At 40.4% G+C, this 114,656-nt stretch overlaps 4 protein-coding genes across 4 annotated transcripts; 2 read left to right on the plus strand and 2 right to left on the minus strand.

Moving 5' to 3' along the window:
- Positions 1-3,070: 3,070 nt before the first annotated feature.
- On the minus strand, positions 3,071-15,426 carry mlycd (malonyl-CoA decarboxylase). Its single transcript, XM_072385389.1, has 5 exons — positions 14,825-15,426; positions 9,938-10,050; positions 8,068-8,224; positions 7,572-7,724; positions 3,071-4,207 (listed from the first exon to the last, which is right to left on the minus strand). The coding sequence occupies exons 1-5, from the start codon at positions 15,368-15,370 to the stop codon at positions 3,662-3,664; spliced, it is 1,515 nt and encodes a 504-aa protein (XP_072241490.1). The 5' UTR covers positions 15,371-15,426; the 3' UTR covers positions 3,071-3,661.
- Positions 15,427-19,830: 4,404 nt separating this feature from the next.
- LOC140306800 (DNA topoisomerase I, mitochondrial) lies at positions 19,831-45,540 on the plus strand. Its single transcript, XM_072385392.1, has 19 exons — positions 19,831-19,946; positions 21,424-21,478; positions 22,318-22,364; positions 24,688-24,807; positions 24,893-24,980; positions 25,077-25,204; positions 25,279-25,394; positions 26,566-26,687; positions 27,870-27,992; positions 28,072-28,259; positions 31,056-31,200; positions 34,090-34,233; positions 34,431-34,616; positions 38,204-38,272; positions 42,615-42,729; positions 43,289-43,416; positions 43,602-43,702; positions 44,323-44,472; positions 45,171-45,540. The coding sequence occupies exons 1-19, from the start codon at positions 19,831-19,833 to the stop codon at positions 45,271-45,273; spliced, it is 2,244 nt and encodes a 747-aa protein (XP_072241493.1). The 3' UTR covers positions 45,274-45,540.
- A 322-nt stretch (positions 45,541-45,862) lies between these two features.
- On the minus strand, positions 45,863-48,255 carry hsbp1b (heat shock factor binding protein 1b). The gene is made up of 4 exons (XM_072385391.1): positions 48,050-48,255; positions 46,950-47,016; positions 46,432-46,558; positions 45,863-46,335 (listed from the first exon to the last, which is right to left on the minus strand). The coding sequence occupies exons 1-3, from the start codon at positions 48,092-48,094 to the stop codon at positions 46,434-46,436; spliced, it is 237 nt and encodes a 78-aa protein (XP_072241492.1). The 5' UTR covers positions 48,095-48,255; the 3' UTR covers positions 45,863-46,335; positions 46,432-46,433.
- A 77-nt stretch (positions 48,256-48,332) lies between these two features.
- Positions 48,333-86,320, plus strand: LOC140306798 (solute carrier family 66 member 2). The gene is made up of 5 exons (XM_072385390.1): positions 48,333-48,635; positions 51,167-51,427; positions 51,546-51,679; positions 74,003-74,219; positions 85,752-86,320. The coding sequence occupies exons 2-5, from the start codon at positions 51,222-51,224 to the stop codon at positions 85,924-85,926; spliced, it is 732 nt and encodes a 243-aa protein (XP_072241491.1). The 5' UTR covers positions 48,333-48,635; positions 51,167-51,221; the 3' UTR covers positions 85,927-86,320.
- Positions 86,321-114,656: the final 28,336 nt, after the last annotated feature.

A 114,656-nucleotide genomic window follows, 5' to 3' on the forward strand; every position in this document is an offset into this window, starting at 1 on the left:
CTATTTACCTCTTTTTCATTCAATAATCTAATCTGATACTAGACGTCAGGTCAACTAATACTGACTAATTGCAGTGAATGACGGAGGGGAGAAAATGCCATCAGCAAGCCAAATGAGTTTTAATTACAGCTTATAACCTGATATAGTGAATCTGTCAATCTCAGACTTACTCTGCAACTGGAACCGAGGGGACCCATCAGATGGGACCTATAGGGAGAGGAAGGAGCATTAAAGGTGTTCAAGAGGAAGTTATGGAAGGAGAGAGAGGGTTTCTTAAACTTAAACTTTCTTAAAGTAGAAAAGTGAGTGAAAGAAGGCGTTAGACCAGTCGATCCCATTGAGAAGTTCAAGCTGGGAGCAGAATTTATGCTGAGTGAAACTCTGCTGCCCTCTAAAGGTTGCATTGTACAAAATATGATTCAGAAAGGAGCAGGTATACGTGGGAGTGAGTGTGGCTATGCACATGTGGCCAGCTTGTGTCCTGATTGCTCATAAAACCGTGAAGCCCTTTGAAGACAGTCCAAAGGATTGGATGGGTTGTAGATGCAGAGTTGGGTTACCAGAGGGTGGAGAAGGAGGAGAATGGTGATGATGTGAGGTGAGAAGCATGAAGGAGGGCCAGGGTCTGCAACCAGGAGGAATGGATTATCACACCTGGGTGAACCTTACCCTCACACAGGTAACGCCAGCTCAGTATCAACTGAAAATCCCGCTTTCCTCACATCGCCACTTACCTGCAAATGCTGCAGTGAATAAAGCACACAGTGACATTTAGAACGTGTGCGTAAAAGTCCTCATTGTAGAAAGCAGCTCAAGCTAAAAAAGCAGGAGGCATTGATTTCACTCAAATGCCATGAGTGTGTGCTGCCGTGAATATTCCACACCAATCAGATTCCTGAACTTAAAACCTGAGCTGTTCTTCTACAAAGAGACAGCAAAAATTCACATCTTTTTGAAGGCAAATGAATTACTTTCAGCAAGAGTAGGTCTCTGTGAGGTCATTGTAAGACAAGCACCATCGGCACAGAGATTTGGCCGCTCTCAATGCAAGCTGGGTTATGGCAAAATGGGTAATATCCAAAGCCAGATTGTCTGTTTCTCTTATCAGGGGAATTTAAATAACTTTCCTATGAAGTTTGGCTAAATAAACCTTTTTTTTCCTTTATGGCTTTGCCGTAACTGCACACAATTATGTTACTAGTGCGACATTTCTGCTCGTTTTCCAATGAGACACAGAAATTACTGCACAGGACTGAACTGGGATGCTTATACTGCAAATCATTTTATATTATAGAAGCATTTTGGAAGACTTTTGTTTGAAAAAAATAAGCTACAGAATTTTTTGATGATTTTTTTTTAGATAGCCAAACCAGACATTATTTGTTTAATGAAAGCCATCGTTTTAAGTCTCTCAGTGATATGATTCTACATGTCTCCTTCGTTGCTCCCTTGATTTTCATGTTGGAGATGAAGAAAAAGGTGTTTAAATCTCCTGTCTTATCAGAAACTGTTTTAAAGTGAAATTTTAAAGCTAATTTTACTATTTTAAAGCTGCTTTTCTGGTCACTTTCTGGTCAAATCGATCAGTTTTAGCAACTGTCACCACACACACATGCACGTAACATCCTGAAAAATTGAAAAGATCAGGTGAATTAGTGGATTATTTCAGATGAGGGATGAATTTCTGCAACAGACAGTTTGTAATCAATGGTAACAATGTCTTTTAGGGGCAGTATTGGCACTAAGACGTGTCAAACAACTGAGAAGAATGTATTATCAACATGTGCAGGGCTGGGAATACGTCAAAATGTGATTAGATCAAAAATAAGACTAGTCGTTGCACACTCTGCTCCAAAGTGGAAATTGTCATTGACTGAATCCTCAATATTACATTTGTCCACAAACAGCTTTTCCATGGAAAACTAATTTTGAAATCATTTGATCAGCAGCTTTAATGATGCAAATCGCTGCCTCTGCTGCACTGACGTAGTCTGCGTTTGAACTGGATTCATTTGCAAAGACATTTTCAAATTAACCTTATTCAAAGCTTATTGGCATTTTATCATTTGCTTGCCTTTAGAAAATGAAAGCCTTGCCCTCAGGTGTGCAGCACGGATCGACTCATCCTCGGACATTTCCTCTGGGGGCATCTGTATCGCTTCATTTAGAGGGACCCACTGTGCCCCGTGATTTAATTTCAGTGCTGTAACTGCTCACCGTATGAGCAATTTGTCTTCTTAGTCCAAGGGAAAACACCTGACTCACTACTTTAAAACAAAGTTATCACCTTCCTAATAGAATATAATAAAGGAACTTTGACCTTTGAACCCAAACTGATCTGCTCTCACCACCGCTGGTCATCCTCTGGCACAGGTGACTCAAAACAAGCCCCAGGAGTAAGCAGCATGTGTGGATCGTGTCAATGTTGTTTCCATGGCAACCCATACCACATTGTCCACTCGCCATCCATTGTGAAAAGGCGTAATAGCGCCAATCGTTTTTGTGTCCCCACACATATTGGTGCTCAGAGACGCATGAGTCTCTTACTGTCACCAACATCTCCAGAGACACTCGCACTCGTCTGTCAAGGACATTCTTTAAACAACTGTCCTTCTTATGCCTCTTTATGCTCCTCCACCCCCTCCTTCACAACTGAACACCATCAATCTAGACATTTACTTTAAATTTATTTCTCACTCCATTAGTTTCTAGGACAAAGAGCGGCACAATGAGCGGGAAAAAGGGTGAGAGAGAGAGAGATGGGGTATGAAAAAATGAAAAGAAAGTTTGGCTCCTTGGAGAGATACAATGTAATTTCACAGTCAACTTGCTGTGATATATTATTTCACAACAATGGCATGTGGGCTCATATGAGCCCTGCTTGGCACCTGTACAGAGCAGTTAGGACATCAGCAGCGACGGCTCTCTGGAGAGATTAGTTATGCGTGTCTGCGAGGGCAAAATCATCAAAAAAAAAAAAAATCAATGTACCAAAAAAGTCCAGTCTAATGGGTTAGAGCAAGCACTTTCAGCCTGTGATGCACATGCACACAAAACCGTGCTCAGGCATTTGATACCAAATAATATTTCCAGTCTTTTATTTCATGGCTCAAGCTTTACAGGGAATAAGCAGTGCAACAGCAGGTGTATATTAACCCAACCAACAGAAAAACAACACCGAATCCAATTCTCGGCCATTCTTCTACACGTTTGCAGTGCCACAGCTCGGCCAAATGAAGGAATCAAAACATCATTTATTCCAGTAGATGCACACCCTAGTTGCTCCTGCTTTACCATTGCACGCTATTATCCATGAACACACTTTGGCATTGATAGATGCCTCGTGCTTCATTAGCTGCGGTCTGTCCTGCGAATCACTTACACAATATGAAACAGCTTTGGCGAGAAATCTAATGAGGCAAATGGCAGATGGGCTACGTTACATCATACGAGAAATGCTCCAATTCATATTGGAAGAAAATATATATATATCAGGAAATCCATTAAAGGATGTATCTGTGGCTGCTGCTTTTAGGTATTTGGTAAAACACGACAAATATCAAAAAGAGAAATGACAAAATATCCATCAGTCAATGTTATTTACACAAAAGTGCAATCTAAGCTGCAAAACCAAACGATAGAGTGCAATTTTATCCTTTTCTCACAGTTTACTGTTCTTCTGAAACTGGGACACAAGCCCCAGCACCTGCTCTGACGCGGTGATAACTTTATTTTGCAGGTACACGGCGCTGTTCGTGGGCGTGTCGCTCAGGAAGTAGCGATAGTTCACCATTATGCCGCAGGAGTTCGCCACACCCCGAGGGCTGGTGTCAGCGCGCCAGTTGAGCCGCCACATGGTGGCGCCATTTTGCAGGTGGAAGTTGGCCACTGGATTGAGAGCGTAGCCTCGCCGCTTTTCTCCATAGAGGTACCAGGCACAAACACGCATCAGAACGGGCTCCAGGACGCTGCACAGCCTCTCGGAGCGCATCCACTCGCTGGTGCTGATAAGCTTGCGGAGAGAGTCGACGGCTGGGGTACCTGGAGTTGAGTCGGTGGCACGTTCTACCTCCCTCCACTCCTGCTCAGACAGGAGGTCCAAGCCCCGGCCTTCCTTACGGTACTGGCTCAGCAGACCCTGAAGCCAGGAGGAGAAGCCCGGGATGGGGGACAGACTGGAGAACTGGGCCATGTGAGGAAACTCACTCTGAGGAAAGAGGGGAAAGGATCATGAGCTTGGCTGGGAAACTGCAGTAACCAGGATTTGTGCTTCTCAGGATTCACTGAGCAGTTAGGGAGCTCGTGTTTCTCTTCTGAACAAATTATTCAACATGAATTGTTGAAAGGCAACAGTAAAAAGTATCAAAAATATATTCTTTGGACAGCTACAAATGGAAGTAATTTGAGAATCAATGAACCGAGTCTCTGCTGAAATGGAACGGTTTACAAAATCCCAAGGTGCCGAGTAGAAGAATGTTTGACAAAAAACAAAAATGTACTTATAAAGACCCAAGATCTCCTTCATTTTCCACGTCTGCTTTGAATAGAAAACACAGAATCATTTGTATTCATGAAGAGCCAGTTGCAGAATTCCTTTGATTTGCCTTAACCAGCTGGAAGTGAAGCATCATGAAAGCGATGGGAGGAGATAGGAGGATACAGACATACAGTTAACACTTTTGATCTCTCCCTGAATGTAAAGGGCACCAGTGGCACCATTTGCAACAGTGGAAATGAGCCAGATGAACGCTCAACCTTGCTGTCAAAACAGATACAACATTTGCTTGTATGTGCTCAGTCTGCAGCGATTTCATTACAAATCAGCTCCTCTGCTTCATGATCCTGCTCCGCTGATGGAGATGGATGACCCCCTCCCCTCGTTTCTCTCGTTTTCCCAGCCCATGCACCTGAGATTTCTGTCCTTTTTCTCTCAGCTGTCCACTCCTCTGTATCTCTGTCTCATCTCGGCTGCCCACACACAAACCCTGTCACCCACCTACCTTTGTCGTGAGCACTCTACCCCTCTCTCAGATATGCTCACCCTTCTCCCAGGCCCATCTCCGTGGTTCTGTGTCTGCATTGATAAGTGAAAGAACTTTGTGGCAGGCAGAGAAGTGAAAGGCTGCCAATGAAAGTGGAAGTGTCAGACAACCCCTGGTGGGAAACGCTGCTGTCTGTATCGCTCTTCCTCTGTGAATTCACCCTTCATTTCAAAATCAAACTGCCTCTTTTGCCGTGTCTTGCTGGCTCTGCCTTTACGTTTATTCTCACTCGACTATGACATGATTATACCGTCCATGCCTCAAAGTGCTAGTTGCTCCCATTTGAGTGCAAAGGGTTAACGGACAAAAGTGAAATGGAAATAAGGATGAAGGTGATGGGGAAGGTGGAAAAGGAAACGGGAAAGAAAGGATCAAAGAAGAAACCAGAACTGTGCTTCAGGGACTAATCTACAAAGACAAGTAAGATATCCTTTCTTCTCTTAAATCTCAACTGTGACCTTTTCTTTTTCACTTCAACATCTATCCACTTTCACAGCGATTGCTCTCAGGTCGCACTGCTCCTCTCCTCACCTTAATGTAAGGTAAAGCCTAGTCAGAAACGCTGGGACTCCTGTAGCTTCCAAGGCAGAGCGCTACACTTACAGTGTCAGGGTCAGCAGTTTGAGTCCCACCAGGTCCAGAAAAATACACACATTCATGCCTTAGATGAGAATAGGTTTGGTCCAAGCATCTATTGTCCTTTTAATAACCTAAATTATTAACTTTCTGTATGAAATCAGAGAAATTCCTTCTGAACACGATGAGATTCACTAAGTAAAATAAATGAATTTCTCATGGTTTTTCCCAAAGTTTCCCTTTGGAGCACCTGAGAAGAGCAAAGGGCACACAGGAAACACTTTTTTAAAGACAATAACCTTTTTTAAATTGCAAAGAACTGCCGTCTTTTGAACATATAGCATGAACTGGAGCGATTTCTTCTAATAAAGAGTGTCAGATTTGAGCTTAATACAGTAGAACCTGGCTGAGGAAAGACAGAATCTGTCTGGCCAAACCCCTGTGGGGCATTTATACTTAAGAAGTAAACAAGATTACTCAAAATATATGATAAACACGCTCCCTCTCCCGATAGATTAGGGTTTTAAAGTCTGAGGAGGCCTCTGAAGTGTCTCTTCTGTCTCTCACATTGTGCAAATTTCTCCAAACAACTTATGACTGCGGCGTCCAAGAGTCAAATATCACTGGATAAAATAAAGGTAGCATCACACATTTTACTGGAAATGTAAAGCCAAGATGGTCTCTTGCACAACGCAACGAGGACAGCGTCCCCAGAACTGAGGTCGTTCCTTACTTCTAAGACTCTCTGGGTAACTAAATGAATGTAATTGAATAAAAAATGCCAGTAGGTACACCACTTGCAGCCATCCAAACACTCCTTTTATACGAATAAATAAAGCTGAAGCAGCTTAAACCAGATTTTGATGAGGATATGCTGTAAAGTGCTTTTCCCCATCTGCTGGGTAGAGTGGCTTCTGATGTTCCATTCAGTGTTCCAATCATTTAACAAGTGCTCGCTGGAGTGGCCCAACATGAAGGGCCCTCCTGCTCTTATTGAGAGGGACGGATTAGATGTCATTATTGCCTGTCTGGCGGGAACTGCTCTGACGAGATGTATATGCAGTCATGTGTGAGAAAGTAGCATTGAAGTGCTGAAAGTACTAAAACAAACGGGTGATTTATGACACGGCACAGAGACTTACATAACAAGAAAATCTTCTTTCACGCCTGCACTTGTCAGCCTTTTTCTTTTGTGACCTGCTGGGAGAATGACGGGACTTTTTGATGCTTCGTCACAGGGGAACAGCAGAGGAGCTCTTCAGGAGTTAACAGTCATATCAGCACTCTGTTTTCTGGATGTAAAGGCTTGTAAACCTCACCGAAGCGCTTTGTTCTGTTCTGACCACACCGACTCTTTACAGGACCTTTAATGGAACTGAAGTTCATACAATGTCGGTTAAAATCAGCTTCTGAATGCAACTTGCAGCAGTTCTGAGTTTAGTTGTGATGAAGTAGTTTCTTGACAACCAAATCGGTTTTTTTTTCTTCCAAATCTGTCAACTTTTTTGTTGAAAAGTTTGCACACCACCACCTAACCGGGGGCTCACACCAAAAGCGTCGCCAGCTGCCATTCATTTTCAATGTAAGCTGGCGTTGTGAGCTTCGTGAGTTGATAAAGGCTCGACTTTATGCAAATGAGCAGTGACGCGACGATTAGAGCCGATCTGGATTCCGAAGGCAGAAAAAAGGCGAGAAAAAGGTGGAAAACGGCGGAAAACGGCGAAAACGGCAGAGCGCAAACACAAAGAAAGCTTCCCAGAGTATGATCCATGGTGAAAGAGGGAACCAATGTATGGATGGATTATTATATATATATATATATATATATATATATGCTAGTTGCTATATATATAAGCCCCGCCCCTTTGGCCGCTTCCGGCTTCTCTGGCCGCTTCCGGCGGCAGAAGAAGTACAAGCGGGTGTGAGCCCCCGGTAAAGCTCCACTTTACCCACCTGCAGTTCTCGCACCACCCTCTTGATGAGGTAGTTTCCCAGCTCCACTCCTTGCAGGCCAGCCTGGGTTGAGGAGATGGAGTAGAAGATGGCCGAATTGATCTTATTCACGTCCTCTTCGGAGTCAAGGGTTGCAAACTCACGGACAATACTCTGAGGGGGAAACGCAAACAGAAAAAACATTTCGATTTGAACTCGCTGTTCTTTGCTGCAGAGCTGAGCAATAATTTTCCGATGGCGCTCAAACTAACGTGTGGAAATCATTTCACACCTTGAAATATTCTCAGATATCAGCGTTGTCAGACACAACCTTTTTTCTTCACACGAAACGGAAAGGAAGTGAGTGCCGTCGAGGCTGCTCCCAGAGGGGGATGCGCAGTTTAAAGGTCTCACTGTTGTTTTTCACACAGAAATAATCCATTTGCCAACTAACCTGTGAGGTGTGGCAAAGTGGGAAGAAAAAATAATACAGCAGCCTGCGGCTGTAACGTCTGACCTGTATGTTGTCAGAGATGTCCTCAGTTAAGGCCACATGTAGCACAACCAAGGGCTCCCCTGGCATGGCAGCGTGGGTGAAGGCATAACAGCGCCGGTAAGGTCCCACCCTGCGCTTCAGGTCGGTCCAGTTCCTTATCGGGTGCACCGCCTCATACCTGCCAGAGGGCTCATAGTCAGTCTTTTAACTTCTTTTTATGTCATTTTGTTGTTTGCAGAGCCCTCGTCTTCTGAATTTCTGCTATAATTGATCCGAACTGCTCAATTAGCTTGGTTTCAGAAAGAGCCAAAGCATTAAAACAGCCACTGTCATTAGCAGACTTAATTGGCTACTTCTTATAAATCCGAATGGTGCTAGTTAGGATATAATTTGACATTATTCCATGCTTTATTCTTATATAACCTGTTAGACGTCATTAGACTGATTCCAAATGGTAGAATTTTATTTCTAACGTTAGAGTCGAAAGAGAGCAGCAGCAAGTTTAGTAAAAGGCAAATATTTGGGATCACAAGCTTTACAAGGAGTTGCTCAAGTGTAAATCTCCCCAAATCCAATACAGGACATCAACTGTGAAATTAGTGTACAATGGAAATGTGGTTTGGATAATCCCGGACAAGCTCCCAAGAAAAATACTATTCACTGGGCGGCTTAATCAAGCTCTTTAAGGTATAATGACTTATTGCTTTTATTTGTGATGTAAGAGCAGACTGTGTAAAATTAATAAGACTGTTTTGGGTGTTTTTACTGTCTCAGTTGGTCAAATTCAAGATTTTTTTGTCTTATTTGTCTAAATTATTATCGTTATCCCAAATGCTTTGCTGTCAACATCAAATTAGATTAATATTAATATCTTTCTTAATGTAATTATCAAGGTTTTGTTAATACACAAAATGTTTTAAACTAAAACTGATATTCTACCACAGAGCTGCTATTTAATTTCCACGGGTGATTTCCTCTCTCTAATGTGCTTTTTACCATTTGGAATAAGCCGTGAATGCATCTGGAATGAAACACTGTAATTATGATTAGAAAAGGAAACTCTAACATAAGACTGTCAACATATCTGGAATAGTGAATTCATTTTATTTTGGTTGCAGAAGTGTTTCACCTGCATTTCTGAGGTTTTTTTTTAAGTGCTTCATGCTCCAATCCAAACAGAGCGGCTGTGGCTCAGGTGGTCAAGTGGGTTGTCCAGTAATCACATGAAATTGGCTCACATAGCGTTGGAAGAATTACTGAATTACTAACTGAGCTTCATTTGCCTTGCTAAAGGTAAAAGTAAACGTAGGAAGAACCGTCAGCAGAGAACAGCCGAGGACAGCTTCAGGAAATGACTGACGAGGCACAAGAAAGCAGGAAACTCTACTCTTTTGGGATGTCCATGTTCCCTCAACACCATCATTTAATCAGAAGTATGTTAAAGAATTCGAACCCCTTAGAAAAAGCAGGTTCTAAACCCTTCTTCCCTTTTGTGTCAGCCCCATATTCGGGACATAACTCGAACTTGAATATATTTTGGTGGAGGCTCAGTAAACTTAACACATCTTTTGAGACCGTGTTTGCTCAGTAGCTCTGGTTTTAAAACCTTCTCACTCAGATTAGGAGGGAAGCAAACATTTCCACACTTTCTCGCATTAAACCGAGCTTAAAATTGAATCATTTTAACACATTTAGATAGCTACATAAGCCTAAGTTATGCCTGAGGTTCATGCTGGTCTACTTTTACACCCAAAGTTAGAGTTGAATCCGTTCATTAAACCGATTTAACCGAGTTTTGCCTGAAACTATTGAGAAGGCAGAAATAGAAATGGAGCGTATGGTGCAGGGTGAGTGAGGAGAAGCACCATGGAGGGTGCACAAAGGCGCTTACTGGCTGATCTTTTGCAGGATTTCGCAGGGGGACTGCCAGGTGATTCTTTCCAGGCGGAGAAGACCAACTGAGAACCACTCAGACAGCAAACTCTTCAGAGTACCATTTAGGTCCTGCGAGAGCAAAAAAGCAGAGACTTTAGTGTTAGACGTCCACATTCAGTTGATAACCCAAAAGTGCCTTCATTCTTTCGCTTTTATAAAACGGCTTGGCAGCCGCTCTTTCGGCTCGATTAAACCTCAAATGCACATGATGAATAAGAAAAGGAAGGTCACCATATGTAAGCCTTGGAAGGAATGTCATTTTACTGAAGCAATGGAAAAGTTCCTTTTATTTTTTTTAAAATGGCAAAAATTTCAGCAGCTTTTCTATTAAGAAGCAGATAAACACGAAATTTTACAAATTCATCATACCTCTATTTGAAAGAGCTGGAGAGCGCCATTATTGAGTGACAGTGAGGTTTCTGTTAAGATTGTCTCAAGGAATTTAACAATCCCGTATCCTTATCTTAAGCACCGTCCCTGCCTGTCCGTACGCCGTTTGAATGTTTTCACATTATAAATAGTGATTTACAGACGCCTGCAATGGGTGCAGAAGGGTCGCTCCAATAAGCACTTTGCCATTTAAAAGCAGGCCTGTCCTCCAGCAAAGGTCAGACTTCATTTAAAGCAAATCTCTTGCAAACACACAAACAAGCGCACATGATGCAGGCGCTCCAGCACATAAATGCAGCTCATATTGGGTCCGTAGGATGACTTCACTGCAGGCTTACTTTAATACTGGCTTGTCAATCATAATAATAGCTAATACAAACAAGCACAACAACAAAGCCATTGGCAGAAATTCCCAGTGAGCAGCGAGCAAATCCTAAAGTAACTAAATTTGAAATTCAAGCCCACATATCTGCATCAGGCCCTGTTGCATTATTCAGTTCTCTGGTGGACATGTTTTTCACTGGAAAATGCTGCGGAGCGAAGAGAAAATCGAAAGCAACCCTTCAAAAAGAAAAGAATAAAAGTTTCAGCAAAACTTTCTCCTCCACTTTTATGATGGACTGTGTGTGTGTTTGTGTTCCTGAGGCTGCCTGAGGTGAAATAATGTGTCATGGCTGATAACGCCGGCACGCCATTTCTGCAGGGAGAAGCTGCAGCACGGTGAGTGCAGAGCAGCCGCCGCCTTGAGTAACCAACTCTCCAACACACAAAAGGGAGGTCGAACAGAGATATGTGTTCCACTGACCTCGCAGAAGATGAAGTCTTTAGAAATGGAGGGGTCGAAGCCTTAGGTTAGGGGGGAGAGTGGGGAAAGGAGGGAAGAGCTAAAGAAGAAAATCCTGCACTCCATTAAAAAGAAAATGAAGCACCACTTTTTGACACTGTGGTTGTATCAGAGCTGTGAGGCACTGATGCTGTGAGTCGATATAGCCTCTGCTGCAAGGACCCTCTCTACCTTGAGCTGCAGTTATACTGTTATTATTTAGTAGTTGAAGACTGCAGCAGCTGGAAGGAACGGTCTCCCTGCACAAGGCCAAATGACCACTGACTGCCAGTGCTCCCAGGAAAGGCTAAGCATCCATGCCTTTACCCCAGTAGGCAGCATGCCACATGTCAGCTGGGCTGGCAGTCTGTGGGGGAAATAGTCACATGGACAGTGAGCAGCCAACTGAAATTTCATCTCTGACGGGTCTCAGCATTTTTCATCCACTCAACTTGTGGTGAAAAAGAATAAAAGGCCTGAAGGTAGAAGGAGGGAGAAGGAATATGAAAAATCAATTATCTGACCAAGAGAGACTAATCTACCACAGAATTAGAAATAACCTTCCTGTAAGAAGCACAACAATTGCATCCTTGTGAGCCTCAAACGTTGTGCTGTGCAAATCTCCCACTCTATCTGATGATATTTCACTTCTACTCTGATAACTGTGATGCTTTGATTGCCAGGCGTTTCCTCCCCTCCGTGTGCACATAACATCAATTCTGGCACTAAAAGCTTAATATTTACCATGACCTTTTCTCATTTTCAGCTAAATCAATTCTGGCAGTAACAACAACAAGCAAAGATTGCAGGGCACCACCAGGACCAAGGTGGTCAGCGCTGAGTAGAGGCACTCTGTAGGTAGCTCGGACCTTTTCAAGCAATACAAGCTCTCAGTGGGCCTTGGTTATTGAGATTAAATACATTTGAACCCCCTCGTAGAGGAGAAAAAATAGATTCCTAGCAGGAGAGGGGAAATGAAAAATCCTGTAGCTATAACCCAGTCAGGGTCTTTGAAACATTACATTAGACAGTAGCACTTAGCACCTGATTACGCATAAATGCAAGGTCAAAGGCTCTGATGCATTTTGCTTTTTCCCAAACTATTCATAAAGATGACAAAAACAAGTTTCACTCAATCATCAACCAGCTCCAAAAGCAGCTCATATTAGGAGAAAGCAAGCGCATGTTAACACTAATGGCCCCTAATGGTCACAAGCAGCACAGTTTTTAGCCTTTATAGTTACAACATTTAAAGAGTCCATTTGTAACTTCAGTTAATGCGTCTCAAAATAAGAAGCTCTGAGATCACCAGAGAGCATTTTATCCAGTGTGTTTGAGACCACTTTCTCTCTCTCACAGATGCAGGCTGTGCTTTAGATCCGGCCACCAAGTCAGTAAAAGTAGCTAAAGCACCGCTCTTAATGGGGAGTTTTTGTGAATCTTTCAGCTTATAGTTACAGTAAAAGAGCTGTTGGAGGACTTTGTGTCACACATTCCTCAGAACAAGGCTTTATTTAGAGCCAATATTTAAATTATAAAACCAGTTTCTTTCCACTTCAGTGTGAGAGCTAACATAATGGAATGCAAAGATACGTCTTATTTCTTAAAGTTTGATTGTTTCGTTGCTTAATAACACATCAGATATCATTGTCACATTAAACTTTAACCAAAAATACACTGAGGACTAAATATTGAAGTTTGAATTAGGTTAATATAGTCTTAGTGTTCCACAAAAAGGCGATTGGGATCTCTATGGTTAAAAAAAATGGAAAAATACAGTATTGGCCTTGGTGGATCAAGTGCTCTCTGATTGCTTAACCTTCTCCATTGTTAGCAGCATTCATGACGGATTTGTATGAATATGTTGCCAGAGTAAGGACAAGGTTGTACTTGGAAGTGATTGAGTCTGTTGATCCAGATCTAGATTGACTTTATGAGGACTGCAGTATTATCTCTGTCTTATATCTCCAGTATCTATAATATCCAGTTATTGTAGATATTGAGAATTGTGTGCTTTTCATTGTGGCGCACATTGTCTTTTTGACATTTTGCCGAGTGCCGGTTATCCAAATTAAACGCTTCTAGTCCAGTTGACGTTAAAATTTCCTGGTCAGTCCAGGACCTCCTGAATATGTGAAGACCTAAGAGTAATAATTGCAACTAGAGTCCAAAATGAACTTATCTGCCAACGGCAAGTCAGCTGCAACCACAAAAGACAAAAATAAAGTAATGCAGTTTCAGTGGCCATAACATGCCTTTAAAGAAATTATAATAAAGATAAAATTAAGTCAGAAGTTTTATTCTTAACTCTTTCAAAACAAAAAGCATGAAGATGAAGAAAATTATCTAAATATTACTTGAAAATCTGCAGGTACACATGAAAAAACAGCCAAATGTGACCCCAAATTTACCTTCATCTGCCCCTTAATTGAGGTTTTGATTCCCAAAACTCAGGAAAATACAAACATATCCAGAGCTTTGCTAATCTGAATACATTACAATGTTGATTTTTCAATTTAAAAAATAACTTTCTGACGTTGGACTTCTAAAACTATGACGAAATGTCTTCCTATATGCTAAACATTTAGAATTTTCTTTACATTTGTTTAAATGCATCTTACTAAGACTGTCAAACTGTGCGTGACTAAATCAGTATGCATTACAGTCAAAAAGCGTCTTCTAAAATGGTTTTGTGCTTTGGGAGAAAAATAGAGAAGAAGCAGCTGTGTTTATAATACATTTTGTATTCTCAAAGCTCGTTGGAGTAAATGCTTCGCTGAAAAATATCCCTCCATCTCTATGGTGTGCATGAATGCTGCTACACATTTGGAAAGAATTGAAAACTGTAATTATATTTGACTGAAAATGAATGACTGAACAATGAGGTACACGAAACTGGCTTTTCTGAAAAATAAGTTGCCAGAAATGTGCCATTATGGGTGCAAAGAGCATGGGAACCATGTCTGCAAAGTGATAGAATCTTTCTCTCTCTTTGCCACTGCCTTTTCTTGTAATTTTATTTTCACTTTGTCTTCAAAAGATTTATTCAAAATACTCATTACATGCCTGATTTATATTCAGCTCTTTCACTCTGTAGCTGCAGCAGAGGAGCTCTTGCCTCCTTGTGTGTTGAATCAAAGACTGTTGAAGAGCCTTTTTTAAACACAAGAGCTTTCCAGCAACAACTGAAGGCAGATCTGATCAGCAATGTGAGTTGATTTGGAAAATACTATAAAAAAATTAAAAAATAAAAAAATAAAATATTATATAATATATATATATATATAGGTATATATGCAGTACATACAAATATCTTGTGCAAAAACTGTTTGATGCATGTCAATCCGGAGGAGATTTATAGAACATAGAGTTTCATAACCAAATGTAAACTGGGGTAAAGGTGCCTGTCAGTCAAGCTGTGGTCAAATGAGAGCCATATGACAGAGGTGCAGTAATGTCACTGTGCAAAGGTTAACTATGCTGCCAGCTAAACTCAGGCAGTACTTACGGCAGCTCTTGAATTCCAGCTATCACATGCAATGCCTACTTCTCTGGTATCTTTGCATAGACGCAAACGGTCCAACTTGAGCCATGCGAGCACCCGTAGACAAAAGTAAACAAACGTATTACCCTGATATGTGGGCTCTCGCTAGCTTTGGATGCGATTATTTCAAGCACGTCTGCTCGGAGATCCACCAAGAACTTCACGCCGCCTTCGATCCTGCTTATATGACTGAGCAGCTGTTTATAACAGGGGGTCAAACTGTACCGGAGCCTGTCCTCCACTTGCAATATGGTCGCTAAGTCCCGGAGCTGAGTGTCCAACAGCTTCACCGCCAGCTCCGACAGGTTTTTATGATCCACTCCGTAGTCTTCGGACAGTTTTGTAAGGAAATCGACTTTATCGTCCTTGTCGAGACTTTTGTAGAAGTTGATGAATTCCACGCTGTTTGACTCGGGAGGAGGGGGGGCTTTGTCTCGCGTTTCATATGAAGGTAGAGGTACGACGACCCTCGCCAGTATGGCCTCCATACCGGGGACACTGCCACGATCTGGGGCAGAGTACCAGCGGCAGCCGCTGACGCCTGAGGCCTGAACAGCCGCTTTAAAGACAGCCCGGTGTCGCCAGCACCTCACACTGCTACGGACGGCCCAGATAACGGGATTGGATATCATTGCAGGGTCGCGTGCTCAGCTGTCAGTTTAGAACCCGCGACCAGCAAACACATAGAAGGGAATCATTTCCGGGTCTCTTAAAGAGACAGTGCAGTTGTCATGGTAGCGAGTGAAAAGAGTACCGGAGACACTTTAAAACAAACTTTTCTGACATTTGAAAAGCAATGACGTGCACTTTGATATATGCTATGTTCACCTTAAGCAAAAAGAGATTATTTATAATACATTATTTATGACATGTTTGAATAGGCAAATGTTAAACACACATAACATTTTTTGTAGTTATTTCCATAAATGTTATTTTGTGTACATTTCTAAATAAAATCAGCTTTTGTAAATTGAATTCAGTTATTTCATTTTAAACACCCAAGTCCTTGGAGAGGACTTGTACTTTATGTATATCTTCTTTTACTTTAATTTACTTGTGTTATAAACAAACTTCTGAACACCACCTTTAGTATGATTAAATCATATTTATTCTGTCCCTTGTTCCATTATGATGTCCCAATTGCAAGTATTATATGCTGATGCTCTCGATATATAACAACTTATCTTAACAAACCAAAACTTAATATGTGCCAAATAAGTAAAAAAGGAGACTGTTAAATCTGGTTAATTCTATCTTTGTGCACGAGTTAATTCTCTTTTATGCTGTAAATTGGATGCATCTAATCTTTAAACTCTAAAGAAACAACACATAACAACGTGGTCGCTATGATATGAACGTTTGTGTTAAATTTGGCTTCCAAACCAAAGGCTTTTTAATGAGATTAAATCAAGTTAATAATCTTTTGATTTAATAACTATATTTCAAACATTAGCTTGGAAAAAAGAGTATTTTTTAAATTTGCACTTATTGGACACATCTTGTTGCCTCATTCGATATTTAAGGTTGAGACGTGGTATTGGAGCATAGTAAGTGTAAACTTGACAGGATCAGGAACAATCTTGTGGCACAATTACTTTCCTCTTGTCTTCACTTGTCTTAGTAATGACTCATTTAACATATTTTTAAAGCACATTCTTATCTTCATCCCTGAAAGAACTGGATTGTGTTGGAAATAACTTTTCATCCTCTTAACATTCAACTGCTACGTTTAATTTTTAAATTTTAATTCCTTTTTTTCCCCTTTAAGTATATGTTCTCAGCCTTCTCGTTGCGTTTGATTTGTTTCTCTAAATGTTATCAGACAAAGAGTGATGGATAAAGATATTCTCAACAGCGGGGGCCTCTCCCTCTTTGGACAGGTATCACATTTGTTTGAGCAGCTGGGGAATAATTTTGTATGTGCTCACTGACGTTATTCTTTTTATTGTCTAATATCTGTGCAACGAGGAACAGACTTTAGATGGTACTTATTAATATGCATATGTGGAATATAATATAGCAGATAAATGAATAAAGTAAATAGCACTTTTACCTGTATCTGATTTAGAAGCTTCAGGTGGCAGATATGACCAAGGAGCAAAGTCAAAGACTCCTCATCCACCTGTGAATTTTTAAAAAATATATATTTTTATAATTATGAAATGTCATCATTTTCAATAAAAACAGAAAACATTGAATGATCTATTTTCTTAATAGTCTCATGCTTTTTTATAAGAATTCCTAACTATGATGACGAAACATTTTTTCATTGAAATTCAGTCAAGAAATGTCAAATTATTTCTGACAGTGGTAATAACCATATATATAGTATATTCTGTCCTGTTCTCTTTCTACATTTGGGTGGGTGAATGTGATGTTGGTGGTAATGAATCAAAGAATGGGCTGAAAGACAAAGAAGCCTACTTGAGGTGTGAAAGACTCCTCTCTACAAATGATACAGAGAGTAAGAAGGGAGGCACAAAGTGGCTGAAATGAAATAAGATGTTAAAAAACAGCCAAATCTCTGATACAAGTAAAGTCAGGTGGGCATTAAAGCCTATGTACTTATACTCTGCAATGCAAAAGCTTTGAGCCACCCCCAATTTAGTTAGATTTAGCTTCCAAGGACCCAAAGCTTCTGTTTTATCTTTTAAAGTTGTCTAGGTCAATAGTTCTCTATGCTTTCAGAAGGTTTGTAAAAGTTTTTCTTTGGACATTTGCTGCTTTTTCACTCATTTTCATTTCATACTGTTATCCTTGTATGTGACCAGTGATTAAGAAGTATGCCTTTTTGTTTTAATAAGCCTTTTAACACCTTTTAGGCACCTAATTCAGGGGATGAAGCAGTATTGTGTCCATATATAACAAAGCAAATAACATATTGTATAGCTAGACAATTTAGAGATAGTGCAATAGCATTTTTTTCCTCATTTAATTAGTTGAATCTATGGAGAAGTTTACAAATTTTGAAAGAAATAGAATGATTTTGCACCAGCAAGGTGATTCCCAAAGAACCAAAATCACATCTCAACACAGTGTGCAGTGTGTTCTTAAAAAATTGAGTAAACTGGACAAGTGGAGGGGAGCATGGTGGTGTGGTAGTTAGCACTATCACCTAACAGTAAAGGCTTTTAAATCTCAGCTCTCCCTGTGCATGCATGGGTTCTCTTCGGGTGCTTTGTCCAAAAAAAACTAAACATGCATGTTAACTGAGTTGGTGATGCTAAATTGACCCTCGAAATAAGTGTGAATGCACATGGCTGCTTGTCTTGTTTGTCTCTGTGTGGTCCTGTGATGGACTGGCTGGCTGTACCCTGACTCTCACCCAACAGCAGCAGGGACAGACTCCAGCCCCCCACAACTGAGTTGGATTAAGTGGGTATGGAAAATGGATGGATGGATAAGTGGAGAATAAAATAAGGAACATGATCTACATCAGATAAACAATATCTGAAAGTACTGTCCTCTAGAAATAGGGGAAAAAATACCCGTCGCAACCCCTGAGATATGTATCTGGCCTTTTATTTCATCCCCCGAAAGTCTCATCAGAAATCGTCTCCATGGAAGAGTGGCTGTCAAGGAGTGTACTGTTACCACTACATGTTAGAAACTCTGTGGATGAGGACAGAAAAAGAAGCTATTCTTGACGAAAGGGAAAGGAATGCCAAAGGAATTACATTAGATGTTGTCTGAAGTTAGTCACAACAGTTTGTAAAGTAAATAAATACTCCCCAGAAGTACATTTTTTAATCAGTGTAGAGTCATTTTTACAGAAAACGGAGCCAAAGTGTGTGGACCTTTGTCCGATGTAGGGCCTGTGACACTGGAAGTAAAATGTGAAAAACATAGTCTTCCAGCCAGTAACTAAAGCTCTGAAGTTTGTGTTAGTCTCTATCTTTAGTGCTCTAGCAGTAACCTCATGCTGATACTGCTATTGCAGCCCGCCGTGTATCTAGATGAGTTTCATGATAGTTGTCGAACGGCTCTAAATTATGTTTGCTGCCTCCGGAGAGAAATAAAAGAGTGTCGCAACATTATAACACATCCTCCCTTCACTCCTTCATTTCCTGCAAAGCAGAACCGAATGAGAGGAAGTTACCCGCTACGAGCCAAGCAACCAATAAAACAGCTTAACCAGAAGTCTCCATGCTACTGTTAGGGGACTTTGAAATGAAAAGGTATCACTACATAAAGAAAATGAAAGAAAGCTTTGCTAAGAGGGTCCAAGTTATGTTGAAAAACAAAGGTGATCATACTAAACTTTAACTTTCAAATGCAATTATACACTCTTTTTTGCCTCGTTACTATATTCCCGTTTAAGTTTGCACCTATTTCCCCACTTTCATTGGATTCTTTATATTGATTTAAACCTAAATTCAACCATCAGCTTGAACTCTTGAGATTTAAACTATTGTTTATGGAGTTTCCTGGCCAAGACAGGCAGAAACTGAGAACAGTAACAACAAAAATGGAAGACATTTTTTTTCTTTTCACCAGTTTCAAAATTAATCATATCATGTTTCATAAACCCTCAACTTTAGCCTTTTACAATTTGACAAACGTCATAGACTCTTCAAGGTGTTGCCAGCTCAATCTTAGTCTTATCCTTTTAGGTTTTGGAAACCACAACACCCGTAATTAAACGGGTCACGCAATACACTGAAACACCACCCAATCTGGCAACCAGTAGAAAGGTCTTTAACCAATCAGAATTCAGTTTGCGCTTACGTAAGCACAAGTCAACTGCAGCAAGAAATCGCGCGAGAAACGTTTCTCTCCTTCAAAGATAATTCGATGCTTTAAAAAGTTTTTTTCTACACGAAAAGCAGCCAATTTTGCCGACTTAACAAGCGGTGGGTAAATTTATTCTCTCGGTTTTATCTGGTTAACTTTGAAATTCTTTTATGACGTGTTTTTTTTTTTTTTTTACGTGAAGTTAGCATGACGCATTTACGTTAAGCTTACTTTGCTGCAAGGCTAACAAACGGCTCTTTTGGGGGCTGTTTGGACGTTTGACTTAACAAAGTCGATTTATTTACGTTGCTGCTGACCATTTAATCTGTACTGTGGTTTGTTCAGGAGTGTGTGAGCGATGGGAAGAGAGAAGGACGCTAAGGGAGACTCAAAGGCCAAGCACAAAGCAACGAAACTGAAAAGGCTGAGTGACTGTGAAAGCGCAGGTGCTGGAGGAGATCTTATCAAGAACAGGTGAATAGTGTGCATGTGGAAAAGGTGGTTTGCTGACGGTCACAATTTAGCTTGCACCTCTCCACAAGATATTGAGACTAGTTTATGGGATCAGTACCCTGAGCCCCTGTGACTTAATTGCAGCGTTGGAGCAGCTTTCTTATAATCTATGCATATGATCTTCCTGCTGCACATCTTAACATCTGCACAGTGTCGACACAGGGCCCACATCAAAGCTAGTTTTGCACGGAGCTATTGCCTTTCATGTTGGTGGAATGTGGAGACAAATTAACTTGAGAGGGGGAAAAAAATAATACTTCAAAGGTTGAAGTTATAAGATGAGTCATATGGCAGGATGTATGTATCACTAAATGAAAAGATACAAAAAAAGTGTATCTGAGAGAGTGCCTCACTGGCTGGGCTGTCAAGCAAGCTGCTGGCATTGATTGCATGCAGTCATTTCACAGAGTACAGTGGGTACTCCATCTTCATATGAATAAATTAATTTCCTTTGATATCTGTTGCGTTTATTACCATGCATATGTGAGCAGACAAATGAATGCGGAGTGATCTGTCATTGGCTTGTGTAATTGATGAGAGCAGAGAGATGAATAGACACCTGTAAGCGCCAGTGGCAGCAGAGCAGGCGGCTTTCTGTGACAGCCAGCCTCGTGTTATTTCATGGCACACTGGCTGAATTAGTGATTAAGGATCAACTTATCCTCCCCAGCCACAAGAGTTGTGGAGCTAATTCTCCTTAGCAAGCACCTCCTGCTTTAATTGTGTTATCGCCTCAGTCAGATGTTCAAATTGTAGATTTCTGAATTGGGGGAAAAAATTGTATTTAGCTGGGAAGTAATTGCAGCTCGTGCCTTGAAGAATGGAAAGGTCAAACTGAAAAGAAACATGTCTGATGCTGTGTGGGGATCTTCTGGGACACTGCTTGTCTGTGAGGTGACATTTTACGACATCGCCTGAATAAAATTACCCTAACAAGGCTAAAGATTCCTGTAAGCCTTCACTCTCGGTGTGATTTATACTGTTTGTTGCTGGGTTCAGAGTTTAAAAAGTTCTTCAGCAAGATCCCTGACTGTTAAAACATCCGTGGCATGCTTTTTTTTTTTTATTCTTATCTTTTTAATTCTTGTTTTTTTTATGGAAACCTGCTTCCAAGGTGAGACTTTGCCTCTGAGGTTTGACACAAACGGATGTCTGGCATTCTAAGATGCAACAAAAACAGCTTTTCCTCCCTTTTATTTGCCATGCCACACAGGTATTCTTCACAATAAGCAGTTATCACATTGCAGCTGAGTTGAGATTTGCCTCTTGCTTACCGTGGGGCATGCAGCTCGAGGGGGGGGTTATTGTGTTTGACTGAACCTTTGAGTCATTTCAACAGAAAAAGCGAAAATGATATTTTCCCTCTTTGCGTTACAGTTATTGTATAACTAACACAGCTTCTCTCTTTCTCTCCTCTTCCATCTGTTCTGTTTGACAGCATAAAGACGACTAAATCGACAGAGAAGACGGACAATGGAAAGTCTCATAAAAAGGTAGAATAACTTCTATTCTCTATGAGCTGCTGCTAAAATGCTGTGGCAGATGTGTTTGGACACGATGTGCTGTGCTTACCTGTTGTTTTGCTCAAATATAATGCCTCTTTAAAGTGTAATAGGTGCCATGAAAATGATTTGTTTCTCTTTTTAGATAACTCAAATAGCTTTGCATATAGACCCGGTTGATTGTGCACATCATCTCCTTCATGTTGCCCCAGTCGGGCAGCAACCTCTGGGGCTGAAGATTGCAGTTACTCCCGTCCTTACTGACACTTATGCTTAAAAACAAAATGTTTTTGTCTCTATCTTCTCTTCCACATGTACATTTTGCAATAAAACTTGACCATTTTAAGTTGTGGCTAATTAAAGAGGCCTTTTTGGGTGATTATTAGCCAGATTTCAGTCAGCTCTGTCCCTTGAAGGGCGCTTCTGGCTCTTAGTGCTAAACCAACAAAGTGTCAAGACCTCGAAACAGTGGTGCAAAAGCCAGCAGGAGATGTCAGGATTACATCCATCTTATTTAGCATGGGGACACCAGTCAGTAACCTCCATTTTATTTGAGCCCAAGTATATTTATCCTCACAAGTTGTGCATTTCTAGTTTGTATGAGTGAATGTGTTGATTGTTTTAAGAAAACGAATGACTCTGAATAAAAAAAGATGCTTTCAGGGCCTCGGATAAGTGACTTTCAGGTTCTAAATATAACATTATTCAATATAACATGTTGTAGTTGTAGTTGTATACTGTTTCCAGGGCTGCTTTTGTGCTACTGCAGTTGGTGACTGTCCTTGCAACGCTGGCATGCTGTACTGAGCTTGAATTTATTGCCCTCACAGGTCAAGGCACCTAAGATGGAGCCCCTTGATCAGGTCAGCAGTTCCAGGTAGGAATGAATTCCTAATACCAGGAAATGATATACTATTAAAGGCTGAGACGGTAAGCTGATAAGGTATTATGGCGCCTTCTTGCTCCCTCCTGAGGTGATGGAAATTGATTCTTGTGTTTTGATGTTCGGGGACAGAAGCGTTCTCATTTCATACAGTGTGTTAAGTTGTCTCTGAAAATTAATTTTTACTCTATCCTTAAGATAAATATGCGGCCTTGTCAGCAGAGTAATAAAGGAGAAGGCATGGTTACAGTAATCTGATGCACGGCAGGAGGCTGCCTCCATGGCATACTGTGGCCGAAGGCCTGCTGCGTCAAATCTGTCTCACAGCAGTATCTCTATATAGTTGTTAATGGATTATCTCCCAGATGCAGATTTCTCCCGACCCAATGACATTTCAAAAGGAGATGTTAGTTGGAAAAATGTTTTGGCTTTTAATTCTTCCCTTTTGGGGAGTTATTTTTTTCTCAGGGAGTAACTCTGCTGTTTGAGTGGGTGTCATGCAGGGAGGAGAGCCGAAGCCTTGCAGCAGAGTTGTTGAAGGAACATAAGGCTATTAGAACCACAGACCGTAAATGTCAATGGACGCAATGACCCACCTTTCTTTGTATAGCTTTTTATGGATTTTGGTCAGTGGTGCAGTATAGCAAAAAAAGAAAAGAAAAAGGGGAATAGTACCAGCCCTCAGCCCCTTTCTCTCCACATTTTGCCGTTGAACTAAACTGCTTGACTGCTACACCTGCTTGGATTTTCAAAGGTGATTTAAAAAGAGAACAGAGAGGAAGTTGGACAAAAGCTTCACGTGTGTCTCAAGTTTTTAGTGACGCTAAAACGAAGCTTGGTTTGCCTCCTGCAAAGGTTAAGAACAATCATGTGTGAGTACTTTCCCCTGGAATGGTTGGGATTGTGACACCTGCTGGCAGACATCGGCTCTCTTTGCATTTACTTTCCATTAAAGTCCCCCCCCGTCTTTATGAGAGCTGGTGAACAAAGGCTTAAGCATTTAGTCTATGTGGCTGTATCCGGCCTGTCTTATTTCACACATACTTTAAGAAAAGAAAATACAAGTCATGAGTACTTATGCAGGAGTATAAAAGCAGTAGATTTACTTTATGGCTCAGAACACACGGCACAGAAATAAGTGTGTTTGTGCTCATGAATTTATTAAACTTTCTGGATAAGTGTAACTAACCTTTAGCAGAAGTGTTCAAGCCTTCACAGTAGCCCCTTTTTTTTATTTAATGTTATGTATATTTGTTGCAGCAGAGGTTTGTGATGGGAAAAGAGTATATATCTGCTGTTTAATGCGTCTATTTGGCTTGATAATGGGATGGAAAGCCAGCCTGTACACTACCAGGAATACACATGTGCTCCTGATGTCTTTCTTCTATTTGACTGTATTTATTTATTTTCTTTTGTCGTAAAATGTAGGTCTTAAATTATCGCCGTTTTATGCCGAAGCACATTCTGCACGCACCAAAGCTCAGACGGAGTAAGGCTGGACGAACAGAGGGTGGAGTCATGACCTTCAGGGGGTCACACTGTTAAAGTGTGCAGGGGGAGAATTAGAATCCAGTAAATTCACAGTTCTGTTTCTGTGCTCTTCGTTCCCCGTTTCCTTGCAACGATATATGACCTCGATGACTGAGCATGACCTTAAAAAGTCGTATTCATGTTATTTTTACTTGTCCTCGTGTTAGAAAGAGCCCCGGCTGTTAATGCTTTAACTGAATCTTATGACAATGACAGAAAAACACATTTATTCCTAATGGTGGTGCTAATTTTTCCTCATTTTGGCCATTTCCCTGCCCATCAATTATTCAGTCTGCAGGGAAATGCAAGCTTACTTATGTGTGTTATTATTATTATAATTTTTCTTTCATTTCTAACTGCTACAATTATGTCATTATCATTACTGTTTCAATAATGTTTCTTAATTATGACAATTATGTGTGATTACTTGTGGTCAGCGAGTCATCATTGTGTAAATGTAAAGGTAATTTTTGTTAGGAAGCAGTGAAGAAGCTTTCCTTCAGCCTGGTTTTTAGCTTTTTACATAGGATCTCATTTCTAATAAAAAAAAAAAGAAGAATTTAGCTGGATAAAAATCAAGAAAACATGCAAAAATTTTAGCTGCTTTTTTTTACTTTAAATGAATTTAAAGTGATATTGAAACATAACTTGTGTCCTTTTAAGGATGTTGTTACCTTACTATCAGCTTAAGTCTGGAGCTGCAGTTTGAAAATAACTCTTAGATATCAGAGCTGCCACCTCAGTCCAATGAAGAGCGTGGAACTGTGATCTTCTTTTTCTGATTTAGTGATTTCGTGAAACAAGAGCCCCCGGATGATGACTTTATTACAAAGAAGAAAGGGTTGAAAAGAAAAAGGATAAAAGATGAGCCCATGGAGGGAACCTCTAACTCCACTGCTTCATCCACGTGAGTCTAATCGTTCTGGGCTGTGGCCTGTCAGTCATGTTAATATCTGTGTGTAAATGTTGGGTTTTTGTCTCAGTGTCTTCAGCTCAAAGAGAAGAAACAGTCAGCCGAGTGATGAGGAAGAGAGTGAAGGAGAAGCTCTGAAAAATAAGTCAAAAAAGAGAGCAAAAAAGGTGGAGGTTTGTTTTATCTACCGTTAATGTTTTTGGCTCTAAATGCGGTTCCTGTGACTGTTTTTGCACATTTTAAAGAGTTTTTCCTCTGCACAGACTGTAAAGAAAGAGGAAGGGGAGCATCCGGTCTCAAAGAAAGGGAAGAAGACCAAGGAGGAAATTGAGGAAGCAAGACAGCTGAAGATAAAAAAGAAGGAGGAGGAGGAGCAGAACCGCTGGAGATGGTTGTGAAATGCTGTCTTTTGACATCTTGCAATGACTTGCCTCTCCTGTTTTTCATCACTCTGCTCTTTGTTAGGTGGGAGGAAGAGAAATATGAAGATGGGGTGAAATGGAGGTTCTTGGAACATAATGGACCGTACTTCCCGCCTGAGTACCAGCCGCTCCCTGACGATGTTCACTTTTACTATAATGGTCAGTGTAGTGAAATTCAGGCCGATTCAAACGGCGTTCGCCCCCTTCATGAATATAATTCACAATTATGTTGGTACCGAGATGCTGTAGAGCGCATTATAAGTAAATCTAGACTTTATTCGAGTACATTCCCGAGCCGTCACAGCTTACTTACCGGGGTCACATCTTCTTATTTTGTTATTATGTTAAGATTGCTACACCCAAATTCTTAATGGCAAAAAAACCTGTTTCATATTTGAATAAAAGGCTCGTTTAAAACCGAGACTTTAGAGGAGACAAGAATGCAAACGTGTGCAGCTTTGGAAAGAGAAATGGGAAAAGTTCTGCTGCAGTCGGCTGAATTCTTCTTTATTGCTCTATAAAGGAAAAACAAAGCTTAACTAATCTTTCACTTGGTCTGAACTTTAAATCCAGGGTTGCCCATTATTCACAAAATCACCATTAAACACTACCAAAAAAAGCTAATTAGATATAGAACAAAGTCTAAGGGGAGTTCTGTGCAGCCTTATGATTGCTTTATGGACTAATCCAGCACTATTTACCTGCTTCTGGATGCTAAACTCCAGGCTGTACGCTGTATTTTGCAGATTCAAGTGAAAGTTGGTGTGAATGTGCACAATAATTGGGTTGAACGACAGATTAATTCCATTTTGACAAACCTTGAGAAAGGGTTTGGGTTAGAAGAACTGTTTTAACCCGGTCAGAAGCCTTTTTAAAGGAAGTGGTCTTAACTTTTGGTTGCAGTTAGCCTTTAGTGGATGAGAAACAAAATGCTTGTTTAAAGAAATTCTACGCTGGTGTACATGCACTCTGAGTGGCTCACACACACATGGATCTGTGGAGTGCCAGCCCTGTATTGGGTCAGTCTGTGATTGATGACTGTAACTGTTTTTGCTTTGTTTAGCAGTCGAACCACATTGCTTTCCTACGGGAGTTGGTTTGATCTGTTAATTCCTGTGCGTGCGCGCTCTTGTTTGTGTATCTGATTCCTACGAGTGGCCTTGAATGTAGATCTCTGTCCTTGTCTTTGTACCTGCCTCAATGAATTCATGGATTAGTCTGGCAGCTCTCCAGAGGAGCCCCTGTGTTGGAGTTTGAGAAAAATCTGAGTGCTTGTGTGTAACATAATGATGAGTAAAAGTGAAGCAACAAGTTTGTGTTTTGTTTAAAGGTGAGAAGGTAAAGCTGAGCCCAGCAGCTGAAGAGGTGGCGGTTTTCTTTGCCCAGATGTTGGACCACGAATACACCACAAAGAAGGTGTTTCGGGAGAACTTCTTTAAAGACTGGAGGAAGGTAAAACCCAAAAGCAACGTAGAGTCTGCTGCTTTATCTCTGTAACCGAGGGGTGACCTTCCCTGTGAGTGCACCAGCTCCAGCCCCCCCCACAAGCCTCAAAACTAAAGAGGAATGTTGCTTCTTGTCTGTATTCCAGGTCTGTGTGTTGCAAACAGAAGAATATACACATGTAAACACAGGATGAGTGTGTGATTGCGACTTGTACGCGCTCAGCGGCGTCTGTCAGGGTGTCCTCTGTGTGGAGAAAACATTGTGCCAAGCCCCAAGGCATATCATGCAGAATTAATTTTGCGCTGCTTAGTGCTCAATGCTCTTGAAAATACGATTTATGTGGAAGCATTGATATGCTAATCCAGACAACTAGCTCCCCTGCAAATGAACAAATCCAATTAAACAGTTTTATTATAGCTGGAAAAAACCCCTCCTCGCTTCACTGCCCTCAGAGCCCGCCCACTGCCGGGTGTCATTCATGCTTAGGCACGCAGACTGACTGCGTGTCCACACTGTCAGGAATCCTACAGATGTGTGCGTTTGTGTGCTTGTGTTGAGCTTTGTTCATGGATCTCCTCTTCAGTGAGCATAGATAACAAAACCTACATCAGTACGTAGCTCAAAGGCTTTATTAAGGAGAAGCTTTTCCTCTATTGTTCCTGTTTTTGTTAGGATGGTTTATCAAAAGGTGAACCTTTTTAAGTCCTTTTTCCATCAGGATCTTTACATGTGAGAACTTTTTGGGTCACATGTCCAACTTGTTTCTTTGCTCTGCTGCTCACTACAACTGAGAAACGGATGTTTTAGCTATAAATAGGCAGTTTGTCTAAAAGTTGACCTTAAGTTCCTCCAGCAGCACCTTTTTCCTCTGGATAGCAAAGGTCAAACTAAAACCAATAGATGTTTTAGACCTCGAAACTTCAGAGAAAAGCCGAGACCACCTTGATCTTGTGGCCTGTTGTGCTGGAACCTTAAAAGTGGACAATTATAGTTTAGATTTAGCTGCCCTGCTGCTATTGTCTGTGCATTTGTAAATATGAAAGGCTGATGTTGCAGCTGGGTCTGAAAAGTGAAGTTTTTTCAGACATATCATTAAGGATGAAACAACAGAAGGTGGAACTAACAAAAAAAAAAGAAAGATTTGAGCTCTGACCACAGGTCAGTGTAACACACTTTCTGCTTATCCAGGAGATGACCCCTAAAGAGAGGTCACTGATCGGAGATCTTGACAAATGTGACTTTGGAGAAATCAACTCCATGCATAAAGCCAAGGTGGAGGCCAGGAAAAACATGACTAAGGAGGAGAAACAGGTAAGTTTCCTCCATAATCTTTGAACACGGTCCATGTGTGTTTTTTAAACCCGATTTGTGCTTTTAATGTCTGCTGCAGGCTTTGAAAGAGGCCAATCAGAGGATTGTAGAGGAATATGGCTTCTGTCTGCTGGACCACCACAAAGAGCGCATCGGAAACTTTAAGATTGAGCCTCCAGGCCTGTTCCGAGGTAGAGGCGAGCATCCCAAACAGGGAATGCTGAAGAAAAGGATCCAACCTGAGGATGTTATCATCAACTGCAGCAAGTGAGGAGAATTGTTGTTAAACAGAATTTACCTGCTTAAGAAAATGAGGCAAGGCCCAAATTTACTGTTTAAAATGATGATAATCATCTAAATGTTGCACTTTGTGTTATTCCAGGTTATTTTCATGCCACTGGTGCTGTTAATTATGTTTTCAGAGACTAAAGGAGGCTCTGATGTACTGTGAGAGACAGAAATATGTCCTGCAGTGGGTTTCACACCCCCCCCCCCCCCGCTCACAATTTGTATCGACCGAGTCGAATTCTAGGATTTTTCAACCCAGGTCACGACTATTTGTTTCTGAATTTTTGAAGGGCACAGAAATCTTTGCTGTTGGATCCATACTTAGCTTTTAGCATTGGGTCAGCTACCATTTACCTCAGTGTAATAACAGCAATATTACACAGGGGAGATTGTTCTTGTATCACAACTTAATGAAAACATTAAGGAAATAATACCCACAGTGACAGAGATATTGCTGATATCAGTGGTTTTCAAACCTTTTGAGTCCACGACACACAAAAGACAAAGATAAAATCTCACTATTTTCAATCTACAAATGCCTTTTGACAGTTTAAAACAAATAGAAATAACAAAAGCTGTATTACTGATGCTATGAATGAATTTGAAACTTTTTGAAATCCTACATTCAGTCCACTGCAGATCATTTGAACCAGTCGGCTCTGAAAATTGAATGAAGTATTGGAACTGAAACCTGTCGCTTATGTTATTGAAGACAGGAACAGAAAGTCAACTCACACTAAGTGGATAAAGAGTTCCTCAACGGCCTGAAAACGCTGGATCCTTAAAGTGCACACATAACATTTAGCCCCACTTTCTGACACTCATGGAGAGCTTTTCTTTAGAGGATTCTTGATTTTAATTGGTTTCAAATCCAGCCGTCATCCTTGAATTTGGCTAGTTGTGAAAATTGACACTCAAATCTGTGTTTTAATGTCTGAAGTGGCTTGTTTTGGGGCAGCTGATGCAAGGTGCGACGTGTCCACAGAGCTCTCCTCGGCTGTGAGGATCTCCACTAATATGTAAGGGCTCTCATACAAGCAACTACCTTCAGAAACCACCGTGGCCTCCTTTTTCCTCTCCTCACATCACAAGCACCCTCCCAAACTTGCACTCGAACGCACCACGAAGACCACGCCCAGCAGCCAGCTTTCTACGCATCATTGATGCCTGAGCAAGATGACAAAGTTCAGAAATGACCAGAAGTCTTTTAAAAATACTCAACAAGGCAATACTGCATTGGTAAGAATGCTGGTTCTTATCACTCCGTTGTCCTTAAAGGATATGGCTGCTGAGAACTTTGCTGCCGGAGTCTGAGGCAGTGCTTGGCCCATAGAAAACATGAAAAATGAGGAGAAGTGGTAGAAATCGTCGATGAGAAGCCAGTCCGAACGATCTCTCTTCAGCATGTTTAATTGACAGAGACAACAAACACTGAGGAAGGTTTAAGGATGCAGATAATGTGTCTCACACCAAAAAGAAGATGGAAAGGGGGAACTGTTCCTGTTCCTACTGGTTTGGCATGTATGGGCCCTAACCTGGCCCCATACATGCCAGGTTAGGGCATGTTAGACCGAACAAATGGTCTCGCTGCCCATGGTTTAGATCTCCAGCTCTCTTGAAGCAATGTTTTCTCAACCTGGGAGTTTAGTTAGTTTTGAAAGACATTTTGCATGTTAGCACCATGTTAGCTTTAGCTAATTTCTGTCAACAGGTGACATGCTCACGCTAGCTGTGGGTTTATCTGGTCCAAATGAAGCCATACCACAGGAAACTGTCATTAATGTGCACCTTTGCTGTGTGAATGCACACAGGAGGAGTAACGGGGGGGGGGGGGGGTTGCACCTTATCATCATGGGGCTGATGATAAGGTGCAACCTATGTGTAAAAGAGGCTGTCAGCCAGCACTGTTCAGGTGTCACTCTGCCAGCATTGATGTAGTAAATCAAAACTTAGTCCTTTATGCAGTTATATTTTGCAGTTTTAAGGTGATGACGCGCTCCAGTGGGCCTCACTGGTTTGCCACTGCACAGGCTTTGGAAAAACTGCTGCAGAGTTCACTTTTTCCTGCTTCATATGTGCGATTCTTTTCAGTACAGATCTGATATATGTCGGCTGAACCGTACTTTGGATTTGGATACCCTAACGCAATTACCTCAGCTCCGTCTATTGTAGGTATTTCTACTCTTAGAACAGCATCTATCCGTCTATTGTAGGTATTTCTACTCTTAGAACAGCATCTATCAGGTGGAAAAAGGACTCCAGGGATTCTTTTGTTTTCCTGGCAGTGGTTCCCGGGCTGTAATACAAACTGTGAGCACGATTTCACAGTGAACTGGCAGGAGTTTTTTATAACTCAAACGTGCTCCATGTTATTAAATTGCAGCTGTTAAGTGATTGCCTGTAACCATTTTCTCACGCAGTAGGGATCCAGTTGGGTTTTTTTTTCTCCTCCTTTCACTAATTTACATGCAAATAGAGGTGAAAATAAGGCTTAAGCTGGAAAACTGAAATATTTCTTTAGTACTCATGAATTTAAGTGAAATGAAGGGAAGCACAATTGCTTCTTTAGTCTCATTTATTTTTTCTTAAAGAAATAATATCCATTAAACCCAGTTTCGCTCCTTTTTTGTATTATTTCTTTTGTCTGTTTATATTCCAGCTCATCATGGCCACACTGCAGTGGCTCTCGGGCCCCCTGGGGAGCCTGCTCTTAGTTTGAGAACCACTCTGACTGCTTGTATGCACACGTTCTGACACGCTCTCTCACTCTGCCAGAGAATCCCGTGTTCCTGTACCGCCTGCTGGTCACCGCTGGAAGGAAGTACGACATGACAATACTGTGACCTGGCTGGCCAACTGGACTGAAAACATCCAGGGCTCCTTTAAATACATCATGCTCAACGCAAACTCAAAACTCAAGGTAGTCCGTCTGTTGTGCACGTGGGAAATGATGCCTGGGCTCGTGTTGTCAGACATTACAACCACCTCTATTGTTTCACGTGGCAGTTGGTGATAGTTATCCGTATAATTGTAAGGGGGAAAATGAGAATATAGGAAATTACGGTACCTGCTTTTTTGTATTAATTGGACATTGAGTTTTCTTCTTTGTGTTGAAGTGGGCTGATTTTGCGAACCCGAAACAATTGTAATCTCTCCACTTCGTGTCATTCAACAAACCTGTGAAACAGTCATTGTTCTTGTGGGTCGTTCTTCCTCAAAGAAAGCTTCAGCTCCACATTTATTCCCGGACTCTCCGGTGTGCCTTGTTAATAATTCCATTGCATTCTTATATCTGGGCTTATCGGCCCATTCAATTAGGATCTATTATATCGTACATTTCCTTTGCCTTTTTGGGTCATTGTTCTGTTGGATCACCTCCCCTGTACTGCTCTTCAGCTGCTGAGTCACTCCCTAAACATTGAGTTTTATTTAAATTGCAGCAGCTCATAGCAATAAGTAATGGCACTTTGCATTAAGAGAAGAAAACAAATAATTTCTGAAGCTCTTAGACGGTGGGAGGTAAAAATGAAGAAACCCTCAAACCCTGGAACTATGTGGGGCAATCTTAGATTAACAATTTATTGCCCTCATTTAATGCTTTTCTTTTCTTTTTTAGAGGGTGGGGGTGTTAATGATTGGTGCTCCGTCTCATCCATTCATTTGAGCTGCTCCACCGCCACGGTTCTTAGTGCACGGCTGATTAAAACTGCAAGTTTGAATTTTAAAGGATTGCTGGGGTTCAACTTAAAGTTGAAAGATTTTATGAGTTATTATAGATCTAAAACATGAGAGACTATCAGATCAAAAGTTTTAGTGCTGCAAGCCCCGCCCTGAAGGTTCTGGTTAGTCTTCAAAGTATTATCAGGGCTTAAACTTCTCCAAAGGCTCTGTTTGGCCCCCTCCATGTGAGATGCAGATGGTTCAGGGTCACGTGAGCCCGTAATAACGAAGCACATTAACAAAAAGGATGGCTTAAAGGCAAACTGAAAGTAGTGATGGTGTCTGCCTCCTAAACCCAGACAGGAAGCTTGAATCTCGGCTCGTATCTGAGTGCCCTGCCTCCCAGTTTCCTTTGTTTTAGGAACCATAAGCCTGCAGTGAATACTTTATAAGGCTAAATTACTGCAATGAAGCCTGGTCATTAAGGATTTTGTATGTGAGGATTGGGAGTTTAAGTTCTGTACTGGATTTTAAAAGCAAGAGCTAGAGAGAAGCTAAAACTGGAGCCGATACACTCTTTGTTGCTTGTTCCTGATCTCTTTAGTTTGTTTCTTTCATAAGATGCCTTTAAATAACTCCCATAGCTGCATGTGTGCCTGGACCGTATCAAATCCTGGTGTTTTCTCCAGGGCTCTGCTTACATGTTAGAATACGATGGGCTTTTTACACGATTTCTGTTACTATGTTCCTTAAACATATAGCATATATATGTAGGAACATAAGTTTTATGTCATTTAAGCTTTGAGGTCTGGTCAGTGCTTCGCCTCTTTGGGTCATAGCATTCAAATGGATGCAAGAACCCAGAATTGAGGTGAATTAAGTGGTTCCCTTTACTGTTCAGCTGTAGTAAGTCAGTCGGCTTGTATCTGCTCCACAGTCTGGGTTTTGTTAGCTTGCAGTGCAACTTTGAAGCATAGACCTGAACTGGGACTCTGACTTTTTTACCTGTGAAGACTTGCTTACAGATCATTTGAGTTTATGTGACCTCGAGCTAAACATTAAAACATCTGGAGACAGTGGAGTTGGAGAGAAGTTCACTTGCTGGATGTCTCATCCCTGCCTGAAGCTAGTGGCTCATAGTTGGATTAAACCGCGTATCGAGAACAAATCTGTATGTTTACTGTCCTTTCAGGCAAATAGTCTGTTATACACGGATGCAGTTTTCTATCTGGGTATCTATTTATTATTTATCTTTTACATGCCTGACATTAGAGCCTTTTATAGTAGATGTATTTGTTGTATGCAGCCTGTGTTTACTCTCATCTTTCCTATGCTGCTGGATAAATTAAATCTAATCTTAGACAAAACTGTCTGTTACCAAGGATTGTGGTTTATATGGAGTTATCTGGTGTTGACAAGAGCTGGAAACGCTGGCCATAAAAAAGGCTTATCTCCAGTTCTGCTCAACCGTTTTTAATTCTGAAACTGATGGCGTCTGGGAGTGCGCTGCTAAATTTGTGGGAGCCTCTTAAGGGAATTCAAAGCATTTCATAAGCCGGTCTTTTTCAGAAGCAGTTCTTTGGGATCAGCTTCTCGTTGCTCAACAGTAACTAACATATAGAGCCGACTTGTCCGATTGTTGGTTTGAAACATTATAAAGCAAAAAATCTAAATGTCAACACGTGCTTAAAAGGTGAATGTTACTTTAGCGGAAATTAAAATGGATTATTTATAATGTATTGGCCTATAAAGTTGTTATTTCTTTTCTTCCTCTCAGTTCTCGGCTCCTTCCATCTTTCTCGTGGAAAGGTTAATTTATTCCACAGTTCGTCTCCATGACGATATGAGTGTGTGTTGACTGATGATGGCTTTAATTGTATCTTGGTTGCAGGATTTTGTCATTAAGTTGTGTGTCTTTGTGTTTCACCCTGCTTTCATGTTGTCATTATTAACATATTGAATGGTTTGATTTGGAGCTTTTCAAGAGCAGATTACTTTTTGTTATCATGCTGTCACTTGAGTTTAAGTCATGTTTACCTTTATCATTTCCCTCATTCATTATCCCTCACGTTCACCCCCTCTGTGCTAATCTAGCTTCCTCTTCTTGTCTTTTCTTCTTCTTCTTCTTCTCGTTTTCTTCCATAAACAGGGAGAGAAGGATTGGGAGAAATATGAAATTGCTCGGAAGCTGAAGTCCTGTGTGGACGACATCCGTAACGAGTACCTAAAGGATCTCAAGTCTAAAGAGATGGTCATACGCCAGAGAGCAGTGGCCCTGTACTTCATAGACAAGGTCTGCTTTTAGGTTATTTCACAAGTGTCAGTACTGAAATAACAGATGTGGCTCATTCCAAAGACCTCTACAGTTGTTTATGTGTCCATTCAAAGGTCTTTATGATGTATGTTTTTCTGTGAATTGCGGGGGAATGACAGGGTGTGCATTCATGTTTAATGTGTGCAACAATCTGTGCGTCTTCTGATTTGAAAAAGCTGGCATTGAGGGCTGGTAATGAGAAGGAGGAGGGAGAGACGGCGGACACAGTCGGCTGCTGCTCGCTGCGTGTCGAGCACATCACCCTTCACGACCATCTGGAGGATAACAAGTGTGTGGTGGAATTTGACTTCCTGGGTAAAGACTCCATTCGCTACTACAACAAGGTCCCTGTCATGAAACAGGTAAAAGAAGAACATCCGTACGGGCTGACACTAAAACATCTGTGTTTTCCCCTTTCCTGATACCAGAACAATGTGTCCATTCTCATTAGGACAGGAGAAGACGTTCACTGTGACACAAAACCAATACATTTCATTGTAATAATCTAGGTTTTGTCCTTTTGGATTGTGGCAGAGAGCCTGCAGAGAGGGTTTCCTCCTTGAATGTTAACATGCTCAGAGGGATCAGACAATCATCCATCATAATTGAGGATTGGAGCCCTGGGTTGCCATGGATTAGCAGTTCATTCTTCACAATAGTTGAATAACTGACCTCCTGCTCCAGTCTGCTTCTCTTTGATTTCTGCTCTGCAGACATTTCTATGCTGGAGAAATGTTTTCATCTGTGTTTTTAGGTCCTTCTATGAAATCCCAGGGTATAATCAAACTAACTAAGTTGACTTGTAGCCTTAACCTTGTGGAAGCAGGATAGATGGAAACGACTAACTGTGGGAAGAATGTTTCATTCCTCACTGTTTTTAGATTTTGGGGTTTTCACTCTCTCTCTCTGCTAATAATAGCTGAAGGCCGTCAAAACTACTCATTTTGAAAAGGCAACATGTTAAATTTGGAATAATAATTTACATTTTAGTTCCATCGAAGCCAGAAACGCTACAACTGTCACATCCAGTGATAAGTTGAATGGACTCTGAAGGTTATTTGAGGGTTGTTTTAATGGCATAAAGACTGGCAGCAGCGCTTTTTGAGGCCTACTCGGTGCTTTGCATTGCTCATAGTTCACTGTACAAGTTAATAGCTTGTTTTTGGGGTTCAATTCCACTTTGTTTTTGATGAAGAGAATATATTAAACTTTTGTGTGAGGCCTCCGGAGCAAAATCACCGAGTGTCACTGAATTGAAAATGGGAATAAAAGTAATGTGGAGCCATCCATGTTGTAATGGTTTTCAGATTACACTATTTAATATTCCTGTGCTCACGAAGCAGGCACACAGCAAGTCGGTTGTATGGTCTATCGTCATTCATCTCAGTCGCTTTGATTGGCTTTAGTTTACTGCTTTGCAATATTAGATTATGCAAAACCATTTTTCGAAAGGCTTCCTAATCATAAACTTCATTTAAAGGATGAATGAAGCTATCTTGAAGGGGGTTAATTGGTTATAGAGACCAAAACATGGCTGTGAAGTCTGGCTTTGGCTTCGCTTTTAAGCTCCACAGTTAGTTTTGTTTCCCCAGCCTGGACTAATGCATATACATGTGATGATGCAATAAATGAAGAGACAACAAAGATGGATTAACCCGTGCTGAAATGGAAAAAAAAGCTAAATATGTCTGGAAACTTTGTTAAGTTGTCCGCAGTCTGTCAGGCAGCTGCCACCTTTATTTGTGTCTGCATGTATGCATATGGAGATTTCCAACCCCTCCCCTGGTGTCAACCCATGCTATCTTTTATTCCAGTGATGGAGAAAGAAATGTTAACACCTGACAGCCAAAGTGTTTTGTTTCTTGGCAGAACATATAATTATTCAAATGAAGCGCATTCAAAAGCATCACATTAGCTAGAATTAATTAGTCTCTGCATATTTTAGCATCATCAATTTCCTGGCAAATCAGCGTGATTGCTGCTAAATGTCACTTGGAATAAAATAGAACAAGAATGGATGGAAGGAATTTCTATTTCTAACCTTTGGAGATATTTAGCACCATTGAAACCAAAACCAATCAGCCGCAACATTAATGCCTCTGAAGTGAATTACGCTAATCGTCTAATTACAGGAAAACCTTATCTGTTTTTATCCATTTTGATGTTATTTTCACATGTTCCACCCACTTAAACACTGCTGTAGACCTTAAACACCTTTGATGGAGACTGGACCATCGGGTAATTGACCAAAGTGCACCTCAAACAGAACCCTGCCTACGGGGCAGATTGTGTCCACACCCTGAGGATGAAATGTAAAAACCCAGCTTTACCACATGTTAAGTTTCTCAGGGATTTTTACTGGGAATAGATACAAAATGGCCGAATAGGGCGACGCATGCAGTGGATTCCCAGTGATGTTTGTCTCGTGTGAACTGTATTTGATCGAAAACGAGTAACAAATGAGTTGGTGAAGAGCAGGAACTACTTTTTTCTCTTTGACTGTGCCCATTACATACCTCAGGATCAGTTCCTGTGTTTAAACACATTTAGAAACCTAGAAACATTAGAAAAATTAAACATTTAGATCAGTTGACTGTCTTAGACCAGCAGCCCAGCAGCCGTTACTTTTTACATTTGTAGTTCAAAATAACACAATTAACATACAAATGAGTCGGTGAATCTGTGTTTTTATAAAAGAAACTCATCTGCTGCCGTTAATTGGGATATTTCAGTGGTTTATCTGGAGAACTGATGCATCTGTGGAACCCACAGAGTCGCTGCAAATGTCACTTGGAATAAAATAGAACAAGAATGGATGGAAGGAATTTCTATTTCTAACCTTTGGAGATATTTAGCACCATTGAAACCAAAACCAATCAGCCACAACATTAATGCCTCTGAAGTGAATTAGGCTAATCATCTAATTACAGGAAAACCTTATCTGTTTTTATCCATTTTGATGTTATTTTCACATGTTCCACCCACTTAAACACTGCTGTAGACCTTAAACACCTTTGATGGAGACTGGACCATCGGGTAATTGACCAAAGTGCACCTCAAACAGAACCCGGCCTACGGGGCAGATTGTGTCCACACCCTGAGGATGAAATGTAAAAACCCAGCTTTACCACATGTTAAGTTTCTCAGGGATTTTTACTGGGAATAGATACAAAATGGCCGAATAGGGCAACGCATGCAGTGGATTCCCAGTGATGTTTGTCTCGTGTGAACTGTATTTGATCGAAAACGAGTAACAAATGAGTTGGTGATGAGCAGGAACTGCTTTTTTCTCTTTGACTGTGCCCATTATATACCTCAGGATCAGTTCCTGTGTTTAAACACATTTAGAAACCTAGAAACATTAGGAAAAATTAAACATTTAGATCAGTTGACTGTCTTAGACCAGCAGCCGTTACTTTTTACAATTGTAGTTCAAAATAACACAATTAACATATAAATGAGTCGGTGAATCTGTGTTTTTATAAAAGAAACTCATCTGCTGCCGTTAATTGGGATATTTCAGTGGTTTATCTGGAGAACTGATGCATCTGTGGAACCCACAGAGTCGCTGCAAATGTCAAATGTAATTGTGGTAATTTCCCCTCCTCTGGCCCTGCTGTGTAATGGACAAATGGAGTCGGGCTGCAAACACACAGCCACGCATCGCAGTTTTATATCTTGGCTGCGCTGTAATGCATGTAATGTGCAGGTTATGTTTGTGTAATTTTATGGTTACTGTTGTGAATTACTGTTATTTCAGCTTTTAAAATCTTTTCTTCTTTTTCTTCTGCATGGATTTTGAATTGATTTCCTCTGAACAATCTGTGCAATAACCAGTTCTGAAAATGTTTAGCCTCCGGTTGGGTTGAGACCAGACCAGCAAATGTGCATTTTTATTACTTCCAACCATAAAAGTAATTTGATCGAACTTATTGTTCTTTCTTTTCAGGTTTTTAAGAATCTTAAACTTTTCCTGGAGAACAAAGAACCAGGAGATGAACTCTTTGACCGTCTTAATGTGAGTGTGTCACTGTTTCTGCTCGAATTTCTTTCTCTTGACGATGTTTTCTTAAAAATGGACATTGTGTGCATTTAATTGTGGTTGAAAGATGCCTGGCTGGAAATGAGTTGTGAATAATTGCTAACTGAGTTCAGATCAGCTGAGCCTCAGTACTCGGCTGTGTAAAAACTTCTCTGAAGTGTCATTTTTGAGTAAAGGAGTAGAAAAAAGATGGCAAAAGCAAAATAGGAAAAAAAAACACCTTTTTCATGGCCAGAAAACCACAGTGAAGGAAAAGCAGGGACTAAAGTGTAAGTTGTAAGATGAGACTGAATGAGGATGAGCCGTCGGTGTGCTGAGATGAAAGGGCTGAAACGAGGTAACCGGAGGTGAGGAGAAGTGAGGAGTATTAGAAACGGGGGAGACTGAAAGCAGGAAAGTACTTTCAAAAGAGCGAGGGGATGGACTCTCGCAGATAAAAATGAAAATGTGAGCCAACATGCTGGGTGGATGAATTTCCACACGTGAAATCTGGCATCTTCTCAGCCGCTTCTCCAGCTGCCGACAGCAAGGCCACACAGGAGAACGCTTCGTCTCTTAGGCTCTACTCCACTTTTAAAAAGGCACATTATATGCTTCGTTTCTTACCGGGGGCTCACACCAAAAGAGTTGTGAGCGACCACAGCCGCTCACGACGCTCACAACCCGCCGCTTGTACTTCTGCCACCGGAAGCGGCCAAAGGGGCGGGGCTTATATGTATAGCAACTAGCAGATATATATATATATATATATATATATATATGTATATATATATATATATGTATATATATATATATATATGTATATATATATATATATATATATATATATATATATATATAATAATCCCCTCTTTCACCATGGATCGTACTCTTGGCAGCCTTCTTTGTGTTTCTTTGTTTGCGTTTTCCACCTTTTTTCCACCTTTTTACTGCCTTTTTTTCCGCCTTCGGAATCCAGATCGGCCCTAATTGGCTGTCGTTGCGTCGCGTCGCTGCTCATTTGCATAAAGTTGAGCCTTTCTCAACTCTTGAAGCTCACAACGCCGGCCGCTCATCGACGCCAGCTTACATTGAAAATGAATGGCAGCTGCCCGCTCACGCCGCTTTTGGTGTAAGCCCCCGGTTAGGCTCTACTCCATTTTTAAAAAGGCACATTATGTCTATTTGTGACAATAACCCCAGTTAACAAGTTGTTCTTGTGAATTAGTAACTACGGCTTGTTGTTGTTCTCCTGCTGGAACTTACAGCCTGATGGCTTTGGGTTAATTTATTAATTGATTGATTGAAAAAGCAGGAGTCAAGGCTGTAGGGGGGGGGGCGTATGCAGCAGATGAGTGGCTGCTCTGGATAATGTGTCCGATGGCAGAAATAAAAATCAGGTGTAGCAGAGCCATGTGTTGGTGTGTGTCGACTGACAGATGGGAAAAGAGATGCAACACAGTTCAGAATGTGAGGTTAACATGGAACCGAGCAATTGAAGGGGGGGGTGCGGGGCCCTGTTTCTGCTTTCCAATGTGTCAGGAAATGTCAGCATGTTGGAGGTGGAATGGTAATGGCTGCTTATGGCAGACCTGATTGACACCCAGACAGGCCAGGACACAGAAAAAAGAAGGATGGAGTCTCTTTCCCCCCCAAGTTTCTGTCTTTTTATTTCCCCTCCATTGAATTGGACTTAGTCTATGAAGGTAGCCACTCATCTGATGAATGTAGAAACTGACCCTGACACCCGAGGTTAGCAGGAGAAGGCGGCCAGTGGCAAAAAAAGCTTAAAGGGCAAAGAGGGAGGGCACTGGGGAGGCTCACCACTCAGTCAGCTGCATTAAAGTTGCATGGTGTAACATTAGGACAATTTATGCCATGTAGCCCCACAGTAGCTTCAAGGGGAAAAGAAGCAACACCCGCTCTGGAACAGACCTTTTTCACAGCCACCATGAGGGGTTCGGTGGGGGTATTCAGGTGGTTGCAATGTGTGCTGCTCCATGCCGTCACATCCTACACATTAGACCTTTTAGGCCAAGAAGAAGAGGAAGATGTGTGAAAATGGAGAGCTGTGAGTGCCGGTTCAGTCAACCAGGCTCAAAACAGATGGTGGAAGGTATAAAAAAAATAAATAAAAAAGAGGATTTGACCTGATTGTTCAGACATTGGTCGGGAGATAAGTGTATTTTTGACGTAAAACCGAAATGAAAGGCTGGAAAAGTTGTTAATTGAAATATTTTTAAATCAAAGCTGTATTATCTGATGTGTCTGTAAACAAAATTATGACGTGGAGTTAGAAATACTTCAAAGTCTTGTTTCCTGTCCCAAACCACAAAGCCGTGAGAAAAGGAGTTTTAGACCTACTGATACTTTAACACTTTAAAGTTACAATAAGTTGGTATTAACCTGTTTTTATTGGCATTTTGAATTAAGTGCATTTAAAAAAGATGCATAAATAACTAACTAAAGCCAATAAATCATTACTTTCCATTTCTGTTCCACCTGGTAAGTAAAAGTAGCATAAAATGCATCTCAACCATAGAAATGACAAAAAAAACCTGAATTTGCATTTTCTTTATTTAGATTTTTTTAAATAGTTAAATTATGCACATTTAAGCCATTCAAAGTTTTATCTGTTGTCTGTACCCGCTTCATCCAGTTCAGGGTCTGTCCCAGCTGCTCAAACTCACTCATTAGATCAATTTTAGAGTCACCAATTAACCTAACATGCCTGTTTTTGGACAGTAGCCTGAGAGAACCCACGCATGCACGGGGAAAACATGCAAACTCCTCTTAGCTAACACACTTAAAACAAAGCGTGGCTTGTCAAAGGTGTCGAAGCACTCAGAGCTGCAGGGGATTATGGATGCCTCCCTCACTTGAGATATTGAGTTGCGTGTGGATTTATTGGATTTGATAGCATTTCCCTTTGGGATGCACAAAGTCTCCTAAATTCAGTTAGATGAGACGTCAAAAATGGATCTAATGCTGTTTTTAATTCTGAATGGTTAACAAATGACTTTATTTCCCTGTTTAAGTTCTGAATTCAGATCTGACAAGAAAGAAAAACTGATTCCTAAGTGTAATGAGCAATATTTCAGAGAAAGATGATGCCTGTCAGCAGAAGAGTAACAAGTTTAGCTCTGGCTACACATGCATCCATCATGCGTCTGTCAGGCTTGTCTGGAGTCATTCTCTCCAGAGTCCACATCATTACAGCATCAGTTTCAAAAGAACCTAACCTCTCTGCATGTCCTTTAACTACCTCCTATGGTAGTTGAATTAAATTACTAACTGAACTGTCATTTAGCTCATTCGGGCTGGTTTATCTATTGATTTTCACCATTTTCTCCCATCATTACGTATTCCCTTTGAGCTACCTGAAGGTTTATATATGGGGCTGATGCAAAGACTATTGAAGCTCATAATGGCAGCACTCTGTATTTCTCCCAGGGGTTGGTGACATCACCAAATACTCACTCACCAGCAGTGTGTTAATCATGAAGTCCAGTATGTTGCATCCTGTAATATAGATGTAGAAACTGGAGTTGCAGTAATCACACATTATGCTAATACCTTAGCATTTGACGTGGCTGGCATACACAAACATTCGCACAGATGTGTGAAGGGAGTCAAGGGTGTGAGGAGAACCACACTTGCCCCTCAGACTTGCAGACTCCCTCATTAGTATTGCAGGCACAGAGCTGGGAAGCTCATTAGAACGGCAGACGCAGCAGCAGATTTGTACCTGTGTGGTCTCCAGCAAATACAAACAATCGTACAGTAGGAACACACGAAAACATTCTTTTTCCAGTGGGCTTCTTCAGCGAGATGCGTATTGATACAGGTCTGTGGCCTCAAAGAGCTCGGTGCTAATTACATTTGCATTAAACCAGCCCCAAGTATTAGTTCGCTTCATTAAAATAATTTCCTTTTTCTTGCGTCCAATTTTCTGATTTAATCCATGTTTAAGATGCACGTTTTCACCTCTTATCAATAAGTGTGTTTGTTTAGGCTTCAAGCTGTTCTCGATGTGACCACCCTTTCATCTTTGTCTTCTTCTTCTTCAAACTGCTGTCATTTTAGGGCAGCTAATGGCTATTTAACCACTGGCTATGACAACCTTTACTTGCCTTAATACCCACAGAAATGGCAGAAGGGAAATAGCACCGTGAACTTTCTTTATCTGCCTGCTCTCATGGAAGATAAATAAGGCGTAGATGGTATTTTATGATTATTTGTTTTCTAATGCTTGCAGCACTCCAGGAGCATGGTGCCACAGTGCCACCTAGTGGCTGTGAGCGTTGTGATGAACTCTCTTACCCTTTTTTCTTTGCAGACAACCCTTCTGAACAAACATCTCAGCTCTTTAATGCCTGGTCTGACTGCAAAGGTCTTCAGGACGTACAACGCCTCCATCACCCTGCAGCAGCAGCTCAAAAAGCTCACAAACAGTAAGTCTCATACATTCACGCAGACTATATGTAGGCATCTGAAAGCATTGGCTCGTATTCCTTAGCTTAGTATGTGCCCAGCTCTCCTCCTCAGCCAAAACTTTCACTCTTGAGGCATTTATTTTTAGCTTCCTCGATTCAACATGCCCTGTCATCAGTCAGCTTGTCCATCTCTGGCAGGGGAACATTATCACTGTACCCAGTGCTGTGAACCTCTGCCTCGGTCTTATCAAAGTCCCATTGGCTGCCTCTGCCGTCATTTCTCATTCGGAGATAGAAGTGTCATACACTTCTGGTTTCTAGATTGCCACTGAGCCAATATGTGCTGGCTGACGTGAGGTTGCAGTGAGTGTTGTGAGCGCCCCAGGAGAAATGAAAAGCTAATAGGGCTCTGAATGGATGGAAATTGTGTGCAGGGTATTAAATTTATGCTGTATATGTAGAATAATGCAAGGTTTGCCAGCTGAATTTTATCTTTTAAACCTCTGTGCATCATTCTTGTTGGTTAATGTACTCGTTTGGATTTAAACCATTGTTTTTTTTCTGTCACCACCCAAAGTGTCTGACAACGAGGCAGAGAAACTGCTGTCCTACAATCGGGCCAACAGAGCCGTTGCTATTCTCTGTAACCACCAGCGGGCGCCGCCAAAGACCTTTGAACAGTCGATGGCTAACCTTCAGGCCAAGGTAAGGACAGTTGAACGGTTTACCGGTTAGTTATTCATCATATTAGGTCACAAAAAGACAATATCAGTGTTCTGGTGACCAGAGATCACTACAGAATTCAAACAAAGCGTCACAGCTCACTCCATGATCATTTAACAGTAGAAACATCTGAAGTACTGATGGATGTGGTTATGTGCTCCATCCAGATCGATGCTAGAAAGGAAAAGCTGGATTTAGCTAAAACGGAGCTGAAAGAGGCCAAGAAGGAGGCCAAGAGCAAAGGAAACACGGACCCGAAACTACAAACGTAAGTGTCAGTATGGTGCACAAAAACAGCAAACTGCAGACATTAAAACAACTAAACTACTGGTGAAAATCTTAAACCACAAGCACTTCTGTGGAGATGAAGACATCGAGCAGGTTTAAGTCGTTTTGGAAGACTTTTAACTGCTGTTAAATCTGTTAAAAAGCAGGATCTCAGAGCCGTGCTGTTAATTGGAGATAAGCTTTGCTACTTTCAGGCTTTCATGTCTTTGTTCACAGCTCTTATCAGCTGTATATTAGTAGAGTGACGCAGCTGCTAATAGACTTCTGCTTTTCAATGTGCACTGCATTTAATTTCTGACTGAAGTCGGCTCACTGCATTAGTTCCGGTGGGCAGGAGCTTGTCCTTTAAGATATGAACCATATTAAAAAGAAGCAAAAAAAGAAAACCGTCTCTCCAGGACTTTGTAAATCATTTATCTTTATCACCTCTACTTTCCATATATTCTTTTTTCATTTATTACTTTCTGTAGAGGCTTTTTTCCCTCCAGGTTGAACACATCCTGATACAAACATCTTTGCTGCTTGCTTACAATTTGATAAGATGCCTTCAGAAAGGTTTTTTGGGCTCTGTTGTACCTTTGTTTGTGCATTTTTCACCAGTTTGGTGGAGCGTAAGAAGTTAGCAGTTAAGCGCTGTGAGGAGCAGCTGCTGAAGATGGAGGTCCAGGCAACTGACAGAGAGGAGAACAAACAGATCGCTCTGGGTACCTCAAAGCTCAACTACCTGGATCCACGCATAAGTGTGGCTTGGTGAGTGAATACCAAACCAGAGCATGCTTGAGTCAATGAATAAAACTGCAGTGTCACGTGTTTCTGGATGCCTTGAAGCCTCAAGCTCCGTATTTTGGCCGCTGCTGCCTTTATCTGACAGTGGAAATGATGAATGTGCAGTTTGTCCGACTGAGAGCCATGAAAACTCCTTTTTGTTGCAGTTTGTAAATCATAAACGGGTGATAAAGAAGGAAATGGGCCCATTTTCCCAGATTTCTATAGACACAGACTTCTTTTTGCAGTCAGGATCCGGGTCTATAGCAAAGTGACTCGCTGCTTTGTTAAAAACGATCGTACTTTACGTGCATCCTGCCTAACGAAGGCCAGCAGCTCCTCTGCTGCTTTTAGCTGAACTTGTGTCTGTGCAGCGCTGAGATCACCGTGGTAACGTAACCTTAGTGACTCACCTGCTCTGGCGGTTTCAGCTCAAAAACCGGTGAAATAGTTGAACTCTTACATTTCTGCAAAGATTTAATAATCGACACAAGAAGTCATGCTGGAAAGCAATTTTGCATTTATATAATAAAGGAAAAAGCAACACGTTTACAAATGTGATGGTTTTTTTAAACCAGATAAATGAAGTGATCGTTACAGAAGTAGAGCTTCTTCTCCTGGTAGCTGTTATGTGCATGTGCTCCTTTACCGTAACGCAAGCTGAACATTGTCTGTTTGTTTAGGTGTAAGAACATGGAGGTGCCCGTAGAAAGGATCTACAGTAAAACCCATCGGGATAAGTTCGCCTGGGCCATCGACATGACGGAGGCAGACTTTGAGTTCTGAATATGAACTAAAGCTCCTAGGTGCTGAACTGATTCAAGATGCAACTCAGGAACCTTTCACTTTATATAAACTTACAGTACTTTAATATTGCATTTCCAGGATTTCCAGGTGACTAATGTGCTGCTGTATGACACGATTAAGCTTTAATGTTGTTGTGCATCTCTGTTCGATGATTTTTTTTTTTCCGTTTTGCACTTGATTTGGAAGAGTTCTGTTTGTACATTTTGTTTGCATTAAGTTGAATAAAGGTTCCCACCATGCAGCAAAGTGAAAAGGGTGTGAAAAATACTGCTTTGAATAGAAATAGCTGCAAATGGCTTATTCAGCATTGAACAGACTTTGACATTTAGAATAGAAATGCAGAATTTCTCTCAGCTGAGAATGAAATTAAATGTCAATTCAACACGTGTCATGCAGTAGAGTCCAAAAGACATGCAATACAGATGTTGCTGATGGTAAAATACTGTTGCATACCTCTGGAGCTTGGAAAAGGTTCAGTAAAACACTGTTAACCCCAGAGTTAGTCGTAGTTTTGTCTGGTAAAACAATCAGCACCTGGTGAAAGATTTGTCATAGATGACAAACAGCAGTTTATTAAATAGCTTTAATAGAAGAATATTAGAAGTGGAATGCATCCCGCACCTTATTACTAACAGTGAGTGCTTTTTGTCAAACACTGCAAGCAACAGATGTTTACCGTGTCGTGTTGGTGTGGAGGTTCTACTGGCCTGTTGGACTGGGACGAACCGCCCCCCTGCGCCATCACCTCAAGGGATTCACTGACTCCGATACATGTAAGTGAGGGGAGCTAAATAACCTCCATGTTGGCGCATCATCTCCATAAGCTTGATTCCTGTGCATCTGAAGGGGATTTCACACTACTCTAACTTACAAATAACGTCCATCTCTTCAAGTCATTACATAACTGTAACCGTTTCACAATATTCAATATATAAAAAAGCAGTTCACACAACAACACACCAAATCAATACAAGTCATTTTCAGTGGAAAAAGTCAGCTGCTCCTGAATTTTAGGACCGACTTCACACCTTATTTAGGAACCTGTGAGACAGATGAAACAGAAAACACAGCTGGAGCTAAATTCTTCAACACCAAACATGCATTTCACAACATCCACCAGGAATCTGACCCCCTTACCTTCATGATGACCCTTGACCCTCTTTGGGCTTTTCTGGTGCTGCCTCAATCTCTTCAACACCAGCTTGGGTCATCAGATCAGCAATGTTTTTCTCCAAGTCATCAATGCGTGTGCTCATCTCATCGAGTAGAGAGTTGGTTAAGGTACATAATTAAATGGGAGAACTCAAAAGAAACCAACCCATTAAGAGCTTTATAGCGGTTTAAGCTAATGCTATAGAGGGAATTTTCCACTGCATCACTTTTGCACCGATTATTTACTTTGTCACCATCAGCGTTGCAACCATCATTGCAAAGTGGCTGCTCAAAGTATTCTGGCGTTTTAAGGCAAACCTTAAAACGTACCTCCTATGAAAAAGCCCATATTTAACTGATTAACCTGTTTTTTTTCCACTGTTTTAACGTCCTGGGATTACCATGACGGAGGATTTGCACCAACACAATGACTACTGCTAAGAAAAGAAAAGATCATTTAATTAACCGATGTATTCTAACTCTGAAGGCAACTTTAAGGATATTCCTTCCAATTATCTGGTCCGACATGGTCTGGAACTTGTCCTGCATCTGTTGGAGCAGAGTTTGGACCTGTGAGAAGAAAAGAAGAAACATTAGTGACAATAGCACCAAAGAGTAATCAATTAACTGCTCTAAGTAGGTTCCCAAGGCTAATGCATTCCTATTGTACATCAAAATGTGCTTGTTTAGTTTCTGGAGATGCAACAGTGATAGCCAGCTGTGGTTTATGAGCGATTTCTAAAAAGCAGAAAACTGCTCATCAGCTTGTTTCCATGCCAACAACAGCAAGGATAGCCATGGAGATTAGTCCTCAACACATTTCTTATGATCATGTCTGGTTCATAACAACAGCATCAGCTTTAATCAAATACCAACACGTTTTAAAATGGAGATATCGTGAGCAACAGTTTACTTCTTAAACCAAAAAAACAATAATCTGGCTAACGTTTATTTTAATCCGAGAGGCATCAATCCATCCACTGTCCATTCCCGCTTTGAGAGGCACCGTGATAAAAAAATAAAAATTAAATAAATAGTCTGAGGATGAACACAAAAGTGAGTTTCAAAGTGTTTTAAAACGAGACTTTACTTTTACTTCAATGCGTTAGCTAATTTTAGTTTATTACTTGGAGAGGTTGCCTAGCACTGGCTCATCTCTATGACAACCCTCAAACACACCAAATGAACTATTTGGATGTAACGTAAAATATAGTATCGTGTCATTGTGCGCGTTCACACAGTGGAGAGTGATAACTGAAAAGCTTTTGTTAGTGCAACTGCCCACGTCCCAGTAATATTACCGGGCAGATGAAATGATAAGCGACGATATACGGTTTGATCCGTTGTGATTTGATGATGTCACTTACATGAGCGACTGACCATTACATAAAGTAAGGAGACTCAGCTAATGTTGTTTTGGTTAAATCAAATGAACACACGCATTCCGTTTGAATAAACATTGGCCACAAGAAATTAAATGTCACGGACACGCAACACTTTGGCTCAACTTTGCGACCTAGCTTGTCATCCTTTGGTATTTTTGTTAGCATTGCTAGCTAACGCGGTGGAGTTAGCGCTAGCTTTCATCGCGATCACGACTCACCACATTAGTAAGGTCCTGCACCGACTTGGGGTCCGTCTCAGCCATGTTGTGATGTTAGTGATTATCAGTGCCTTCACAGTACTGAAATTCAAAGAGCTATAAAGCGATTGTTTCTTTATAAGGTCTGTAACTTCTCGCAACAAACAGTACACCACCCTCCGCACAGTCAGCTGTTCGACAACCGAGAAAATCTCGCGCGATTTGTGTCAGAGCTCAAGGATGTCTGGGACATGGAGTTTTTAAAGAGGAGCCCGCATTGGAGTTTGTAGTTTTATTTATCCCATATGGCCTCAGGAAGACCCTGGCACTGACATTTTTCACTTATGAAGGCTGCAGCCCTTTAAGTGACCTCAAGTATCGCCAAGCATGTTTAATTTTGGAATTAAAGGCATTAATCACCGAACAACAGTTTTTGGCTGGGCGTGCGCGTCGTTGCGTGCTTCACTGCGCGCGTACGTTTCTCCTCTTGTGTTTGAGCGAGTTGGGATTTGAAAGTTGGAGCTGCCAGGGAAGCCAAGTTAGTGTTAACGCGTAAGAGTGCGCGTTGGGTTTTTGGAGGCAGAAGGAAAGTGAATGAAGGCGACTGGTGAGTAAAGCTGGATGCTGACAAAAACGTGTGAAAAATGTTACATCTTACAGTCCGCGGTTGTGGGAATAAGGTTCTTGTGAGGAGCCTCAGTATCAGATCCGTGGGGATTGTGCGAGTAGCAGTCTAAACATACTATTGAAACAAACGACTGCTTGTTTGGAGAAATGCAAACATTTTAGAGCGTTTTTCTTTCTTTCTTTTTTTATCTGAAAGAGTCAATTTTACCCAACAGAGGTGAAACAGTCTGTATCATCTTATAACAATGTAACCAGGCTGGATAATAGCTGTTCTTTGTGTGCTTTGACGCAACCCCAGAATCCCAGAATTGATGTTTGGAAGTGTTGGATTGTATAAATGTTCAGGCATGTTGGCCCTTCCCTATAAAGCTATGCTTTTCTTACATAACCAAGCTCTATATATGCAGAGGTGGCCGCACACATTTAGACTGCTGCTGTTCTGCTTTACTTTCTCTGTTGGACAAAGTCTTAGACTTTTAAATTCATGAATGATATTCAACTTTGGTTAACATGTGAAAACTATTTGTATGGATTTTGTAAACTGGTGGCTGGAGGTTGACTTGTGCACTATATTGTTTATGATCTTTTTACTTTTGTAAATGCTTTACATGACAAGCAGACATTTATGACATTTAAATGACTTCAGTCTGCTTTTGCTCCACAAGCTCCATCTGTCTTTTGCTGTGTTTTAAAGGACTGAAGTCCAGTTTGCATCCTCATAACCTAGTTAGACTAACTTGATAGTGTAATTAGTAATTCGATTGCATTCATCCTTTGGTTGACTTGGTCCACCGAGAACAGTTGCATCTCCTGTTGTGTTACAAATTCCTAAATCCTCTCGGCTCTGGATGTTTTTAAGAGTTACCAGCAGAAAACCTGTTGGTTCGGTTTGTATTTAGTCATCATGCCTCACTAACATCCTGTAATTATAACTGTTTGTTCAGAGTGTTGAGGGCATGGTTTTGTGTACTGTATTAACATACTGGTTCTTTCTTTAGTCAAGAGGATTTGCATGTAATTTCCATTCTGAAAGAGCTAAAAGTCACATTTTCTTGTATGTCATGAGCCAAAATTCCTGTAGAGTATGTTGGAGAAAGAGGGAATTAACATTAAAACTTAAAGCACAGATATTTTAAAGATTTGAACTCTAAAGGAAGTATAACCAGGCTTGGATAAGCAGGTGTTTAATGTGTTCAGCTGTGAACACTCAGAGTCTGGAGCGGTCGGGGTTTTAGGGAAGTCCGTTAGTAGGAGGAGACGCTGGCTCGCATTTAGACTTTTTATCTGTAAAAATTGCCGCCACCCACTCAGGTCTCGTCAGTAAAACCCACAATACCCGGAAGTCATGTCTGCCCTCAACTGTATCATTAGTATTTAATGTGGTACTTTAATCAGTGAAAAAATTATAAAGACGATTGTAAAAGCTGCAAGCCTGTAAATGGAAAACATTTAGCATTTTCTGCTGTAAGTGAACGCATTATTTTGATGCTTTACAGGTTACCTCTGAACAAATAGCCAGCATGTGTAATTCTTTTTTCTGATGTCCGACAGCTTTTGGCTCCGGAGAAAAGACAAATTTTCTGCAAAATGATCATATAAAAAACAAATAATTTGTTGTTGTATTGTGTAAACTTTACTTATCCAGTCTTTTATTATGTAAAGGTGCCAAAGAGAGCTGCAGTAATGGAAGGTTACTGAGATAGTTTTCAGTTCCTTGGCTTCTGAACTGCGTAAAATGATAGAAACCATGTCGACAGCTCTGCTAATGTTCAGGCAGGTTTTGATGGTGTTTTTATCTAAATAAATGCACAAAAGGTACTTGTTAGGTACTCCAGTTTCACTGCATCTACCCTGAGATCGTGGCTTAGTCTCCATGACAGCAGCAACAAAGTCCTGAAACATGTTAAAATGTTTTAAAATGTTAAAGTTTTACATTGTGCACGCTATAACCTTCACAATGCATTTCAATGTAAAGTGATCATATAAACAAATGGATCTCTTTCACATTACAGGCATTTTTGACGAGTAATTACAGGAAAGCAAAGTTTTTACCACAACGTGTTTGTTTTTGAAACAAGTTGTTGTGTTCAAGAGCCTCAGGAAGTCATGGCAGTTTGATAATGAGCTAAAACGGATAACACCCAGATCCTAAAACAAAAGCAACTAAATATAACTGATTATCTTTAAATTTGTCATGCTAATGTTTTGCTGCGATATAATTGAAAAAGGTATCTTTGCCAGATGTTTAGTATGAATTCCATATCCTCTGAGAATATGTTAAAGTTTGGCTATTCGAACCCGTTTTGTGCTAAAATCAGATTTTTTTTAACCTTTTTCAATGCGATCTCATCCAGACCTAAATGTAATCAGCTCAATTTGTTTTAATCCCATTTGGTACTTGGGGAATGTTAATTTCAGACCTTGGAGAGACCGCCAGTTGTCTCATGAAACTCATTAACAACAACACTGCTGAGCTGTCAGCACCCTAATGGCTAAGCTGTTGTCTGTTAGCCTCCTAAGTGCTATCACAAGACCACCTGGACTCTGCTGAGCTTCGCCTGGTGTGATGGATGCAGAGGGGCTTCTACAGGAGGACAACGGGGGCTCGTGGACGCTGCTGTCGTTGTCTGCGTCCTCCCTCATGGTGTTTGGGGGAGCCCTGCCGTATGTCCCACAGTTCCAGGAGATCCAGAGAAGCAGCAACACTGAGGGCTTCTCCACCAGAGTCTGCCTGGTGCTGCTCATCGCCAACATCCTGCGGATCTTCTTCTGGTGAGGATAAGGAAGCATTTATGTTATCAAGCGTCCTTTAAGAAAGAAACTGATTAAAATACTCATGTCACTGTTCTCCTTTTTAAACTCTCCAACATCACTGGTCCCGTTCTCGCAGGATAGGGAAGCAGTTTGAGCTCACCCTGCTGCTTCAGAGTGTGGTGATGATCCTCACCATGTTTGCCATGCTGCACCTCTGCTGCTCCATCCAAAACACCAACCGAGTGAGCACCAAGCAGCATCGGCTTACAGGTAAAGCACCTGGGCATAGAACTGAGGGCAATGTATTTGCTGTATGTATACATTATAAATCCCACTTCCATTCTGCCTGTGTGTGTGTCAGCAGTTTAGATGCCAGATGATTTCACTCCGGTTTCTTGCCAAAAGAGGGAGCCATTTGAAAAGCTTAAATAGCACGGCTGCTGCTGTCAGAATACCTCTCACAACCACTTATTTTCTTATTTTTCTTGTCTGTTATTTCCGTGTCTTTAGAATGCTACTTTGTAGGAGTAAAAGTAAAGCTGAGAGTATAAAGATAATAATAGTTTGGATTATTTAATGATGCCAATCATTGAATTAAATGGTGTTTAAAGATTCTTTATCTTTCAGCTGCACAGTTTGAGCAGTGAAATGTAAACATGATCCTCCTCCAAAAACTGCATTTATCAATAACAAAAGAACTAAATCAGGAGAGGGGACACAAATCTACTAAATTACAGAAAGAAATAGACTAAGGTGTGAGGTTAGGAAGCAGTTTTGGTCGTGGCTAATTCAGTAAAATGAAAGTAAGTCAAAGCATGTCCTCCAAAATGATGGATTATGAGTGTTTGTACAAGGAGGAAATAGATGAGGCATTGATGCTGAGAGAGGGTGGAGAAGTGAGCCATGATTAAGCTGACCAGCCTCAGCATCCTTAGTGAATTATGTGTGTGCACGTGTGTGTGCACGTGTGTGCGCTTCATGCTTCATGCAAGTCCCAAGAAAGGGAACTCATCCAAGACACTTTCCAGGGTCACTCTATATTGGACGCCGTCTTTTATGGGTAATTGTGTTTTTCTTTTTTACAGATGACAGAAATTCAATCTATGAAGTTTTTTTTATTCTTTCTTTATTAGATAACAGCCCCTTGAGTTATATTGAATGATGGAATCATCTAATACTGTGGATGCATTATTAAAAACATGAATTATAATACCTGTTTGACTGTATGTCGGGGGATATCTATTAAGGATAATGTTTCCCCATAAAGAGAACCAGAATGAGTCTGTTTTTAACTTTTTTTTACAGTCGGTGGAGAATCCTTTGATGGGAGTTTTGATTAAGACTATAAAAGCATTAATTTTCCTTCTTTAAAATGCTTTACAGCCCACTCTAAGCATTGTTCATATGTGGTGAAGGTGGTGGGCTGTGGGTTTGCTCTGAGGCTGAATTTCATAGGATTTTATCTGCCTGAGCTCAGTGTTTGTGCACTCGTGGCCGTGAACCATGAGTCTGCCCGTGAGCCACCTCAGTGCATGACTAAAACTGATCAAACCTTTGTAATACACAAGCGAGGTCTCTCAGGACATCAGTTACAGAATCATAACCTGGCCACCCTCTCACTGCCCCCCCCACACCCACCACCACGCTCTGAAGGGCAGGCCTGAGGTCTGGTTACACAGAAAGCCGGTGTGATGGGGGATGGTGGGGGTCACGACAGGAATAGACCAGAGCAGCCCTTCTTCCCACCTTCTCCTCCATCCGTCCCTCTTCTGTTGAGTCTTTCCAGCTGATCAGGGTCATCTATATGTAAAGTAGTTTCTTTCTTTCTTTTTTATCTCAAATTGCACGTTGTCATGGTTACCACATAGGTTGCTATTTTTTGCTGATCTTCTATATCTTGTCATTTCTCAGACCCTCGCCCAGAACTGCTCTTTATTTATCTCGTGTCATTTTTCACACCTTCCTCCACTTTTCCTCTACTGTCGTCTCTCTTCTTCTGCTCATCCTTCTGTTGCGGTTTCATCTGCTGCCATCCTTTCCTCCCTAAAACTACTTCTTTGCAAACTGAAAGTTAAAGTCCATACTGGGGCCATCTCTGATCCAGCTGCTTGGATGCCGACACCCTTCCTCTGCCGTCTAACAGCGTTTTCACATCCTAAGGCCGCACATAACTGTCAGAGAGTTACTTATCTGGGAAACTCCCGATGGCCTCTGATTCTGGTCAGATCTTGTTGTTGGTTATAGTGAAAAACTCCTTCAGCCACCACCTGTTTACATTTCACTTTTCCACACTTCAGAAGGAATCTCCTGCAGTCTGAATGACTTTCAGATTCTAGTGATACACAGTATATCTGTATGTAGCGAAAGGAGTTCAGTGTGGCGATAATAACTCGATAATAACTCGATAATAACTCTTTCACACAGACCTTATTCAGATAAATTCAGCTGGCTATGGATCGCAGTGTTCCTAAACTCTTTGACTTGGTATTCTTATGAGAACCACACCGTGACCTGTTTGAAAAATGGGCTTCAGTCCATGTTTGTATTTTACTTCCTGAACAAGTTGCTAACCATTGTTGCAGAGAAATAACACCGGCTCCCCTTTAGTTACGTCCTGTAACAGCCTTTTTTGCAGCGACATGGAGCAGAACATTGGGCTTTTTCATTTGATGCTTCACTGCTGCATTTGATCTCTTTTGCTTTTCAGTTGTTTATTTCCTGCCGACTGAACAAGCTTTGTTTTCTGACTCTGCACCCATTTTACAGCAACTGGAAGTCATTTCAGTTTCAGTGTCTTTGGCCTTCTTCACACTTGGCATTAACATGAGTCTGAGGGTGGTCTGATCACAAGTGGACGCCAGAATGCGTCACCACATGTCTCAAGTGACCACTTGCTGCTATCAGATCCCTCTTCTTTGCTCTACATGTAAATGAACTTGTATTTCATCTGTTTGCAGAGAGCAAATGCCAGAGCTCTGCAGTGGTCCAGCTCTGAAAACCTGTGTCCATGCATACATTGCTCAGTCACGGCATCAACCTGTTACCCACAAATAGTTCTACATCAAATCCCAATTTAAACACGGCAGCCACTGGTCCAGGAGCCAAATAAATGTGACCCAGACTTGGTCTGAATGTGGTCAGGACAGTTTGATCAGTGTCTTGGATCCATTCACATGTGCAGTTCAAGCTGTCTGCTTGTCACTGGATCATCCAAGACACCGAATATGAAGAAAATCCTCCTCTGAATCGGCTTAACTCTCAAAGTAAAAGCAGCTCATACACTCAAGTCTTTCATTACACACCATATACATTGCATTACATTGGCTCTTATGTTTAAATGCCCCATAACTCCACTCAAAGAGGATATTTGACATTTTTCTGGAAACGTATTTCTCACAAATGTACATTTTTGCTGTTTCATGCAGCTTCAGTTCCCTGAATAAGAACTTTAAATGATTTTAAATGGTTTTAGATAAATAATTTAATGAAAAAATGATTTAGAAAAGCATTATTATGGGTGTGGTAATAAAGGAAAGCTTGCCTGCGTGGGGGGGGGCTTTATTCCTCTTTGCCATGCCATTATGTAAATTCAAACTATGAGAAATTTTATATTTTATAAGCCTTTATCATCACGTGTGTGTGATAAATTAATATTAACGGTATTATTATTATTAGTTAAAGCAGATCTTTAACTGAGAATTTATCACACACTATTTGACATTATCCAGCAGGCTGCCACACATTTCTAGAATTAGGAAAGCTGTTATTTTTGTTGAATGTCAGGAAGAAGTCACTGAATTATATGTTGAAAACCAAGGTCCTTATTACTGAGGGTGATGCACCGCAGTCCTGCCTACAGATATTAGCACTTTTAAGCTTTCGCTACTAATTTTGTATATCTTAAGGAATAAATTCAATTGAATTGTTTTTTTTATAACTTTATTGGTTTTCTTATATCAGAACAATTACAATCTGGCAGTCAGTAACTGTTGCAACACACACTCATCCATCCATTCATCCATTTTCAGTACCTGTATAATCCAATGAGGCCATTTGGCAGCTTGTACAAGATTTAGCTACTTTCTCCAGTTGATTTGTTTAACTGGTATCGTGACATAAGGGCCCTAATTCACTAAACCAGCAGCAACAAGCATCTCCCTGCTTATTATTGTAATTTAGCCATTAATCCGATCCGATTGCCTGCATGTAACCGTGGTTTCAGCTGCTTCTCTCCACATGGCCATGTGGGGAAAAATGTTAGCTGCTTTGGAGAAATGAAGATGCCAAATGAAAAGAGATTATGTGACATGCTAAATTAGCTGTTTGCTTTATGTCCTCACTGCTGTTTCCCTCCTCGAGCACAACTAATCCAATCTGTTGAATTGGCTGAAAAGAACGTGACGCCTTCTGAAAATGCAGAAGGTGTCTTTCTCACTGAAAATAGAAGATGTTTGTCAGATGTTTTCTGACGCTCCAGACATGTCCGGTGGCCAACTGTCAGCTTGAAGTATAACAGCCAGAATACAATTAGTTTCTGAGTTGAAAACAATCCACTGAGCACCACAGGAGAACTAATGATCAGCGTCATAGGCGGTGTGCTGATGTCAAGCTGTGATTTTACATTTCTTTAATTGCTTTTTTTCAGCAGGCCAAGTAGGGACAAATACTGAAATATGCTACATTTTCTAAATTGCATCTCTCCTGAAACGTCACACGAATGCCAATAATTCTCTCTGGGACTTTATTCTCCTTCCACTAAAACAAATGGCTCAGTTGCTCTGTGTTTTTTAGATCTTAATGTTCACCTGCAGGGTTCTTTTATATAAACTTTGTTTGAGATCTGATGGGAGGTGATTGGTGACAGCAATGCTACTGCTTTGATATCTATTAAAACAAGTTGGTTATTGTTACATCATTCAGCTTTTCTGGATCATGTTCGTGCCCAGGACACATTTAGATTGTGTCTGCATGTTTCTGTTTCTGTATTTAGCGTTTTTTATCCAAAGCGACTTACAAATGAAGATATAACAGCTATATAAAGAGCTAACAATAAGCTACATAGAAGGAACCCAGGAGTCCGACTCTGTCAGAGGTGACAGAGCAGAGATAGGGTGCAGGCATAGAAGGAAGAGCAGAAAGATAAAGTGCAGAGATAGAGGGGGTAGGGAAGCATGTAGATGCAAAATGAGCTGAAATATACTGCAAACGGTAGCCCGATACAGTGGTGAAGTTATTAAATACTTCTTTGTATTATTTTCATGGCTGACTGTTAAAACATGAAAGCGAGACTGTGGAAACTCGACTGTGGGGTTGTTAAAAGAGACACAAGGGAAGGAAAAGGCTCTATCATCCGTTCCATCAGTGCGCCGCTCCAGCTACTCCACTTAAAGCAAATTGGTTCCTGCCCAACTGGGATTGGGGTTTAGTGTGGAAAAATCCAACCCGTGATGTTCAGGGTGTGACGGGCAGAACAAATCAGTGGAGGTCTGCAGCCTTTACGCCATCGCAGGAAGGTAATCACCGAGTGGCGACTCTGCCGTTCACACTTTTCTCCGACACTGCAGCGGGGAAAATCGGGTGCAACAAACACCGGCTCGCAGGCTCACACAGACTCTGTTTTCATATCCGGCAACACACACGAAGTGTTCTGCTTACTTTCATCCTGAAGGGTTTTTAATTAAGCCCCTGATAACGGCAAAGTTTAATTAGCAAGTCAAAGGAAGTCAGGCAGGTGAGAGGTTCTGTTGGCAGCATATTGGATTACTTCAGCAAGATATTTAAAAAAAAAGCTGATAGAAAATGACATGCCTCAGAGGGAGTATTTGTTGATGATTTTTTTGCTCATTAGTTTCCACAGAGACACGGAGATGAGTGGCAAACTTTGTCTAATATAAAGATAATATTTGTAATCACTTGAAGGGTTGTTTTTCTCAGCCTCGGTGGCAGATGCAGCCTTTTTTCTTTTGTTTGATAGTTAAGGAATATTCAGTTTTCTTAACCTGAAATGAGTTATTTTTATGTTTTAAACTGAAAAATAAAGTAAAACTAATTCAATGTGGCTGTTTCAGTGTTTAATGGCAATGCTACTCTTTTTACTCCTCTCCCCATGTCTTAGCCCCTCCTATTGGTCAAATAGGAGGTCAAAGGTCAAAACAATAGGCATTTGTCCAAAAAATTTACCCTTACTTATTGATTTTGAAGCTCCATAATTGCTCTTTTGAATACACCTTTGAAATCATGGTATTCAAAATTATTACATATATGGAAATGTTCCTGTTTTGAATTTATAGTCTTTAAATTGTTCGTGTAAAGCCAGAAGTCAGAACCTTCTTTTTAATTTCTCTAATATAACCAGAGAGACAACTCTTGAGATCTAAAAACTCTTAATGAGAGTGACCTGGCTAAGAAAGTGCAGCATCTCGATCAGCACTGATTACACAAGACTACACACTTGCAGCATATGAAAAATTAAGTTTTACCAGTTTGCTGGTCTGGAGCATTCACATGTGTGTTTATAACATGCCAAGGAGGAAAGACATCAGCATTTATCTCATCCCATCAAAGTGGGAAGGATTGTTAGACTATTTTTACTAGTGAAAAACATTTAAAGGGGAACTCCGGCATTTTTAAACCTTATTTCTGGCATGAAATACGTTCATCTACTCGCTGAGAACAGTTTGGTGAAAGTCGGCGTCCTTCGGAAGATATTTAGATAACTGGAGATCCATATAACGGAGTGAACGGGGCTTAGAGGATGCAGCCTCTAAATAAGGCATTATCTGTCTTTATTTCACCAATACTTTAAGAAGAATGAATGAATGAACGTGTGCTATAGCTCTGTTAGCTCATAGCTCTGTTAGCTCATAGCTGCTGTTAGCTCATAGCTCTGTTAGCTCATAGCTGCTGTTATGTGGCTACTTGCAGCTATAGGAGAGCTAACGGAGGGATTTCTACACAGGCACTCTACTGGGACCACTTCATCCACAGCTCATTCTTTGTACCTGCAGAAGTTTTCACTTTTCCATCCCTGTATTGATTGACAGCTCCAATCCTCTCCTGTTAACTTAGCTGCAGCTGATAGGATGGGACAACTTAAGCTCCGCCTCTCTTCAGCCTCAGTAAGCGAGCAAAAACTCTCTTTTTAAAAACACATTGACTTTTCATGAAACTTGACATCGATTCTAAACATGTTCTTTATTTAAACACCTGCTCCAGAAGAGCATAATCTCAACATGCTCTTGGCTGTGTGATAGAGAATCCTCTCTCAGGGTCTGCCCTGATACCTTAGCAGTCTCTTAGTAGTTATTTATGGATGTAGGTTAGTAATTCATGAGCCGGTCTTTGACCCTGCTGACCTGGTTGTGTCAGTCAGGATGTTGCGTCGCCTCATTAGATCAGTGCTGGAGAGAGGACCTGACAAACAGACCATATATCATCTGTCTCTTCACTATAACCTGACAGGTGTGTGTCTGCGTGAGGAAAGAGAAGGTGTCATATGGACCCTCTTTTATGGTGTGCGCTGTATTTGATTGTGTTTCAGAAGGATTTTCAGATCGTGTTGCAGGTTTTTGTGTGTTTGGGCACCAGATCGTGTGTAAATGCCTTTGTGCATGCATACGTGTGTGTGTGTGTTTGTGTGTGTGTCCATTATGTCGATTAAGACTTGCACAAATCAGGCTGCCTGCTAACTGAAGATGAAGTCAATACCTTCTGAGTGCTTTGTTAGTCGATTTAAACAGCCTCAGGCTTTCCTACAAGGCAGAGCCGTCTGTTTAATACACATAGAAATCATGTCTGTGTCACAATGAAATGAATTTAGTTCCTGATATCACTGAGCATATCACCACCTGTATGAATAAAAAGAAAGCATGATGCTTTCTGATCTGAATCTGATATTAAATAAAGAATATTTAACAGTGCAAAGATGACTGAAATGAACCGTTTATCAGCTCCTGAGAATCAACAGAAGTCGACTCTAGACTGTAAACTATAAAAGTGTTATTAAACAAATGAAATGAGAAAGTTACTCCTATTACATTACATCAAAACACTGTGGTGGGATATTCAGGATCTACCAATGAAATCAGTCATTTTAAGATGATATTTTAAAAGTATCCTTCAATCCTTTTAACATTTTCCCTCATCTGGCATCAGCTACAAATAAGAGTAATTATAATTTTGCACTTTGCTTCATGCTGTTAAACAAACAACCCGTGTTTACTGTATTTGATCATATTAAACTTTTTTGACCTGAGTTTTCATGTTTTTTTGTTTTTTTTTGCATTAGATGAATCAAATATAAATTCTTTCTACAGTTTGTGGGCATATGGCTTCCTTATTAGTTCCTCTTTGCCCTTTCTGGTTTACCTACAGATTTAAATGTATTTTAATAACATCCTCGATGTGTATTGTCCTGATGGTGGAAATTATCTCCTCATCAATATCTGTGTGTTTGGGATTTATAGTATTCTTTTTTTGGCCCTTTCCTCTATTTTTCTCTCATTTTTTATCATTCTTATCTACCATTTCTGAGAGAAAAATAATGATTGGAGTCCATTTGAGAAAACATTTTTATGCTAAATTACTGATTATGGGCAGCTTGGTAACAGTGGAATTCCAGTGAATGTATAACGTCTTCACAGTGCTTCAGTGGTGTGAATAGTCCAGTGACACGTTTCATTCTTGGTGATTTAATTCACGAGTCCTTGACTTCACAGTGTCAAGGATGCAGTATGATAAAGACCAATTGCTGAAAGGTTTAAGCTCATTATTCCTTTTTTGTGTTGAACTGAAATGAGCTGTTCCTCCTTCAACCTCACGGCTTTGCTGCTCTGTGGGTTGTGCGCAGATCAGCCCTAATCAGAGGGAATGTGATAGATTCATGCTTTGGAAACCTTCAGGCTTGCTCATTAGGAGAAAAACTTTCTCTCACACACAAGCACACATGCTTTGAAGGAAATATCCGTACTAAAAGAATATATTTAGTGTTAATATAGTGTTAATGGGCATGTTTGTCCTCCTATTAATGGATAACTAAGTGAAATGCACAATATTTACATTGGTAGGGATTTTTTTCCTTCCTGTATCAGCAATTTTTGAACCACTTGAGGGTTTGAGATGCACGGAGTTACAACTCAAAGTTGTCATGAAGTAAAAACTCCTAACGTTTTCAGACTCAGGGAAGATCCATTTTGTAGCAGAGCAGAAACTTCCAGCTGTGCCTTTAGTTGGTGATGTAGCAGGGAGCCTGCTCTCCCGCTGTCCTAATTGGAGAAGGGATGCTCTGCCCTGAGCGCTCTGCCATCCGTAAGACACTTGCTCAGACTTCGCTCGCTCGTCTCCAACATGTCACACTGTGTTCCCAGAGAACCGCGGTGCCTGCAGCACTGCCCTGAGACCCAAACACTAAATGCTATATAGTCAGACCAGGACTGGCTGGACAAATTGCAAAGTCACTGAGTAACTCAGACATCAGTAAAACAGTCCACCTTGCTTGACTTGAGGGCTGCTTTTGGTGAGTTGTGTAACTCACACTCCTGCATTTTTTGGCTGATGAAACCTGGTACAGCAGAGCCATCGGCAAGCAGTTAAGGTAATTAAATGAAGAGCAAGAAATAGAGTTGGTATCTGTTCTGAAACACAATCAAATACGTCCACAATTTAGGTAACAAAAAACGAGTTTACAGAGTTTACAGACCCCATTTACGCATGTTCTAACAAACTCGTTCAAGCATAAAGGGGCTATGATGATAAACTTTTAATTAAGGTTTCAGCCACATCCTAATTGAATAGAAATCCTGAGTACTGAGCTCATGTTGGAACCAAAAGAAGTTTGCTATTATTCTGTTTCATGTTGTAAAATCAATCAACTTCAGATGAGAAGTTCTCTGTGGACACATGAAGTGGTTTTAAGATGGGACTGATGCATTTAGCCTTTAGATAAAGTGCAAGCCGCCAGTTTCGTCATGTGAACAGAAGCAGCTCTTTAGTCTGTCCGTCTTCTCGAGCCTCTTTTCTTTCAAACTTTCTTCATCTGTTCTCTGCGCTGCCTTTCAGTGTAACATCCCTCTTCTGTGTCCAAACCATTCATCTTTCTCCATTCCTCCCCTCTTTAAACTGTTGAAGAAAGCATTTGGACACTGATGCAACTTCAGAGCAACGGCATGCCTGGTGGTACGTTTTCTCTTCTTTTCATCGTTTGTAACGACGACTGCTTCTGAAACAGCTACTGGGAGCTCTTTATTTTCAGATTTAGCAGAAAGACCGTCCCACAGATAACGAAGAGCGTTGCAAAGGTGTTTATGTAGAAGTCTCCTCATGTCTGACGGCAGTTTTTACTGTAGATCTGTTTGTTTCAGAGGCTGCAAAATCCATTTTAGAACTAAATGCATTTCAAATGATTTTTTTTGAGAAACTGTATTGTTTACGTTCTCTTATACTTTATGTGGTCTTCTTATCATTTGGAACATGAAACATGTTTTAACTGAGCTTTGTATTCAATGAACAAAAGACATTCGTTGTTCCTATGATTTACCAACTTTGTCCAATCCTTTCATTTGTGTCCTCCTCCCATTAGGAGAACTTTACACCGTTACTAACAGTTTACTCCATAAAGCACCAAATCTGCTAATCAGCATATTCCTCTTGCAGTCATCATGTTTTCCCAGGTGTCTTTCCATGTTTTAACCATAGAAAAGCCTAAATTAAAAGAAAAATATTTTCTGATCTCGACAACAGCAGAGCTGAAAATATGCTTTCAAGAACGTACTGGAATATTTAATGTAGTTGATTTTATGCATCCATCCATCTTCTATACTGGCTTAATCCGTCGGTTGAGTCGTGGGGGGGTGGAGCCTTTCCCAGCGGTCATAGGGCGAGAGGCGGGGTCCCTGGACAGGTCACCAGTCCATCACAGGGTCACACATACGCTCACATTCACTGCTAAGGACGCCACTGTGCAGCCCTGATGTTATTCATTCATAGAGAATATCAATATCACTTTCTTACATAGACATTTAGTATCAGAACTGCATAAAAAGCCCATTAAATTGTAATTGACTTTGGGCAGAAACTACACACATCCAGGGAGAAGAGAACAAAAAAAGAAGGTCAACAGATATTTTATCTAAATAATGACTTTTAATGAGTTTCTGCATTGCTAATTACTGTGGACATAGACCGGGTGATGATGTGGTAATTGCACCCTGGGGAAGATGAGGAAATGTTTGTGGCTGAGAATGTGTGTGTGTGTGGGGGGGGGTATCTTTGCACCACAGTGAGGCGAGATGTGAGTAGTGCAGAAAAATGATTACTTCTGATTCTCAGGAGCACATCATATGATTTTCTTTTATGCATTGCTCGAGCAGAAAATGAAGCTGTTCTTACTCTGAGTTCTTCAGCCAGCGTCAGCCATGTGTAACTCACAGAAGGCTGGAAATTTGGGGCTGCACAGTATTTGATGTTGTTTTGCTTTTAACACATTGTCAGAAACTGACTGGGGCCATGTCTTCATGTCAGTGAACCTGCTGAGAAAGAAGCTGTTCTCTATGTCATAGAAGAATAATATGCTTTATATGCGATCCTTTGGTCTCATCTGTCAAAGGACATTGTTCCAGAAGTATTGTGATTTGTTCAGGTGAGAATTGCAGACCTTTTTGCAGACCTTTGCAGATCTTTGCAGATCTTTTTGCAGATCTTTTTGCAGATCTGTAGAGTCTGAGATGCACTTTCTCTGAATGCATAGTGTGACGCTTGGGGGAACTTGCTGGGAAGTCCACTTTTGGAAAGATTGCCAACTGTCTTTGATGGTTTTCCAGTTGTGAATAATCCTTCTCACTGTTAAATGATGGACTCCAAATTGTGTGTAAATGGCCTTATAATCCTTCCCATTTTGATGGGAAGCAATAATTCCTTCCTTAAGATATGATTTTTATTATGTCCTGAATTAAAAAGTGGTAAAGACCCCCCCCTGACACCTTTAAAAACACAGTGCAGAGAAAAGAAGGTCATGTTGTTTGATCAGAAGATCTTTGGACACACACACACACACACTGCCATTCTGCAGCTAATAATAGCTCATTGGTCCCTCTGGCTTTGTTTCCTTTTGGAACATTATCTTTGATTTACACCTGTTTATCTCTGGAGGAAAAAAACCCTCCATTGATGATGTGTCTGCCCTCCTAAAGCCTAATAAATAGTATGGATCCTGTTGTCCATTATGTTACTACATCCTTATCTGGACCAACCCACTCTTCCATCTGGTCAAAAGCTGATTATTATCACACTGGATCACCTTCACAGATAGAAAGATATTCTTGGGTTAATATGTAAAGTTGCATTGTTTTTTTATCAGTACAAAGTGAACCTAAAAGTGATTAATTAGCTCTTCTACTCCTCTGTTTCTGTCATGCTTCACCTCCTATCCTCTCATCATCTCTATCATCCATTACACAGAACTCAGCACCAATGCTTTTTGACAATTCAGTCTGACTGAAACCTTTTATATCTGCTGTGATCAGCGAAGTCTCAGACTCTACTCCAGGACCAGAGCTGTCACTTGATAAATGGGAGCCTAATGGAGTAACCACTTGTTCAGATTGGTTCTTCAGTTTGTACTTTGAGTGATGGGAGGAATTTAGTATTTATTTATTTATTAAAACGGTGAGTTTTATTTATTCAAACATTTATTGCATGATTAGATTTTTAGTTTCTTCATTTGTAAATAATTGGGCCCTTCTCTTTGACGCTGCTATATTAGTTACATCTATATATTTTCTGATTTTCAACAGCAGGACTTAGTGTGGCTTTGTAAAATTCTTCTTTTTATTTATTCTGTGAAGAAACTTGCCCACAAATGATATTTCTTGTCCCTCTTCACACATCTTTGTGAACAAATTATAGTTAATGGAAGGAATTAGTGACATGTTTTGTTGATAAAAATCCCACAAATGGTGCACCTGAGTCAGAGTTGGAGCTACAACGGGAAGGTTAGGCCATTATCAATCATTTTAGGCTGCCAGGTATTGTAGCATGGCTTGTATCACTTTCTGTACATCAATACCATGACTCATAGAAAGAGAAATGCTGCAAGGCAGTACACTCATTGGAAGAAAAAGCATGGGTCAAATGCAATGAACTCTGAATATAAAAGCACATGAAAACATTGCTTGTACCACAACTAAATAGATTTGACAATGAAAAAAAGAAAAAAAGACGAGTTTCACCAAATGTGAAATTGAAACAGTCGGTGAAGCAGAAAAAAGGCTTTCTGTTTTGTTTGGTGGTCTCAGCTCTGAAATCAGGAAACGGAACAAAAACAGCTCGATGGGGGAAAAAAGAAACAGAAGGAATCAACTTAGAGCAAAAAAAAAACAGGAATGGTCAGAAAAAGAGACAAAAAAAAGCATCATCTCTCAGAAAGATAACAGATGTTCACACAGCTGAGGAAAAACGGCACAAGGAAGCATAAAGTGGTGCATCTGTAGATGAAGTCACACTGCCACGGTCTTCCAGAAAAGGCAGGGCAGCCATCTTTATTCCTGATAGTAACACAGCTGCAGGACACTACATGAAGTAACAGTACAATGTTTCTAATTATATTTTGTAAGACAAAGAAAAGAAAAAAACAGCAGCAGGTTCTGTGAAATAGTTTTGTTTTATGGGTTGTTTTATCTGTCGCCTTTATTTTCAGTGGACTGGATAGTTTAGTAGTATGATTGCCACCTTTCATGTGGGAGATCTGGGTTCAAATCCCCTGCATGAAAGGTACTGTCTCCAGTAGGGGTCCTAAGGCAAGACCCCCTTACCCTACATGCCTACCTGTAAGTCGCTTTGGATAAAAGCGTCTGCTAAATGCATAAACATAACATTTTCATCTTTACATCCCCATATCAGGTTTGAGTGTCTCTAAATGTGCACCGATGGGCTGCAGGATGGCAAGCCCAGAAGTTTTCTGTAGCTCATCGTCCTTCAGCCCCAGTTGTGGCTTAAATTAAACAAACACATCTGATAGCTTCCATGTTAGAACTGTCAAGTTCGTAGGTGGAGGAGAAGGAAGGACCCAGATGCAGGAATCAAAAGGGTTTATTCCAATAGGCAAAAGGAAAAAACAGAAAACCAAATCCAAAAACTAAACTGTGGCAAAAATCACAAGACAAACGAGACTTAACTGTGGCTATGAGGCAGAACCTGACTCATCATTCGTGGCGTGAACATGGAGGGAAGTGTGAGGATTTCACGATGACTGTGACTGAACCTGGAAGCTAAACACTGTGGGGAGGCGATGCATGATGAGGCGTAGCTGTGGAGCAGAAAACAGGTGGCTTGAGTGAAGCTAAGTGACCTGGAAACAAGACAAAAACCTGAAAACATGATAAAGAAACTGAAGACAAGAATAATCAAAGAAAAACTGTCTTGCTGTGTTGTGCTAGAAATGTTTTCTGCTTCCTCCTGCTGCTTAATTAGCTTTTAAATCATTCTATTTCTCTCCACAAGTCTTGGATATAATTCTATTCTTTTTCTTTTAAGTGAACCAAGACTTTTTAAATAATTTTTAATAATTTTTCATTCTTTTTACAACTTATCTGACGAGCCAGCAACTGGCCTACACACAGCTGAAGCCTGATTTACAGCCTGAGTGCACCTAGCACTCAGCTAAAGCTAAGTAGCCTGGAAAGGTGCTAACCGTTAGGCTAACTAGCCCAAACTTCCACTGTAATCAGATACTTATTGTTTCATTTCTGAGCCAACCGGAGTTGAGGCAGAACTGTAGAAAAGCATTGTAAGCTGGTACATTTATTAACATTTCCTGGACTTTTTTTTTGCTCTTTGGCAGCTCTGGGCTCAGATGTTCTGCATCAAACAAGCATCTGTAACCCGAGTACATTATAGTCTGACAGTATGACTGCCAACACCGGCTGAAAGAACCAGTGTGCAAAAAGAGAAATAAGGCCACATGTGTTTGGTTGATCTGAAATGCTTGATGTTGCTTTAGCTGTCATTTTTCTCTTGAAGAATATTATATAATATAATATCAGGTTGGTCTGTTGTCATCTTTTCAGTGACTGGGAGCAGAATCATGAATAAAATGCTAAAAATGAATGATTTTGGGAAGCTGTGTCGTATAATCAAGGCTGATTGCAGATAGAAATCAGAATAGTCAAATTTGCAGTTCATCAACTCACACCATTAGTAAAAGAAACATCTGCTCTGTTGTTCATGCTGTACAGCTTCATTTTGCTGCATACAGCACATTGTGAGCAGGCAGTGAACTTAAAAGAAAGCACGCTGAAGTTTCTGGAGGGCAAACCACCTGCAGACAAACCCGCACCCATGTGAAAAGATGTGAGACATGTACGGATTTAACTGGCATGCAATGCAAGATAAAGAGGCTTATCCAACTGCTATCAGGACAAATGAAGGACAATGCCAATGAGGGGCTTTTTATCTCTGATTTCCACTGCTTAATGGGACTTAATAGGACCAGAGAGATACCGAAGATGCAGGATGACAAGCCCCAAACTGTGTCTACATTTTATTGAGTGTTTTTGGGTTCAGTCGTGCCTCATTTTGTTGCCACATCTCTTGTTGAGGTCTTTTCCTCAACATGTGTGATAGCTGAGCAGCTCCAAGCCGACTCTGTACCATCTGATGAGGTGCATGAGACGAATCACAGTGATCAAATCTTCTTTTAAGCTTCAGATGAAGAAAAATTACATATACTGTAACTGTTTCTGCAGCTCATGTTCAGGTTTCCACTTAAGCGGACTGTTTTTGATCAGAAATGCCAGTCTAATTAAAGACCAAAGCCTTTAATTACAAGTAAGTGAAAATGATAATGAAATGTAAGTCCAGTCATTTGAATTATACCTCAGTCTTGTTTGAGCCATTGTGAGGACTCCTCCTCAAATTCTAGAAGAAAAACACTCATACAGGATATATACTGGCAGACATTACAGCCGTGGCAGGAAGCTGGTTGATATACCTGCCTTTTATGAGTCTTTTTTTCTTCTTATAGCTGGAGCTTGAGCTACTCACTCGCTTTTATCTCGGAGCTGCAGGCGCCAGCCACTGACTGTAAGGGACGAAAGTGGATGGAGGCACTCGAGCAGGAATGAATGTTAAAATGTAGAACGTTAGAGGTGGGGGGTGTCGGTGTTTGACAGTCAGAAGAGGCTGAAACAAATGTTTTTAGCTGCAGATACACATGGACGGACTGATAAAGGGTCATCAGTCATCCTGTTGTGATGCTGAACATCTTCACCAGCACCTGTTTCCTAAAATCTCTCCTGTTAGCAGGAGTTTAACACAGAAGTGGCTCCTTTCTTATGCAGAGTGTGAAGGTGTGCAGTCCTGTCAGGGATGGAGTGTGTGCTCTGACTTTGATAAGGAGCTCTTAAGTATCCCTTAATTATTCTTTTATGAAATTGGCACAATTGTGGAACCCATTAATACTGGAACAGAGGTCAGTTGGTCACAAAGTTGTTATTGTTAGTTGTTGATGCCCGGAAAGCTCTTTAGTTGAGCTTCTTCTCTTTCAAGAGGCTTGAATGAGTAACACACACACACAGTTGGGCTGCAGTTGCTGGTGGAGTAACACACACATGGTTCACCAGCAAGGTCAAAGCTGCCCGCTTTCAGAAGTGCTGCTGCAGCAGAAACTCAGAGGAGAAAGAGACCTTCTTGAGAAAAGATTCCAGGTTCCAGACCATGAATAAAACACATCCTGTCTGTACCTTTACACCTCCTTCGCCTCACTCCTACATCAGACTTTCATGAATTCATCCTCACTTCAGGTTTACCCTGTTCTGGAGTTATGAAAGCATCAGGCTAATAAGTGCAGTGGAGGAAGTTCTGATCTCATCATACTTCACCAGCCTTTAAGTGCAGCGTTTTGACCCGGCTTGCTTCTGGAGGTCAGGTCTCTGCAATGTTACGCACCCAAAAAATAAGGTCAGCCGACTGCCTGAATTTGCTGAGTAACCAGGTTTTAAGAAATATTTCTTTTCTGCCCTGCATTAATACAGACTTTCCCAGTATTTATCAGACTTATAAGAGTAGTTCAGAGACTTTAATTGGACAGATGAACCATTCAGAAACTAATGTGTTTGAGTATTTACACTAAATATTTTATATTGTATGTATATGTATATATATATTCAATTATTAGATCAAATTTTGAGACTGTCACGTTTGACAGATAACTGAAAGAGGTAGATTTATCTCTTTTTGCATAAATATATTCGCTGGCCTAAGTGTTGGATTCATCTGCAGTGTCATATCTTTTAAATTTGTAGCATGCAGCTTTTTCTGGCTGCAGCAGCCCGTCAGACACCTCTCCATTAAGGACTGATGCAAGCTGCTATAAACTCTTAGCTTCTGAGTGATTCACTGGCATATTTCTGCATGAATGGCTTCTGTTATGTACATAATAGTATGCAAATGAACGTGCCGGTTGTCCCTGTGAATAGACATGCATAAGAAGATATAAGCAGGCTTTCTGTTTTGGCAGATGTGACTGAAACGATACGTGAGACAACTGCAGGGCTCTCTGGAATTATAGAACAAATGGCACAAATTTAATTTGTAAACATACAGCAGAGGAAAAATATTAAAATGGAGGAATCATGCAATGCAAAAACTGGATTAGGCTGAAAATGAATTGCAAGAAAAATGAATTAATGCTTAAACAAACTGCTTTGTATTACAATATATAACATACACCTCAGGCAAATTCACACAGATGCTCTTACATTTAAATTACAGTTAAATTAACTCTACCAAGAATGGGCTGTTTAGTGTCTGTATTTTATACATTTTTAAAAAATTCTTTGCAAAATACAACTCCAAATGAAGTAAAGTGTCCTTTTAATCGTGATGTTAACTCTTCTTTCAAATAGGCCATCAGTTGCTTTCTAAATACCTCTGTGTTCCCTGTGCCGCAGCTACTTTAAAGAAAAACATGCAGCCTGTTTGGCAGCTGCAGCGGCCAATTAAAACCCATCCTTGGTCAGATTTTTCCTTTACACTCACAGGAGCTGTTGTCTGAACTCAGATTGAGCAGAATTGGACCAGTAGGTTTGATTAAATATACATTTTGTAATCAGTGAAGATATTGCAGAGATGAATTGATCAAAAGCTCAGTTAACATTTCACATGTTTGTCCTAATGAATAGATTAAACGTTTAAAAAGAGCTTGTATTTTTATAGTTAAGCTATTTGTTAGCAGTTTGAACACATTTCAGAAAGTAAATCCAGTGGGAAATTGCTTTAGTGTCTTTGCTTGTGTCTAACTGAACATTTCTTAAGCTTTTGCATTATTCCCCCCCCCCTGTCTGTTAACCCAGGCATGTCTCTTTTATTTCTATAAGCTGCTCTACTCTGATTTGTGTGTTTTTGACTGTGTTGTGGAGACAGTTCAGTTCAGGACAGGTCCAGCAGTCTTCTGCCTCTCCAAATTATTGCCTGTGGTGTTAAAGCTTGTCAAGGAGGAATTAGCAATTATCGCTCTGCAGAGTTGAGTTTATAACCTGAAAAAACAAAGTCAGCACGCAGCGTTACTTCTCATTTTCTTCTCAAGCCTTTACCCTTTGCAGTTGAGTCACAAACCTATTCTGCAGGTCCCACTTCAGATCGCATCTATCCCAAACCTCGGCTGGTGAGCTGAGCACCGGAGAGACAGCCGACATCAGATGACAAACCGCTACTTTCACACATCTCAAAATACAAAGAGCAGAATCCATAGAGCTGAGTTGTTCCTTTTGGAAACTGACAGTGCTGAGCCAGCATATCTCAAGGCTCTTTAGCTGTCAGTGTCAATCCTCATCTCTACCTCAGAATCCCCACTTACTGCCCCCTCGCTCTGCTTTATGTGATGGGAGATGCCTCCATTTATCCATCCTTCCTTCATTACCCCCCTCTGCTTGCATGAGTCAAGGTCTAGACAATACTGCACCTTAACTGCATCTACCGGGGCCCTCACAACTCCAGGCTTGCACCTAAATGGACTCACACAAATTCATGGACTCATCCTGCCTGAGCAACTTCCAAGAGTAACTTCTTAGACGAGTATTGACATTCTCTGGAAAGCTTCCTCGGTCGTTTTTAGTAATTAAATTGTGTGATCTTAAATGAGTTTTGTCTGAACAAAGAGCCTTTGTGAAGAAAGACTTCCTCCTTGTGGCTCTCAGGAGTCTCTGGCATCTTTGAAGTATGGCCTGTGCCTCAATGCACTCCAGGCAGGATAATGCTGTGTGGAAAAAGCCAAGCCACCCTCTTTTCCTTTAGGGGGGCAGGACAGAAGCCAAAAAATGGGAGAAGATAAGAAGTTTTTGTTAAGTGGATTGTGGGGTTGATGCGTTATTTGAACAGTGGACAAATAAAAGAGATGAACCTATGAATGATGCATAGCTTTCTTTTTGTTTTACTCTTCCGCGCAATTAAATTATGCAGGTAAACATACGAGGCTGCATAAGAGAGAGAAGGAAAGGTAGGAAAATAGATTGATAGCAGAGAAGAAAATGTAGGAGGACAAGAGAAGATTGTTTTGTGTCTCAGTTTGTATCAAGTCAATCAGCCACAACATTATGACCCCTGACAGGTAAAGTGAGCAACACTTTCTGCTGGGAAAACCTGCCTCATGGGACTCTCATGGATTTCCCTTTGACACCTATTCAAACATTTCTGAAGACCAGTCACCCCCCCCACAGCCATACAGTGTAGCAACTCCACTCCCTAACGAGCAGAGGGACGGCACTGAACCTTGTAAAAACAGCTTAGGAAGGGTTAAAAAGCACGTAGCAAGAGTTTTAGGTGCACGAAATCCCTCCCCACAACCCACAGGGCCCAAAGACACTCTCAGGACACTTTCAGGTGTTGTTTGACGACGTCTTGAATGATCAGAGCTCTTTTGGCAGGATGAGAAGAGCACACTCTGAATTAGGCATGTGGTCATAATGTTATGGCTGATTGGTGTGTGCTGCCAAAAATAAAGGGAGGGTAAACTGGCTTATTCCTCACCACCTTGCCCTCAGTCCAGATTAATGAACAGACTTTTATATTCCTGCATAAGAGCAGTTTCTCCTGGGTCTCCGGTCCCCCTACGCTCGCTACCATTGGCTGAAATGTCTGGAGTCCGATGATGATTTGAAGGGAAGTAGTGAAGGAGGGTCTGTAAATAGCTTGTTAACAGCCTCACTGTGCCAGGCCAGCTCTTTGGCTTCTGTCCACATCAACAGATGTGTTGTGTTGGGTCTCTCTCCTCTTTCACATCTAGTGTTTCTTGTTAGCTGCGGGCGGTGTGTCTTTTGTGGCTATGGGTAATAAAGCCATTAATCACATTCACTGTTTGCCACAAACATGCCACATTACACTGACTGCAAGATGTCTCACTCTGTCTGTCTCCAGATGCAACCACAGAGGCTGCTCACTGGAGTAGAAAGGGAAATGCCCAAGCCTGCAAATGTTGTGGGAAAACATGCAGCACACACATCAAATGAGATTATATCAACGGATACATTCCTGTTAAGGCATGGAACCACTTTTCTTTCGTTAGAGTAAGTGCGACTGCTCGTTTTCCCATATTTTGTTAATAGAAAACTTCATTTTAATATGCACCACTATGAAAAAACATCAAAGCGATGCAGTCATAGATGCAGTTTTACACAGTAAATCAGTAGCTGCACAAATGGAAAGTATCCAGTCATGAAAGCCCCTCACGGAAATACCTGAGAAAGCAAATAAAGCCCCGTTTACACTGGTCAAAAACCCAACAACATCCCGTAACACCAGACTTTAAAGTTCAGTGTTAAAAGTTGAATTGATTTTATTCAGTTCCGCATCAAATGACTGCTGCCATAAGTATTGATCAGCTCTGGTTCCCAAAGGAATGTGTGAGAAGTAGAAGAGAACAGGTGAATAATAGTTGAAAAAATAAAGGGAGAATGAAGGAATAATAATAATTTGCTCACTTGAGGTGGTATTTGTCTCTTTCATTGAAGACTTCATGCATATTAAAGGGTATTTTTAAACCTAGACCTTATTTCTGTGCTGCTGCGGCGGGCGTCGATGACATCATCCCTGTAGACGAGTGTGTAGAAAGCCCTCTATAAGCCCCCCCGATAGCCGCCAATAACAACAACACAGCAGCTATGAGCTAACAGAGCTATAGCACACGTTCATTCATTCATTCTTCTTAAAGTATTGGTGAAATAAAGACAGATAATGCCTTATTTAGAGGCTGCATCCTCTAAGCCCCGTTCACTCCGTTATATGGATCTCCAGTTATCTAAATATCTCCCGAAGGACGCCGACTTTCACCAAACTGTTCTCTGTGAGTAGATGAACGTATTTCATGCCAGAAATAAGGTTTAAAAATACCGGAGTTCCCCTTTAAGAAAAATGGAAACAATGGAAACAACCAGAAAATAGAAATCTAAACATATTACTTGTGTTCTTTTGTTTAAGTCATTTTACTTTGTTATCGTGTACTTTTACCCACTGAGGGCACTTCTTTACTAATTTGAGGGTTAGATTGTGACTTAATTTTCAGCAGAGTAATCAATGCAGGGATTAAGTGTTTTAGCACTGCACAGGAACCAAATTAATGACCATTTCAGCCAGATCCTGACCCTGATCTCGGGGTGGCTCCACAGTCAGCTGCCCTTTATTTGTGAGAGGGTAAGCGATGAATCAGGGGGGAAAAAAGAGCTATCATATAAATCTCAACCTCCCCACTGCTGACATTTTACAGCCGTTGACTGTGTTGACATCCAGGGCCAGGTTCATGTAGGGTGTATGTTCCTGCATGTTTACCCACTCCTCTAAAGGTCTGTCAGCTCAACGGTGGAAAGTGGCAGCAGAATGGCAGCACAGTCCGGTGCTGATCGTCACGCTTGAGTCGCCACGCTAACTAATGTGCTCTTATTTAACCATCAATCCCCTTTAGCTGATGTCAGCTGGTTTTTCCACAGCTCGATGGTCATACATAGGCAATGAGAGACTGTCAGTCATATTATGGTCCATTAATGAGATGGCTGATGGGAATTTAACTGTAGAAGACCTGGTGTATCTGGTCCTGAGCCTTCCTTTATGCTGTGTCCTCCGTGGCTATTGACACGTTAGTTCAATAGTTGCATTCTCACCATTTGGCAAACAAACAAATGTCTCGGTGTTTTGTGCCAGACTGAGTGACTGTGGCAATAAAAACGCTTTAAACCAAAGGTTATTAACCTAAATGTATTGGTTGATCCACGGTAATAGAAATGTAGAAGCTTTTTGGGTGTCTAATTTATCTTTGTTCTGTAGACTTATTCATGTCCACAGTATTGATTTAAGAGTGCTTGCCTTGCAGAAATGATTTTATGAAGCATCCTCCTCATGTATTACATCACCTTGCAGCGTTCCTCTTTGTCATCACTGCTCTTTAGTTTAATTTTGTAAGGAGAATATTCATTATTCTCTCTTTGTATGAATTCTACTCATTAAATTCTCTCAATTTTGCTTTCCTTGTCATGTCCTTCGTCTCCCCCCCGGTCTGTATTCACATATGTTTTTGTATTGATTCCAGGTTTCATGTTTTTTCTCCCCACTCTCCAGACTTGAGCTTTGAATACTTCTGGAAGTGGAGTGCATTTGAAGACTACCTCCTCTTCTGCTTCGGCTTCACTGTGCTGTGTGCTGTGGTCACCCTGCTGCTGCTGGACTCTGTTGTGTTTGTGGAGACCCTGGGCTCATTGGCTGTGATGTTTGAGGCTATGCTTGGCGTCCCTCAGCTACTCCAAAACTTCCACAACAGCTCGACTAAAGGAATGAGGTACAGCACGCTCTGCACCTACAGAGTGCTCACTAACATCACTGTGTTTATAGGAAAAATCAATGATTTAATTAACCCAAAAGGTGTAAAAAAGGTGATTTAAATGGTATGTATTGGTTTTGTGGACCTCAGTAAATGTATAAACAGCTGAGCACCATTAAAACTATAAAAAACAATACATATCTCCCTGTGATCGCCACAAAAAGGTTTTAATTGAAATAATTCAGAGTTCATGATAACCTTGAAATAAGAAGGGAGTAATGGGTGAAGGGGGGAGGCACACAAAACCCTTAGTTTGCATTAGGAGTGTTTCTGTTGTTGCAGTGTTTAAAGGTCAATGTGTAAACTGAACATCTTTGCATGGAGATGACTGCAAGATCAATAACATCCCTAATGGAACAGAACCTCCTGCTAATTATTATCATTATTTCCCTCATTACGTCGTCCATCTATTATCAGCAAAAACTATGGATGCTCTGTTTAAATGGATCGTCTCATTCTCTGCTGAGGTTAAAGAAGTACTGTAGTCTCACATAAATGCACTTATAAACTGTATCTGTGTTGCAGCGAAACATTTAATTATTGATTAATCTGCACATTATTTTCTCAGTAAATCAACTAATCATTAGGAGTCTCGCGTATAAAAGACGGTGCAGCTTTCACGTTGAGGCCATAGTCACATAATTTGCAAAGTATATACACGAAGGAGTTTTTCTCATGCATATAACCGTGTTCAGGCCTGATCTAGTGTCTCTTTCCCTTATACATCTAAGTGGATGTGAAATTGAGCACATTTGCAAGTGAAAGCTTGGTAACTCCCCCCAAAAAAACTATTCAAAAGAGCAAAAACAGCATTTTTCTTTAGAAATAAAGTCACAAGGTGAGTTTTGGCCTCATATTAAACACAATCCTGATAAAGTATCAAACAAATTGTGCATCTGCGTACAAAACAATGATTGATAACGTTATTTTGGAGTCTTCTGTGCTTTGTAATGCTGCACTGGCAGCTGACAGAATCCTGCCAAGAGTTTGTGGGACAGTTTAATTATTTTCACAACAGCTGCAGACTTTGAGGCTCCGCCCACTCATTCTCAGGTTAATTTTTCCACTGCCATGGAAACTGGTGCAGTTAACCTTTCAGCACATGCACAGGGCTTACATACGGAGTCCACTGTGTTTTGAATGTCAGAGATGATGAAAAAAGACTCAAAAGAAGTTCAAGCTGACCTCGTGAAACAATCACTTTGATTTTTAGTTTTCTATCACACAAAATAAAGTTTGCGTGTTCCTTTCATAAAGCCATGAATGCTTTGTATTATACTAATCTAATATATGTCATCTTGAATTAATGAATTTTGAATGAATTTATTTCAGACAATTACCACAAAATTGATTGGTAAACAGTATTTACAAAAAGAACAATCCCAAAAACTGACATTTGACCTGTTATGGTGCTACATTTCTATACATATTTTTTAATATAATGGTCGTGGTGAGCAATAAATGGCTTGTTAATTTTTATGAAAAGTCACCAGTATGTGCTCAGTTTCAAGGAGCTGTGATGTTGTGACAGGCATTCCAGATATGGTGCTAAAACAGAGGTGCCTGTATGTCTCTCTGACAACTTTTTCCAGTTTACAGTCTTATAGATAGCTTTTTAAGTCTGTGTTCTGTCTCAGTCTGCTCCACTATGTTTGTTTTTCTGTTCACTTCTCACAGGATGACGGACACTTGGGAATAAAACAAAGAGGCGAAAGGAGCCTTGTTCTCTGTACATGTTCTCCTGTGAGAGATGGCCCATTTTGCAGCATTGTGTGACAGGGTGACAAAGGTGCCATGTGCTGTGAACATATTCCACACATGCTGCAGTATATTCCTAAGTCATCACATTTAATAGAAGATATTAGCTGAATATAACTCAATTTTGTTGTATTTTTAGTAGCATCCATCTTATGTGAGTCACTTGTAATTTGGGCTGGAAAGAAAAAGGTTGAATAAATCTTTATCTTGAATAAAGACATTTATTTACACCTGTGAGAACTAGAATATTTGGAAAAACTGCATGCGAATGCTCTCGAGTTGCAGCTAAGAAACTTCACCTTACTTGTCAAATCAAAATGAAGCAAAACTGTATTTATTGCTTTACCAAAGGCAAATAAAATATGCTGCACTGCAACAGTGAGGTCATTGCTATGGAAACACACATGTAGGCACGCTGCAGCAGTTCAGCAAAGCAGAAGCTCTCTCACACATGTTCCTGGTGTAAAACTGATATAAGAACAATTTGAAAATGAGTTAAAACAAGGTCAATTGAGTGTCATCCTGTGCCTTGAAAAAGAAAATGAGTTTTCATAAAGCATTACCTTTAATTGGCATAGACTTGATAGCTTTGAGTTATTTTTACAACATCGGTTTCCTAAATTTACATGTATGAGACCCTCCTAAAAACAAACCATACATAAATATTTCTGTTCCAATCCATTTTATAAATCTATCCCCTTCAGGAAGTAGAATCATTTCTAACCTCCCCATCGATCTCTGTGCCTAATTGTGCAGATGACCCTGCTGCAAGAAAACAGCTTTGTCAGCGTTTTTAGTTGTTTGACTCGCATCCTGTGTACTGAAGTACTTCCTCTCATCATCCCACATGAAACAGGAACTCGCTGCTGTCCAGTGAGATTCCCCAAAGCTTCATTACTGACTGTATGGATCTGTTTTTTCCATTTCATCCATTCTGTATGCATATTGTGGAAAACTGGAGCAAAGACACAGATACGTTCAGTGTAATTAAGCTGCAACTCGAGGGAAATCAAGAAAGGTGATGGAAAAATACAATAAAAGAAATGTAATTGGTGTATTTACATATGTGATTGTCTCCTTTAATGTAGTCGGGGTCTTATTGATCATGACCTCTAAGCCTAATGGCATCAGCAGAAACTAATTAAAGGTAGAAGTTTCAAAGCGTGGCGTTCAATAAGTGAAAGAAGGCTGAAGGGGGGGGCCGTCCTTTTTAGTTAAATGGTCAGAAGTGAGCGTGTGACGCATATTTGTGAATCTTTGATTTGCATAAAGCTGGAAAGCATTACAAAGTGATCTCTGTGATATGAGATCATAACTAAATTATTGATGACTCCAAAAACACTCAGAGAAAAATAGGTAAAAGTAAAAAAAACAGATCCCCAGAGAGATAGCTAAAGGTTAAGAAGAATTGTTTGAGGTAGATAACAGCTCTTTTTATGAGTCTACAATATGCAATTCTACAGAGGAGGATGCTTTTATGTGGAAACAGCATCACTGCTCACCTTAAGTGTGCTGAGGAGCACACTGACACCCCTTAGCACCACCAGGAGATACTTTTAGTGATTTTACTCTTAATTAAAAGAGCGTTTGTGCATGTTTATATTACCCTTAATCCTTATTCGAGCTCTAAAACTAAATGCGAGTTGATAAAAGTGCCCAATGAGTGAGTTACCAATCAGACCATGGGGTGTTTACACCTCTTGGTTTGGTTTTAATGAATCAGTGTGGACACAAAACACACCTTTGCTTCTTTGCAGTGGATAATGTGGGCCACTGCGGGTGTAAAAGCAGCATCCATTATACTCAATTAACCATATTTTACAGTGTTATTTGCAAAATTGAGGGTTCACTGCTCACCTGACACCCCTTAGCACCACCAGGAGAGTGTTTAGTGAACTTGAAATATTCCCTGTTAGGATGCACACTGGTGTCAGTTCATCTTTGCTTCTGGCTAATAAATGCTTCTGAAATTAGATATTAAAAAGTTAGTCGAACTCGTTGTTGTCAGAGAAAAAGCATCAAAAGTCTCTAAAAAAGACTAATTTAGCTAATTCCACTGCAAGAGAGCATTGATGTTCTTTGGGTGAAATAATATATGCATGTGTTTGTATCAGCCGGGGCCAATTGGCCAGAATGAGTTGGAAAAATACTGAATATCTGCATAAATCCTTACCGTGACACTCTTTGCACTCTTTATCTGTACTCTGGTGTTGATCCTATGTGTGATATTACAGAAAAACAGACTTTTCGTGATTTTACTTTTAATTAAAAGAGCGTTTGTGCATGTTTATATTACCCTTAATCCTTATACGAGCTCTAAAACTAAATGCGAGTTGATAAAAGTGCCCAATGAGTGAGTTACCAATCAGACCATGGGGTGTTTACACCTCTTGGTTTGGTTTTAATGAATCAGTGTGGACACAAAACACACCTTTGCTTCTTTGCAGTGGATAATGTGGGCCACTGCAGGTGTAAAAGCAGCATCCATTATACTCAATTAACCATATTTTACAGTGTTATTTGCTAAATTGAGGGTTCAAGCAAACAAGTAGCTCTCAGCATTCATGAAGCTGTGTGTCTGACAGCGTTTTGACCCTCTTCATTTGAAAGCACTCATTACTCAGGAGGAAGCAATATTTGGATGGTTAAGTTGTGATTTGCTTACATAAAAATGTGTTTGTGTGTGTGAGAGATTGCTCAGTGCTCTGTTCATCATCCCAGGGGGGGGGGGCCTTCCTGTTTTTCTTTTCCTTCTCATTATAGTTTATCTGTTTTGCTTCCAATCCAGTTCTGGTCTCCCAGCTCTGCACGAATGCTGCAATCCTCCACATCGTCCCTGAGTGACAGTACAGAGGACACAGAAATGTGTGTGTCTCACAGTAATATATGCAGACAAATGCGTCCTTTCTCTGCCACTTTCTCTGGTCTCTCTAAATTCACTTTGCTGTTCCTTGTCACAAATGTCCCAGCAGCAGTCAGTGGAGTCCACATGTATATTAGAAAGAGTATATGTCCATTTCTGCTCCATATTCAGCTCTTGGTCAGAGTTTTTCTGGCACCTTCACAGCTAGAAGCTTGGTTCTTGTTTCCAGGTCAGCTTGGCACCTTTCAAGCTTTAATGGTGGTCCTATTATCGTGTCCCTCAGATGGCAGCCTAATGGTGGTTCCACGTTTCTCTTGAGGAAACCATCACCTTGAGGACATTTCAGCTGCAGCTTTACCTTTACAGTCTGACCCATGAGAATATGATGCAGACACTGTGATGACCTCCAAGCAATTTGTGACCCGTATACTCGAGCTGTATCCCAGAGGAATTTAAATGTTAGTCTGGTGATGATGGCAGGTATCATAGAGAAAGAGAAATGTGGAAGTTTTAGATACTTATAATTCACTATAACTGAAAAATAAACTTTTAAATAGTGCATGAATATTTAGAAGTGCACCTAAACAGGCTACAGCCATAAAACCATAGAAGCACAACTAAAACCGAGTCCTCAAGCATGCAGAAATGTGTTTCTGCATCCATATCACCGGGTTTTGTGAGATTGTATGTCCACGATTCTGACTCCCACTTCTAAGCCTTTTAATGAATGAATGCACTCCCTTAATTAATGTGCATATAAAAACACATCAGCATAAAAATACTCTCCTCAGAGGAGAGGAAGAGAAAATCTGAAGGTGTCAAGATGTCGACTGTATCAATCTGCATGCCTGCAGATCTTTATGGGATCAACATTAACTAGTTGAATTAATCAACCAGTGAAGTCTGGGGAATTATTTACAAACTCTGTAGGGTCTAAAATGTTTAATTAGGACTGCTGGCTCTGTAAAATGGGCTGTTTTGTTTTAAAAAAAAAAGCCAATTCTGTCATGTATTATTCTTTATTTCTACAAATCATATGTAGGGAAGGTTTAAAATATGCTTTCAGTACGCATTCTTCCTTCATAAATGCCGGGTTGTGTGTACATATGGTCCCAGATCTGCTGGAAGTGCAATGTGACAGTGGATTTTCTCCATGAGCACCACAGTTTCCCTCTCAGGGTGGGTGCTAACCACTGTGCACGCAAAGATTAAGCCTTTGAATTGAATTTTTGTGACTGTGGATTATGTGCACGAGGAGTCGCAAACAAGCAGACATGTTGGCGGTCAGGAACCTAAAATGTACCATTAATAGTAGCAATTAGGTTCCTTCTGAAGCTTTCTCTAAACTCTTCTTTCACATCAGTGTCATAAGACATCAGTCTTCAGTTTAACTAGTGTTGAATTAGTCAGTTTTTTATGGTTCAGGACCAGACAATCACTGGATTTGCAACAGTGTCAGGCTCAAAAATCTCTGTTCAATGATAGCTTTCAGGCACCAACTTACCGCTGCGCCTCATTAGCTAATCAAGACTTTTTAATGCAGAACTGATGGTAAATTTTCCCTTTAGAGCAACATCACACCCAGAATGATTCTGTGAAACCCTCAGTTTCTTTTATTTATACAACGGGGGTTTTGAGAAGAAACATGTGGGGTAATTTCACTGTGTGGTGTGTAAATATCTGTATGAATGAATTATTATTTATGGAAGAGACAAAGGCGGAGTAGAACTGGATTTTTCTAACACAGTACACATTCTTTTCTCTCATAACACCAGATTTATTTAAAATGTCATGGTCATGCTACATTGTCTTTATTCCTCAGGACAAAACTCATGCAGGATTATGTAAAGCCCAAAGCACTCTGGCTGCAGCAATTCCCATCGGTTTCTAAGTAAACCCACAGAAAACACATTTTATTTCATTTTATTTCATGGTTAGACTTGTCCCAGCTCCTTGACCTTTACCTTCTCGTTGAGTTACAGCAGCTTTCCTTTTGCAGATGAGAGGAAACTTACTGTTTAGGTAGTAACGACCTCAATCCTTAGATGGGTTTATTTTATTTCTGTGGATTTCGGCTGTCTTACCGTCTTTCATCTTTTTATGTAATTGCAGACAAATCGTTACAGAGACTTGATGCCATCTGTGACAGTCTACTAAAATCTACTTCTTTATCTTGTAGCTGAAATGATTGGCTCTGTATTTGAGGCTAATGTCTCTTTTGGACTGTTTTGTGTCTTTCACCACCTAATCCTTGTGGATTTTCCTGAAGTGTTAAATTCCTCTTGTGGATGGTAAATGAAAATGATTAATTAAATTAAATGAGAGGTCTTTTCCCCTGAGTTCTGTCTGTGTTTTACATCCATTACGGACCATCTTTTGTCTTTATGTTGCTCATAAACCACTGTGGCTGAGTGTTATATCACTGAATGTTGTTAATATTGGGTAAATAATCACAACTCACTCTTTATCTTAGAAGCAAATGTTGGATGAATAGTGTGCTGGTTTATGAAATTTTATGAAACTGTTTTGAAATAGTAATCACCTGCGAGTTTGAAATATCCTCAGGCAAACTCTGTATAATACCCTCCTTCTTCTGCTCCATTTTGTGATGTAGAATCCATCTTTTTCTGTCAGGTTGGGAACTTTTTGGTGTTTGGCTGTGTGCGATCGATCAGCATGCATAATTCATGGTTGGTGGGTTAAGAGCAGCTCGGCATCTCTCTTGCTGGGCCCTTTGATTTTCGACTCTCTATCTGCCCCCTTCGGGGAGAGCTGCAGCCATGCTGCTAAATCACATCGTGCACAGCCCATATGTGTGGGCGCACCTCTCAGCCCAATGTACATAAGCATGGCTGAATTAAAGAAAGAGAGGAAGAACTTACTGAAGATGTTTGTAGATTTAAATAAAACCCCCTGTTGCTTACTATCCATACAGCTTTGTATCAGTGTTATCTGTCACTTACGTGGACTATCTAAACCCATTCCTCTGGAGACAGTTTCTCACATGATTCCCAGCATAAAGCTTAAAGCCTGCAAAGATTTTATTTGTGATTGTGGTTGCAGTCGGGTCATTTTTTTTTGCTTTTGGTCACCGGAAACCAGTAAACAAACCAGTGCATTCATGAATCTAACTGAAATTGGTAAATTTAATTAGTAAGGACTGACAAACCTGTCCACAAGCCACAATATGCATCCATGCATTGGACTTTTGGGCTGTACCCAGGTTGAACTACAGTGTAGGACGTAGGGGCTGGAACTCATGGTGGGATATGTGTACAGGATGAAATGAGAGCTGAGGATGAAGTTTTAGAAGCAGGCAGATTGAACCTCTTCCTCAGTAACCTACAGAGTGGTGAGAGTGTGCAGGATGAAGACAAAAAGAGACACATTGACCAACAGAGCAATGGGATCAGGAAGGTGAGGGCTCTTGGAAATTTGCAGGGGACCAGCAGACATGAAATAGACATACATTATAGTAAACCTAACAGTGTCCCTGTTCTAATGAGCTACACCTGCAGCAATAAATCAGCCAGTAATGGAGGTCCTGTTAGCCTCCTGATTCATGTTATTAGTGTTTGAAGGCAACATATCAGTGCAATGAAGGGAAGCTGCTGAAAACAGAGGCTTTAACTAGGATTAGTGAAGATCTGTCACTGCTTAGCTGTATTTTATTCTGTCTACTGATATGTATTTTGTTAAATATGTGAATTGCTTTTTGTTGTCTCTCCTAAAAAATAATCTTAGCCCTGTTTTCTGTTACGTTCCACGTGTTCACCCCAGCAAAAGAGCCAATAATTGGCCCGACAGCACCGTTCAATGTGCAGCAGTCACTGACAGGCTAACCTACGGCGCAGGTGTCACACGCTGCTGTCTCCATTGCTCTCCTTTGTCCAGTCACTGCAGCTATCAGGGTGGTTTAATTTCTCACTCCTCTCTAGATTTATCATCCCTCTGACTGGTTTCATTGCCATCCATCTGTCCATCCTCCCATCTCCACGCTCCCGGACTTTTCTGCTCAGAAACCCATCCACGGTTTCATGCTTTTCTCTCTCATCTCTGGCCTTTTAGCTTGGATAAAGGTGTCAGGCCGGTGGAATCGATGAGAAACATGTCCAGGCTGAGCTGAACAGAGATGAATGTTTGGAGGGTGTTTCGTGCGTGTGTGTGTCAGTGGAAAACGTGCACTTTTGGGCTGTGCATTTGTGTTTTTGTACAATTTCACTCAAGCTGTTGATGCTGATTGATGCGTAAGTGAGAGTCAGTCTGTCAGTAATCAATACCATTATCACTTCTCCCCTCAGAGGACAGCCAGATCTTTACTCAGGCCCAAGTTCAATTGTTTGGTCTTGTCTGTGTCTCTCATCAGCTTCGGCTGAGCAACAAGCCTCACGACAAAAGAGCCTCCATGAGCCTAGCATCACAAACAGTAAAATGTGAGGTATGTGTGTGTAAAGCTGTTAAAGAGCTAAATTACTGTGTTTTGTGTCCTTTCCCTGTGCTGTTGTGGAGACTTCTTAGATACAGATGACCCACCCTCTTTAATATTTACACTGGCCCTTATTAATGATATCTGCGTCCCCTGAGCCAGGGGGGGGGAGTAGAACATTTAAACAGGGCGATGGGAGGAGGTGGAAGGGGGTATTAAAAAACAAAAATAACAATATCAATAATTGATTTAATTTTGGAGCAACCCACTAAATATTTCTTTAATTATCCTGTTTCTGTCTCTGACATATAAACTATAAACTGAACACTTAATTCAGGGTTCAAATGCAGAAAATTGGCCTTAAACTTAAACTATCACCCTCCAAACACATCCGAAAGGGGATGGATCAATTCCAACGTGTTAAGTTATTGTGCCATAAAGTGCAGCTTTATCATTTGGTTAAATCACAATAATAACAATAGTGGCAGATGAAAGATTTTCATCACTAAATTATAACGAAAAAGGTATTTTTCCGTTTTCTAGTGAAGAGACGATCGGAGTCACGACATCAGCAACAGAAACAAAGAAGACAGTTTAATGGGGCAGTGAAGGAAAAAGATGAGCAGAGAGATAAAACACTTAGGAAAAGTGCTTTGTCTGAGGAAAAAAACTGGAATATATATACATACAGATTTATATTGTAGTGGAACAGAAAGTATTTTCCCTGAGGCACTCTGGCAGCTCAGAAAGAATGAAAAGTACCAAATGATTTCATGCAATTATTTCTGGATTTACCCCAAAGGTTTGAATTGTTGGGGAGGCACAACACGTCAGTGGGATTCAGTTGTGCCCTAATCAAGACCTCCTTAATAAGACTTTTAGATTACTGCAAGTATCCTGATTCAAACAAGAGCCTGAGGTGCTTAATTTGGCTGTAAAAGGACCATTTGTGTCATCCAGAGAATAAGCAGAGAGCTGAGTATCTAATCTTTTGCTTGGAAACCTAAAGTTCTTCTTAAAGCCAATCTGAGAAGTTGGTCTTCAGCACAGGAGCATTACAGGGGACTGTACTCTCACTGTTTTTCACTCTGTACTCTGGATGTATGAGCTGAGGATTAACCTGATTGGCCAGTTTGAACTCACATATATATATATATATGTATTTTTTTTGGAGGCTGCTGATTTTTTTGGATGTTTGAAAATAAATGGCGTCCTGTTTCCCTGATCATTCAAACCAGCGTGATGCTCTGTTCTTTCCATGGCTTTGTGTCATCTTGCCCCATGGGACACTACCGTTCATTACACCTGTGTTTACAGCTTGTGTCAGTTTCTGTTTTTCACATTTCCACAATACATTAATTCTCTACATTTGGTATATTTCTGTTTTTTGACTGATATCACATTTCTGTGCTAGATCAGAATAGTGTGTCACTAATGTTTTAGTTCCTCATCCAGGCCTGGAGGGAGCCCAGAGCAGTTTGATGCAACTCTGCAAGGGGAGCTGAAGGATAGTGCAGGGCTGCTGTCCCCATAGTCATTAGGCTGCCCCCCCACACACACATGCACTCATCCTCTGCTAGCTCACAGAGGTCTTTCTCTCTGGTGGTTGCGTACCTTCAGTCGTGTCCCTCTCACTGCATGCTAGATAAATGCTGTCCTCTGCAGGCTCTCTGTCTCTGTCTTTCTCCTCCTCCTTTCTCCCTCACCCCTTTCTGACCGTTACACTATGTCTCACCGATGAATGATGGTCCTGGTCGTCCCCAGGCCCAGTAGGCCCTAATGAAAAGAATATACTTATTTTACATCCAAGCCCATGGGATTTAACAAGCAAGAGTATGGAATAGAGGAAATTGGATAGTAGTTGGTGTAAGAGAGAGGAAGGGTTTATGGGGTAAGTGTTAAAGTAATATGAAAGCAAATGAGTCAAGACAGGAACAAATGGAGCCAAGGATAGCAAGGAAGGAACAGCATTAAATAGAACAGGAACAAAGACTGATGAAGATAGGATCTTTTCTATATTGTCTGGTGCTTTCTGTAAAGTTTCAGAACTCCATCACGGTACAGGATTGGGGTTAAGGCTGCTGGTCTGGTCAATGACGGGTCCTAAATAACATGTTTTCTCCAAACTTCATGTCTCTCTTAGATATATTTCTTCAGATCTTTGTCTTTCCTTCACTTTCCTGTCTGTTGTTGATTTATTTTTCTCTCTCCATCGAGTTGTTACTTTCTTACAGCGGGCTACTATTTTCAGTTCAGGAGAAGTTTAGAGGTTAGCTAAGTACAGTGTGGCTAACTGTACACTATTACCAGTTAGCTTGTTGCACATCTATGTGTCACCGTTCTCATCTAACTGCAGCTACAGTGCAGCTGTTTAACAGCTTAAAGCTTTCCCTTAGGAGTGTTCATGCTGTGACTGTTTCTATGTGTGTCTCCATTTCTCCAGTGTGAAGATGGTGCTGCTGTGGACTGCTGGTGATGTCTTCAAGACCACCTACTTTGTGCTGAATGACAGCCCGGCACAGTTCTGGGTGTGCGGTTCAGTCCAAATCCTTATTGATGTGTCCATCCTGCTCCAGGTGCTGTTTTACAGCCAAAATACTCGGACCAAGCTCGGTTGAACATGGCTGTTGGGTTGAGTATCGCAAAAATCAGGGCTGGTATTTATATGTCAGTGGGTCTGCCATTGAATGGCACCGAGTGCTAGAAGAAGCCAAAGCCAAAAATATTGTATTTTTAGTCTTAGTGTTCTGTTATATGGTCTCAAATAACCCAACCAAAACTTTTTTACCATCTTTAATCCAGTCCAGATAAGATGTCTTCTGTACAAAGTAGACTGCATATTCAAATTCTTCTGAGGTGTTGTGAACACCGAAACTACGGAGGGAAAGGTTACAGAAATTGGCAGCTTAGTAACAGCAGATTTCTGCTGTAATGGCAACTGTAGCAACCCGTCCTGCACCAGAACCCTTACACTGGAATCCAAACCCATACTGCTGAGACTCCTGCTTCAAACCTCTTCACCAGACTGTTCTTGTGATACATAGTGTTTCTGCCTGTATGTGCACGTGCATGTGCATTTGTGTTCCTGCTGGTGTGTCTGTGTTGCTGAAATTGATTTTTTTCTCCCTTCACATCCAGCGAAGCCAAGACCAGGGAATGTGCATCAAGTAATGGTAACTTTGCGAGCCATCGACACGTTATGACTCTGCTTTGATGTTCAGCTGACAAATAATATCAGGTTTTCCACAGAGTAGAGAGCAAAGCATAAAGAACAATGAAAACTGTGGGAAAACCAAAAAAAAAAGCCTATTTGTTAACCTTTGCACTCTTAATGTGGCATTAATCCGTGCCAATATGTATCTGCTAATGTTCTGGTCTTATTCAGAAAGATAAAGGCATTTATTCATCTTTTTTAACTTCACCAAAAGTGTCTTTGGAGATAAATAAAGGAAACGGATCACATTTGATGATAGACGGGGGGTGGAAATATTCTGCTTCAGGGTTATCTGACAGCCAGGAAGAAAGGATTCCACTAAACAGCAGCTAATCCTCTTTGTGAATGTCATGCAGTCAGTTGAGAAAATGAAATTGAGAAGAGACCGGCCTTTTTTTAACAGGACAATCACACCAAACCAATATTCAAATTCCACTGAACTTCTTGAAGAAACAGAAGCTGAAGTTTCTGGAACAAGGCTCGTGGTCATTGAATCCGACCAACGTAACATGCTGTGTGTGACAGACTAAATTAAAGCCATCTCTTTAGCTTTAACCGAGCAGAGAGCCCAGGGCTGCCCAAACATTTGTGCCCTGCCTGTTTTCAGCACCACTACCTTTAATGCTAAACAACTCTGGATATTTCTCTTTGCAGCACGTTAGAAAGCTGCTTCATTAAAAAGAGGACAGTTAATGTAATGCATGGACAGCATGATGAACGTATCATAGCCTAGCGAGCAGTCCTTCATAAGCAACCGAGTTGTGTCAGAAAACAAGCTTATAAACTGGGATATTGACTCAAGTGAGGTTATTTACTCAGATTATCACGTTTTACACTCCTGTTTTACTTATCCTGTGTGCATATGTTTGGGGGAAACAGTGCATTTAATGATTCTCTCTCGCCTTCCAAAATGTTCACATATTTTATTAACAAGCTTTGTTTATAATTGAAACTCTCATTTACCCACATAGCCTTAAGAGAAAAATTGTGGTTCTTTCCCCTGTTTCTCGATAGTTTTCTCTTATGAAATCACTGCAGGGTTAAGAAAATAAATAAATCGGCTCCAGCAGCTGATCAGTAGTCAGTGCAGGTTTCTGTTAAACCACTTGTGATGCATTCAAGTAATAAAGCTACAGCCTTATTAGGTTTTTCAGTCACCTTTTCAACTCATCATTCTGTGTCCATCCACCCGTCGGTGAGCATTACGTCTGAAACCCGCACTGCAGAGGTTGTTTTGTGCATCGTTGAGGAAGCCACTGCAGCTGTCAGTTTGTCTGAGCTCTAAGATCATATCTGAAAAGATAAAAGGTGTTGAAATACATGACAAATACTCCTTGGTTTGGTGTAATGATGATAGTATTTACCCAATGCATGGCATGCTGTCACGTTTACGCTTTTGTGTCCTTTTATAATTCGCATTGAGTGGCTGAATGTAAATATGAGCAAAGGATTTGTTACTACATGCATTATTTAAGTCTAAGTCATATGTATTAGCCACACTGTAAGCTGTGTAGGTCTTTCCTGTCCTGAATGCTGCAGCTGCATTAGTTTTGTATTCAGAACGCTCTTATCACCAGATGTGTATCTTTATATTGTCTTTGGCTCAGAACAGCTCTCTCCCTGGCTTTAGTTTAACATTTGGAGGCACTGTGGCCTTTTCCTCTCAAGGGCAGTCGGAGGGATTAATGCACACACAGTCTGGTTGTGTTAATCCCTCAACTTCACAACATGGTAAATTTGTTGTTTTCCTGCTGCAGCAGTGATGGAGGTGGTTGAGGCTTTTCTTTGGCTGCTACTACATACACTTCATACTTCACTGCATCTTGATATAATATAATAAAATAACAGCTGCAGCCAAAAAAAGAAGCCAAAAAAGCAGGTGTGAATTTTAGTTACTGTTTTATAGTTCTGTTTTATGTGCAATGTGTCAAAGAAAAGTGTATTTAAAGTATATCCTTTATCCCTTTTTAAAGTGTACAAACGAATTGCCAAACTTTGTATGTATGAATGTATTTGTATTACCATCCAAATGTCTGATATAAACTGTTTGTATGTGAAGTATTTATCCTTTTATTCTCCCAGTTATAAAACTATTTTTATTCAAGTATGTATTACTCTGTGATGTTATGAGGCAAAAAAACTGCCTCCTGGTCTGAGCCCAGTAATTCTGCGACTTTCAGCTGAATTTTGACAGGATTACTAACAATAATCTGAGCTAAAACCCTTTGCCTTCCTAAACGAGGAATATCAGAAGTGAATCACATGCTGAAATATATCATCTCTTAAGAGTAATTCAGGGATGTGATTTAATGTCAGGGAAAAACATTGAATTCCATTATTTGAATTGATTGAGCACCAAATAAACCATGAAAAAGTTGAAGTTCTCTTATTGGTCATACAGTATGTGGGGGGGGGGGGGGGTGTGAGAGTGTGGTAATTAAGACGTGTGTCTGCAATGCTTTCATCTTTCCTAGTTTGTGCACACAGACGTGCACGGCTACATTAAGAAGGACAGTCAGCAATGCAGAGGAGGGATGCTGATGGATGGTGAAATATTAATGTGGATACAGTGGATAATGGGAGGCTCTCAATGATTTATACATGAGTTGAAAGAGGACAGACTGTGTGGCGAAGCTGTTGATGCCTGTTCTCTTCACCTGGCTTGGTTGGGCATCCATTAATGATAAGTTAAGTCACACAGTGTCCATTACACCAACACACTGCAGCTGTATAATGCAGTTTGTCCGACTGGTTCCTCTTGTCTGCTCAGCCAACAAAAACGACTGACTTGGATGTAGTTAGTCAATTCATAGTAAATCTTGTTCATAATGGGCCCATCTGGCAGCCTGCCATCCTCTACCTTCCTGTCCTGCTGTTCACTCATCCATCAGCTGATCATCCAATACGTCTGCTTATACTGTGGCTTGTTTTAATGATAGATGAGATGGGCTAAAATAGTCCACCTGCTCACCAGGTCTGCGATGGGCTGCTCTGCCCTTCCTTTGTCCATTTATTAATGATAACATGTCGTCATGCTATGAAATAAAGAAATGTGCACTTTTTATCCCCACTGAGTGATCCAAACTTCTTTTAGAAGCACAGTGACGCCACCATTTATATTTTTATTTTTCTCCATGACCCAGAAAGGGAAATTAAATGCCGACTATGTTGTTTTAGGAGCCAAAAAGGTCTAAATTAGGAGGTAGAAGGGGTGGTGGCAGTCGTCCTACTCCTGGAACTGCAATGCAGGACACAGAGAAGGACTAATAAAAACTTTATGCTGTTTACTTCCTGTTTTTATTGTATAATTTGCTTCCTCAACTATTGCCAGCAACTTGATGTAATATGTCTGCAGAATTATGCAGTATTTATATAACCTTACTATAGTCAACATAATCCAGATTTGAGTGTTTAGAAAAATCCATCTTTCATCAGCCCGGCTTAACCTCTATAAGGTCAAGTTAAAAAGCATTCATCTCTTACTACTGGGGGTCCACATTTCCTCTGACAGCCAGAGGGGATTCTTGGAAATACTGTCCTCTTTCTAATTTATTGAAGTGGGCATATGGCCCTCTATTTTTCTCCTTTATTAAGGACAAAATAAACACTGATGAAACACAGATTGAGCAGGAGAGAGAGACTGAGGGAGATCAAACTCATTTTGTTTCAGAGAATTCTGTCCCAAAGCAGGCAGATGGTCTTATATGAAAGGAATTAAGTAAACAGCACAGCCACTCTTGACAGCTCTTCAGTTGTTAAAGCATTTTTATTGCTCACGTCTACCTCAAACACTTCTCAAATTGACATTTGACACCTTTTTAGTTCAGGATGTGGATGACAGGGTACAGAGAGATGAGAAAGGAGGACATACTGAGCATGAATGGTATTTTAGGAACTTTACAACCACATTGTCTGACTTAAATGTTTCTGAATAAGAGGATAAGAAAGTGGGAGAAGACAGGGAAACTGAATTAAAATAAAACAAGGTACAACACGTTAACCTTGGAAACAAGAAAAGAAGGAGAGAACAACAAAGTGCTGGTCAAACTGTGTGCTTTTGGGAAATCTATGGCCTGATAGCTCTGGATTTAGGGAAGTCTCGTGATTTCCCCGTCAGCCCCGTCAGGCGTGTAATGACAGGCCAAGCACAATGGAACCGGATCTAAAGAAGGATGAATTATTTCCTAGGTCACAGACTGTAGAGGACAGGGAAAAATACAAGGACAAAAGACCCAAAGGGACGATGTGTAAAGACATATCTCTGTTCCCTTCAAAATCTCCTCTATATATGAAAATGGGGGAGGGGCCTTTATATCATAACTGCTTCCATGCTTGTTCTGCAGCTTTTCACTTTTCTTGACTTTTTCAGAAGGGGGGCGATAATTGTTTTCCACTTCCTAAACTCCCAAAACATTCCCAAATTAAGCTGTGTGTGAATAACAAAAAGGCATGACGGTCAGTGCATGCTGGGGATGCTTCTTTTTCCCACTTTTAAATCATGTGCCAACATTTTGGACACAAACCAGTGGCATGGGCATTAAAACTGACGTCTTTAGCATGTTGCAACAGCATGATTTCCGCATTGTTCTTTTTGCATCATCTCCACCCTCCTGTGCACTCAACTCAGACTCCACCCTGGAGTAGTTCAAGCTATGAGAAAGCATCATGCTGTCTTCAGGCAGCTGTGTAGTCAGTCCAGCCCTTTATGCATGAAGATAGCTGTTGTCCTTGTGAAGACCTTCTGTATCCCCCACATGGAAGGAGTTCATAGATTTCTTACTAAATGGAAAAATAACATTAACGTGAAAGGATAGAATCCATTGATTTAACAGCTGTTTTTGTTACCTAACTGATTAACTGATAATGTTATGGTCACTTTCATATCTGCTCTTCAGTGTCGTTTCTAGTGTTTCTGTTTCAGCTCTTCTCCTGCAGTGCCTCCCTGTTTGTGTCGGGATCGGTGGAGGAGGTAGGACCCAGATGCAGCTCTTTCAGATTCAAAAAGGTTTATTCCAACAAAACAGGCGGCTGAGCCGGATTATCAACATACTAAACTGTGTCAAAACTAATGAAACAAGAGTTAGCAAAACATGACTGTGACTAAACAAAGGAACAAGACTATAGTCTGTTAAATTAAATAACTCTTAAAACTTTCCTTTTTGATAAAGCTGATAGTTAGGGATGGCTCAGGTGACCTGAAACATCCCATAGTTAAGCTGCTATAGGCTTAGACTGCTGGGGAACCTCATCTGTCACACCTTTCCTCCCTTTGCTCTCTTTTCCCCCCTGTTTAATTTCTCAAATGATTTTATGTCCATGTGACATTATTGTGGTTATTAACTTGTGTTTCCCTGTTCCAGCAGGTATCCTTTGAATGGTGTTATGGTGTTTTTCCCCCCTCTTTTCCCTCTTTTCTGTCTTCTCAAACCCCAGCTGGTCCAGGCGGATGGCCACCCTTCCTGGTTCTGGTTCTGCCAGAGGTTTCTTCCTGGTTCTGGTTCTGCCAGAGGTTTCTTGCTGAGTCTGGTTCTGCCAGAGGTTTCTTCCTGGTTCTGGTTCTGCCAGAGGTTTCTTCCTGAGTCTGGTTCTGCCAGAGGTTTCTTCCTGGTTCTGCCAGAGGTTTCTTCCTGAGTCTGGTTCTGCCAGAGGTTTCTTCCTGGTTCTGGTTCTGCCAGAGGTTTCTTCCTGGTTCTGGTTCTGCCAGAGGTTTCTTCCTGTTAAAGGGAGTCGTTCCTTTCCACAGTCCCTCAGGCTCAGGACGGGAGATTGGACTGAAGACAAGTTTTGGTCCAATCTGTTGGTTTCCTTAGCTACGATATTATTTTTGAATTGGCTCCATATGAATTAATTGGATTATGATTACAATGAATTGAATTCCAATTGGCTTGAATTGGATTATATTACTTAAGTGCCTTGAGATGACAATTGTTGTAATCTGGCGCTATATAAATAAAATTGAATTGAATTTAATTTAATTTAATCAAGTCATACAAGTTTAAATGGCCCAAGAAAATTACGTTAGTATGTTACATTTCCCTTTACATATTCTAGTTGGACTGACCCCTGGTAATTAAGTAATGCAAATACATCATGTTGACCCAACATATTTACATTTTGTTCACTCAACAAAATTGTTTCTTGCTAAATTAAAGCATTTTATTTAGGTGGAAATTATTTCCATAATTGTATTACGTTCCGGGTTATTATTTTTTTGAGTGTATGAGGCATAATCAGCCTTAACTCTCTGTGACTGTGGCATGAAGGGTTAGTGAGGAATCTGCGATGAATGAGTGAAAGGAAACCAGGAGACTAAACGCTGTGGAGGGAGTGATTAGTGACAATGAAACAGCTGACAGGGAGAAACATGAGAAACATAAACTGTGACAGTGTGTCTCTCTTTATGAAGTTCAGGTCACACCTTTCTTATTGTCTTCTTCTCTGCTCCAGTCTATAAAGCTCTGAATGGTCCAAAATACATCAGTGACCTCCTGACCCACTATGAACCTCCCAGACCCCTCAGGTCATCTGGATCCGGTTCTTTATCAGTTCCCAGAGTCAGAACCAGACCTGGAGAAGCTGCATTCAGCTTCTATGCTCCACATGTCTGGAACAAACTCCCAGAAAGCCTCAGATCAGCTGAAACTCTCAGGATTTAAGTCCAGGTTGAAGAAACATCTATTTTCAGCTGCATTTGAATAAGCTTGAGTTTCATATTTTAACTCCTGATTTTATCTTTCATAGATATAATTTTTTCAGATGTTATCTATTGTTCTTCTTTCTTTCTTTTGCTTAAATTTGTAATCATGCTTTTTATTTCTTCTGTTTTAATGTCTCTGTAAAGCACTTTGAATCACCTTGTTGTTCTATAAAAATAAACTTGCCTTGCCTGTGTTTTGATTCACAATTTCTGAATTTCCTCTTTTGTTTTTAGTCTGATCTGTGAATCTGTTTGGCTCCAGAAGGTAAACTGTGTTGTATGTTTTGAGTTCTGTTTCTTTGGTTTTGTTTGACTCATTCTTTGGCTTAGAATGAGATCTTTTTGTGCATCTCCATTAGTTCCAACCGAATGAATACGGCTTAATTCACTCTATTTGAACTATTCTTATATTACATAACACGGCGTCTTATTTATGCTCAGATAATTCTATCTATTTTTTCTCTAATTTATCTTAGGGATGAGTATCTTATTCTCCTCGTCCTCCTTGGTCAGTGTAGAGAGAGTAAACCGGGCCTGAAGCAGGCAGATGGTGTGGAGGCCCAGCACAATTCCACACTGGCTGAGAAGGAGGAAATGTCCCATCAGGATGAAGATCAGACCCCTCTGATGCATATTTATCTTATTGCGGTATAACCAAGAAATCAGAAGTAGCACTGCAATCAGAAGGGAGGCATTACAGGTCATACAATAAATCAAAACATCAACATGAAAGGACACACCCACTGACCTCTGAACAAGCTGCTCCACAGATGGAAGATTGCTGCAGTGTGTTATATATATATTCTTCACTCTCCTTGAGGAAAAACAGGCTTGGTTGCCTTTACTTCTCCCCTGTGGAGTGTATGTTTGGCTCTGTTTTCACTGGCATTTATCTGTCTGAGGAGGGAAATCCACAGATGGCCAAAAAAGCTTTTTTCTTCTTTCAGATTAATTCTAAATCATTTGTCCAGCAAATTGAAGGTTGTTCACTGAGTAATTTTAACCAATTAAATGCTTTACCAAGCATTTGGAGCTTGTGTGCCTGTGAGCTACACATTGTGTGTGTGTATATATATATAGTACATTCTGTCTGTATTATGAAAGATTGATTAAGATTGTAAAGTTATAGAAAGAGGACATTACAGGTGCTGTTACAGTGTTATAAAGCCAATAAACAGATAAGAAACAACAGTTTACTACAGGAAGAGACCGAGTGCAAGAAAGACAACTTTCACACGTAATTATCAAATGTTTAACACCTATTTTGTTTGTTTTTTGCATATCCCACAAGGCATGATTCAGATACCTGAGCAGCTCAAAACATTTAAACTCAGAGTTAAATAAAGGAATAGAAAAAACGTCATTGTTACAGTTTGATGAATCATGATTTGTTATTTTGCTCTTTTTATTTTAATGTGCAATATGTGAGTGTTTAACTTGTAAATGCTTTGTTAACACAGATTTATACTGCTGAAGGAGATCTAAATTGAATAAATGAGTCTCGTATCAGCGCCAACTTGCATGACATACTCAAACTAAGACTTTGGGAAAATAACCCAGTTGGTTTTGTAATTAATTAATAACACCAACAACCTAATTTCACCCTCCTCTTTGCCCCGACTCTGTTCCTCCTAAGTTAAAGGATGTGACAAAGGATGGCTCAGAGTCAGATATCTTTGTCAGTTTGCCACAGCTGGCCTTCAGAGTGAGACTGAACTTTTTCTTCTCTTTCCTTGTTTGTTTACCCACATGTGTGTGATTATGTGTGTGTTTGCAGTTCTCCTTTGCCCCATGATTGCTTCTGCTGCCCTTCCTTTCATTCATTCATTGGCATGTAAGGTCACACAGGCAGCTCACTCATATAAAATACATCTGCTGATCCACCCACACACACACACACTCACTCAGTTATTTATGTTGTCAACAAGACAAACTACCACAAGAAAAGCAGCTGACACAGACGCTTTCCTAAAAACTTGAGCTGCATATTTAACATGAACTACCTTGTCCTTGAAAACTTGTTCCACAGCCAATCTTAAATGATTATTGAAGCTCTTTTGAACAATCCGGCTCCCGTTCACACTCAATTCCTCCATTCTCCACACAATTAGCTCAGGATTTGATTGAGGTCAGTACCCTTGTCTTCACTGCTCTCCCGGTTTGTAGAACATTTTAATCAATTCATCATTCCCCAAAAAACAAGGCTGCTTTTTTTCACCCTTCTCATTTAGTTTCTTATGCCTCAACTTACATTCAAATGAAACCACATCCAGCCTGGCAGTTAAACCGAACACTAGAACTCAATTGTACCTTCTCGGACTATTAATCTTCTATTGCGGCCTATTTTCTGCTCTCATGGGAGGTAATTATAATGTCTTTTTATATGGACTGAAGTTTATGACATGAGGAGGCAGCTCACAAATTGTCTGTTGGACAGGTGATGCAGGCAAGAGAGGGTTAATAATGAAGAAGATGTAGACAGTGATGTACATGACATTGATGATGATAGTGAAATGAGTCAATTCCCTAAAAGCCATCAGCACCAAACCGATTTCCTCCTATCATTACTTGGGTTGAGGGCAGAGAGGCTGTCTGTAATATTTTACACTCCATAGGGTTTACGCTCCATTACTGACTATCACTGACAGATATTGAACTCTGAGTCATTTGCATGTTATGGTGCCGCATGTGCTTGATGATCTCAGATTTTATAGAACATTAGAGAGGAAGTGGCTAATTGGGATTCAGCCAAAGGTCACCTTTATGAAGTGCAAAGGACAACGTCAGGAATCCTGATGTAAAGTCTGCTCAAGGGCCCAGTGGCAGCTGGGATAAGCTTTGGTCTTTTTTGACTCCAAAGACTGGAAACATGAAATAAAAAGCCCAAATAATCTTCTTCCGTATGTAAAGATTTGATGTTTGTCTGCATTTATCCATTTGTAAAGGTTAACTTAGGCTTGCCTTTATCTTTATCAGCTCACAACACCACTGCTGACAGACCCTCACAAGCAGCTTGACTTTGTTGAGGACTTCCCAGCTCAGAACTGACAGCTGCTGCAGAATAAAAGTAACTTTTTTCCCACTGTTATAGCAGCGGGCTGCATGGTGGTGTGTTGCTTCCACACCGGGGTTCCTGGTTCAAATCCCAGCTGGTCGAAAACATTCATTCATTTATGACCACTTAGTCACATTTTGAAACCATAAATCTTATAAAACACCAGCAGGGAGCATAAATCTATGTGTGTGGGTGTATGAGAGCCAGCAGGCAAAGATCTCCTTCTGACTGGGAACTGTCATGCAGATAATAATGTAAAAATATGGTCAAAACAGGAACACTATTGATTTTATGTAATGCTACAATATTTGTGGATGGAACAATTGCAAATCTAGTTTGCTGACTCCATCTTAAACTTTCTTAAACATACTAATGAACTTTAAAGGCAGAAACCAGCTAATCAGCCTGCAAAAGAGGCCGAAATAACTAAATCAGAATATCTAACCACGCTGCAAAGAAAGTGATGGAATTTGTTATATGTGAGTCAAAGTTTAAAGTGCATGTGGCATTATCATTTCCAGTCACTTTGTGCTTAATCTGGGGTGCCTCTTGATTAGCTCTGCACATGTCATTACTCCAAATAGAGCTTTCTCCTGGGAACAAGTGAATTTAGCTAAAGTACCTTCTAATTGTTTGAATTCCTGGAGGCTTGGAGGCTGTTGGAGAGGATGATGGTGACTTGTGACGGAGAAAACTTCAGCTGCCAGTGAGGAGCCTACGGCAACTATTAAATAAAGTCAAACTGTCACAAACGCACTGTTTTCAAGCATGACAACTTCTCAAATCCAGCCAGAATATTAGGGTGAAAAGCACAATAAAGCACCACAACAGAGAATGCAGCAGGACGCTTCTGTTTGGTTAAATGCTTTTTACGTGCAACTAATACGGATTTGTTGTGGTTTAAGGGAAAGTAGGACCCTAAAGCACTGGTTTTATTGCATACTTATCTTCTTAATTATCCTTTAACAGATGGTCACTTCAGTCTTTAAGTTTTTCTGTCTTCTTCAGGCTGTGGCTGCAACATCCAGGTGAGTATGATACAAGGCGGTTGGTCCAGGTAGGTGTGAATTTATTTCATTGGCAGTGAGTGGAGTGCAGACGAGAGTTTTTAAGTAGCAGCAGATAAATGAGCCACAAGTGATGATCAGCAACTACTGCACTGCCTACAGCCATATGCCTGCAGAGAGACAGCCAAGGGAAAACAGATGGGAACACGGGGAAAGAGGAAGAGATTTAAAATAGGGGGAGAAAAGAAACCCCTGGCCCCAACAAAAATATATATTTTTTTATTACCTGTATACTCATATGTTTATATGTGAGGATGGGAAGTCTGGTAAAATGGCAAGAACTAGAAATGTTTACACACACTCATTGTTAACCAAGAATAAGCTGCAAATGGCTTTTTTTTCAACACAATATATGAAGTGCATGGGGGCTAGTAAATGCAACGAGAAAATAAATGTTTTTAACCTGGATTTAAAGACATTTATGCATTCTAATTTAAACTTTAACACTGCAGATAAGCTAGAAAACGTGTTGTTTCTGTTGCAGTTACATCTGCTTGCAAATGTAATGATTTGTGGTTGAATGAGTTTACTGTGAGTGTCACCTTACTGAGTGAAAAGGCAAAAATGACCTTTAAAATGAAGGTTTTCTTCTCTGTCTTACCCTGAGGGGGATGACTGAGGGCTACAGGGTTGGAGGACAGGAAAAGATGAGACAGGACAGGGAGGGTGGCCATAAAAAGTGGAAAAGTTAACAAAAAAAAAGAAGTTTAAAGGCTCTGAAGATATGTTCTGTTCAGGCTTCAGCTGCCTCATCCAAATCCATTTCTGCCTCCTCAATATTCCAGTGTATGAGTGATAAAAAAGGTGATGTGCCTCTCCATCACAGTAAATGCCTGTTCTGGCAATATGAGGAGTGCATAACAAATGCCTCTCGAGCTGCAGTTTCATGCCTAATTACACCTTTCTTTCAAATACGAGCTCCTCTGAAGGCATGTTCGGCTGTCACATTTTATGTTTACGAGATCCATTTGTCAGGAAATCTCTTTGACCGATATTTGTCACATTCTGTAAAGATTTACAGCAGGTGACATTATTCCTCATGACTGCTACGCTTCTTTTTTAAATTAAAGTATGCTGCTGACTTATGTGAGAATTCCGCAGTGCTGCTCAGGCTCCCTGTGCTTTATTGTGGATGTAGTTTAACTAAATGCTTGGTTTGTTCCACCTTTGGTCCAGATGGTCACTAACCTGACGCTGCCTTCTCTGCAGAGGAGAAAGAACATGAGGAGGACATGTTTAGGAAGGGAAGAGGACAGACAATGAGTTATCTGAGTTATCTCACTCTGCAGTTTCACTTATTTCAGCTTTTCAACCTAATTTTAATTAACTTTAAGCACAGTTTTTGGTTTTGTGATTAAATCTGCCCCAAAAGCTTAGAGCAGGGATGTCAAACTCCGGTCCTCGAGGGCCGCTGTCCTGCAGGATTTAGATGTTTCCCTGCTCCAACACACCTGATTTAGATCAATGCCTCATTAGCTGGTTTGTGCAGAACGTAACAATCTTTTGAAGAGATTCAATTAATCTGAATCAGGTGTGTTGAAGCAGGGAAATGTCTAAAACCTGCAGGACAGCGGCCCTCCAGGACCGGAGTTTGACATCCCTGGCTTAGAGTGAAAGATTGCAGTAAGGAAACCAAAACTGATGCTGCACCAGTCAACCAATGCAATGACATGACGGGAAATAGCTGTCTGTGTGCAGCAAAACTCAAAAACTGTACAATTACTAAGTTTTTCATCAACAGTCTAAGTCTTTGCACCTTTTGTTCATATCTCAGTAGTTTTTACTTGGCCACAAACTCCAGGTTCAGTCATCATCTGGCAGCAACATCAGAGATCTTTGTCCACATAAGCAAGAGTGCATTCATGCATGTAGCTTTATTAATCATTCATGACTGTTATGGACTCAGACATGGGGTCAGTCAGGTACTAACAGTGGATTGCAATGTATACTTATATGTATAGTTATTAAGCTGCTGTCTGATCATTCGTTACACAGCAGTGAATAAAGTCAAAATTTATCCTCCAACTATGTTTTTATGTAGTTTTCTTTGTCATAAGCTGCGTATTTTTCCCCGTGTTTATGTCTATTATCTATTTGGGCACTTAGACCAGACTTTTTTTGGGATTTGTCTCTCAGGGGGAAGATTTTCTTTTTCTCTGACTGTAACATTTATGTAGACACTGCAAAACCCGGGGATTTAGGCTTATAATGCCATATTGTGCATCATCCCCTTGGTTTAATGTTAGATCTAATCATTTAAGGAACTACCAAAACATGGCAATAGATAGTCTCTTTTTAACCAAACAAGAAGTTGCTGTTTTTTAGTTCTTAATGACACACAGAGAGTATTTTCAGTGCTTTGTGTAATGATTATATGACTTATATATGAAATTAAACTTCAGTCATGATAAGCTGATGCTTCATTGTGATCAAGTTTAGTTGGATGTGCCCGTTCTGTGCTGTGAGCTTGTGAACATGATAAAGTCACTGCCCTGTGACCCGTGGTACTTTAATGTGTTCTTGTTGAAGTATAGAGCAGCAGGAAGCTGAAATATGACTTAAGTGAATAGCTGTCGGCAAGGTCTTGTTCTTCATTGAAAGCAAACCATTACCTTGATTTACTGTGCGTGTGTGAGCACAACAAAGTGGCTCTCAAGAATGGCTAATCAGGATGTAGTAGGAAAACAGTCTCCTTGGGCAGAGAGCAGGTCTTTATTGTCAGTGGATTTAAAGGGGAAAATGTAGTCATGACAACAATAGATAAAAGGCCTTCATGGATTAGAGCCATAACAATGCAACATATAAACCTGCATGATCAATTAAGCATGTGCAGTACATATAGAGAGTTCATTTTACCATTTTGGTAATTCCTAGTTGGACTGAGTAAGAATTTACTAAATTGTATTAAACTTATTTACTCCGTTTTACACATTTTCTGCTATATTTCTTCCACATCTTTGTACATTTTTGTGCACCTTACAAAAAGTGGTTGCTTTATTTCCAAAAACAGTAGAAGGGATCACAGTAAAAAAGGTGTAAATCTTGGGATGAGCGAAGCGGTGCACAGGAGATGCTGATTATCGAGACACCAGAGTCCAACAGACAGTAGAAAAATTGGGAATTAGTTAAACCATTAGTTAAACCATTGCTTAAATATTTGATATTCAAAATATGTAACAGAGAGATACTTTATTGTATGATTAATACATCAAATGCTGAAATAAATCACACTTTACACAGTTGTAAAATATATATTTAGCATGTACTTAAAACCATTTTTACTTATTATAAACAGAGGAAAAAGCACCGTTAGTCACCACCTAAACACACATAAAGCTATACAAACACACACACCGTGACACAGGGGATACCTTCTGGTAAACAACTCTTTGACCTTTTTCCAGTCTCACATCCTTTGTGTGACTTACCTGCCCACACTGAGAGCTTTCATGGCTGCATAACATATGCCGACACACCAACATACACTTGCCGTCTTTCTTTTTTCTCACTCGCTGTCTGTTGATCTCAGAAACCCAGCTCAGGAAAAGACACAGAGGATGAGTGTGCTGGAGATAGTAGGCTGATTTTCCCCTCCCACACACCTGGCTCTTTATAACAGCCTCCTCTCCTCTTTGCTGTATCATTGCAAGCCTTTATGGACCTCTTGTTCCCAGTGTGAATTATTAACTATGGCTCTACACGCCCAGACAGGCTGGTGGGGAAGAGAGAACTTCTCAAACACTCAGCTTGAAAGGAGAGGACTTTACTTTAGCTTTTCCCTCTCACTTCCCATGCAAAACACTAAATCTGTGGGATGTGTTGAAGAAGTGGAGGCGCCCTTCTGCTCCATCAGTGTCTGCTCGACAGCATGTTTCGGGGCCTTTTCCAACACATTGTTCTCTGCTTTTGAAGTCAGTAATGAATAATATTTGAAAAGAAACCTCATGCCAGGTGACAGAAGGGAGAAATCAATGGGAGTCAAGACTTGTGCATGTGTCATGTATTCTTATGACTGTGTGTGCGGTAGGAGGGATTATTATGTTTCTGTTACACTGCTTTAAAGCAGCAGGTTCTGATTTCATTAAGCTTTTCCAGCCATAGAGTCCCAGCATGATAAGGTAGAGGCTGAATGGGTCTGTGATCCTATCTACTGCTTCCTCTCATGCTATTTTGACTCAGACTTCCCAGTGCTTGATAGTGGAAGCCCAGCTCAGCGTTGGTCCAGTTTCAGCTAACAGAACGAAAGCAAAGACCCTCTGATGTGTTGCTAACTTCCTCATATTCACACACATATAACTAATAATACCTAGCATACAAATTCTACTAACTAATAACATCAAATTTAGTGGTTTTAATGAATTTCTTACATGGATTACCAAATCAATCATGATGCAAAGTAGGGACTATGTGGAGACAGATGTAACAGGAGAAGAGGCAGCATACCCAGCTCCATAAGGCCTCCACGTTGGGAGCCTCTGCCAAGGTCGCAAAGTGCTAACGCTGCATTTCCTGTGTGTTACAGCCAGTCAACAAATCAGTGAGTTGAACGCTTTGATCATCTGATTATTATGGATCCCCACTTCCTGTGAATGTATCATTCCATGCATGTTGTATTTGACTCTTTGCCTGAACACAGATAGCCTTGGATATTTCGAGGGGGGTTGGATATAAGCAAATCCCATAACAAGAAGGGATAAATTGGGATGGGGTATGCTTGGAATAGTCACTTTGATTTTGTTGTATTCCTTGTAACAATGGAGGGTTATTTCTTTATTCTTTATTTTGAAGACAGCCTCTGACAAAATGGACATTTTGGATTATTCTGAGGAAATTAAGCATTTAATAGGATAGAATACGAGTTTTTTCATGCCCATAGGCAGGCTAATAGCTGCTTAATAGTGGTTTTCATTGCCATGAAAGATGTGGACATATGAAAAACTTAGGTTTAGATGTTCTGTAATGTTATTCTGACTGCATTGTCTTGAGATAACAGAAAAAAAAACAACTTTATTGCTAATGCTTGTGATTTCCATAAGATAGCCCTGGAAGTGAATGGGAAAATATACTTTTGTATACATGCTGAATTGAGACACTTAAAAACCAAGTTAAACCTATTATTTTAAGTTGTTTGTAGCCTATTATGTGCCACTCCTCTTTCTTCATCTCCACAGCTGAGGTGGAAAATGCAAAGTTAGCATGACCCATGGACACAAAACAGAATGAGACAGAATTAAATGTAATAAAACAAAGTAAATATGTACATATAATTCAAAACTTCTCAGAAACTCCCAGATAACAAAGCATGAACAGCCGTATGAGCAAATAAAGATGCATTTTGATGCCAGAGGGGTTGCAGTAAATTATGTGAACAGATTTTAATCTGGGAGAATTCAACTCCTGCTTAATCAATTTGGTTTACCTTGGATCATCACCGTTCTGGTTGCTTGGCTGGTGAAAGACCATGAAAAGAACACAGACTGAAATGAAATGTAGTTTTTCAAGACCCTGCGAGTTCCTCAGTGCATCAATCACAGTTAGGAGAGAAACTCGGGCTCTTTTGGATCAGAAATGATGAGTTTACATGTATGTGGCGGTTTTATTTGGGTATGATTCATGGTCATATTGTACATCAGGTTTATGAAATATCCCTATCCCATACTGAACAAGTGTGCTGCTTTAAGTCAGCTGCGAAACCCATCGAATATCAGGGAGCTGGTCAATTTGTTCAGGACTATATTGATTATGCTTTACCTATGATTCCTTTTTCCATTCTTTCATTTTTGTGTCTGTTTGTTTATGATTGCTACAGATAGATGTATTTACTCTTTTGTACATATCACTGTGAGTAAGATGATGTTGTTGTGTAAGCCTGAGCCACTGTCTGTCTTGGTTTAAAGAGTTTCGTGATTAGACTTTAAAATCTTATCTCCCTGATAAATAAATCTGAAAAAAATTTACACTTAGATTAATTTTGTGTAAGTTTTTAATAAACTTTTTAAAACGGTAAGGCTATTTCTTTTGATCCAGTGGGACCATTTCACAGCAGCTTTTTCACAGTAAAGGAAAAGCTTGAGTGCAATTTCTTAAATATCTTAAAATCAACTATATATACAGCTCCAGCTTATTTAAAGCTTAGTTTGTATATTCTTATTTTAGGTGCCGTTTGCCTGGTGGCTCTTCTTCAGGGCGTTAATAACACAGTTTCATGTAGACACTGTTAAAGCTATAAGGGAGCAGGCCTATAAAAAAACACTGTGAACATCATTTTTTGATTTCTCTGTTACTCATTGCTTGCATTTGTTGTTCATTTCTTCTGTTGCTCCCATAGATGGTGGTTACTTTGCCACAGGCTCGGCGTTTATTCGAGGTAGACAGCTTATCATGATGAGTGACAAATGCAGGGGCATAAAGTTGACCGTCTGAGGGGGAGGAGGGCAGGACTATATATACCTTTCCTTCTCCAAAGTGAAAAGTGTGAATCACACGTTGTAAGAAACTCCACATGGCATTCATGCAGGGTTCAAAGCGAGACTGTTTATTACTCATATCATCAAAATAACAGCTGAGAAAAATAAAAGGAGGGGGTTCACTGATTAAACTGGAGCAACGCTGCATGCTTTGATTGGGTGTGTGTTTGCTACGGTTGTTTTCCACAGGCTTGTATGCAGATGTAAACCAAAAAGTTACAAATGAGCCAATTACTGTCATCTACAGTAATGCTTTTACCCCAAAATGTCCACTTGTTTGTTTCGTAGATGAGCAGGAGCTGGTTTGTGTTGTGAATAAAATTCTGCGGATTTAAAATAATTGGGGGAACCGTTTTACTTCTTTTCTTTTGACCTGTTTTCTAAACGCTTTGTTCAGACAGTATGTCCTCCTTTTGTGAACCAGCTGACTTCCGTGCAGCTTTTTATTTACTTTGCTGTAGTCGTGTCAGATGGCCTTTTCTACCTCCCAAACCGGCTCTGCGAGTCCAGATGTTGAAGCAGCACACATCATCCTCGTACCATTCAACCGTAAACAATGATTGAAGGTTAAGTGTAATTTAATATGCCGCCTTCATGATGTGTACACAGCATAATTTGATTAAATGAGAGCAAGAGAAGAGAATAAAAGATGGCTGAATAGAGTAAGGAAAGAAGAAAGTAATGGAGCATGTGATGACAGTAATGGACGAGATGAAAGACTCGTGAGGTCTCAGTATATTTTATAGTATATTAGGTTTTATTTTTGGCAGCGGAAGAAATTCAAGTGATTTTTTCTTTGACCTCTACCAGACAGCTCTGGCAAGCTTTGAACACTGTTTCTTGGCGCTGTAATTTCCCATGCCAGAGGTCAAAATAGTGCGTTTCAAACAAGAAAAATGACTGACAGCTCACCTACTTGACAGATTTTTTAAATTATTTTACTGTTTTCTTTTCCTTTTCAGGAAAATAAAGTCATGGTTTTAAAAAAAAGAATCACTTTGCCTTTAAGGCGATAGTTGAGGGAAATATATATATTTCAATATATTGTCTGAAGTTAGATGAGAAAATCAAATCTCTCTCTCTGGTCTGTATGCTAAAGGTGGAACTTTTCAGCCAATGCATTAGCAGAACTTAACAATCTTTGGAAGAGATCTATTTCATCTGAATCAGGTGCAAATAAGTATCCAAAATATATATATATTCTGAAATATAAAAATTCCTCTGTATTATTTTGAAAGAAATACTGAATTTAACCATACTGTACAGTGCATTGAGTTGCTAACATATAAGAGGAAGGAGATGCTTCCTTCCTGAGGCAGATTCTGAATCCAGGCAGCACTGAGATCAAATGTTTTTGCTCTCCAATTTCCTCTCACGGCATTCTGTTTGCTCCATTAATCGAAATCAATTGAGCAATAGGGCTGTAGATGTAAGGCATGATATATTATTTATGGCTTGGTCAGGAAGGGCCACATATACAATACATTTAACTTTCAAAAGAAAGAACTTTGCTGAATGATAATTACCTGGAACACTGAAAATGGTTCGTTGTTTCTGATGTGAAATGCTATCGGGGCCACGAAGAAAGCTCATGGTTGACTGAGAATGAGCCATCTTCATGCTTTGCTTTTTCAACTTTTGTTCTTCTGAACTTGTGTTATTATTCTGCTGGGGGCTAACACTGCTCCCCCTGTTCACTTCCCTCCACTCTTCACTTCGTCTTCTGTGCAGGGAATTAATTAGTGCTTCGGTCTGAGCTCAGGCTGAGTGCCGGGCTGCAGAGGGATCTGTGGATGCAGAGAGGGATTTGATAAGAATGTATGAATGTGGTTACATGTGTGTGTGTGTGTCCTTTCATTGGAGAACACACATAAACACTCACCACCACAGAGATGACTCTCGAGACCAGGGTCAAACACTTGCTGACATGAACAACGTCTGGTTTAATTAATCGAACCTCGCTCTTATTTCCCTCTCTTCTTTTTTTGCTTTTACTTTAAAGGGAAAGTTTAGCATTCTGTTAAAAGCCTATTTTGTTCTGAGTTAGATGAGAATAGTCCATCTTTTCTTACATTTGCATGCTTGCATCAATATGCTATATGCTAACTAGATCCAGCAGCTCATTAACAAAGTACAGCATAAACATAGCCTTTAAAAGTTAAAAGTTATAAAACAATGAATTATTAAAACTTCTTATTTGTGTTGAATTTAACATACAAGATATAGTCATTTGGTGCCTTTGTGAGATGCTGGCTAGTTTTATATATATATATATATATAGGGTTGATTTACCAACTGTTTATCATACAAAATACTAAAAGAAAATTAAAAAACAATTAATCACGACATCCGGTCCCAGACTAATCTGGTCATAGAAAATGATTTATAGATATTTATAAACCAAGAGGAACAGTGAGGTGAAAAAGAAAGTAAGGTTTTATGTATCAGGACATCTGTGTTTTTTTTAAATGCTTTTGGTCCTTATCAGCTCTTGAAATTAGGAAAACATAAGCTGCATTTTGGCTTAATTTATGCTAAATAAAGATTGATACAGTGTAATATGTCACATGTTATGTGTTCATAAGAGGTTGTATTTGGACTCAGTAAGGATCAGATCAGATGTTTTTATACACAAACCTGAAAACTCATGAAATATTACTTTATAGGACCATCCACTCCTCAGGATAGAAACTGCTTTTGTAAAAGCTGCTTATATGATGTGATACTTACTTTTTATTCTGTCAAATCATGAAAACTGTAGTTCACTAACTTACTCCAAAATTCCACTGGGGATGGTTCACAGTTTAGTTTCATCCTCCTGCCAGCTTTTTGTTATGCCAAATACATTTCATATGTGGACAGTTTTGAATGCCTGACTTTAAAAATCACTGTCAGGTGTTTGGATTGGTTATATGGTGAATGGTCCATGCTTACATATCCCATTTTAGCCAGATTCTACAAATCCCTTCTTCACATTCAAACTCATACAGCGTTTCTCCCCATTCGACACATGCAGCACCTCTACTGCTCGTGTATCTACTTCGACGCACACACCAACAAGCATATTGGGGAGAAATATGTTCTTCACTGTTTTGTCCAAGAATCCAAGCGAAGGCCTTAATGATACCCCAATTAAAATCAAATTCAACCAATGATTACCATTTATGACTCCCAATAAGAGCTTATTAATTTAATGACCAACTAACCTTCAAAGATCACGTTACCTCGGTTGCTCGTTCGTGCCGCTTTGCATTATTAAACATAAGAAAGATCAGACCATACCTGACCCAACATAAGAAAGATCAGACCATACCTGACCCAACATAAGAAAGATCAGACCATACCTAACCAACATAAGAAAGATCAGACCATACCTGACCCAACATAAGAAAGATCAGACCATACCTGACCCAACATAAGAAAGATCAGACCATACCTGACCCAACATAAGAAAGATCAGACCATACCTGACCCAACATAAGAAAGATCAGACCATACCTAACCCAACATAAGAAAGATCAGATAATACCTAACCCAACATGCCCCCCAGTTCCTGGTGCAGGCCATGGTCATCTCCCACCTTGACTCCTTCAACGCTCTCCTAACTGGTCTCCTAACTGGTCTCCTAACTGGTCTCCTAACTGGTTTCCTAACTGGTCTCCTAACTGGTCTCCAGCCTGTGAAACCTCTGCAGATGGTCCAGAACGCGGCGGTGCGTCTGGTCTTGGATCAGCCTAAAAGAACACGCCCCCCCTCTGTTCATTGAGCTCCTCTGGCTGCCCTTAGCCGCCTGCATCAGATCCAAGTCCCTGCTGTTAGCTACAAAGAGCTTAATGGAACGGCTCCCATCTACTTGAATGCTCTTGCAAAGGCTTCTGTCCCAACTGGGTCCCTCCGTTGGTCCCAGGATTGTCGTCTAGCAGCTCCTACACCACGCCTAAGACAATCCAAACTCTGTTCATGTGTCGTCCCACGATGGTGGAATGACCTACCGAGCGCTACCAGAACAGGGGCGTCCCTGTCTATCTTCAAGAAGCTCCTGAAAACCCAGCTCTTCAGAGAGCATCTCCTATCCCAGCACTTACCTTGTACTTCCCTCCCCCCTCTATCTCTGCACTTTATCTTTCTGCACTTCCTTCTATGCCTGCACCCTATCTCTACTCTGTCCCCTCTGACAGAGTCGGACTCCTGGGTTCCTTCTATGTAGCTTATTGTTAGCTTTTTATGTAGCTGTTATATCTTCATTTGTAAGTCGCTTTGGATAAAAGCGTCTGATAAATACAGAAACAGAAACTTTAATGTTGCCTTATCAATTTAAATAGCACAACCAAGACTATTTTTATTCCCTGACCAGCCCAGTATTACCCTTAAAGTAATGCTAGAGAATTTAGTTGTTTAGCAACCGTAAGGCAAAACCATGTGGTGCAGGGCTTCAAACCAAAGACATGAACTGCGGTATTGCAGCCCTCTGGCGCTCTCGGGCAGTTTCAGGCCCAGGACTGGGCACAACAAAAGTCAGTGTACGTCAAAACGAGTCACAAGCACATAGTTTTAAGGTTTGTGCGCCTCTCTAGCGTTGTTATAAGTGTGTAATAAACTGCAGGTTACCATGTCTATATAACAACCTGTTTTAACCCAAACTATGTTTTTTGTAAAACACATGGTTTCGGTTTTGTTTTAAAATTGTCTTTTTTTTGTTTACCTCCTGTTTTATTTTGAAAAAAAGTTTAGAGAGAGAGTTGAAAGTTTATTTTCCTTTCATTTCCTTTGCAGAACCTGCCTTCCTCCACTCCTCAGAGGCTTTCGGGCTGTTGTTTCTGCTGTTACTCAGGCACCTGTGCTTAATGAGCAGTGAGCAGTCCAGGTTGAGTCCAAATGAGCAGTGAGTGCACAAGCTGTAACCCAGCCAAGCCTCTAAAAAATGGAAAAAACAGACTAAATTGCTTCACTTGAAATATTTTGTCCTTTTTTTGTCCTTATAAAGTACATTTTCATATCACTTCAGGATATTAAAACACCCAGATGTCCTATGACGGCAGAGGTGGAGTGTCATCATCTTCATCGTGACTGTGGTGGTGTTTTTTCTGATGACTCACATGTTTTATCTTTGTCCTCAGATGCAGGCGTTGAACTCTATAAAATCAAAATGCACAAGATTTGACGAAAAGGCTGACAGAAATAATCACCACAATTTTGTCACAGAGAGACAGAATGAAGGCCAGCTTATCCATTTCAGGCTGAAACATCAGAGGAGAGAGAACAAACAAGGCGGTGTGTGATCAGTCTCATACCAACCAGCCGCGAGCATATGCTTCGCTGTTGGCTGCTGTGCTGTGATGGAGGAATTCAATAAACCAAAACTGTGCCTGTCCTCACCAACTGTTAGCACATTTTTAACACCCTCACTCATTCTCTGGTCCTCCCCTCTGTCATGGAGACTGATTGCCTGTGTGACTCTTGGCAGTGAGAGAAAATCTGCATTCCTTCAGCCCATAAAAACCTTTGGGCAGATAGGTTAAAGAATAACAACTCAACCCACTTTATAGCACGCTGATATGTTTAGAAGCAATTGCTCTGATTAAAAGTGTGGGCAGCTAATGCTGACACCAGATTAAAGAGGGAAAAGTGCAAATACAGAAGTGACAAGACAGTGGTATGCACTGCAGACACGGGAAGGTTTATGGTTAAAGCAAAACCAAGATTATGCTGGGTTAGCTAATCTGAGAACTGACTAAAGAGGCCCAGAACAAAGGGTCCAATCTAAGGTCAGATAAGAACATGTAATTCAAAGAAGAAATAAATTAGCCTCATTTTTATTCTTGGAATGTCAGCCTTCCAGGACCACATGTATTCCCTTAAAAACATGGTGACCATCAGCCTTTTATAGTATGCTAAGTTTATAACTGTCATATACATGGGAAACCCTGAACTACTGATCAGGTTTAGGGATTAGAGACACATGAGATGGAGAGATCTCTGTTGGAAGTGTCTGATTAGCCTATAACACGGGTGCATGGGCCCATTTGTCTGATTACCAACTTATAATGCATGCATAGGTTTTTGAGTAACCATGGTACCACAGCATCATAACATGTTTTTTTTCTTTCTCCAACAAGATTACTCAAGTTTTTGCAAATTAAGTTGTCAGGCATGTTCTGTATCTCCTCCCATCTACCACATCATTACTAAATCCCTTCAAGGATTCCCCTCATCATAGATATGAGGTTGACAGTTTATAGTCAACATTTTGGTGAAAATGCATCCTTCTTAGGGGCCATTTAAACTGTTTCAGGGGCTATCTTCACACTCCTAATAAACAGATGACACACAGATATGTGACAGTATGCAGCCCTGCAGAGTGAAACCAATTAAAAACAGGACAATCAATACCTTTTCAATTTAAAACATGCTGATGAATAAAATGCCACAGGTGATCCCCGAGTTAGATTAGGTTATTTTTTCTGACAGCAATAATGTCACTCTATCAAGAACTCTGTTTCCATCACAGGGACCAATCATTGGTGTTCTCTGACCTGCATTAAGAGGGAAGAGAGAAGCATACTAACATGAGAACTTGAGAGTGTAATGAGAGTCAGCAAGGATTGTGTTTCCAATCACCTGGCTGGTGTTTCCTGTGCCTCTCAATAGAAGACAAAGAACACACTTCAACGTTTTGATGAAATATGCCTCATCTGGAAATGGACAGGAACTCACATAACTCTCAAACTCTCATAGTTTGGGTTTCGTGGCACATATATTGCATTTTTACGGATAAATTAACTCTCTTGTGATGTTTATGCAGACGCTTTTATCCAAAACCATTTACAGGTAGGCATATAGAGTTAGGGGGTCTTGCCTAAGGACCCTTACTGGAGGTAGTACCTTTCATGCAGGGGATTTGAACCCAGGTCTCCCACATGGAAGGTGGCAATCTTACACTCTCCAGTCCCTAATCCAGTTTTTATAAGATTTTATACGCAGCTCAGACATATTTTCTGCAATAAGCTTTTCCATCTTTAGCTCTTAATGTCTCCAAAATGAAATAATTTGTCTCAGCTGGCCAAATAAATGTTCTCTACTTTTGTTTACTGCTTTAGTAAAGAGCTCTGCGTGTCCTTAAATTTGTACAAAGTGCGGCAGGAAATTTTTCAGGCAACCGCTCAGACTCAAAGTGAAAGTTGAGTGTTCTTCCAGTGGTTTGCTTGGTAGTTTTGTGAAAAGGATATTTGACCTCTGAGTGAAAAAGAGAGGAGAGTGGAGGCTTTCCATGCTTACTACAGTTCCATTTATTTAATTAAGTTGATTACAATAGCCCATCTGTGCCCTTTGTGAATCCCTCCATGAAGAAATAGTTTACGTAAATAAGTGATGTAAATAAGGATGAAAAGATAAAACTCTAATTAATGACAGAGATGGGAGCAGGAAGAAGCCCGAAACAGTACTCTGCTTTGGCTACCTGGTAGCCTGCTGTATAGGATTTCCTTTTATGCTGAAAGGGATTTTGGAGTCAGTTGGGAGCCTTGTTGATATGCTGTGAACCTGCTTTGAATATAAATGATTTTACCCAGAGCAGAATATACAACACTGGCTCATTTTGAGTAATTTGGCGCACTGGAGTGTGTGCAGGTTTGAATATTTTTACATGAACAAAAACAAAACCCATTCAGATTATGCAAATCAGCCATCACTCATTGTTATGAACACTGAGGTTACTAATGGTTAATGTACTTAAAATAATGTTTCCAGCAACCATCTTTATCCATTTCATACGAAACATATTTTCATCTGATGCTGTTGTTTTGCATTTCCAACACTACCATGGTGCAGTGTTTGTTATAGTTTATTATAGTTTTATACTCACTTTAAACAAGATATACTCACAGCCCAGTGTATTTTTTCTTTTTGAGCTATGTCACAGTTAGCTAACTTTAGCACATGTTAGCAAAGCTTTAAATTATAGTGTAAAGGGTTAAATATTTACAGCTTTTTTTCATTTCTTAATTTGTGTCCATAGCCACAGTTACGTTACCCCATAATATGTAAACTGACATATTTAAGAGTGCTTTTGACAGTCTCTATCTTGCTCTCTCGCTCTCTTTTTTTAAAACAGTAAATTCTCATATTTGGAGAACAAGTTGGAGCTGTATTGATACTTGAAATCTGAGCAAAATGAGCTCCCTTTGCTACAGTATATCTATTTGATCAAAAATTATCACCAGCACATGAACAGTTGGATTCATTTAAGCTAATGACACCATGATAACTAGTTAGTATGTTTTTTAATGAGAGAAGCTATTAAAAAAGCTGTGTTTTACCTGCACTAGACAGTGGTGAGTATGCTGTTAGGTTGAGGAATCAGGAAGGAATACTCAAACAACACGACAACATGAGGGCAGATTTTCACCATCTAAAACAATTCAGATCAAAAAGCAAGTGCTTCATTGTAGATTTTTACTGTTACTTCTGCATCAGACAAGGATTTACTTTGTCACTGCATTTTCTGAACCCAAGAACATCCACGCAATACGGACATGTTTATGCTATATTACACAGCAAAAGTGACATGTCGTAAAGATCTAATGTAGCGTTCACTTAACCTGCTATTTTGAGATTTTAGATGGCAAAAATGTGCTGTTCTGTTGGATTGTTAACCTACCGTTAGGTTAAGCTCTTCACACAACCCCACTTATGGAAAAATAAAGTATCCCTTTAAGGTCACTGAGTCTAAACGGTTGAACAAGGTGCATCTCAGTTTTATCTTCACTTTAAGACTAAATTTAAGTTGTTTTGTGCCTTTTCGTGGACAAAACAAGTCTGGGTGAAACCAAAGGAAATGTTTTTGCTTTTACAACAAAATATGATCCATTAGACATTCATATGCGAAGAAAACAGCAATCATTAACTTTCTTTCACAGATAGTGAAGCAGACCTGATGTCAAAGCTCTCCTCCTGCATCACCTTGTGTTTCATCAACCTGTCGAGTTCAATATGGTCTCCTCATAACCTCTTTTTCTGCCTGAAAAACGTTTCCCTCTCTCTCTTTTTGGCGTCTCTTTGCCCTCTCCCACTGGTCTTTATACTTTCCAGAGTACAGAGAGTTATTATTTCTATTCAAACTATCAACTGAGAGTGCAATTAACCTGACCAAAACTTGCAAGCACTCAGATCAAACAGTTTTCAGCAGAGGAGGGCACCGAGAGAAAAGAGACGAGGAAATCACTGGAGGGAAAAGACAGCTTTGAGTGTGTAAAGTTAGGCAGGACCATCTGGTGAGACCATTCAGGTGGCCATCAGTGTGAAATAGTGTGTTTGCAGCGTTTTTAAATAGCTGAGTGACTCATTGCTTCAGTCCTGCACACACCTCAAAACACTGCTCATCAGACTCCAGCATGCTGGCAGCTGCGATCTCATCTGCCCTTGTTGTCTGTGAGGGATTAAACTCTTAATCCGCCGGGCTGAGGTTTGCTATTAGTACTGCTGGGGCTGCAACTATCTGCATCTGTGCATGTCTTTGCTGGCCTCTGATGTAATGCATTGTGGTGTTTGTGACATGGAGGCTGGGAAGCTTCAGGTATGGATGTGTGTATCAGATTGTATAAAAAGCAGTGAGAAGGAGAGGAACAGAAGGTGCAGGGTCATGGTGCAACTCACAAACAAGTTAGCTGGTTTAATGCTGGAGGGCTCGGGTGTTCCCTGTCTACCACCTGTGCCAAATCCAGTATTGAATAACTGAGTGTATTTCTCTGTCTGAATGTTTGTGATACAGCTTTAAAAAGAGATATTGGTCTACTGTCAAAGCATGGCACCTAATCAACTAAGCTAGGACTGAAATATGGTGTTCTGTAAGAGGAAAACGACTTGATTGTGAACAAATAGTCCAGAATGTGTTAATCTTATGTTGCATATGGTAACCAACCCTCCTGCACTGTGGGTTAATGAATAATGACGGATTCAATTAACTGAATGTCTCTTTTCTAAGAACGCACATGCACACAAACCCCACCTGGCTCTCCACTTTCCATCTCCACCAGTTTCCATCTCTAGCCTCGGTAATGTGCTGTCTGCTCTGCTAGCAGCCATAAAGACCTGCACAAAGTGCTTTAGTAGTTCCCTCAGGCACATGCAGCCTAATGAACTGCTTCTCAAGGATGAAGTGAGAGGCCAGCAATGCAGATGAATCCATGAGAGTGATGATATGTTATTCTCTGCACTCTCACCTTCTTGGTCCGACCTTTGCTAAATTAATTGTGTTGAACAGGGAGAGTCATGGTTTTCAAGGTCAGTTTTGAACTCTGTAATATATTTAGAACAGAGTCAAAAGTTTGGCCAGATGTTCAGTGTCACTTAATTAAATCACTGCCCTGCCGACATCTGGCCCAGCCCACAAGAATTACAGAACAAGGCTGTTTTACATAACCAGTATCCTCCAGTAATACATCACCAAAGCATCAGGTTTATTGCTACTTCTGCTACTCTCAAATAAGACATTTCGGTGCAAATTATTATTATTTTTTTCATAATCATATCATATTAGAATTAATTGATTTCTGCTATAACTGCTATAACATTAAGCATCCTCTCTTAGCTGTACAACTCCGTCTCCTCCAGTCAGTCGCTGCACATCATTCATATTTAGTCAGCACACGTTTTTGACCAGAAGTCATTACAGAACATGATAAATTCAGTAGTTTCAGCCAAACAAAATGCAACTCAGTTTTATCATCAAACAGCACACTGAACCGACTAATTCCAAGTCCAATTTATTGTCAGCACACACTTCAGAACACATCTGAGCAAGCGTTGCTTTCTCATACATCTTATGGTTTCATCACTATCTTCCACTGTGTT

This window comes from Leuresthes tenuis, unplaced genomic scaffold (assembly GCF_036924035.1).
Source record: "Leuresthes tenuis unplaced genomic scaffold, fLeuTen1.0.hap1 SCAF_5, whole genome shotgun sequence".
In the NCBI taxonomy this organism is placed as follows: Eukaryota; Metazoa; Chordata; class Actinopteri; order Atheriniformes; family Atherinopsidae; genus Leuresthes; species Leuresthes tenuis.

Coding starts and splice junctions, on each gene's coding strand:
- hsbp1b (XM_072385391.1), bottom strand. CDS start 48,094: ATGGCTGAGACGGACCCCAAGTCGGTGCAGGACCTTACTAATGTG. Junction 47,017..48,049: donor TGCAGGACCTTACTAATGTG/GTGAGTCGTGAT, acceptor TTCTTCTCACAG/GTCCAAACTCTGCTCCAACA. Junction 46,559..46,949: donor GGACCAGATAATTGGAAGGA/ATATCCTTAAAG, acceptor CCAACTCTCTAC/TCGATGAGATGAGCACACGC.
- LOC140306798 (XM_072385390.1), top strand. CDS start 51,222: ATGGATGCAGAGGGGCTTCTACAGGAGGACAACGGGGGCTCGTGGACG. Junction 51,680..74,002: donor CAAGCAGCATCGGCTTACAG/GTAAAGCACCTG, acceptor CCCACTCTCCAG/ACTTGAGCTTTGAATACTTC. Junction 74,220..85,751: donor AGCTCGACTAAAGGAATGAG/GTACAGCACGCT, acceptor CCATTTCTCCAG/TGTGAAGATGGTGCTGCTGT.
- mlycd (XM_072385389.1), bottom strand. CDS start 15,370: ATGATATCCAATCCCGTTATCTGGGCCGTCCGTAGCAGTGTGAGGTGC. Junction 8,225..9,937: donor ATCCTGCAAAAGATCAGCCA/GTAAGCGCCTTT, acceptor GCCCTCTGGCAG/GTATGAGGCGGTGCACCCGA. Junction 7,725..8,067: donor ACATCTCTGACAACATACAG/GTCAGACGTTAC, acceptor TTTCCCCCTCAG/AGTATTGTCCGTGAGTTTGC.
- LOC140306800 (XM_072385392.1), top strand. CDS start 19,831: ATGGGAAGAGAGAAGGACGCTAAGGGAGACTCAAAGGCCAAGCACAAA. Junction 22,365..24,687: donor GATCAGGTCAGCAGTTCCAG/GTAGGAATGAAT, acceptor TTTCTGATTTAG/TGATTTCGTGAAACAAGAGC. Junction 42,730..43,288: donor GCTCAAAAAGCTCACAAACA/GTAAGTCTCATA, acceptor CACCACCCAAAG/TGTCTGACAACGAGGCAGAG.